Raw genomic sequence first — 109,762 nt, forward strand, 5'->3', positions numbered from 1 at the left:
GTCTGCAGTTACATGGTTAATAATGCAAATGACATGGTTATACCCACATGAGGTTTGTACATACTTTGTCATTAGAGAAAAGGGGCATTAGTGGCTCGTTCTAGTCTGATGATACAAGGAGACAGTCAGAAGGACATGTTTTTTCCTGGCTTTTTGAGCATCAGTAGGTCTCATACCCAGCAAGAGAGAGGCTGATGACCTGCCTGTTGATAATAAGCAAGTGGACACTCTACAGGAAAAACTTCTTCCTTCCTAGCCTGGGAATGGGGGTGGTTGTTTCAGAGGGTGCCCAGCAGCACTCGGCATGGCAAGAGCCCTCTGCAGGCTGAGGAAGGCAGGAGGGCAGTGTTAGCTGAAAGATGTGCCGTTTCTCAGGTGTTCTCCTGGGGATGCAAAAGAAGAGGCTGTCACTTTGGAAACAGCAGCAGCGCTGCCAGGAACACGTGCCAGTTAATTTTAGCTGACAAAAGAGACCTGTGTATGGCAGAAGTGCTGTACGTAGGAAGTGAGAGCACATCCCACACTTGGGTGCAATCGCTCTGGTGTTCAGCATTAGGAGTCACTGTTTGCAGGTGCTGGTCACGCTCTCAGAGCTGTCTTTGGTCTAGTGTCTATGGCCAGAGTTAACCACGGATCCATTTATTAATTGCATGAAAAAAATTGGAAAACAATACCCTGCAGATAGCAGCATTTCTTTATAAGATAAGCATTGAGTAGATTCACAAAGAAAGGTCAGATCTAATGTAACGAAGAATACCCAGGCAAGAGCCCTGAAAGGAGGAAGAGAAAGAAAATAGAAATGTTAATGACCCAAAGTACAAAACAGTTTTAAAACTACAGCTCAGACTTTGTACCAGATCCTCCTTTACCTTTGAATGTATCTTCCTTTATCAAAACTTACCCTGCAAAAGGCTATGAGGGCTATGAATGTTTAATAACCTAAGAAATCTGCTCCCACAATGCAGTTCCATGATAGAGTTCATTAATAATTCAATATATGGCCAGAGCTGAATTTTGTTCAGTATATTTACAGTTAAATAACCTGAGATTAACAACAACAACAAAACCACCACCACCACCAAACAACCAGAAAAAAAGACCAGGAAAAAAAAGAACAAAAACCAAACAACAACAACAACAAACAAACAAAAAAAACCCACACAAAAAAACCACACCACAAACAAACAAACAAAAAAACCTGAAGAAACAACTAGTCTAGTGCTTCTTCCCCAAATCAACCAACAAGTGTCTGGCATTAAACTCATCACATGAGGAAGTTATTTCCCATCATGATGGAAATGCATTTTTCTCTGAAGCGTTTGGAGCTGGCCCCTGTCAGGGACAGGATACTGGCCTGGACAGACTCTGTCTCTGATGCAGGATGGCAGATGTTCTGCTCAGCTGTCAGATGTCTGCACAAAAGAATCTTGGTGAAATAAACAGGTCTCCTCAGGAAATGTTCTCCCTCTAGCCAAAGTTATCGTTCATTTTGATGAAGTTCATGACAGGATCTCTCTTCTTTTCCACAGAATATGATGTATTTTCCAAACCTTGTAAGACAGTAATTCTGCCTACCTGGAGGATAAAACACCCAGAGATCTCAGTACCTTTTAAGTAGTATGAAACCAAACCATTCCAGGCAGGGACCTTTCGATTCAAGGCGGTGGCTCATGCAAAGGCATTATTCTTCATGCCACCACAAACCTTGCATTCCAGGGAAGTGCTAATTAGCTACACATGTTAATTTTTCAGAGGACCATCTCTAGGATTCTGTAATTTCAACAGCACACCAAAGCAAGGGTGAAGAGTGGCTTCTAACAAGAACACAGGCTTGAAGGTCCTGTGGAGATTGACACCAGGTTTTTGGGGAGTAGGTGGCCACTGGGTGCAGCTGCAGCCTTCCCAGGGCAATGGGGACACGGTGACAGCAGCCCTGGCAAACATGGAGGTAGAGTCAGGGTTTACGTGCCGGGATGAGCTGGGTGCTCTGAGGCTGTGAGGCAGAGGTAAGCATGTTGCACTAAAGGGCAGACCAAAAACCGTTTGATGACAGATTCTGCCCCTCCACCACCACTCTAAAGCAGATCCCTGACCCTCTGATGAGGGACTGGCACTGCTCACCCCTCTCGAGGGCTCTGAAGGCAGAGCCAGCACCACCAGCAGGGTTTAGACCACAGCAGATAAGAGTATGATACTGAAAGGCCCTTTTACAGGATTCATGGCATTTAAATATGTCATTTATTACTTTGTTATCAGGACTGTTCAATGAGAATAAATGCAGTTCATAAAATCTAAACTTTCCCTTTTTCTCATCAGTAGGTAAAACCATAATATGGATGATCATTCCCTGCTGCTGCTGCTCAGGATCTTCACCCTAATTCTTCATTTCTATTCTCTTATTGCTGTTACTTGGTCTAAAACCAACATGGACTGTCCACTTCTTACAGCCGTGAAATGCACAGCTGAATGTCAGCAAAGGAACCAAGTGTCAAAAGTGCAAGTAGTTGGAGATGCTGTAAACATTTGCACTGGGAGGAACTTGCTAAAAATTCTCCTGACTCTGAAAAGGAAAAAAACGTCAAAAGGAATGAGGAAAAGCTTTATGTATATGCTTAAAGGTGCAAAGCACTGGAAGACCAAGCTTTCCCCAGTTTAATGCTCTGTCTTCACCCTCCTGATTCCTATTATCAATGGGCTTGAGCCAGGTGGAAAAGGAACTTTACAGTGAATACACATTTGGCTGGAAAAGTGGATAAATCTTAATGCCGTAGTAACAGAAATACAGCCCTTCTCCAGGATGATCAAGATTCAAAAAACAAAAAAGCCATAATGTGGGGTCACCACAGTCTAGTTATCCCAGCTGGTATCATGTAGGCATGCAATACAAAACTGTGATCAGTCTAGCTAGTGGCACCAGCAACTGGACCTTCTGAGAAGCAAGTTACTTGCTTTACTCTCTGTAAAGTAGTAATTCCAAGAGCACCCTTTAGAATATCACAAGGGATAGGCCAATTAAAAAAAATATATAGAAGAGTCTTTTTCATAATTGCAATATCCCAATTTACAGCAGCATCAAAGCTGAAGCACAAGAAATATTTATTAGTGTTATTTACGAGATCAAGAGAATATATCTGAAACTGAATCAAAGGAAAATGATTAAATGCATCATTTTGTCAAAAAGATATAGAAACCACAGTACACCTGGTAACAGGGTTTGTTGTAATAGAGCAGATGTCATGTAGTTCACAGAAAGACCTCCCAAAAACTTAAAAGGACACCACAAGCATTGAAACATAACTTAAGCACTGCTAGAAGTAGACAACCTGCTGGCACCACAGAGAAGCTCTGTGAGTATAAATGAGGGCACAAATACCCAAACAGCAACATTTCCATTCGAATAGGGGAAAGAAATATTTGTAGATGTCAGAAATGTCACAAATCCACAAAGGAAATGATTTAAAAGACATGAAAGTATGGCATGAAAACAGAGGAATCTGTAAGAAAAAAATATCATGATAGACAGCTGAAAAAAAACCCCAACATTTGGAGAAACACAGATGATTCCTCCCAAACTGCTCAGTGCCTAGAAATGAAGAAAAATGAGACCAATGAAACACTGAATCTTTTAAGACAATCAGTCATTGAGGTTGATTTAGAAATGCTGGTTAACTTGCAGAACAACAAAGTATTCTTGGCTACCAAAGAATTTTGGAAGGAAGAGGCAAAGTTGGCTCTAGAATATGGACTGCAGGAACAGATTCCTGGTCATTACAACTAACACACCTCGATGGCTCACAGAGAGATACTCAGGGGACCTCTCAAATGGTGCATAACAGGGGAAGTGGGCTGTGCACTTTGCTGGCAAGAATGATCAAAAATAGAGACTGTTTTGCTTGTTTAGAACACCAGAACCAGAACTCGAGGAGCTTGGCAATGCCCAGTGTTCCCAGCAGAGCACAGCAGGAGCTGGCAGCTGCTCTTTCTTAACTCAGAGGAAACCATTACCTTCAGATAGTTGATTACTATGGTAATTTTTCAAATTCAATCAAATAAATGGGAGCCAACAATACAGCATATCAGGCTGTGACAGAGCCCCACAAAGCTCCTGAGTGTGAGGGGAGGGTGTACAGTGCAAGAAACTTTGATCTTCAGTGCATTTTCACATCTATGTATCCCATTTAGTCTGTACAAATTGTCAGACTTAATATGTTTCTTGTTAATTTACCATGTACTCTTTCCTAAAATCTATGGTTAAAAAGCCTTATACCAGGCTAAAAGTAGGAGTGTGTATTAGCTTGTCCTCCAACAACTAGCTTGTGCCTTGCATTTGTCTTAATGCTACTTTATTCACGGGAAGATGCAAGCGAATACCTTCCTGGCAGATAAATGGGCTGGAGAGAGTTTATGACCTTGAGAATGTTCATAGCCATGAGTTACCATGTGGCAGTGTTTGCTAGGTATGGGACCTGCAGTGAATTTAGTAAAGCAATAGTCAACAACAAACATCTGAGGGATTTAGCAGATCTGTCCAGGGTGGATGTCTCAGACGTGCACAACCTGCTCTCCAGATTATTCTTGGCCCAATGGACAGAAAGCTGAGAAATATACAAAAATAGTCAATCATCTGTTAATCAAACCAAATTAAGGTTGTCGGGACCTTCCCTGAACTACTGAAAATAAGCAAAAGCTGTGAGTTGTTTCTAATGCCAAGAATTGCTAATCAACATTTGTTCACTAGCAGACAAGCTAGAAATTGTACTATGTTAAGAGGTGTCACTGAAAACTTCCACAAGAAATATCAGTTTTTTTGACAAGAAGTCTAAGAAGGTGATCTGTCCTCACAGTATTTGAATCAGCAGAACAGTCTAATTTTTATGTGCACAGAAGGGACATACAGGGAAAAAGGAAACACCTTGCTCTTCGTCTGCCAGCAATACTGAAACCACAAATGAAGGGAAAATGTGTGCTGTATTAGCCAGCCCTGGAAACCTCCTGCCTAGCATATAGATGAGAAAACTCCAACACAGCCAACCCAAGCACAGACAATTTTTCATGTTTTGGCTGTAGCTACAAGAACCAAAAGCAATGCTTGCTTCAGATGGAAGAGAATATTTAAATGCCCAAGCAAAGGACTATGGTACGTTTTGACAGTGTTTTTAAGAATAACTCCAGAACTCCTTTGCTTAGGAGAATGTGTGGCAAGACACAAGCAAATAGTCACATGGATTTTTTTAAGCAAGGAATAGGAAATTAGAGCCCTCCTTAATCTTTTTTTTCCATGTATCTTCAGCTGAGCTGTGAGCAGAGCATGTTTGGTGGAAAGTTTAGTTAATAAAAAGCCCATTTAGTTTAGCTCATCCCATATGGATCTCCATTCCTTCACACAGCCTAAATAAAGGCAATAAAATCTTGTTTACATTGGGTATTTGCCTTTTTTTTCCTCAAGAGGTAATTTCTTTCACACTCTTGCTACCACTGCTATGTATGCAAAGCTTAAGTACAGAGTAAAATACCAGTTGAAAATGTAACTTCAACTTAATACAAACAGTAGATAACCAAGCCCATCTTTCCCATAGGCATGGCCTTCCAGGAGAAGGATCTTCAGATGCTCTTGTTGAAGAGTGGATGTCCCTGTGGCAAATTTGGGATGGAAATAAGATGAATAAGAAACATATCCCCCTTCCAGATAATCTCTGCACTTCTTTGGGAAGTTTGTGATGTTGCTGTTTCACAAGGGGAAAGAACAGAGGAGGTGAAATTCCCACGGAGAGTGTCAGGGCTCACATTGCCTTTGGTCTCAGGAGCTTTCTGAATGGTACACAAGTCAGGTGCCCATTGCAGATAACAGGCAAAGAGGGTTTTGATGAGAAAAGTTGATGCTGCTCTCCCCATCTTTGCTTTCAGCACATCTGGGAGCAAATGAGCTTTAGGTAGCCAGGACAGAACATGTTACTGGGGTAGCAGGAAAGGAGGCAGCTACAGCCAGGATTCAGCAGAACATGGAGAGCAAAATTTTGGATATCAAACTGTATATCAAAATAGCCAGCTTTGTAGGAATCCCACCAATGCCAAATCAGAATGGATGAGCTCTGGTTGAAGCTGCAACACTGCAGGCTTGCAGGATAGGAGCAGGATGTACTGTACTCAGAGAAAATAGGAGCAACAAGATTCAAAGCTGGAAATTCAAAGCCCACTTCAACCATATCTTCAGCTCTTGGAAAACAGCCTCGGTAAATCTCTAGTCGCATCATCATGACAATTTTCCCAGATTGTTGGCTAAACAGTGCCAGTACTAAATATAGGCTTCTTTGGCATGCCAGAAGGAGCTTGCCAAACATGAAGGAGAGCAATTTGTCCTTCCTGAGAAGACACATGCCACCCTCAGGCATATGGTACCGAGCCAGAAACAATTCACCCCAGAATGGCAAACTGCCCACTACCAGCCTCAGCCTGATGTGTTCCCACACTGCCATAGAATCATACTGGGTACTGTAACATGGAGGATGACTGGCACTTTCCAGGGCACTATTTTTTCCCAGGGAAGAGTCACTCTTGGAAGAGAACTCACCAAAGTGCAAAGTTAAAAAGTAATGTCATTGTTTTTAAAAAACCCAAACAGGTGTGAATCTTCACACCATGTTTTAAGGTCCTAAACCCACTAAATAAGACTATTCTACCTCCAGCTACTTTTAATATCTAAATTTATATATACCAGTGGGTCTGTGACAAACAGATTGTCACAGATGTCAGAGTGGGTCACAGAGAAATGAGCTGCATTTAAGAGAGAATTGGCTTATCGTTTAAAGAACAGGCCTGCAATAAACAATTGTGAGAGACCTATTTAATGTAATATATGGGTTTACTTTGTTCAGAAAATGAGCTCATCCAGGAAAAAAAGGAAAAAAACCACTACTTTGTAAATCTCTAATGATGGATTATATCCTTGTAAACTCAGACAGACTAGTTCAGTTTTTAGTAACTTGGTCATCAACAATGTCCAAGAACAGGCTTTAAACCAACACAGGAACATGACATTTCCATTTCTTCAGGGCTCCTGATCTTTTCCCCAAGGAAACTAATCAGTTGCAGTCTTACACTGGAAATGGATTATTTACAAAAATGCTTCTGAGCAATAAAATGTCAGACTTTCATCCAACAGTGAAAGCTGCCCAGGCACAAAGGTCTGTAGGCACACAACTACTTACAAGATCACTACAGAGAACAAGAAAGGAAACCACTGAGATCTGGAGAAGGTAATTGCTCTAATTTATTCCAAATACAACAATTATGCTTAGAGAGAACCAGAAGTAAGGAAGGAAATCAGCACTGACTAAAAGTAGGTCTACATATACATAAAGGGAAAACTCTCTATAGAGCTTCCCATGTAAGAAGCTATAGTAGATACAGTCGAAGAACCCTTTTTTTTCCAGGTGAAAAGGTGGAGGACAAGGAGAATCAAGTGCACTGGAACAACAGGAAGGATTTCTGTATTGCCCATTACCTTCATGAGAGAACCACCAAGATGTGCTAAGCAAAGAGCTCTGAGCTGGAGAATCTTTTTCATTTCCAATCTACAGCTAGGGAGTATCTCCCTCAAACAACAGGTGAGAAGCAATTTAAGAAGTTAGCTAATTATTCATAGGATCATCATATTTCAGAGGGAAAATCAGAAATGCCTCAAAAGGAGCAAGGAGCAATGGGACCAGCAATTCAGAAGTTTAGTGCCCTTTTTCTGGCTGAGAATTAGTAGCTGCAATTACATTAGCTCTGATGTGTTGAAGAATTGAGAATTATGGCCCTTCCGCTGTGGTAAATGCCTTTTGCTACAAATGACTTTGAAACTGGCCAGGTGGGGCAGAGTCCTCATGCAGGGTCTGGTCACACCAACTGGACCGTCCCTGAATCCTGGAAGTGGGGTGCTGCCTTTTCTGGAAAACTTCAGTTGAAAATCAGCATAGAGGTGCGCAGAACCAGAGAAGGTGATGCTCCAAGTAGAAAAGGGCTAGAGAATAAAAGTCTTATGGGTTTGGGGGACTTTTCCCCCCCTTCACTTGGAGTAGTGAAAGTAGTGTGAGTTCTGTCCCCCTGTAAAACCTCCTTGACATGTACCCTGTTTCTTAACTGAGTGCTCTTTGTCTGGAGAACAGCTCTTAGGCACTCACCCTTATCTCAAGATGTCCTGATGTGTTCATTCTTTTTACGTTTCATATGAACAAGCTGGATTGCTTGGAATAAAAGGGGCTTTTCTGTCCTACTATCTCAGGAAATAAAGACATTTCTGACATATAATACCATTTTTTTAAGGATAAGGTCATCTTACTGTGCCAAGGAGACTCCTTTTAAGGCCACAGAATGAAGTAACTCCAAAAATGCACTGATTTTTATTTATTTTAACACATAGTTTTCAAGCTTTCTGTCTAGCCCAAGGCTTTATTAATATTGACATGAATACATAGTTGGCTTCCAAATAGGCCTGCAATCCCTGTAGCTCAGCTGTTCAATAAAAAATCCCTAAAAAAAAAAATCCCAATTGTTAAAACATCACTGCAGTCTAACTGCTTAGCAGGAGGTTCTCATCTGTTTTCAAAAGAGATTTCCAGTGAGTTTCATTTGTGGTCGATTCTTTAAAAATCATGCATTTGTACACTCAGGCTCATCCTGTTTCATTGGAGAGTGAATAATCTTTTCCATGTTTGAATTATTACCATTTTATAGCAAAACTCAGCCTCATTTTGTAATTTCTGCTGGGGGAGTAATTTCTCCTCACCCAAGTAGTCCCATTGAGTTTCCATTCGAGCAAGAACTTGCAAGATCAGGACCTTTCACCCTCAGCATTGCCTCTTTTTAGTGTGCAACTATTTTTATTCTCCAGCTTCCAGGCATAGAAATGCTGACGTCTAAACTGAGGAATGCCAATGGTTGAGACACAAAAAGAAAGTAAGAGCCATCAATTAAATTATTTAGAATTTTTTTCAAGATATTGCATTATTAAGCAAGAAATTGTTTACACAATGGAGTAATTTTAAAATATCTACATGTTTTAAAAGTCCAACTCTTAAATGCTGCACATGTTTAAAATGAAATAACGTTTCATGCTTTACTAACTTGTAGATATTTTAAAATAGTAGACATTTCAAAATAAATTCTAGCACTTATTAGCCTGTCTCCAATAAAATATGTTCTTCCATAAACATTTAAAAGAGCTTTTCTTAACTCTCCATCTCTTAAACAGCAGAAATTAAAACCCTTCCAGGGACAAAATCCTTACTTGCTCCTGAAAATAACTTGGGTACGGTCAGCAGTGATGTATCCCAGGGGTCACCCTGTACTAGGGTGCAGCTCTGTTCATGACCTGGGTGGTGGGACAGAGTGAAGCCTCAGCAAGTTTGCAAAAGATACAAAACTGTGAGAAGTGGTGGGTACACCAGATGGCTGTGCTGCCATTCAATGGGACCTTGACGGGATGAAGGCTCTCTGGTACTTGTATTTGTACTGGTAGAAATACAAGTGGAGATACCACAGTGAGTCCAGCCAAGGGCCACCACCACTGATGAAGGGCTTGTAGCATCTGGCATACAAGGAGAGGCTGAGAGAGCAGGGACTGCTCATCCTGGAGATGGTACCAGACTTTTTCGTGGTGCCCAGTCACAGAGCAAGAGGCAACAAGCACAACCCAAAATACACAGTCTAGGGAATGTCCAGAGGTCCGTGCCAGCCTCAGCTGCTCTGTGATTCTGTATTTCAAAGACTGTGAGACATTTCTTTCTCACATCAGACATATTTCCTTCTCATATGAGACATATCTGTTTCTCACCTCTGATTAATTTACCATATCATAAGAGACAATAATAGGAATCTGGTAGGACCTGAACCCAACATCATCTGCAGTGGGCAGCAGCTTTCCAGCATCTTCAGTGAGCTCTGTATTGGTTACACACATGATGCACTGAAACACTGACAGGACATGGAAGGTCTTCACTGCTTGTGGCCATAACCCAAGCCCTGTTTTCTGTGGATGCAAATCAGGTTTACTATGACACAGTCAATACTGGGTCTGCACTGTCCTCTGTCATTTAAGAGTGTTGTGCAATTTCCATGGCATGAAGGTGTGTGCCCATCTCTGTACCAAAGCTTCCCCTCTCAAAGGGAGGTCTGGGGAGGCTGAAGTCTGCATCTCTGCACTCCCCTTGCTTGCCAGGTTTCACTGAGAGCATCTCCACTGCACAAAGTTCACTGATCGTACTTTGGCTATCAAACATGGAAAATCTCAGTTACTAAGAAACCCAAATTTACTTTGCAACTGGGCATGTTAGAGCCCAGGACATGATGAGTTACAGTTCTCCAGGATGGCCCCTGCCAGGATATGATGTCTTTTGTCTCAGGAAAGCTGGTACACTGCTGTCTGCCTGCCCTGCTTCGCCCTTCCTCCCCATTCCTTTCCTCCTGTCTTGCCATCCAGCTGGGCTGATGTCAAGTAGGGAAGAGTGTTGCCCACACCAGATATATAACAACACACAGAAGTCCAGGCAAAAAAAAGGTCTGCAAGGAGTCAGCCCTTCCTCCTGGTCTGTCATGGTACTCCTTTCTCTCTTCATCTGTGTTGAAAGGGCAGTAAATGGTGGAGACTCACAAAGAGCTGTGTGACCTCTCTAAGCACACACCAGCTTTGCAGATGTGCCTGATCTGGACCATCCCAGGACAGGTGAGGACACCAATGCAACCCCAGCTCATATTCCTTCCCTCCCACCGCAGCTGCAGTGATGACTGGGCTTTTCCATGTGTCTTAATCCATGTGAAATTGGTTCCATGGGGAGGACCACAAAACTAGGCAAGCACTTTATGGATTAGCTAAAAGATCTCAGCCTGTGAGTATCACGCTGGAAACTGGCCAAGGCAGTAGTGTGGCACTGATCACACACCGAGAATCTCTCTGTGCTCTCCATAATCATTATCCTATCTTACAACAAGATCAGCTGGACCTTGCTGCAAGCTCCCACAGGACAATCTGGCTGTATAATGTTAGTAAAGCAGGATATCCACTGTCTGCATCTTCCTCTTCTATTTCTGTTCTGGGGATCTGTGAAGTACCCATATTGCAGTCTTTCCCACTGCATCTTGGCATTTTTGAGAAAGATAAAAAGCTGAGAACTTACTTTGAAAAATGACTGGTCTTGTCAGGGCTATGGTTGGTCAAGGGGAATTTTCTCACCCAAAGATCCCCACACTTCCGTGCCTGTATTCCTGCTGCATTCCTTCATCTTCACCTTTAGAAAAAGAACATCAAGACAATGATCTAATTATTGAAGAATGCCAAAGAGATGCTTTATGAGTGACTTTTACCTTTCAAAGTGACTGTCCTGGGCCAATTACACTCCCCTGTCTTTCTTTCTTTCTTATGGAAAAGGCAGACCAGCTGTTTTGAAGTCTGCACTAGTGTTTCTACTCCAGTGGCCTGTTCTAGGACCCTTTACAGTGGGGCTATTGGAGAAAATTTGGATTTTATAGGCACATGCTCATGAGAAGGAAACTCAGGAAAATGATGGGATATGGTTTTGAGAAGTGTGCAGATCAATATGGACTTTGTAAGCTATGCCTTCTGCACAGACCCCTTTGAGCTCAGGGGTCCTAGGTTGCCTTACGTGATTGCTCATGACAATCTACAAAAATTGTGAAATAAAAAGACTTGTCTTATTCTCAGAGCCAGGTCTCTTAATAGGCACCATCCTTTCATGTGTTCAGAGCTCAAAACTTAGAAGTTCCTGACAGGCCAGAGGTGCTACCAGGGACAAGCCTACAGCCCCTGCAGCTCTTGATTAAACGTTTCTTTTTTTCATTTTGTTTCCTTTCCTTTTGTTTTTGTTTTCAGAGGAAGGGAGCATTCTGCAGTTCATACCTAATGTAGATTTATCTTGGTCAACTGAGTTGGTGGACCACCTTGGAAAACTTTTATTTTGAAGGCTGATTGGAAGGGCAGCAGTGTACTTTTCCTTGGTGAGACTTCTTGGCTTTTCAGGGCAAAATACTTTTGTCACAATGAAGTCTGTGGAAGAACCTGGACTGGGAGGCTCCTTTTGATGCTGCCAGTTTGAGAGGCTCCACTTCCATGCCCCTTCATGGAAATCTGGCACCCCATAAGTACCAGATTTCAAAATATTTCTCCTGTTTCCTTCATGAATTTTATCTTCCTTCAGGGAAGACTATGAGGTTGCCAGACCTTAACAGGGCTACTTTTTGCCTGGCACCTTTGTGAGTTAAAAAGCCTAGGCAATGGTATCAGTTTAAAAGACTTGTTAACGAAAATATGTATCAACTGTAACCTTGCAGGTGTTTTTCTGACTCATTGCCACAGCAATGGACAACAGTTTCAGGATGCAGTAATGAACCTTCTCACCTTCCTGTGCCTCAGTAGTCCATGTGCCTTGCCAGCTGCTACCAAACCCATCTGCTGCTGGTCCAAGTCCCAGTAGAACAAAGAAGCTGCGCCATCATCTAGATGGCAGAAGGGTAATGAAGAAATCCATAGGGCAAGGGAAGTATCCTTGCTATGTGTGTTACGAGGTGTTACCAACCCTCTCTGCAGGCATTCAGGCCAGACCTCCAGGAACAAGCTCACATTTGAGCTACCAGGCAGATATTGAGGCAGATAGCAGAAGTAGGAAGGACTACTGACCAAAATATCTGGCCTCAGGACCACATTTCTTCCTTTCCCTATTTGTTTGAAGGCTTTGCTGGAGAAGGCTGGGAGATAAAGGTAGGGGCATTTATGCAGAATGTTACGGTGCAGGTTCTGTGCCATACTGCAGATGAGTCAGGCTGGGACAAGTATTAAAATGTCTTTTACACAGCATTGCAAGGGACTTTGGGAAAGGTCTTCTTCAGCAGTGCCCTGTTTATATGCAGAAGTGTCTGGGGCACTTCATAAAGGACCGTGCTGGAACCACAACTGTCTCTGAATACGAAAGTCCTTGCCTAGGTCTTCAGGTAGTGATCTAACCAGGATGGTTTGTCTGGATGTAAGGACATTGTCAGATTGATTTTGACACAAAAATGAACTCTTAAGTAAATGAGAGAAAAAAAAAAATCCATGAAGTGAAAGTGATCTCAGTGCAGAAAATTATACTGACCTGGAAAGCACCATGCAAATTTTAGTGGATATGTTGATTAAGGACCATGTCCTTAAGTAGGCAAGTTGTACTTTTGGGGCAGGTTCCACAGCCAAATCTGTTCTCTTGTACATTATCAGTTTGAACCTCTTCATAGCTCCTTATGCAATGGTTATGTTGTAAATCAGACTGAACCTTGCTGCACTCTGGCTAGCACCACATGGATGATTGCCACTGACTACTCTGGTACGAATTTGAGCAGCCTCCAAACTGTCCTGCAATGTAGACCCAGAGAGAGGGATTTCAGCAGACCATCACCATCTTCCCAACAACTGCTGGACTCAGATACACACTGCAGAATCTGAACAAAGCAAAAATTCTGCCCTGAAGCCTTTAGGTGGAGTGGGCATGAATAATGGCATGAAAAAGGAAGAAGAACCAACTCTTGCAGCCATTGTGGGAGGCTTCTGCTAACTTCTGTGGCTGCCCTTTGAGCTCCACATACGTAACCATTGTCCTCAGCAAATGGGTTCAGTATGAGCAAGGAGCATTTACATGATAAAACGTGAAAAAGTGCTGTTGCAATCTGAAAAAAGCACCCTTCGAAATAAACAAGGGGCATTGGGAAATCACATTCTGGCAACTGCACAAAGTGTGTGCATTTCCCATAGAACTGAATAAAAATAGAATGTGTCGAAAACAACGATAAAAAACTCATGGGAATGAATGTCTGGCACTGTTTATATTCCACTCCTGGGGCTAAAATTGGAATATTGAAAGGGTGGTGCAATTATGAATTTTAATTTAAAAATATAAATATTTCTATTTCTTACAAAAGTATAAAAATAATCACATACTTTCTTTGATGATCCATTAAATAGTGAGTCTCAATTCACTGCAAGTCAGCTGAGTTAAGATACTTACACTGCCTTCCTAGAGAGATTAATATGATGGGGTCTTTAGGTTCTACCAAAACAGAAATGGTAGTGTCATATGCAGACAAATGTGTGTGTATTTATTTATACATGCACACACATACATGAGAGATAAAAAGACAGGGCTTCTGTTCCAGGATCTGTAAAGGTCATTACATTTAGATTATTTTTTAATCAAATGCACATCTACAAGTTCATATAAACAAACCATTCTGGGACAGACTGGAGACTTGGCACTCCAGTGCACAGCTCTGACACATCCACATTTGTCCTTTAAGGTCTGCTAGTTTGAAAGAAGGTTCTTCTCTCAATTGTAGCTCTTCCCACTAGAAGCACACATCTTTCCTTACAGACTAGGCAATACCTGAACCCATCTTGTCTGATGCCTTTAACACATTGAAGTGCCTGTCATACAGTCCAGTGTGCATATTTACCCAATCCAAGCTGTTTATAAGTGTGCAGAGACACCCAAATTGAGAAACACATTAGGGTCAGAATGGTGGTTTTACTCACTAATGCTATTTTCAGTTTTCACCAGGACAAAAGCCTGCAGGAACATTACTGCTGCATTAAGGTTTAAACTAGAGAAAACATTTCACCTAGTGCTTATTTGTCCTCTTTGACCAGTATTTATGCAGATGCTTTATTCCTCGTTCCAAGAATAAATAATAATTTCTTCAAGAAAATAATGAGTAACAATTAAATCCCTCAGGAAAAAGAAAAAAAAAAAACCAAAACAAAACCAAAAAACAACAACCACCAAAACAGACAAACCAAAACAACATCAGACAATCAAACCAAACCCACAAAACCAAAAAACAACCCAAATCAAAAGCCCAGCAGTTAATGTCCACTGAAAAAGTTGCCTCTTTCCCAGAAGACATCACTTAGAAGCAGAGACTCCACAGCTCTGAGCCCCTCCTTTTCGATATTAGCTACCAAGAAACCTAAGTTAATTCTCATAATGGGTTGGGTTTTTTTTGTTTTAGTGGAACATTGACAGTTAACAAGAAATGCAAAGCATGGAATTGTAGGGTTGTTCTTCATCCAACAGCTATTCCTACTCCTTTGTTCGCTGTTTTTGCCACAAAGTAGATGTTCTGAAGGTGCCATACCTAAGCTTGGGACTAATAGGAGGAGAAGAGGCAGGGAGAAAGTTAATTTTTCAAAAATAATTGGATTCCCCAGATCCCCAAAAGGGAAAATGAAGCAAAACTACCCATTCACTATAGCTCTTTTTGATTTAAATAATACCCAAGCATCCATGGGGGTGACTGTTGGTTTTTAAAAGCAAATTTGTACTATGATTTTCTAACTATTGCTTCGTGTTCTGTAAGATCTAAAAACTACTGCATGTTTTGAGATATTTATTTGTTCCTCTAGTGACATGAGAGAGTTTGACTTTCAAAGAGAAGACGTTGAACCATTTCTGATAGGCAAGACTGATACTATTCTTTTCCTTAAAGGTCCTATTAGACTATCAAGACTGAAGTCCTTCATCTCTTAGATTGTATAAGCCTCTTCTACTGAGCATAGCAACAAGTACTTAAATAAAGGCTATGAACTCTCACAGTCTTTTCACTTCAAGGCATTTCCTTCAGCTTATGAATAATTCCTGTGTCTCTTTTCTGCAACTCTCCTGTTTATCCATATTATTTTGAACATACGAACACCAAATCTGTACTTTTTTTTTACTGGTCTCAGGAGTGCTTTACAGAGGAAGGACTCCCAATTCCTATTTTTTGGTCTCCCTCTTGAAATAAGCAAGAATCTCATTAGCCCCTTTCTCTACAGAATTATTCTGGAAACTGAAGTTGAGTTGTTTCTCCGTTTTGATCCCCAAACCCTTTTAGAAGTGCTGCTTTCCAAGATAAAGTCTTTCCAGTCGGTGAAAATGTCTTGCACTCTTTCTTCTGAAGTCAATGACTTAATATGCAGCTGTGTAAAGAAAGATTTTCTTTAAATGGACAAGTCACCCAAATCACTCCATGGTTTCCTGAGCTCACTGACATAACTGTTGTGATTGGGTTTTGTGTCATCTGGAAATTATATCAGCAGCATTTCTACTTGCTCCCCTGTGATTACAGGAGGTGTTAACAGAAGCAGCCTACTGTCAGTTCCTGGGGAACTTCTCCATCTGATGATGATTTTCTGTTGTCAACTACTTGGAGAGATGTCTCTGTTAGCCATTTAACGGGTTGTCTTGACACTGTATAATGCCATTATTTTAAAAGCAGTAACGTAATAAAAGCAAAACATCAACGAAGTAAGATCCTCAAAATAGCTGAACTCTCCTATATCTACATTGTCATTTTATTTTGTTGTTTTTAAAATGACGTTTACTTTTAAATGCAAATTCAGCATTGACTATATTGTCTTTAAAAATTCTAGTAACATTTTTTCTGAAATTACGGGTGATTATGAGTGCCTAAAATGAGTGCCCACATAAAAAGGACCAATTTTCTAAGAGACAGTATCCAGTAGTTTCTGAATATCAAGGACCACAAATAACAGATTTCAGTGGAAATCAACAGCTGTTTAGAAGATGTGATACCCTGCAATTCTTCTGAACATATTATCTCAGTAGATGAGGTTGTTGGAAGACTTGGTTTCATGACCAACATAAGACAACCTGAATTTGAATTGCTGATAGTCTGATACTCCTCCTCCTGAGCCGTGATTTCTGCTCTTTTCTCCCTGACAGCATGATGACTCATCTCAGCTCTATCAAGCATTTAATTTCACTGACTGCATAGCCATACAAGTGCTAAAAAGGTGACACAAGGGAGAGGAAAGTAACACTTTTTCAAGGTTTAGCAGGTGACATTTTGTGTGAGGAAACTCCTCAAACCATGCATCTGGTTAAACTCCTTGTGAACTGGCACTGAAAATGGCAGGGGCTATTTCATTAACACTGCTTCACCACTATTCTGTTTCCTCAGTTAAATTCCTTCCATCCAGGTTTTGAACTTGGCCTTTCTGTTTGCTCAGGGAAAACCTTTATTGGCATAAGTAACAATTTTACTTGAGTATGTAAGTGGCGACTTGGTTCTTGCCATTCTAGATTTACATTAGACAGAGGAAGATTTAAATATTTTGAATCTGTAGAACAATAGGCACAGGCAGAGTAAAGGTATTATGAAGAATAGGAGATTCAGTTGAAGGAAGAATTATGAGGATGTGTTCAAATTTGATTAATGCATTACAGGCACCAGTTTCTTATATTGTTGGTAGAACTGAAAATTTTTCTGATATATAGATTTGGGTTTGGCAATGGATTTTGTAATATAATAACACTGACACATCGTTCTAATGAGAAAAATAGAAAAATGGGAAACTATGAATCTGCACAACTGCAAGTTTTGTTATTGCTGGAAAATCCATGGCTGAATGACTGCCATTAAAAACAGTCAGTAAAAAAATTCTGTGAGCCAGATTTGCCTAGTAAGCCAGCAGGAGCTGAGACGGAGGAAAAAAAAAAAAAAGAAAGAAAGAAAAGAGAAAGAAAAAAGAAAGAAAGAAAGAAAGTCAATACATGGAACATTTTAAGGGTATTTCAGAAGATCAGAAATTGGTACATAATTATTCTTATGAACTGTGGTTGTTCAAAACTTACAAACCAGCTATTGCTTGATCAAGAGCCAGCAAGAAAAAACATTGCCATATAGCTAAATGGATTTTGAAGTAAATATAAAGCATGAAGGGATTTGCAGATGCATTCTCAGCAGCAGCTTTTAGTCATGCAGTATGCAAAGTGCATCTGCATTTCAAATTTCAAAAACCTGGACAAAAGATTTAAGATAACACAATCTGATTTTTAAAACACAGGAAATACATAGAGTAACATCTCCCAAAAGCAAATGTCAGTCTTTTCCTACTATGCTGCAATAGGTATAGAGCCAAGTTTTGTCCTGTATTTTCTCAAGTGTAGTATAAACTCTTTCCATTGAGAACCGCAGCTGCGAGTTACTAGTCCCTCTTGCCTGCAACAAGGTAACTAAGAGCAGGGTTTAAAAGCCTTGTACTACACTAGAGTGCTCGCTAAAATTACTTTCCATAAGACAGAAAGGGCATCATGCAGGTTTACACTCATGATGTTAAGTGCACACTCCTGTCCCCTCTGTATGGCACCTACTGCATTGTAGGCTTAGCCAGGGTTCATCAGAAGATGGTTGGTTGGGAGCATGTCTGTAAGGACTGCAAAAGAATGTTCCTATAAGGCAAAACACTGACCTCTGGCAGGAAAAAAAAGGCTTGTATTTGGCTGCTGGATGGACTTGTTAGCTCAAGTTTACTGAATTTACTAAGTTTGCATTTACCCTGGTAAAGACAAGGCTCGAAGTCTGACACTCCTTCTTTCTGCACTCTGTTCATTGTCCTCCATGTGATCAGAAAAGATCTCATTCTCTGATCTCTGACAGAGCAGTCCCAACCACATTCTGAAGCATGCTGGAATTGTCCCGTGGGAGACACAGTGTTTGTTATTTCTCACCTATTAGCTCTAGTCTTTTAGTTTTTCACAGCCTCGAACCAGGTGAAGGGACAGAGTGACACACAGAGCTGACAAGCAGTGTGCTATGAAGAGTGCATCTATTGGCTAGGAGGAAAGAAGACAACTAAGTCTTTAGGTTGTTTCCTTGGGAATTGTGAGGGAATGTTCTGTCCAATCCTTTTTCAGTACAGAAGGCTTTTTGAAGGTTTTATATTCTCTTTCATTTCAGAATGATATTTACAGCTGAACTAGAATGACACACAAAGATTAGTAGCAACTAATAAAACTCATTGGAGAGGTGTGAACCAATACGATACTCTCATTATCTAACTGTTCACTCTGCTAGACATAACACATTTTTTCAACAGCTGTCCTCCTTATGTGGATTTAAAAGCAATTTAAATATCAATGCAAGATCCTTGGAACAGAAAGTATCTAAGGAAACCAGATGACACAAACTTGAACTACAAAGTTCACTGCCATCCTTTGAGATACACAAAACTCAAGATAAGTTTCACTAGACATAAATGTTTTAGGCTGTTTTGAATTTTTTTTTTTTTAAAGAAGCATTCTTTAGAGTGCTGCCACTTAGGAATCTCTTATTCAAATTACCCCAGCTTTGCATAAAAACATCAAAGGCTGGCTCTTCAGGAAGTCCTCAGAGAAGCAATCTCCTTTCACGTCTGGGAGGATGGGAGGCACTGGCAAAACTAGGGGAGTCCTTGATTAGATGGCAAAAGGCACTATGCTGCTGGTAAATTCCTAGAATAATAGAGTGCCCTGTCTGGCTAAGAGGAAACCTCAGGGATGACAACCTTTTTAGTCCTGGAAGACTCCAGTAAATGGAATATTATATGCTCACAGAACACCCAGTGCCTAGAAGACACTAATTACTAACACTTCCCTTCTTGGGAGTTTCCTCAAAGCTTAGGTATCTCTGAACCTGGTCACAAACAGATCAGCCCTCTCAGTAGTGTGAGAAGGTTTTTAAGCTCCTAAACTTGTAAATGAGCCAATCTGGCATTTCTAACTTAACCACCCTCTAGAATGACTAAGTTATGCACCTGTCCATAAAGTACAGATGTCATCTCTCCTGCTTCATCCTCAGCCGCTGTAATGTGTGTGGCTAGTTGCTGCGCCAGCAGAGCTTTGCACAGGCAGCTGTGGTCAGGACATGCTGGCACTGGGGCACGGCAAGAAGTGGGGGTGTGCTGGCTGGGCTGGGAGTCCCGGGACACTTAGAGCCTGCTGATGGAGCAGAGAGCACTCAGAGTCTGCCCCAAGATGACTTAGCTTGAACTTGAAGATGTTCCTCAGGCTCGACAGCGCTAAACGCCAGTGAATTTAACTTCAAATAAGTACTTTATAACGGCTAGCTGTAGGCTTTTCCTGCAGAATGAAATGAAGCCACAAGATATTGCTCAAAGGTACTCCACAGCTCGACTGGCAGAGGTGTTTCTTGCCTGCTGCAGGGCAGTAATATCACCAATACTGGCATGGTTCACTCACTTCACTAATTAACGTGGTCTATCTACTTTGAAGACCCAACTTGTGAACAAGCTCTATTTGGAAAGGCATACACTCTGGGCATTGGGTTCCACTTGGAAATTAAATGTAAAACCGGCTTTGAGATACCTATCTGTGTGAAAAGTGTTGTAAGGATTACTATATTTTGCTGTCACATTATTTTCTTGAGGTCAAGTCTTTCAGTATCTTGGTACTACAAACTCACATTTTGACTGCTTATCTTACCCTAAGCCCTCAGGAAGCACATCTCAAGGCAATTTGAGTAATGCTTAATGTTAACTGAAATCAATTATCAAACAGCCATGTAGTCCCAGCCTTAGACATTTTATCAGTTAATTTCCTTGGTGCGTTAAAAAAAAGGACTCCAGCAGATATTTCCGGAACCCCAAACGTTGGCCAATGTTCAGGGGTGACTGCAAACCAGGAGGTGATGCGGTTTTCATGCATTCCACAGATCTCACTTTCAAGAAGCATTTAGTGAAACCTTGGAAAACATGGCACCCGTAATTGCTACCTACTCTACTTAAAGCATTTAAGCTTCCTGGTGATGACAAGCAGCACCCACTTACCGCTGTGCTAAGTAGTTTCTGCAGCGTGGCTTGGAAGGGTGTTTATGCTGAGTATTGGTATTCGGCGGTGTTTAAATTGGACTTTTCCCCCCCTTTTCTAACAATTGTTTCTTTCTCCATCTAAATTTTTCATGGACCTTAGACAACCAGCTGACAAACAGGATGAGTTTGCTAGCACATCACCCCTCAATTCATCTATAGACGAACATAAATAGACAGCACATCTATGCATATGAATGATGTGGAGAATAGCTTTAAGGTGGTGCATGGCTATGAAAAAGCAGAGCAGGAGCCAGCTATGAAACGCTACATGTACTGCGGTCCTTCCCTGAGCGGGGACACGTCCGCTCATCAGGAATCCCTGGATGCCTAGACCTCCCCGCAGGGAGAAGGCGCCCAGAGCCCGGGGTGCCGGGAGGTCATGGCGGGGGTGCGGAGATGCCGGCGGCCGCCCTGCCCTCCCTGCCCTGCCCGCCGTGGGTCGGTGCGGCGGGCCCGGCTCCCCGCGGCGGCGCGGGCGGGGCGCGGCGGCCGCAGTCCCCGGCGGGAGGTTGTCATGGTTTCCCGGGTCACATGTGCGCGGGTTCCCCCGGCGCGGGGGGAGGAGGCGCCGCCGCCGCCGAGGCTGCGAGAGCCGCTGCCCCCCGCGGGTCCGCCCCCCGCCCGCTCCCACCTGCGCCGCCGCCGCCCGCCCCTTCCCGCTGCCCACGGGCGATCCGCCGGGCGCGCCTCGTCCCCGGGCCGCCGACCCCCGGCTCTCCCTCCCTTCTCCTCCTCCTCCTCCTTCTCCTCTCCCCTTCCCCTCTCCCTCCCCCTTCCCGGCCGGGCTGCGCCCCCCCGGCCGGCCCCGGCATGAGCATCTCCATCCCGGCGGGGCTGACGGAGCTGCTGCAGGGCTTCACGGTAGAGGTGCTGCGGAGCCAGCCCGGGGACCTGCTGGAGTTCGCCCTCCAGTACTTCGGGCGCCTCAAGGAGGAGGCGGCGGCGGCCAAGGCGGCGGAGAAGGAGCCGAGCGGCCGCAAGGCGGGCACCGGCCATGACAGGGGCAGCCAGCGCCGGGGCCCCCCCGACGCCCGCGGGGTCAACTTCGCCGAGGAGCCCATGCAGACCGACTCCGAGAGCGGCGAGGACGAGCAGCCGCCGCCGCCGCCGCCGCCGCAGCAGTTCCCGGGTAAGGCTCCCCCGCCTCGCCGGGCCCGCGGGGTGGGAGGACGGGGGGGCTCCCGCAGCCCCCGGGCTCAGGTGCGCGGCCGGGCAGGGAAGCGGGTCCCGGCCATGGGCTCGCTGCGGCGGGAGCGGCTCCCGGGCAGCCCCAGCCCCGCGGCCGTGCGGGGGTGGGCTCGGTGAGCGGGCAGGGGCAGCGGCGGCACCGCCGGCACCTCCCGCCCGCGCTGACGCCAAACGGCGGAGCCCGCGGGAGGTTTCCCGTATCCCGCGGCAAACTTTAACCTCCCGGGCTTCCCCCTGCTGTTCGGCGGTGCTGGATACTGGGCACACAGGTATCACCTGCGGAGTGTCTTAGAGTGCATGAGCCTGTGACAGCCCTAACAAAGATCTCTGTATTTCCTTTTTTTAAAGAGCAAGATAGAGCAAATCTGCGTTCTGTATTTAGCGCGGTGGTATCTCTGCTTTAGAAAACACCTCTCATGGTCATGTTACTGTTTTCACGCGCTTGATTAAGCATTTTACGTAGGCGTACTTATATGTGTTTTTAAAAGCAGAGCACAATTTAAACCACAATTTCTTCCTGAGAGCCAGGGTGAAATATTCTGCATGTAGAAGGGCCTGTGGAGCAAGCGTGGTTGTGACAGCAGTATCTTTGTGTTTGAGGGTAACACCTCTCTGCACGCAGCTAACGACACCTTATCTTTGTGTGGCTGGCATGCTTTATTTAGAGGCTGTGTCGATCCATCGGCTGCTGTGGGTTATGGGACGGGTCGTAGCTGTCTCTGAAGGGTGTGTAGTGCTTCATCTTTCTGTCACGAGCAGACTCACTGAAGGGTCAGTCAGTACCGCTGGATACTGAGGCCAGTCATTAAGAGAAGAGGCAGCGTCCGAGCATTTTTTTTTTTTTTTAGAATATCTTGAAATTGAAGTGAATCTCATCAAAGCATTCATCCCTCCGGGTCATGCTGAAGGTAGATTTACTTAGCAGAGTACAGAAGTGAGATGTTTAGTAGTTGAATATCAGTGCAGTTTTAAAATTATGTCTTCTGTGCGTTTTACCAGGAAATGTAGATAAACAAATAGGTGTTTAAGAACTAGGTAAGTTTTCAAAATGCTTCATGTTACACCTTCAGATAGTCACCATTCTTTTCATCTTCATCATTTGCAGCTCTGCCATGTGTATTTAATGAGAATTTGAATCTGTCAATCAGATTCTGCAGATTTATGGGGTAATTTTAAACTCTAATGCTGATTACGTGAGATTAGTAAAAATCTGAAAATTTGCTGTCTTTGATAACTGAAACAGTGATAATGGGGAAGAACAAAATTATCTTAATTCACTAACACAGGGCCTTGGTTTCAGACTTTTTTTTTATGATTATACTAAACAGACTCATTGGTAAATGGAGAACTGGAATGTTTTATGGAGGGAAGTGCGTAAATGTACCTTAATTTATTAGCATGTATGTGTTACATATGTAAAACTTTACAGGGTGCTTTAAGAAGCTTGCTAATGAATACCTATAGTCATGATTCTCTTGGTAGTCTTCTTGTTGAGACTGTGAAGAGGGAAAGCCATTATTGTCAATATTCTCATTAAGGGACATGTTAGAATCTCTTAGTTTAACTAGTTGATTTATTATTTGACAAAAACCCTTTAAAAGATCTCATTTTTGGTATGTTTTGAAAGTTTAATTGTATTATGGCTTGTAATTTCTGTCAGTTTAAATAGTTATTGATTAAAAGTAACAAAAAAAAAGAAATATTTGTGAAACCACATGGAATGTTAATAATGAGTAAGTTACAGGAAATGATTACTAATGGTGTGCTTCTGTATGTGTGTATTGTGCAGAAGTGTGTATTTCAAATTCAGATTTTATGTCTTCCCTGAATATATTCTTCTAAGGTAAAATAGCAATGCATCCACTAAGTCTTTTGTTAATAACTGAGAGCATAAAGGCTTGTACTCAAATAATTTTTAATATGTTTAAATACCAATTTAAAAACATATTTCTTTTATTCTTTTTCTCTCCGTTTCTCTAAGTAACAATTCTTGAACTTAAGTTTTGGGGGATTGTTTTTTTTTTGTTTTGCCTTTATGAATAATCAAACTGCTTCTGTACTGTCAATTTGTCCTGTTTGCATACTGCTTTCTTAGGAGAGGACAACAAATTGGAAAAGTTGATGAGCAAATGTAAATTGAAAACCTTTGGGAAGGAGCTCAGACCTGGTGGTGGTATCTTTTCTTTGCTAAATCAGTACACTTGAAATGTCAGACTGAGAGTATTCCTTGATTAATTCAAACAGAATGTTGGTGAGAGCTCATGTAAATGCTCGTCTCCATCCTTTTTTTTTTTCCCCCTCAACAAATGTTTCTAAATACCTACAAGCCCTGCAGTTGAACTCTTTGTCAGTATTAGTTTTGTCCTTGAAATGTATTGTGGAAGTTACATCAGCATTATCCTGTTTCAGAAATGATGAGCTGAGGCATAAGCTGTGTGAAAAAGAAAAAAAAGCTGTACTTGGGATTAAGAGTCATATGTGAACTTTGAATTAAACTCTGTTTGGGTCTCTGCTGCGTCCTTTACATCACTTGCAGACAATCACATAAAGGTAGAAGCAATTACCTTGTCTGGAGGCAGAGCTTTGTTGTATTGGTGTCATAATTTTGAATTGGCACCTGGCATTAAGGTGACCTCTGAAATTACATTCTTTAGGTTCAGAGCATTTAGATTATCCCCTTTAAAATACACTGTTTAATTTGGGAATGCTTTTTAGGTCTCTAGTTGATTTGTTTGTTGGTTAGTTTTTAAAAATATATATTTAATTGTCCTACGTGGGTGTATTACTATTAATCAGTGACAATAACTAATTCCTACTAATACTAATAACAATTACTAAATTGGATAGGACAGAAATATACATAAAAATGGGCCCCTTTTTAGAACATCCATCTAACTTTTTGCAGGTTTGAAGTGCATATTTAAGATTTATTATATACTGTGTCTGCAAAATTCGAAAATGCTCAGTAAAACATTTGTTCTTTTACAAGGACTATACTTTTGACATTACAATTTACATGTTGGTTTGAGACTTATTCTGATGAGTAATAACCCATGACTTTTGCAGCAGCTGTTTTAAAGTATTTGCCATAGCTAAAAATTCGTATTTCATCTTGCCTTAATATGAATTAGCAGAGGAGTTTTTAGAGGTAACAGCTTAATTTAAACTCAAAAATTGCCGTGCTTTATGTACCATTTGGCATCACAATAGCTTGTGTTTATTTTTATTTTGTTTTGTTTTACTTCGGTTTGTTTTGGCGTCTTTTCTCAGATAGTGGTGTATTTTAACAGGAAAATACTACAGCTGTCCCTCTCCTCCCCCGTGTGCTTCTGTTGGTGTGTTGGTTGCTTTGAGTTGCTTCTTTGAAAACCTGAACTAGAAAATGCAAGTATGTATCTTGCTTTAACCCACTTTTTGTGCCTAAATGATGTGAAATCACTGCTTAGGTAAAAATATATATTCTAGCTTACAATACCAATTTTGAAGGTGTGCCTTTGTTTTAGTTCCTTTATTCAGTTGGAATTGCTTTACCTATGTACTGTTCACAGAAATTTTGAAATAATAGGTAAATTGTAGCAACCAGAGCATCAGAGAAAACTCTGCACACAACCACATTCATGCCAGCTTTGTGATGATAAATGGTACTTCACCAGTACAGTTAAGCTAATTTACAATTTTCTTCCTGCAATTAAGGAAAACCAGAAAGCTCTGATTAGTTTGTAACTTTCCTGTAGGTCTGTAATGTGTAGATAATGGGTAGATTAGAGCAGTGGAAGGGATAAAGAAGTGCAAGGGGGAAATGTAAATATATGTATGGGTTGTAGAATGATATCATTAAATCAGGGACCATATAGAAAAACATGAATTTCTTAAAAATGTGTATATTCAAATTAAAATCTGGGTTATGATGAGTGGTGGCTGAAAGCATCACTATTTATGATGTGCCTAGCCACCTTTAGAAATGAAGTTTTAATAATTTTTACAGTCACTCTTTTGATATACAGAAAGAAGTAAAGCATTATTTGTATGGTTATAAGGACAAGCCTAATTGGACCCAGGTCGGAGCAGCCTTACTATGGATGCAATTTAGGAGAGACAAATTTCCAACCACAGGCAAGTCCCTCGCGAGTGTGTGAGCCCGGCATTGTTGGTGCACTCCTTGGCAAGGCTTTGGGCTGTATCTTCTTAGCCTTTTACAGACTATGCCTGCTGTCATCCAGAGCGTAACGTGGTAAAGAGACCGTTCAGGACGGGTGTTTGGGAAGAAGGCAGCTTCTGGAAGGGCGAAGAATTCCAGCTGCATGAATGGGTGTCTTGCTGGTGCGGTGGGCCTTGGTGGTCAGGGGTTGGCTACTCGCTGCTCTTCAGTAGTGTACAGAGGCACAGAACCACAAAGCTTTCAGTGCTTGTTGTAAATTCTCAGAATAACGCAGCTTTTTGAAATAAAGGTTTCCAGTACTTTTGACAGGAGCAAACTAAAATATTTTCTTTCTGCTAACAGTTATTTTAGAAAGTAAACCTGAGCAAATTGGCAGTTGTTTGTGGGGTTTTTTTAATCCCTTAATCTGATACAGGTGTTTTATTCAGATTAAGAGATTTGTAGTCCAAAAATTTAGTTTGACAAAATTATAAGCAACTAGAAACATGAACTTGTAATACATAGCATTTGGTAGTTTTTGTAGTAAGGAGTATGTTTCCCTCTCAGACATGCATATATTTGTGATTGTAGATGAAAAGCATACTTTTGCTAACAAAGGTATGTTTGTATTAATAGTTTAGTTGAAATGATAGCAGCCTCCACTCAAAAGTATTTGGGCATACCTGCTCATAGGAAAGCATGCATAAGTGAAGGTGTCTCTGATCTCTAATACTTTGTTAAAGTTTGTGTATTGAAGAGAAGCAGGAGAAAATTCCAAAGACCTGAGGACAGAAAAGTAGTAGAACGATACCAAAAATATTTGAATTTGTCTCCAGCTTCTTTTTCTGTAAAGAAACAACTTGAAACTGGTTTTGGCTGACTGTTCAGCTTGGAAAAAGCATTAATTCAGTAAGCATAGGGAGAAAAATTTTTGGCATGGGTTTGTAATGATTGCATTACGAATTATAAGGTATAAACAGTGTCAGTGTTAACATTTGCACACCAACACTTGGTTTCTTGCATGTATTGTGTCTGTTTTAAAGGAAAACTGCCTTACTCAGGAATGCTCTAGGACTATTGTGTCACTTGCTGACTTTGGTTCAGTTTCCCAAAGAAACCTTGCATTCTTTGTTCCTTGTGTTTACTCCTGTTTATGCATTTGCATGATTGGAAAGGCAATTATTTTTTTTTTCCCTGCTTAGTGAACAGAATAAAGATACATCTCTGGACATTAAGAAAGGGCCTGTTTTTTAAAATGTACTCCTACAACATAATGGCCTAGTGCTTGTAACTTGAACAGAGGTACCTCATGCATCTGTCAGGAAGTTAAGCTTGGTTTAATGCATATATAAGTTGGGGTTTATCCTAAATCTGTTATGCAAAAATATTTCATTATGTTCATTAGTTCTGTCCAGTTCCCTCATCTGAGGGAAATCTACCTTAAATAGTCAAATCTCTGCAGACTTACTGGCCTTAGCTGCTCCTGTAAATCTGGAACATATGGTTTGGAAATCACACATTTAGGTCACAAGGTACAGATTACTCAAGGTACGGGCTGCTGCTCTGCTTCTGGTATTCCAGTATCAAAGATGACCTCTAGATTGGGAAATTTCGTGTGTTGGAACAGTTATGAAAGAAACAAGAAGGCAGGGTGGAAGGAGGACACAGAGGTGGAATAGGACTCAGTGTGTGGTAAGGAAAGTGCAAAGGTAAAAGTAAGAGGAAGGAGAGGCAGAAGTGAAGTAAGGGGAGAAAGGTAAAAGAATAGACAGCACATGTGACAGAGAGAACACAATAAATTCTCTGTTCTTGTTTTCTCTACCCTGCTCTCCTCATGTAGAGGAGATCCCAAATTTGTGTCCTGAATTTTCTATTGAAGTTCTGTTTGGCTTACAGGTGTATTTCAGAAGAACATAAATGCCAACTTAACTAAAAGTAGTGATCAGTGTATTGTACAGATGTGAAGATGGTCATCTGATGCTGAGAGATATTTTAAATGTTTTGACATGGTTGCCTGCGATATTACCATGTCTGGAGCCTTGTAACACTTGTGTTCTAGTGAAAGTTTCAACTCAAGTTTTTCATGGAGAATCCAGACTGTATTTTAACCATTTTCTATTTCAAAAAATAACAGTAGTGGTCATCATCAAGAAAGCTGATAGGCATGTGGGTGCAGCTGCAGTCTTCATAGAGAGTTAAGATGGTTTTAGTGTTGATGGAAAAATTAAATATTGAACAGTGCATAACAAACATGGTGAAATGTCCCTTTCTTTAGTGCTTAGTACAAATTACAATGGTTATTCATCAACTGTTATTTTAATGGAAATGCTTTAAAGTCATGCTGTAGAGAAACTATTCCCATTCCAGGTTTGAGCTCCTATTATGAGTTGCAAGTGAGTGTAATTATACAGAAGCTCTGTGCTTTAAAAAGGTGAGTGATTTTTAAAAAGTGAATGAAGGAGAGAGAAGAGTTTGAGAAAAAGAACCATTTAAAATGGCTCAGTGTTCTCTGCTGATGGAATAGGTCTTGACATACATGAATTAGGAGAAGAAGAGGTGATCTTACTAGGGTTGATACAATTATCACATAGTCTTTTTATATTGTACGTTGGTATATCGATGTGGATGCATAAAAGATGAAGTCCATATAAATATGTGAAAGTTAGTACATGCCAGATAACCGTGTTAAAAGAAATATATTCATGTGTAAATAGATATTACCATACACATCCATCAGTTATGGCATTGTTTGAAAGCAGTCTTACGAGAATTCTAAAGGAAATACATAATTATTTTCCCTTTTTCTTTGGGACATAGGGTGTTGATACAGATAACTCTAGATAGCTTTATATATAGCTTTTTATACTGAAAACCTTCCAGGGAACTCTTTCTAACCCTTTCACGTGCTGAGTAGGAATGAGAGATAACCTGTTTACTGCATGGAACTGAACAGGATGTTCTTACTGTGAATTTTGATCCTGACAAGTAATTACAAACTTGGGGTTTTTTTTTGTTGGTTTCTTGTGGGTTTTTTTGAGTTTTGTTTGTTTGTTTGTTTGTTTGTTTTTAAATTATTTAATCTTCATTGAATACATTTTTTGGTCTGTAGATCAGTTTTCATTCATAGCGCTAAACAAAAGTTGTTGAGAAGGATGAAATTTGGCTTTGTGTCCCTTTGTTTTCTCTTCATTTTTTACTTTTCTAATTGACTGGTATTACATTTTTCCTTGAAGAAAAGCATCATGTTTGTCAATTTGGGTTTTCATTTAAATATTTGAAGAGCTCTGTTTCAAGTTTTTGTGCATTTGGTGATAAAAATAGCAGAAGTAATCACAGAGAATTTCTATTTGCAGTCTCTAGGCAATGAAATACATGAATCCAGATTTAAATTGATGCAGCAAGTAACCCAGGAGACATAGAGTTTTGGGGTTACATCAAAAAGATGATATTAATCAAATGTCCAGTGCCTTATTCAGCATTTTAAAGGATACCTTGTCACAGAAAAAATGTGGATGATCTGAAGTGAAGGGAGATAGAGACAGGCAAGAGTGTCTGAAATGCTTGGGAGTAAAATGCAGGTTGTAGGCACAAGGCATCCACAGAGTGAACTCAACAGCCATATGGCAGTTTGCCATCTTTTCCATAAAAGGCATCCTTTTAGCATTGTTGCTCAGAAAAGTAATTTGTAGACCACAGATAAAATGATAAAATTATAAGGAATGGAACAATAAAAAAAAATGGGAGGTAGAGTGGTAAAAAACATTCTGTAACAGCAGAAAGTGTTTTTCGCTTGTGTCTTTGACTCTTAAATTGCTCTGCTTAATGATGTTAAGAAAAAAATCATCTGAGTAAGAATTTGAAGCTGAGAGCTTGAGCAGGTAAAGGCTCATAATGAGAACAGCTTTCTTACACGTACTGTTCCAGTTACGTGACTAAAATGGTTTTTGTAAAGCTGGGCTAAAAGGACCAATTAGTAAATATTACGAAGACTTCCTTAATGGAGGGACTAGAAAATTGCCGTATAAAATAGATTTTGAAGGGAAGAGAAGTAACATGATCTTTCCTGCTCAGTCATTGCAGATACCATCCTGCTTGTATAAAGATTTTTATAACAGCATCAGCCACTTCTGAATCCCTGTGATGCAGATATCAATTTTTTTTTATAAATAGGGATAGTATTTTCATGTTGTAACTTTCTAGCAGTCATGTCTATTGTAAAACATACCAGACAAGAAGAAAAGAAATCCTTGCCCAACACTGGAAAGAAAATATTCCTTGGAAAGGATCAGTGTAGACTATAAATAAGATGTGCAGAATCCTCAGTGTTGGGATGAATACAAGCTGGAACCAAGTGTAAGCATCCAGGCTTGCTAGCCCGTGAGCACAGACTGAAAGGCTTGGTGTATTTTCCCATTCTGATTTTAGTGATAGATTTGTAAATAAAAAAACCAAACAAACAAAACCAAAATCCATTTCCATGAGTTAAAAGACACTGGTAAGTGTTGCAGGGTTTGAATAAACTTGAACTCATGTTGTCCATGATAGCATTGTTGTGGTCTTTTTTGGATGACCTCAAAAATGAGTATGTACTGTCACTACACTGATCTGGTCCTAATTTGTTTCACATCACTTTTACTGCTGAGCTTGTTCCCTTTTAGATCCTCTCTCTGAAGCTGTTAACACTTTTTGTTGATGCTTAACTCCATCACTGAGCCAGTAATTGCCTTTGCTAACAAATGCAGATTAGTATTAGTCCTCGAAATAGGTGTTGATCAAGAAATTTTACTATTTAAGGTTTTGGAAATGAATGTCTAAAAGCTGCTAAGTGTGTTTAAATACCCATCCTGTATTAACAGTGGTTAATATGACAAAAACTTTGTCTAAAGGAGGGCTGGAATTTTCCTGAGATTTCTTGTTCTCTTCCAAAACAACGTTTGTGATACCCATCACACTTGCAGTCAGAAATAGTTGTGCGCTATAGACATATGTTAAAATTTTCTTAAGACTTCAAATACAGTGTTTTCTACCACTGTAATAAAACCGTGTTTTCATCATGAATCAGTTTTGAAAAATGCCTGTTCTCAATAACTGATTCTATTAAACATTAGAGGGACAGGTTTAATTCCCTCCCCCCCCCCGCCCCCCCGTCACACCTAATTTCTGCTAAAATCAAGGAGTTAGGATCCAGTAGCTTTATCGATCTGTTTCTTCAGGAGTCTCTTTAGTACTAGACCCAGTCATCATTTTGGCTTTAGTTCTAGTTTTGGGGCTTTTATTTTCCTGTTTTGAATGCATAGTGTTTTTAATTTCCAGCCATTTCGTTCAATACCATTGAGTAATGTTCAGGAATCTTTCTCTAAAAGCCATCTTTTAGCTGATAATTTATCTCTCTCTGTTGGTTTTTAATAGGTACTCTAAACATGAGAAACTTTGATATACCTTTCACCACTACAATATTGAAGCATCTGTGAGGTAGTTTAAATATAAAGTTAACAGCCTGCCTTCCTTCCTGTTGCTTCAGCCTACAGGAAATATTATTTAATGGCTAATGCACATATAAAAAATTGTTTGAAAGAAGATAGATGGTTATTTATTCCTAGATATTACTAAATTCCCTTCTTGTTAAAAATTTATCTGCAGTATTTTTCTGTGTGTCTCCCTTGCTAATCTGTCAGTTTTGCCCTTCTGTTGGAATGTAGCTGCTGCTGGCAATAGACGTGGGAGTAGAGGTAGATTCATTTCCATTATCCACCTTGCAAAAAGAAGTAATTTGCTCTTCTGGTTTTGCCTTCTTGGAATCAGGAATGAAATGGAATTGATTTAAGTGTGCTCTTGTTTGCTGTTTATCTGGAATATATTGTCATATGAACATGGCTTGTCTGTAATTATTTCAGGTTATGGGCTCAAAAGAAGTTGAAAAAAGAGGAGGAACAACGTCATGCAATGCTTTAGGTCCATGCTTTAAATTATTGACTGGGAAGTCTTGGGATCTTGGGAAATCTAATCAAAGAACAGTTGGAGCTTGTGAGAGAAAGTTGTGTTTTCCATGCAAATGTGTAGGTGTTTGTCCTCTTCTCAGACTTTGTTTTTGGGGAGTTTTGGGAGTTTCTCAATGAGAACTTCTGTAAATATTGCTAGAAAGACCTGAGTTTGGTGCTACTGCCAAAGTTGAATGTCATTGAACCGTTTTCAGCAAAGAGAAAGTTTTCCTGGGGAAGTTATATGGAGCACCAAAGTACAGCAGTGAGTGACAACTTCTTCCATCTGTGTCTTTTTTTTCTTTTTTTCTTTTTTTTTTTTTTTTTCCCTGAAGGGTCTTTCTCATGCACTGGATTAAAAAAACCCAACAAACCAACAGCAAACAACAAAAGAAAAAACTGGTAGTAAGAGACAGTAAAAGGCAGTAGCAGCATTTCTGTTTTTCACCTTTTGTTGCTGTTAAAAGGGTATCAAGTGTTTTGTTTTCCTTCTTTTGCTTTCCTTTTTTGCAATTTATGAAATTAAGAAGGTTCTTTATCCGGAAGCTCTACCAGGGGCTAACATCCGTTTCCCTTGTTTTGAGATAAAGTATTATTTGCAGTTCTGTTTGACAGTAATGGAAGATGAATCACCAAAGTGTATGTGATCACGCTTCTTAATTGAAAGGAGGCAGGTTGATATTTACAATTCTAGCATGACATTCACTGTCTTTATAGCTGTAACACCAGATAACGTGAGACCCTCTGGGAGTGAGCTGATGTAAGGTGCATGTACAGGCCTTTCAGAAGAGGAGACAAGTACTCTTGGATCCAGATCACTGTAGTGATCTTGATATCAGCCTGTACCTCATTGGATGCTTTCTGAAATATGCTTTTTTATGTTAGAAAAATGTCTAACTCTTGAAGAATTCTGCCACTATAGCGTCTGAATCCTTGACAGAATCAAAACAAAGCATGCAAATGAGCTTCAAAAAGGGATGTGCTTGAATCCTACAGGTTAAGGACCCTAATAGTACTTCTCCTGAGTAAAGCAGGCCATTTGTTACCTCTTCTGGCTCAGAGGTGACGGACCCAAGGTCCCTTTTTTGGGAGCTGATCCTGTGGTCCCACCCCTCAGGAGGGAACTGTCCCAGTGGGCACTGCTAGAGGCCCCTACTGGCAAGGTTACAAGCAGGGCATCATTTCACTGTCATGGGGAAATTCAACCATTGAGCAAAACTATTTTTGTTCTGCTTACGAGACCAAAGTTTTCTGTGCTTTCTAAGATGTGTATAAATTCTGAGGAAGAATTTTTTTGTGGCTGTGGTCTGTAAGTTGCAATCTGTCTCACCTTCAACATTTAATGCAAGGTCCTCCATCCTGTTTGGATGTTCTATTTGCTGAAGCTGTTACAGAGTTGCTTGGGAAGAACTAATAAAACTGACTACACACCCCTGAACATACAAACTGGCACGTGCCTTTATTCTTTCTTTAAATCATGGTGTCAAAATCATAGTCTGGAGTTATTATAGCACTTTGGTTGGTTGGTACAGGTTCAGTTCAGCTGGGGTGAAAACAAACTAACCCATGTTTGGTGGCCTGGAGGAGCATGGTGTATGGTGTAGCAGTGTGGCACGGAGGGTGTAAAATACCCTTGCAGTGTTTAGTCTTCGGGAAGAAGCAGGTTAGTAAAGGTGCACACAGTGCAGGTAGGGGCAGCACCTGAGCCTGGTCAGAGCCCCCTGGTACTGATGTTGGGAGTGTACTGGCCACCTGGCAGGACACGTGAGGCAGGCCAAGACCAAATTTAGGCGACCTTTCCTTCATGGTAGCTACTAGTTTATCAGCTGCTGGTTTTGACGAATTAATGGAAAGTTCTTTCCTTGAAGGCTTTCCTCATTGTTAAATTCAGATGAAAATTGTTCAGCAAGTTCAGTTGGTTTGTGTTTTGTTGTTGTTGTGGGGATTTGGTTTTAGTGTTTGTGGTGTTTTTTTTGGGTTTTTTTTTTTTCCTTAAGAAATTGATATATCACTTTATCACTTGCAAAATTAAATTACCTTTTCTTGTTTCCAGTGTTTGAATGGTTTATGCTGAAACCAATTTAAAATTCACAGGTCAGCTTCAGTGGAAGCACACTCCTTCTTCCTAAGTATTGAGAACAGAAACATAATTGCTGTACCGCTTAGGGCAGTTACCTGACTGACTGTCACTCAGAAAGTAACAGGAGCCTGGTTATTGCCTAAAAGTATTAATTTGATTTTTTGTTTTGTTTTCATCTGGAAAATGTACAAAGGTCAGAATATAAACACGTGTGCTGTTTCAAAAATGTAAAGGCAAGAGCCAATATGATTTATACATTAATTCTGGAAACCTTACTTTATGGTTACTTCTGGCTAAAAACTGACATTGTTTAACTTATGTTCAGCATTCCAGGACAAAACAATTTATAGAGCTGTAGAACTACCCTCTTAGACAAAGGGATGAACTCAGCTTTCATCTTGGTGTATGAGTTTTTAATGGAGTACATTTTAGGTAGCAAAGTTTTGGGGTTTTTCCATAAAACTAGCTTTTCCTGCACAAACTGTATATTAGAGATTCAACAATTGCAGTGTTTTCTAAGGATAACTTCTCTTCGTGCAGTTGTTGTTTGATGTGGTATTCTGTGTTACCAGAGCGAGGATCAAAAGCATATAACTGATTGTACTTAAGGAGGTGGAAAAGAAGGTTCAGGTTTTGTAGTGTGTAATTGGAAATTTAACACAAATTGCAGTGAGATTGTGAGATGAAACAAAACTCTTACCTTTTTCTGTTTGTATTGAAAGTTTAATCGTAGTTTAAAAAAATAATTTTTGGTGATCAGTAGTTTTGATATCTAAATTAAATCTAAATTAAATTACTATTATTTACTGTTTTCTATCAGTAACATTTTATGGAAGTGGTTTGATTTCTAAGAACTTCTTGTTTTAAAAGCAAAAAGGAGAATTTTGCACTGCATCTGCAAAGCGAATGAAAGAGGCATGTTAATCAGAATTACTGGCATGGTAAAACTGGATGCTGTTCATCTGTAATACTTGTAGAAATTTTAAGGTCATGATACAGGAACACCCATGGGGCTTATGAAAGTATATGCTTTAGAAAATACATACTTGTCTATTTTTCATAGACTGGCCTGATGAAGCTCTTGTTGTTTGTCAAATTACTGATAAAAACATTTTTAAATGAGTGTATGTAGTGTGGTAGTAACTGAAGGTAACTTTTCCCATATCCTAGCAGTGATAAGAGGTACTTAAAAATTGTAGGGGGAAAAAAATGTATTTTAATACTCTGTGGATCTAGATGAAATTCACAAGACAAAGGAATTTGGACTGAAGGCTAAAGTTTGGTCTATTCTAATCTCATCCCTTGATAAGCATCCTTTAAGGGAGAAGAATGATCCAGCATTAAAAGTAGGGCTCTGAGAGTTAAGGCAATTTAGGTTAAATCTCCATTTGTGTCACAGACTTGCTCTGTGCCTTTGAGTCATTTGCACTGGTGCCTGTAAGGTAGCAACATGGAATACTTGCCACCCCCAACTTTCAGGGGCCTTGTAGCAGTATATGTGTGAAGGGTTGTAAGGGGTCATATAGCAGTGCTTGCCTACAATACTCTGGTATTTAGAGCCCAGGGCCCATCTGATGCTAAAGTTTAAGAAGTTTTTGTCTGATGCCTTATCTTTTTCTGGCCAACTGTAGAAAATAATAGATTTATTTTTGACTGAAATGTGCAGGAATACCTGAGCAATCAGCAAAGTGCTTGTAAATGGAGAAAACCTATGTGGTTTGTTTAGGCTATGAAGATTGCCCTTAAAAGCGTACCAAACCCTAGAGAGCTTTAGTGAATTTTGCTGTTGTCCTTCGTAGGTTGTATCTGAGCCAGCTTGACTTCTCACAGGTTTTCTCATATGAGAGTGCTGGGGAGGTTGTTGGTAACTACAGCATTGTGCTCTAATGGAAAGAGAAGCATATCCCCCAAATACAGGGCACAATGGGGATGGAAGCTCTATGAGCCTGAGGGAGCAGGAAAAGGCAAAGCTGTTTGCCTGGCCAGCAGCTGCCCCGAAAGGGACGGGCTGTTGTAGGGAGTGGAACATGCTGGAGATGGCCTTGGGTAGCTGCATCCCCAACAGCCAGCCCTTCTCAGCCAGAGCAGGCTGCCACCAGCCCAGCCTCACAAGAAGGAAGTGCAGAACTGTCTTGTCTGCACACTGAAGAGATTGTGTTGCTTGATGTTCCTCACTCATCCTGTCATTTACCAAGTTGTTTATACCAAAGGCAGCTTGTGGCTATTAATATGGACTCTTGCCATAGAACTGTTACAGAATCCTGTGCTACCTCTGTGCTCTTCTGGTCACACTAAACACACTCAACATAAAGGTCATGTAGACCCAGCCTATAAAGGATGAATACATTTCTTGTCCTGTGGGGTTTTTGTATGTTTGTCTGTTTGTTTTTTAAATAATGTTGTTCTTGTTTGTACCCTTATGGGTTTTTCTAAATCCGCTATTAGCACAAAAAGTAGAATTATTTTTTTCTTGTCCAAAATAATTTTCAAAAGAAAAGTCATCAGGAGTACTCCTCATCTTAAGTTGTAACCTAATGTGGATGTTGTAACCTAATGTGGATGCTGAAAACGTTTATCCTAAATTTATGAAATTGAGTGTCCTTTAATTTCAGAAACATTCTGAAGCAGTCTGTGTTTTGTTTGGGAATTTTTTTTTTGTCTGTTTGTTTTGGTGTTTTTTTGTTTTTGGCTGTTTGTTTTTTTTGGTTTTTTTTTTTTTTGTTTTTGGCTGTTTGTTTGGGTGTTTTTTTTTTTTTTGAGAAAGCAAGGAAGAAATGCTAGAAGTTTGCAATGTAATTTACAAAATGGAATTTTATTTTTGTTTCTGCTGAGAGTATAATGTAAAGCATGCATGTTCCAGTAAGTTGAAGAAGAAACTCTATTCTGTCCTTGTGAGTATTTGAATATCCAGATCACTAGGTCAGAGTCAGGCACCCTATCTGCTTTTTAGCATGCTTGTTTGCACATTGACTTCGCTTCAAGAGAAGAGCTTTTAGTGCTTGCTTTTGTAATATGGCATGACCTGAAAAATAGAGCATATTTTTTTCAGCGGTGTGGGTTGCTAGTCTGACATGTCAAGCAGACTCATCTTTGGGTCATGACCATATGTGTTTGTTAAGGTTGGGTTTAGCTGTATTTCAGGTAGTGGTGTCATTATCACATGTAACTTACTGTGCTCCCAGTTTGGATTCCCTAGTAAAATTACTTTTTTTTTTTTTAAAGCTGTCTATTGGAAGACTGTTATTTTATGCCAAGAATTATTTCATTGCCTGATGACTAATCAGCCTTTTGGAGAGTTTTGTTATCAAGAGTCATGGAAAGTTGGCCCCTGGTAGGAATCTCACAGATAGTTACTGAAGGAAGTGAGGACAATGTTCTCAAGCTTTCCTAGCCAGGCAAAAACAAAATGGATGTGAAAGTGACTGTGATGCTGAAGTTTACTAACAACAGATGCAACATCTCAAATGCTGCCCAAGCTATTGAGCAAAATGGAATAGTGCTGGAAAACCCACTACTTGCCATTACTATACATTTCTAAATGTGATCCACAAGCAGTGGAGCAAAAATACATAATGTCATTGAGCTTTAAATCATCTCTTAGAATGCTTTTAATGCTACTGCAGTATAAGAAAAAGAAGATAGATCTTAGTATTTGTTCTTTGATCACCCCCTTTCTCAGGGGCTATTGTTCAGGTGCTACCAGTAATCTCTGTTTCACACTAGTACAACAGAAGGTACTGAAATAAATCGGCATTTACAGCTTCCTTTGCCATTCCTCACCTCACTTGCATGGGTCAATTGGTTCAGGATGGAAAAGACACATCCTGTTAACCTGTCCATAAGGTCTGTTCACACAGTGGGATCTCTGACCTCCCCATTCTCTTGAGAAAAGAGTTATTTGGCCTCAAAGATTCCGTAATTGAGATACAGGGACTGACTCAGTAGGAAGCACTTTGAGAATAAACCCAAGATATATAAAGGGGCTCAAGTGGGAAAATTTGGCATCATTATAGACAAATTTACCTTGGGGCACAAAAATCTCAATACCAATTTAGGCAACTGAGCTCTAAACACATTCTATGTAGCTGGGATATAATCCTGGAATATTCTGGGGAAGTTCCGAGTTGTTACCGTGGAAGAGAAAAAGTTTTGTATGAGCGTAGGCCTGGAAAGAGATCCTAACCAAAGGCGTTATACCGTCTGTATGCTATGTTATTTGCTGTTTGCGTCTTGGCACTGGGACAGTAACATGCTTGGGTCTGTGTTTGATCATGGTCATATAAATACTGGCACAGTTGTATCATGACAGTACAAGACAGAAACTGGGCTGTGCAACATACTGTGTTATGAGTTGCAACATGTTCTGCGTGCCTACATTTGTGAGAAGAGAGATAGTGACAATGGGGCATCACGTTCCAAAACTGAGAGCTAGCTATTCAAGGGAGAATTTCAGGATCAGGATGGTGGTGATCACAGAGATGAGGTCCATGTTGTTCAGTAACTAGATATCACAAGGCAATGGGTCCAAGGAAGGGTGCTGCCTGGTCGCTTGGAGAGTAGTTATCCCTAACTGGCACCATTCTTCACTTGCCCAATTCAGGGGAAAATGACAGCCAGCTGTACCAAATGGCTGGGAGGTGCCATTTGTGGAATCCTCAGTTGATACCCTTCTGAGTAACAGAAAAACAGTAGATAATGCACTTTGCTTACATAAGTTTCTTCAGCTCTCTTGTTCACAGGTTGATATGTCTATGTGGTGCTCCTTTGTATGGTTCTTTATCAATAGAGAGAACAGTAATTTGTTTTATTGCAAGTCATGCCGTTGACAGGTTTTTGCTGTTATCTGCGGTCCTTCAGTTACTCTGGCAAGTTTCACTGTTTTCAGTAGCACCTGTATTGCTGGTGCAATGTCAACAGGCCAGTGTGCAGCTAACTCAAGATGCTGCCTGTGGAGTTGCTTAGGTATCACTGTCACCAGGGGTTCTTTGGTGGCTTTCTCTCTGCCCTTTCTTGACTCATACAGCCATTCATGAAGGTCAACACCTGGGGTCTCTATAGTTAGAGCATCATCAGTAGTCTTGTGGATATGGATAGGGGTTTTGGCTGTCTGAAATGCTTGTATTGTTAAGGTTGAATCCGTATCCCACCCTCTCCCTGGGCTCTTGTTGTCGTGCCTGTTTGCAGGAGTAAAAGAGAGCAGTTACTGCAGTGGTACCTTGGGCCTGTTGAAGTGAGTGCAGCTGCCAGCACCAGCTGTGCTTCGTTCACTTGCCCCTGAGAACTGTAAAGGCCAAATCATGAGGGGTGCCTTGGCTAACAGCTTCACCGTAATCCCTGACAGCTGCTTGCCGTCACTTCCATTGCATGTATGTGGGAAGTGAGCAGTAAAATATTTTTGATTTTCTCTTCTTTCTCTTCTCTCCTCTTTCTTCTATCTTTGGCTCAAACTCTTAGATCTCTACACTAGTTTTTGGTAGGCCAGGCTTTTGCTGCTGGTGTTGCCAGGGTCTGCAGCCTAAGAGTACAGGCATTAACTAGAAGCAGAAAAACAAAACCCAGAAGTATCCCCAACTTGTTCTCAGAAACTGTGCTCAGACCTAAGGGATCTGAGCTTGGGGAAGTGACCCCGGTGGGCGTGTTCTGGCTGGTGGGAGGACACTGAGACTTGTTCATTGTGGTGTTATTTCACTAACTGGTTTTGCTGGCTGCCAGACAATGGACAGTTTGTATAATGGTGGGAAGTATGTTATTTGTAGTTAAACCAGTGAGATGTTGGACTAGGAAATGGCTGATATGCTCTGCCTGTGGACTGTTAGACATTTCATTAGAGTCCAGGAAGTGCTATCCTGCCACTGGTATCATCTGCAAGCTTTTATTATGTGCTAGGAGTGAGGACAGGATATTCCTTAAGAGCTTCACTTTTTGGTTATGACTTTTCTAGTTAGATGCTTGTATTTATTTTGCTTGGTTGGGTGTGGTTTTTTGTGTTTTTGTTGTTGTTGTTGTTGGTGGTGGTGGTTTGTTTGTTTGTTTTTTCCTGAAACAATATCAGTTCCATTTTGTTATGTCATTATTTTTATTAGTCAAGCAATAACACTTGGGGCATGGGATTTTTTTTTTTTTTTTTTCTTTTAGGGTCACTGTGCTTTCTGATAAGGTATATCTCACAGCCTTTGTCTAAAACCAGGTGGGGAAAATGTGCTTTGCCTCATAATCTGAAAGCTGACAAAATTGTCTATTTTAGATCTGACTAGCTGAGAATGAATTCTCATGGATGCAAGAGAAACTCCCTTTAAGTACGTAATGTTCTTAAAATATGCAAACTTTAGAATACCCGTGAAGTCCAAAACCTTAAATTTCACCAGGAAGTGAATAAGTAGGCAATGCAGATTGCAGATCATACATATTCATATACTTCTCCGTCAAGGTACTTTGTACCACACATTTCTGCCAAGGTAGTCCTAGGAACCAGGCAGAGTCTTTGTATAAAATCTTTGCTTCAGAACGTTTTAATGGTGTTTGCCCATGTAGGATTTGTTGTAATAACCTAATGGCAAAGTGACAAAAACATGAAAAATAGTAGGAAAGCCTGAATCTTAAAAGGTTTGAGGCTTTGGATTAAACACAGATAGTATGAATGTGTATGAGAAAAAGCAGTTATGTTCACCGTTGTTAAACCATATAAAATAGATGAGATAATTATAAACTCCACACAAAGGTGTACTCCTTCAGAGAAGAATACTGACAGCCATGACATCTTCTCCAACCCACTTCCATCAGTGAGATTGCAACGTTATTCCTTTGTAATAAATGTATCTTGCAGGTACTGTCAAGAGACAAAAGACGTAGGCCAAAATTTTGGTATAAAAAAAAGCATCTGGAGCACTGTTGTGTAATAGTTAAGGGAAGCTGTTGCCTATCAGGAAATCAGAACAGGTCACTCTTATAAAATCTTTGTTAGTTTTCAGTTTGGCAGAAATACTGGTTCTGCCAAGTTTTTCTTCATCTTAAGAGATGGTGAACCTGAAGCATAATGTCATATAAATGTCAATTGGACACTTTTACAGATGAGAAGCACCACCTAACTGATTTGGGCATTGCTGGTAGAGTTTTGGCAGAATGACCGGTTTTTCTCCTGTTCTGATAGGGAACATGCATATATTAGTAAATATGCTCCAGGCAGCAAAATTAGAAAGCAGGAGAGAACATGAAATGGATCTAAATGCCTATGCAGCAGTGCTAGAAAGCAAATAACCACAATATTCTTAAAATAGCTTATGAAATTTCAAGTGGAAAGAAGCCATTTACAGATGGTAAGAAGATAAAAGCACTACTGGCATTTTGTGTCAGATCGTGTCAGATTGTTTAGTAGCAATTGTAAACTGTGCTATAGCTATTGCAGAGTATCCCTTGGAGATGGTAATGCATTAGCAAGGAAGAATGTTGCTGCAAGTGGTGTTGGGGTGTATTGATCATGTTAAAAAACCAAACTAAACCACCCCAACCCATTCCACTCTCTGTCTATATATATATATATGGGTTTTTTTCCTTCTCATATGGATCACTGATTACCTTTAATGAGATAATGACCAAGTGTTCTGGTCACAAACAAATAAGAAGGATGAATTTCTAAGGGGAAACATGCTCAGTAAAAGAGTGCACATTTAAGATAGAAAAGCTCAATACATTAATGTCTGAAAGAATAAATTTAAAAATTAAGAATAGCTCCCCAAATCTTGGACAAGCTGCTTGGGTGGGAAAAGAGCAGTGTTTGATTCCCGTAATGGGCTGTGACAGCCCATTTTCCTGCGTTGGGTCATTGGTCTAGCATATCAGGCAGGCATTTCATCTTTTTGTTTTCAGTGTTATTAATTACATACAGCATCAATTATCCACAAGAGCTTAAATCTCTCTAACTGATAAACAGGGAGAGATTTCTTAACCTCTCTTTCGAGGTTTGTGTTCTGACAGGTTAAATAACCAACTAACTTGTGGCAATATTCCAACCAGTGAGGCACCTTCATTGGGCGCCCAACTTTGCTGTCCCTGTGCAAGTGCACACAGCAAGGAGGATAAATAAGATGTGCATGTGCCTGCAGGGCTGTGATCTTATTGGCCTCATGGAGACATGGTGGGATGGGGCTCCTGTGGTTGGAGTGTTGGAATGGAAGGATTACAGGCTCCTTAGGAAGAACAGGCAGGAGAGATGAGGGGAGGGTGATACCCTCTATGTCAGTGACCATCTGTAGTGCATGAAGCTCTGTCTTGGGGTGAAAGAGGAACCAACCAAAAGCTCGTGGGTCAGAATAAAGGGAGGGCAGGGACAGGTGACATTATAGTGGGGATCTGTGACAGCTGCCTGGCCAGGAAGACTGAGCACATGAGGTCCTCTATGGGCAGATAGGGGTGCTCTCACATTCAGGAACCCTGATCTGCATGGGGGACTGACTTCAACCACCCTGATATCTGTTGGAGAGACAAAACAGCAGAGTATAAGCAACCCAGGACGTTCTTGGAATGCACTGATGGTAACTTCTTCAAGTGATAGAGGAAGCCAACAAAGACAGGTTCTATGCTGGACCTTGTTCTCACCAACATGTAGGGGCTGGTGGAGCATGTGAAGCTCAAGGGCAGCCTGGGCTGTAGTGACCATGAAATGGAGGAGTTCAAGATCCTTGGGGCAGTGAAGAGGGTACTTGGCAAGCTCAATACCCTGGACTTCAGCAGAGCAGATTTTGGCCTATTCAGGGATCAGTTTGGTAGAGTGCCATGGAATAAAGCCCTGGAGGGAAGAGAAGCCCTCAAGATGGTTAATATTCAAGAATTACCTCCCCTGAGCTCGGGAGTGATGCATCCTAACAAAGAGAATGTCAGGTAAAAAGGCCAGGAGGCCTGCAGGCAAGAACAAGGAGCTCCTGGACAAACTCAAACGCAAAAAGAAAGCCTACAGAGGATGGAAGCAAGGACAAGTAGCCTGGGAGGAATACCTGGGAGGATATCTGAGCAGCCAGGGATCAGGTTAGGAAACCTAAAGCCCTAATAGGAAAGCTAAAACCCTGATAGAATTAAATCTGGCCAGGGATGTCAAGGACAATAACAAAAGCTTATACAGATACAGATATGTTGGTGATAGAAGAAAGACTAGAGAAAATGTGGGCCCTCTCCAGGAGGAAATGGGAGACCTGATTACCTGGGATGTGGAGAAGGCTGAGATACATAAAGATTTTTTTTTTTTGAATTAGTCTTTGTTGGCAAGTGCTCTGACCCTACCACCCAAGTTGCAAAAGGCTTGAAGTCCCAGAAGGGACTGGGGGAATGAAGAACCACCTGGTGTAGGAGGTCATGTTCAAGACTGTTTAAGGAACCTGAAGGTGCACAAGTTAATGGAACCTGATGAGATGCATCCATAGGTTCTGAGGGAACTGGCAGATGAAGTAACTAAGCCATTTATCCATCATATTTGAGAAGTCATGGCAGTCCAATGAAGTTTAAAGTGACTGGAAAAGGGGAAATATAAACCACTTTCGTAAAAAGTGGAAAAAAAAAGAAAAGGATGACCTGGGGAACTACAGACCAGTCAGTTGTCACCTCAGTGTCTGGCAAGATAATGGAGCAGATCCTTCCTTCCATGGAAAATAAGGAGGTGATTGTTGACAGTGAACATGACTTCGTTGAGGGCAAATTGTACCAGACAAACTTTATGGCCTTCTACAATAGGGTTACAGCACTGGTGAATAAGGAAAGAGTGATTGATGTCATCTACCTTGACTTGTACAAACCATTTGACAGTGTCCTACACCACATCCTTGCCTCTAAACTGGAGCAGCATGGATTTGACTACTCAGTGGATAATGAATTGGCTGGATGGTCTCACTCAAAGAGTTGCAGTCAATGGCTTGATGTCCAGGTGGAACACCAGTGAGGACTGGTGTTCCTCAGGGCCGGTATTGGGTGCTGTGTAACACCTTTGTCGATAATGCAAGTTCCATGCACTCTCAGCAGGTTTGCAGATAACACCAAGCTGTGTGTGGTCAATGCTCTGGAGGGAAGGGATGGCATCCAGAGGCACCTTGGCAGGCATCAGAGGCCAGCCTGTGTGAAGCTCATGTAGTTCAACAGGACCAAGTGCAAGATCCTGCACATGGGTCAGGGCAATCCCAAGCACATATACAGGCTGGCTGAAGAATAGATTGAGAGCGGCACTAAGAAGGAAGACTTGGGTGGATGAGAAGCTTGACATGACCCTGGTGGTGTGTGTTGGCAGCCCAGAAAGCCACTTGTATGCTGGGCTGCATCAAAACCTGTGCGGCCAGCAGGTCACCCCACCTGGAGTACTGTGTTCAGCTCTGAGGTCCCCAGCATGAGAAGGACATGGAGCTGTTGGAGCAAGTCCAGAGGAGGCCACAAAGATGATCAGGGGGCTGGAGCACCTCCACTGTGAGAACAGGTTAAGTGATGTGGGGTTGTTCAGCCTGGAGAAGTCTCCAGGGAGACCTTACAACAGTTTTCAGGTATGATAGGATGGGGTGGGGGAATGGCTTTAAACTGAAAGAGCGTAGTTTTAGATTACATAGAAGGAAGAAATTCTTTACTGTAAGGGTGGAGAGCCACTGGAAGAAGTTGCCCAGAGAAGCCGTGACTGCCCCATCCTTGGGAGTGTTCATGGCCAAGTTGGATGGGGCTTTCAGCAACCTGGTCTAGTGGAAGGTATCACTCTGTCCGTGGCAGGGACATTGGAACAAGATGATCACGAAGGTCCCTTCCAACCAAAACCGTTCTGATTCTTTAATGTTGGCGGTATGTTTATGTCAAAGCATGACAATGAAAATGTGCTACTTTGTAGTGTCATTTTAAAAACCCTGTATTTATCATCAACATTAATTATAACCTGGAAATAATATAAAAATCCTGAAATAATAGATTAGTTTCTCTGTTTATTAAATGTTTTCAGAGACTTCATTTATAGCACTGCTGTTTTCCTGATACCATAGTGATGTGTTTAAATGGATACACAGCAAAGCAAGCCCCAAGGTATTTACCCACATATTTGATTCATGTTCTTGTGTGGTGACAGCTTAATAATCAGTGAATCAATTTGCTAAAAATTTTACTGAGCTTTTTTGATGTGAATTATTAAGTCAAGCTTTTTGGGTTTTGAAGAAATTATTCGTGTCTTATTATTGTGTAGTCATTCAGCCCTTGGAAGTGCGTGATGTTGGGTTTGGAAAGGGACAGTCCTAGTGAACTGGCACACAATTGTGGAAATCTGAGCCCCAAAGTTAAATCACAAGGAGCACAAGGTCCTTGCACAATATCTGGTCTAATTTTCAAATTATTGTGACTACAAGGCTTTCCCAGCTTTCTTGAGAGAGTATTCTACACTGAAATGGAACTCATTTTCCAGACTGAAAAATTAAAAGAAGTAAACTATAGAGCCAAAGAAAATCTCAAAATTTCATTTTGACTAACAAAATACATTTTAGGACTACAACCTCATGTAAGTCTAGTTTATTTTGTTGCGTATTATAAAAATTGGAATAACAGAATATTCTGGTTTCTGTATGTTTTTATTCTTTTACAGATGTGTTGATGTCTTCACAGACAACAATAATTATGTATGTATTTGTTAGGGTACAGATGGTTTTAAAATCTGTAGATGTCATTTTTAATTAAAAAATAAATAAATCTTAGTCATCCCATCAGATGTAGCTGTTTTCTCTTGCCCACACCTACTTTTCTAGCAAAAGCTAAATTATTTGCTTTCACTTTTTTCTCTCAGTAGCATGTAAATACTGTCACTATAGCATTGTTTCTCCCTCATCTTTGACTTCTCAGCCTGTCTGTGGGATTTGCTGAAAGCCTGCATTTCCTTCATGCCTCGCTGCCTGCATTTTGCTGTGTGTATGAATGTGTGTCTGTGTGCACTCTGCCTCCTCCGGTTCGCAGCAGTCCTGACTCCTTAGGGAGCACACTCTTCCTGAAAGCACGTACCTGCAGTGCCCTCCAGGAATTCACCTTTCTTTGGATGGAGCCAGATCCTTCTGTGTGCAGATCCTACCCTTTGAGGAACTGTGGGTATTCTTCCCCAGGGTGTAAATCAGAGTTTGGGAGTGGACTTCAGATTTTTCTGATATGTTAAGGTTTGTTTTCTGGGAAATTTGGTGGCAGTGTTGCTGTCTAACCTTTCAGGTTCTTTGACTGACTGTTACTCACAGCATGCACCTCTGTGGCCATGATTTACCTTTTCTCCTTGTGAAAAGGCCAAGCCTGTGTGCTGCTGTTCTTCAATTTTGTGTTTAGTAATAAAATCATCTTTTGAGACTGACTTGCTTGGTGAGAGAAATAGTAAAATATATCTCACATATTTCTGTTGCTGTTACATTTTCAGAAATTGAAACACACTTATTTTGAAAGCGATGCTCTATCTAACTACTGTCTTGCCAGGGCTGTTTGTTTGTCTTCCAAATAATGGCTGTGTATTTGCTGGGCTCATCCCCTCTTCTCATTCCTCACAGCTGTCATGGCCTTTCGCAGAGAAAAGACAAGAACCATTCTCCATAGGCCTGACAACTCCCTCTTTTGTCAGAGTCATCTCTTCAAACTGTCAGTGAATGTTTGTCCGGCCTTCCTTGAGATCTATATGAGGTCTTACCAGTGTGAACGTACATGAACATAATTGTATGATCTTGTGTCCGTCTCATAAGATAAAAAATCTGAAAATATCATTCTACCGGAAATAATCCTGAACTAAAGTGAAAATTTCCTGTGATGGAGGGAAATTAGAGGGGCTCCAAATTACTACTGTTATTATTTTTGTGTTGTCCCAGTCTATCATTGTCCTGGTTAATGGAGAGTTAACTTTATTTCTTCCATGTCGGACATAAAAACATAAGTCTGACTAAAGCATACATTTTAGAGTAGCATTCATTTAGATTTGATTTTGTTCTTGTTCTGATTAGGTAATTCTAATTAATAATCTGTGAAAGAAGATAACCGAATGTTAATTTACATATTATAGGAATATGATTGCAGTAAGCATATTTCAAAGTTTTCCTGGAAGTTGGGAGACCTCTGAAAAACAGATAAACTTGGAACTGAAAAGGTGGAGCATGTAGTGCCTCATGATTCTCATCAGTTAAAACTTGGCCTGGGATTTTGAGGTATATGACTAAAAGACATGGGTAAATCAGGGATAACTCTTCTGGAAACACAAGAGTTAAATGGTATAAAATCATACCATCTGTTGAGAGCAGGTTCTCAGTCTGTTCTTCAAATTTGGACTAGGTTTGACCCACTGACCTCAGTGAGGTCCTTGAGAATTTTAACACAGCTTTGCCCTCAACAGGATAGAAAAAAATGCATGATTTGGCTATTGCATTCATTTCCTGACCTCACTTGGGGCATTTGCATCTTCCACACAAAGATAGTACACTGTGGTGTGGATGTTTCTGTTTGTGTCTATCCATTAAGATATTAAGAGTATTCCTGCTGTGTAAATAGAGATGGTTTTTTTGGAGCTATGGGCTGCCAAATGTGAGGATTTTAAACATGTAATAGTGGAATTTTTTTGGTGTGTGGTTTTTTGTTTGTTTGTTTGCTTATTTATTTTTTGTTTTTCTTATTTTTTAGGGGGTTTAACCCTTTGCCATACAAAGAAATTACAGTGGCTAATTGGAAGTGAGGCTTGTGGAAGGTGTTCTACTTTTTACTAATACTGATGCTTAATCACTAATCTCCTGCCAACCCTCGTCACTCAGAGCAGGCATTTTGGCTTTGTGTGTTTTGCTCTAAAAGAGCATTGCCTTGAGTTGCCATGAATGCGGCAGGAGACTGAGCAGCCTCCTGTTTCCCTCTGTGCACTGGAGGGGCTGCAGGGAATGGGGTGTGCTCACCCTTGCTTGGGCACATGTGGGGTTCTGTGCACTCTGCTGAGCAGCCTGGGGCTGTGTATTTGCTGTGGTTGGCAGACCTGCAGAAATCACCCGTTTGCAGGTCTGGTTGTCAGAGAGTGCTCAGGCATGTCCTTAACAGCCCCTGATAAGCAGAGCCTCTTGTTGAATCCCAGGTTGACAGTCCCTGACGTTTTGGGAAGTCTGCATGTCTAATGTCTGCAATGTGTTTGGCTTCTTATTCCAGGTGACATTAATGGCTCAAGAATCTCTTGCAGTTTCTGAAGCAAACCCACTTAAATTGGAAGTGTACAAAAAAGGATAGCTCAAGCTATCAGAGCAAGCAAACCATCTAGAAGCTGCCCAGCTAGGGATCCTTTCTTAGCATTACCTTCTTAGTCTTGGTGCTCTGCAAATCACTCCATAGACTGTCATTTCCTCCTCTACTTACAAAATTATGCTGCTTTTATGGTCTGCTTTGCAGGACTGTTGTGGTGACTGCCTAATGCTCAGAAAGTACAGCGGGGAAAGGAGCAATGGTTAGACAGTTGATGAGTGATGGACAAAATTCTAGTGTGTTTCATGTAGCTTGATGTTGTTTTTAAAGCCTATGTTCTTGGTGAATAGATATTTTAAAATACCTCAGCCTCTCTTGATCGTTTGCAGATGATTTCTGTTTATTTGCTTAATCTGTATTGCCCAAACTGTTTTAAAAGCTGTACCTTTGTACAATCCCCTGAGCAAGGATTTTCAAACATGAATTTCAGTTACCAGTAGATCAATTCTCTCTTATGTTCCACTAACAATGAAACAACTCGAACATGTCACATAAAGATCTATAGCTTGTGCAGTTTCAAATGGTAGTTTAATCAAGTCTTCATCAGGATAGAGACCTCTGTAATTTCTCTCTCACACACACACCCCACCCCCAGATAATTTTCCTCTCTGAAGTTTGTAATAGATTTTGGTTGAGACTAAGTAGAACATGAAGAGTCATATTTAGTATTGGAGTGACATGGTGCTTGTAAACAAGATCCTCTGTGCACAGCAGTACATTATTTATTGTGGTGCAACACTCTGTACTATAAAAAATATTAAATGTCATTGGACATCTTCTGAGTTTATCTGCATGCCAGTTTACCCTTCATTGGGAAAAATCCCTGACTTTTGTAATCAGGAGGTTTTGCAATCCATGGTTTTGCTCCTCTTACATTTTGCACAAGTTAGTATGGGGATGTGTGTCGCTGTAAGTTACTGTGTTTTTTTTCTAGCAAGTTGGTTTATTGAATCATTTTGAGCAACCAGCCCTCAACACAATGTCACTATAACCTTTAAGATACTTTTTATGTAGAGTTAACTTCAGCAACCTCAAGCCCATTCCAAGTTTCCCCCTGCTGGAAAACTGTGGCCATGGATGTGGCACTGAGTGCCATGATCTAGTAATCACAGTGGGGTTGGAACAAGGGTTGGACTTGATGATCTCAAAGATCTTTTCCAACCCAGTTAATTCTATGATTCTGTGTGAACCGGTGTTGTCAACAGTGTTGCTGGTGGTTTGTTACTGGGGGATGGGTAGCCCTCTAACAAGGCTGCTTGGGTTTCACATTGTAGGGAGCAGTCCTTGGGCAGTCCACAGAGCCCAAAGCCAGTTGGTTTCCACTGTGCCTGCAGACAGACACTGAAAGTCCCAAGAACCTGCTTGTGGATGTGGCTGAGAGGAGAGAGGGGAGCAGCTGAAGTAGCAGGGTGGGAAGCACAGTGCCTCAGCACCACTTCTTTTGTGTGGGCGTGGCGTGAGGCTTGAACCCAGGGATATAAATGCAATATTCCAGTGGCCTGTGAGTGGGGTTTCAAAGCTGCCTCATAATTCAGCCTGGATGCCAAGACTGTCTCTTGGCATCCCTGTCTCTCTGGGTACTGCTTTCACTTGAGCCATGTGAATCAAGACAGTCATCTCGGTCCAAAACTAAGTCAGCCTAACTCAGAACTCAGTAGGACTGTGGCTAAAAAAGCAGTGTCCAGGGAAGATGATGATCACAGTCAGAATAAGTAGTGTTTCTTCCCTGGGAATCTCTCTGCTGCTCCTGATGCTTTGTGGCTCCAGGAGGAGCATTTAATATCCCTCACTGAATATTTCTACCATTGATTTATTCATTTGTTTCTGAGCCAAGGCTTTAACCTCCTGGCATGTTTGAAAGATAATTTAGTGTTTGTTTTATGGGTCCAGCAAAATGCTTCTTAGACTTTTCTTTTGCCCACTTTACTGTGCTTATCCTGCCAGACACTGTAGTGAACTGGTTGACCATGCATCTACTTTGTAGTGAGAACACCAGCTAGATTTCTGTAGGGCTGATGACTCTGAGACCTTCTTGTATGGTAACTCTTCCATCTTTCTGGACAACAAAAGAATACTGTGGTTCGCTACTAGAAAAATAGAGAATGGTTCAACTTGCTCCATAAAAAATAACTGTGGATGCTGCTTTGAAATCTTCCAATAACATATTTGGATGACCTCCATGAAATCCCAGTCTGGACAGGAAGGCTTTGTCTGGTTGCTGCTGAAATACTGATTATTCACGTAAGCTCAAAAATGGTTGCTAATCAAGGTTCTGACATTCTTGCTTTTTTTTCCCTAACAGTAAATAATTTGTAAAATCTATTGTCCAATAAATTAAGCTCCCTGCAGCCAAATAGAATAGTGAATTTAGAATTATGGAGCTGGAAAAGAACTTTCTTCTTTGATAGTCCCAGTAACTTGTTTCAAGTTATGTTAGTTTTGTGCTAGATATTCTTCATTTTTAATGGTCTTTTTTTTTTTTTTTTTTTTTTTTGTGTGTTGGGTTTGGTTGGTTGGTTGGCTTTTGATTTGTTTTGGGTTTTTTCGTAAAATGTGCTGGAGTAGCTGTCTAGAGGAGTTAAATCTTCATATCTACAGATTGTGTACAGAACTGACAGCCAAAACCCTCCATGAGTTTGGGGAAAGCTTTTGAATGGGAGCAGAACACTATTTTATGCTTTCTTGTTAGAAATATGTCAGATTCCAGTTTTGGGTTTTTTATATGAGCACATCTGCTAAGACCTGCTGCAGATTTACATGCTTGAGGAAACAACTCAGTGGTCTGATGGTGACAGTCATGACTGATGCCCTGAAATAAATTTGGCCTGTAACAGTAGTGATAAAATAAATGGTTTTGAGGAATGAAACAAGCCCAGTATTACAAAACAGCAGTTGCATAAAATATGGTGTCTACTTTAATTGCTTTAATAAAAATGCGTCTATTTTTTGTCTTTTTTTTTTTTTAATTGTTGGGGTGAATCAGAATTCATGTTTAAAAATAACATTGCTGGTTATGTTACTCTTGTGTTCATTTGTATGCATTTTTGGGGTTTGTGATATCTTATTAACCAGAGATTTCCTTGCTCATGACTAGCACTCCAGCTCTGTAGTTGGGTTTCCCAGTGTATTTTTTGCAGTTTGGACCTGTCACTACTGTATCTGCTTGCACAAACTGTCTGCCACTGTGGTTCAGAAATTGTAGCTTTGCTCTGTTTTTTCATCCCCAAAGGAATAAGAAATCAGTTTATGTCTCAGGCTGTTACTGTCTCTCCTGTTTTCTCAGCAATTTTTTTTCTCTTTGTCTTGGCTTAGATGTTCAAGAAATAATGCATAACTCCCATGTAAAATTAAGTGGAATAAAATAAAAAACTTTGATGTTTTTCATGTTGCAATTCTATGTAAACATGAAGAGCACTTTTTAAGTCTGAATATTAATAAGCACTGTAAGGGCATACATTTTTAATGTAGCTGCTGCCCACATTTGAAATTAGGTCATTCATATTTCTTCTTGCTGTTTATTCCAGCAGTTAATATATCACATGAAAGTAGAGTTCTAGACCAGTGTTTTATACTAATTAGGAGAAGACTGAAGGTTTGTATTTGGAAGGCAAAACATAAAACTTTATCTATTTTATCTCCAGTAGCTCTTAAAGAAGTTGGTAAGCATAGAAATGAAATAAATGTAAAGCCATGTGCTTTAAGTTGCATTTTGCAGTCTATCCCAGTTGGAAACAAGACAGGAGTCTGATTACAAATGTTTGCAGCACACAGTTGGAGATGTGCCAGGATGGCACTATAAAACATTTGCACTGGGGTTTGGATGGGGCTGGCATTGTTATTGACTTACCCAAGGAGTTCTAAAGGTTAGCCAAAGCAAAAGTCGATCTTTTAGATGGGATTGCAAATTAGTCTTTTTGTCTATAGGAATATCATTGGTGCCATATTTCCAGTAGGTTCATTTTGTAAAAGTAAAGTAGATTTTTTTACATATTATTTTTAATCCCTGCTTGTGTTATTGTTTGCAAGATGCCAGTTACTGTGCACTCAATAAATAATGGAAATGCAGATCTGAATGTTTCATGTCCAGTCAAGGACAGCAATAAGTAACAGTAACTCCTAGAAAATGGTCTTGAAAGCTTACTAGTTACTCTGTGCCATCTCTTGCAAAGCTGCATAAAAGATTGTGTGTGAATGTAGCGTGGGTTTCTATAAAGATACAAAAATAATGGTTAACACTTTGAATGAAGTGTAACATTGTTATGTTTAAAGTGTGTTAGACCACTACAAAAATAAACAAAATGTTGTATTTTTTTTCCAGCTCCAACGATAAACCGATTCACAAGACGTGCGTCAGGTAAGTTGAATGAAATTTCATTTGTCTACATAATAGTTGAAACATAATGCTGGCAGTGATTGTCATGTAAAATGCAATATGACATTAGTCAGAGTTCTTTAAAGATGACTGACTTGAGTTAACCTCTAATTTATTATATGCTTTACTGAAAAATGTAGCTGAGGTTTCAGGTCACAGAACTTGCCTGAACCCTTCTTGTTGCTGTGAAACTTATTAAAAGCCTAAGATGTTTTTTTCCTTGAGAGAAGAAAATTTTAGTCCTAGCAGAACTGAACTGAAAGCAAGACCTGAATGTAAGCTGATGCAGGGCTGCCTTACTTTACAGACAACCTGAAACTGCAATTTGGCGATCGCTATGCATAAAGAAATGTACAACTGGGCAAAAAATCTCACTGTTCTTCCAAACTGAGCTGGTTTGTGTACATGGTGCATTGCTCTGCACAGCTGGCAGGTTGGGTCTAGAAGTGCCATTGCTGTGGTGGTGGTGTATTGTCCTAGAAGTGCACCTGCCCATCTTGGGGCCAGTTTGTGTATTCTTCAAATTAACTTGGTTCTTGCTGGCTCAGAGGACTCTTTACCTTATTCCATTACATGTAACAGATACCTCCAAATTACATAGAATTAAAAATTAAAATTAATTAGTTAATTAAAAATTAATATTCTTGACCTCTCCCTATTGTTCTGCTGTGTTGTATCCTGTAGGCTTAATTTTTAGGGCTTTTTCTCCTGAAGCATGAGGTCCAGAACCTGAATCTTGTTTAAAGTACTATGAATCTGAAAATGTGGCACAAAAGTCACCACTAAATGTAATGAACCTCATGACAGACTCATAAGAGTTTGTTTTCAACTTCAGGTCACTTTTAAGTAATAAATGTAATGAAGTTAATATTTGATAATGCAGTAAGTCTATCCAGACTTACAATTTTGCTGGTTACAACCTCAGTCGGATAGTTCCTTGTCAATATAAAAATATTAGTGGAAATCCTCAGGATTACTAAGGAACTGTATAGAAAAATGGAAGTTTGCATTTGCAGGATTGGTGCATGCTGTATCATAGAATCATGGAATGGTTTGGGTTGAAAGGGACCTTCAAGATCATCTAGTTCCAATGCCCCTGCCATGGGCAGGGACACATTCCACCAGACCAGGCTACTCAAAGCCCCATCCAGCCTGGCCTTGAACACTTCCAGGGATGGGGCACCCACAGCCTCTCTGGGCAACCTGTTCTGGTGCCTCACCACCCTCACATATGTAGCACAAAGTAAGGCAATGTAATGAATTCCAAATATTCTCGTGCTTTAAGTAGTGACAGTACTTCATGAGGTACTGTAGCTTGGAACGAAAGGAGCGGTTCGTTAACTAGCGCTCAGTAACAGCGAGCAGGGCTCTATGCAAATCACGCTTCATGTTTTTAAGGAAAGTTCTACTGTGACTGATTGATAGCTGACTTTAATGAATGCAGTCCTAACAGATGTGCGCTGAGCTTTTGCATTTCAGTAGGAGAGTCTGATTGTTTGAAAAACTAATACATGCACAAAAAAGCCCTAGCCAGTTATTTTTAATGTTTCTTTAACGTTAAATTAACATTTCTTTTTGAAATGAAACTGAAAACTTTATAAAGCTGAAATTTCTGCACAATTATTGGGGAAATAATTTCTGCGGGCATTTATTATTTCATGGCTTTTGGTCTTGTTGAGGAGAGATAAAATATTCAGAATAATGAGCCAGGTTGTAATGGTATCATCCAGATGTAAATCATGTGAATACATTTCAAGCTGCAACAAGGTAATACTGCAGTCTACTATATGTACTATTTTATTAAGTTGCTGGCATTTTTAATAGTTAAAATAACTATTTTTCAAACAAGAAAGCCTGTGGAAGATGATAGTTCTGTCTTCTTAAATGGTAAATGAGTACTGGAGACTACAGTGCATTTAAGAAATGTGATTGATCAAATATAAAATTAAAAATATAAATCAGACTTATTATGCTGATAATAAAAACATTTCACAGGGATGTTTGCAGTCCTAACCATATTTTTAGATAGTTTTTTTTTTTTTTTGCACAATTGTTTGGGTAGACTAAGGTAGTCAAGATACCTTGCAAGTGGAAAAACCGGTAGTAGCTGTTGGTTTGGGTTTTTTTAATGCTTGGTAGCTTTGGTAATCAAAGTTTAGGAAATGAGAGGCAGACCAAATGAAATGTAGGGGTTTTTCTCTCAAACACGAATTTCTTTTAATTTTAGGCAGTTTGGCTAAGAGTGATTTTAAAATTTGAAATGTGCAAGATTGTTGACTCTTGTGTGTTTTTGAAGATTTGTTTTTGGTGAACATTACTCCAAGTTGGTGATGGATATTTGGAGAGTTAGCTGTAGCATGTGGTTTGATGTACATCTGATCTAGTGTTCCTGCAAACTGATTCTGAGAGTCTGTCACTTCAGGGTCCCTGCCCTTGTCATGCTGCTGCCTCCTGATTGTCTCTACTTCCCTGGCATAGACCTATTAGTTCTGCTGACTGAGGGTGCATTGATTTAAATAAAGCAAGAGGGTTTTTTCTGCTGATTTGCTTTCAGTTTCCAATTGACCTGTGCTGTGGCTCCCTAATAACTATATCTGAAAGAGGGAAGTAGTGTCTGCCTTGAGCCAGTGGTAGGATGGAGAAAGAGCTGAATTACTGACACCAGCTGAGGCAAAACATCCAATGATATCTGCAGCAAAGGCTCGTAAACTATTCCGCTAAAAGCTGCTTTTTGAGTTCTTGCAATAATAATCAGGGAGAAGCCAGGAGATGACACATTTCCTCACAGAGAACAGTAATTCTCTACAGTGGATATCGTGATGTTTCTGTTATTCTTTGGATAATGCCTAGTATTTTACTTGGTTGCATAAGATATAGTTATTTTTCCTAACTGAGCTGGAAATTAGGCAGCCAGGGTTTAATTGCTGAAGCACCCACTGAAAATAATATAGTAAGGCATTTATTATTTAACAGCTGTTCCTGTTAACATGCTGTGAATGTATTAATGTACTGTCATTGGTACGTAAAGAATAAAGGCATAAGTAAGCTAGGATCAATTAAGTGTTCTTGAATTCTGCTTCTTAAAATCTATTGAGCTGCTTAATATAGTATCTCTTGTGTGTGTTTATTCATATGTATGTGTGTATGTGCAGTGTGGGCTCTGTACATAAAATACACATATACCATAGTGCTGATGACATAGCTACACATGGGTTAGTTAATAATGCACTCCAATTTTCTAGCCTGTGCACAGAGACAATAGATATCATAGTCTTAAATAGAGGAGTTTAGCAAGAAGAGGAGATTAAAAAGACTTAATACAGCTAGAATGAACAATGACACAGCTGTAAGTAGCTAATCCTCAATTTTTCCTTTAAAATCTGGTGACACTGAGATGAAGAGAAAGGATAACAACTGTTGAGGCAATCAAAAGACATGGATGGGGGGAAAAGGGGACCATGGAGGTAGAAGCAGCATGAAGTGGAAAAGAAAGCTGTAAATATGTTCAAGAGGTGAAAAATCAGTAGAAATCCTTGAACAAGCTGAGATGGCCAAGAGAAGCAGTTTCTGAATATAGACAGATAGTTTCTTGCTATGGATGAGATAGATTTTAATTTCCTTTAAACCATGACAAATAGATAAACAAGTAAATTATCTCATTAAATACTGGCAGGAGTTTAGACTAATGCAACAAAACCAGCATGGGTTTGCTGCATAATGAGCTTAAATTTATACTTGATAGATAATATTTACAGAGGCTATTTTGTACCCGTTTACTAGTTTATATACAAATGTGTAATTTTTTTTAATTAAGAAATAAATAAGTCTGTAAAGTTACTTCAGTTATGTATCTGCTTAAGCTTCTGACAGAGCAAAGAAAACCTAACTAGGTTTATTGTGAGTTAGCCTTCTTAACCTAAGACATGGTAGATAGACTCAAGGGCATATTAACAACAGACATGACTTCCTCATTCTTCTCCCCAGACAATATCAAACTTCAAAATACCATGTTCATCCTGTGATGGAAAGGAAATAAATAAACTTTTAAATATTGTTCTCTCAACCAAATGAGAAAGAGAAGTAGCTTTATTTAATTTGCCACCTTCTCCACAAGCACTGAACAAAAATAGTTTAAACATAGTCAACAGGCACAGTACATCAGCACTGAACCTCCAGGGAGAAACTGGTTTAGGTATATCTGGAATAAACTTGCAATCAAGGAGATACCACTATTGAGGAAAGAACAGAAGAAAGCAGAGAAAGTAAAATCTTTTAGGCTTCTTCACTGTAGGTGCTGGTAAGGACCTCTCCAAAGAAAAAGAGAAGCACTATATAAGTAAATGGATGCTTATATTGTGCACCTACTGCATCAGCCATGAACTTAAGTGAGAATCTCATGTCACAGTAGAGAAGATCTCAGTGCAACTTTTTTTTTTAACTTTGAACCTTTTTTTTTTTTTTAATTGGCAATTGTTGAAATTGGAAATATTTTCTACCTTTCCCCTCACTGCAAAGAGCTGTCACTTTTAGGTACATGGCTGCTTAGCTGAAGAGGAAAGGCTGAGAAAGAAGGAAGCTGGTTTTTATGCCCTGTGAAAACAAAGTATTTAATTCATTTAGCAGGTACATAAATTAAAATTATTTTTCTATGTACATTTATGTACTGTGGTAGTTTCTTATAAGGATAGAGCTACATTTTGTGCCTTGTCTCTCCCACCTTTTTATGGAAGTATGAAAGTTTCTTGAAGAACTAAAACTCACTTGACAAATGTTAGACTTACAAAGCAGTTATAAGAAAACAAAAAAAATGCAACATTCTGTTTTTTCTTAATTGCTTGAGATGCCCAAAAGCCATGATAATAGAATTGTTTAAGACAGATGGTAGTTAATTTGAATTGGTAAAGAAGTCATTTTAGTTCATGTCTGCTCAAGCCTTGCTATTATTTAAATATTATCCAAATATTTCCAGCAAGAATTTCTGCAGGTTAGAAAGATATTGAGGATCTGGAGAGTGTCCAGGGAAGGGCGACAGAGCTGGTGAAGGGTCTGGAGCACAAGTCTTATGAGGAGCAGCTGAGGGAGCTGGGGTTGTTTAACCTGGAGAAAAGGAGTCTTAGGGGAGACCTTATCACTCCCTACACCTGACAGAAGGTTGTAGCCAGGTGGGGGGCAGTCTCTTCTCTCAAATAACAAGCAACAAGTTAAGAGGAAATGGCCTCAAACTGAGCCAGGGAAAGTTTAGATTGGATATTGGGAAATATTTCTTTACCAAAATGGTTGTCAAAGCATTGAAAGAAGCTGCCCAGGGAAGTGGTTGATTCACCACCTCCGGAGATATTTAAAAGACACATTGATGTGGCACTTAGGGACATGGTGTGGTGGTGGGTTAATGATTGGTTAATGATTGGACTTGGTCATAGTAAAGGTCTTTTCTAAACTAAATTGCTTCATACAGAGAGTGAAACACTTCATACACAAGTTAGCAAGTACTTTACTGCATCATTGTGGATAGTGAGTGCATCAGTGGTGGGCTGTCTTCAGACCTCCAAGGCTTGTGACTGCACTGCTGGGAGCAGGACGGTGTCACCGCATCAGAGACTGGACATGCACCTGCACACTTCGTCACACGCAGGTCACGTTTCAGGGCTGTCCCTGAGGTGTGACTGGCCCGTGGCCCTTCCTGCCCTGGTTGGCTGCACCCCTGTCATGCAGCTATGGAGATGGGTGTTCTCAGCCCTCCCCTGTCTGACGCACAGGGCTCACACCTCTGCCTGCCGTAGGGGTGTGTTGTGGCATCCCTTCGGATAGGAGGAGGGAGGTTCTGCACAGCCCTCATAAAAGGGAAAATCTGGGAGCAAGTTTGCCAGAACAATTTATTCTTATCTTTGTGTAAGGTGCCATTAGGAAGAAAGTGACAAAATAGAAGTTTCGGTCTTCATTATTCTGAACCATTGTGTGGACTGTGGATTAGTCATGCCCACAGTAGCATTTACATATATCACTAGCTTTCAGTTTAATAATTTCCATAGAAAACGTGACAACCTACTTAAGAAACACTGTGACTTTTACTGCATTTAGACCATGGGAGTCCTGTTAGTGAAGGAATAGCTGATTGCTTTCTGAAATTACATGTATGGGAGAACATAGGTGTTATTGAGTGCAATGGTTAAGTATAAACTAGTATTTAGGAAGAGCAAATCAATACTGTTAGCCAAGAATAGAAGATGTCCCTAGGAACAATATTTCACTTACTATTTTCAATCAACTCAATTATATTGAGTTTTTCTTAAAAAGATTGGCACCCACTTCCCTGTGGCATGTTAAAAATTGTCAGGGAAAGGCAGCTTACTGAAAATGAAGTGCTATTCCCTTTTATGCAGTAAGGCATAAACTGGGGTTGTACCAAAAATAATGGTGAGGAATGAAGTAACTGTAAACTCCCCTTGGAAATGCTCAGGTAGGATGCAGTGTTGTTGTAGAAGCATATCAAGTGATAGTGACAGAAGAAAGAATAATAAAAAACTTTTTTTGATGAACCAGTAATTCCAGTTCTTCAAGCAGAATTACTGGTTCTGCTTGTTCTGAGTAATGAATAACCCCCAACTGAATTCAAGTGATGCTGAATTAATTTTTGTTCTTCATCACACACATATAGTCAATCCAAATTATAAAATCCCCAATATGTCACATTTTTTGAACAAATAGGAACATAGCTGACTAGTATCTAATACTAAAATTCAGTTAGCACTAAGGCTGTCATTGTCACAGTGAGGAAAACCAGAAGAAAAAGTGCTCTTAGAATTTGAGGGTGTATCTACATTGCATGAACAGAGCACAGTGAAGAAGGCACCAAAGCTTATGGCTGCACATCAGTATGGCACCTTGTAGCTTACTGGAGGTCAGAGAAGCAGAATATCTTCCCTAGGTTCAGCTTGCTGAGGGGGATTGTAGGACTGCTCTGAATCCCGCAGGGCTGCAGCCATTCATGGATGCAGACACGTATCATGCATTGTTGTGTGAATGGACATGCCTTTTGTTTACTACTTGCTCCTCTTGCAAGGCAGTCACCACTTTTGTTTCACACAGCTTTCCTCTGCAGCCGTGCCCTTTCAGCCATGTTCTGTAATAGCAGCTGCCTCAATTGCTAATTGCTGAGAACAAACTCCCATCTTTATTTTGTGATCTTGCACAAATGCATTGTATAATCTGTACTCCCCAGTCCTTACAGAGAGTACTGCCTTTCCTTGTTATGATCTCTCTTACAGTTATTGTCACTGTAACACTCAAATCCTTTGCTATATAACAATATGGGCATGGTGCACTGAGCTGTAGCACCTTACAGCCCCTGGATCAGGGAGAATGCTGGGCTTTAGTCCTGCCGAAAGCACGTGTTTTGTAGAATATCCTGAGTTGAAAGGGACCCACAAGGCTCATCGAGTCCAACTCTTAGGCCTGCACAGGACCATCCCCAAGAGTCACACCATGTGTCTTAGAGTATCATCCAAATGGTTCTTGAACCCTGTCAGGCTTGGTGCTGTGACCACTTCTCTGGGGAGCCTGTTCCAGCACCCAACCACCCTCTGGGTGAAGAACCTTTTTCTAATATCTGACTTAAAACTCATCTGACACAACTTCAGGCCATTCCCTTTGGTTCTGTCACTGTTCACTGTGGAGAAGAGATCAGTGCTTGCCCCTCCTCTTCCCCTCTCATGGAAGTTGAAACTGCAATGAGGTCTTCTCTTCTCCAAGCTGAACAAGCCAAGTGACCTCAGCTTCTTCTCATATGGCTTGCCCCTCTAGACCCTTCACCATCTCTGTAGCCCTCCTGTGGACATTCTGTAATAGATTTAGATCTTTCTTGTGTTGAGGAGCTCAAAATTGCCCACAGTTCTCAAGGTGAGGCCGCCCCAGTGCAGAGCAGAGCAGGACATTCCCCTCTCACCGGCTGGCGATGCTTTGCCTGATGCCCCCCAGGACACAGTTGGCCCTCCTGGCTGCCAGGGCACTGCTGACTCTTTAACTCGAGTATGAACAACTGATCTCAGTTACCTGCCCCACAACACTTTTGGGTCTGTGGAAAGCTAGTGCTAAAAGCTCTTTCCCACCGAATCCATAATTGAGTCATCCAGCTTCCTTTAGTTTCTCTTGCATAGCTTATTTACTGTGCACTTCACACGTTCTGCTGCAAATGGGACAGTCCCATAAATGAGTTTAATTTGCCCTGTCTAGTTTCCTTTTATATTTTCTGGCAATTTGAGAGAAGTTCTTGTAGAAAAATGGTGTATTAATACAGGCTTAGCGATGCTTAGAGAACACGCATATTTACTTCCACTTCTCACCACTGATTCTGTTCGGAATATCTGATAAAATAACATCATGATGTTATACTTGGAGTACTTGCTCCTGACCTGTGGTTACCTTGAGATTTGTTGCTTTTGATGCAGATCTGAAGAGCTTGTGTGCTCAGAAGCTCTTCTTCCTCCTTTCCTGTCTCAGTTGTTTTGGCTGTTCTAGTGACAGATTGTACCCGTGGAACTTTTTCTTCTGTCAGTTGCATTGCAGGTGTGCCTTAACTCTTCCATACTACAGTGTAGAGTTGGACAGTGGTATTCTTATTCAAAAAGCCCCAAAATGTAGGCTATCTCTTCATTACTTCAGGAACTTCTTAACTCTTTTTCCTTTTTTAAAACTCCAAAACCTGAAACAGATTCTAGCAGGTTGTATCAAAGTGTTTCCTTTGTATACATGATCAGCAGAGGTTGAATATGAATTTTTCAGAGCCCATTTATGGAGCTGAGTTACAGAAATAGGCAAACTGTTGCGAATAAATGTCATACCAAGTTTTAGATATGGCCACGCTTAAGCTGTCTTGTCATAACACTTTAACACTAAGCTTAATAAAAGAAGAAGAGATTTAGTAGGTGCATACTATAAGGCAAAGTTTGAGGTGATGGAGGAAGGGAGGAAAGAATGCAAGAGAAGGGAGAGAGGGGTGATGGTAGGAATAAGTACCTAAGCCTTGTGCTCTGCTATAGGTTGCTATAGAGAAGGTTCTCAATATTTGTCCCAGGGAGGTGACAGGGAATGAAGGAAATAAACAAATAGTGATTGGCCTAATTTTCACTCACACAAATATTTAGGCTGTGCTTTGGAGGAAACTTTCTAACTAAGCACTTAGTAAAGCAATAGACTAAACTCAGAATGTTGTATAATCTCAGAAGTTTTAAGGAAAGATAAGACCTTTTCTTGCAGGAATAGAGGTGTAATTCATTCTGCAGCAGTGCATAGATGATTTAGATAGATGGGTTAGCTGATTTATTGAGGTTTCATCTGTGTTTCCTTTCTGTGTTTGTTTAGATCTTCTTGCAATTTCTCGACTACGTTTTATAAACTAAAATGTACAGAGTAATTATTTTTAAATTGCACAAGCTGGAAAAGCTAGATTGCAAACTCTTTGGAAAACAGAAGAGTTATAGATGTGTTTTGAGTTCACAAATTATGCTATATGCCTCTTTATGGGAAATTATGGGTTTTCCTGCTGTTTTAGTATTATCTTTGGAAAGTATCCTGCATGTGTTTTTGCATCAATAAAATTAATCATTGTAGTTTTTTCAGTTATTTGGGCTTATCTGGTTTCAGATAGGTGAAACATAAACCAGAGATTGGTGTTGAAATATGAATCAAATTTGTCTTCGTGGACTGTTGCCCGCACAGTTGAGGGAGAGCTCAGATATCGTAGCAAGGTATCAAGTGTTTAGACTCACTGACCGATTCCTTTAAACTCATTTTATGTGAGTAACTTGTAAATAAGATGGGTATGGGAAGGTGCCACAGTAGAGCTTGTGTTTATATGCTAAGCCCTTCCTGCAGCCAGCAGTGTGGCCTCAGCCGTGCCACTGTTTAGGAATAGTCCTGCTGGGACTGTGCCAGGGAGCATTCTGGAGCCTGGCTCCTTCTGCTTTCTTGGGTACTCAGGTCAGCATAGTCTCCTGCATGAAACTAGACAGAGGTCTATCTAAGGGGCTCAATTTTTTTTCCCCCCTCTTAGTTCAGACAGATCGGTATTTGGCATTCTTGCACTTAGAATGCCTTAATGCAGGATCTAATACTTCTTTTCATTACCAAACAAATGTATTATAGAGAAAGAGAAGATCATCATCTTGCTATATAACTAAGTAATAATGAATAAATTCCAGAGAAAACACGTTTTTCAGAAAAACAGACTTTCTATCAAAAATTAGGCCAAATGTTCATACTAATAACAATAAATATGGCTGTTAATTATCTGCGAACAGTAGTTTGCACATGTCGATGACTGTTGCATAAATCTACTAATATTTCTTCATGGATGCTCTCATGTTGCAGTGAGTGATGTGAACTAGTTGATATAAAACACATTGTTCTCTGTATTTGAATTTCTCTTCATTTTATAGCCAGGTTTTTCAGATTAATATTTCCTCTCTGGTCTCTACCTAACATTTGATGCAGAATAAATTCTTCCTGTGTTTGTCAACCTGGAGGTCATACTATAGTTTCTGTTATAACTTGCTTCTGTTTTAACCTTCCCTATTGATAACCTCAGAGATCCCAATAACACTTCAGAACCTAAACATGGTCACATAAACTAATAATCTTCCAAAGCTTTTATCAGGATGCTCATAACTCATGATTTTGAAACAAATAAAATAATTGCTATTTTTTTTGAATGAGTATGTGTGCTCATTACTGAAAGAAAGATAAAGAATTTAAAAATTATTTTGGAGCTGATGAGTATTGATAGTCATTATTTAATGGTTCTGATCTTTCTTCTCTAACGTATTTCCATGTCTGCATCTCTGATAAACTCCACTTTGGTTGCTGTGCTATATTGTCCTTCAACATTTAAGTGAGAGAGGTATGCTCCTTCCCCTGTAAGTGCTAGAGCATGAATCTGTAGGCTGTAGTATCTGCTTACCAGTTTTCCAAAACAATTCCATTCCATCTGTGATTTCATGTAGTTTGATTTTCGTGTTATAGAAGATTTCTTCTGAAGGATAAAAGATGAGTAAGACAAGGCATGTTTTACATAGTGAGTTGTTCAAAATGGAATAACAGTATTTGTGGAACGTTTTGCTTAGCAAGTTTCCATGTAGAACACCATAATACAAATGGTTTGGCCTTTGACTTTCAAGTTTGGCTTAGTATTTGGCAAGTACTGCTTCTTTTAAATACTGTGGAAAGGGTGGAAATTATCTTTGTTAAATACTATGTTGTTTAAAACACTAGATGCCATTTATGCACATTGTATAAAATTAACAGCAGTCTGATGTCTTGCTTACTAAACGTTCCATGTCAGTTCTGTAGTGTTTCATAGGGAGCGATGCCTTGAGCTGCAGACTGTACTTCTCAGTTGTTTAAACAAAGTGTCCTTTGTCAAAGTGCAAGCCCAAGGCTTTCTTGCCTTCAAATGCTCACTATTTCCTGCACCCATCCTCCTGCTGCCACGTAATCCAGTTGCAGAGTGTCTTTGTTTCCTGGCTTTACCATATATCTCTGAGATCCTCTTCTCCGATGTCTAGTTTAGAGGATACAGAAAGCCTGTAGCATGGGAAGAAACACAGGATAAAGATCTCTGTAATCAGTAGTTGTTGTCTCTCTTCAGTAGGTCCTGTAAGTGCCTCGAAAGCCATTCATGCTTCTCTGTTGAACATCTTTACTAACCAAGCACTGGTACTTCAGAGTAATAGTTTTGTTGCTATCATGGAACCAGATTTGCTTTCTTCAACACTAGGCAATGCCTGGTTTTGCATTTCAGATCTTTCTTTCTCTTCTACATAAATATGTGAAAAGTCTTTGCTCTTGAAAATTCACTGGAGATCTAGTTTTTAAATCTAGTGTGTGTCTATGCTCTTTCAAACTGAGTTCCTTAGAACTGCTAGGCAAGTCACTAATGCTGTATTATACCATTATTATATGCAGTGTTTTAACACTTGTGGATCCTAGCTCATGACTCTTTGTGCATTAGTTTTATTTGGTTTCCTGTTATAGATAGAAACTAATGGAGATGGTTGAGTGACCATTGCATACCAACAGCTGAGGCAGAGCAATGCAGGAATAACTTTGTACTGTGCGTAGTTGTGTTACAGCAGCATGAAATGACAGCGGAGCATTGCAGGGCATGTTGCAGTAAGGGACTAAAGACATCTTTCTGCATGCACAACTTGTACTCCCACTTGTCCCATTTGATTGTTAGCCTTCTGTTAAGGAATCTCCTGAATAGATTTTGGACTCAGGATCTCTTTTATGGTTCAATTTTTACATGGACTGAGTCCGGAAGAGTCCTGCTCCCACCCATGGTGCTTGATCACATGGCAAATGGAGAAGAATCTGGCCATTGCATGGCAGGGGTGTTCATGTGTGTGTATAAAGCAGAGAATATGTAGCTTTCTAGTATAAAATTTGCAAGAAAATTGTTGAAGGACTGAATATGAATTTGAAAGTCTCTCCTGAGTTTGTTTCAGAAATTTCTCTGACTAAATACTGTAATTGTTTTTCTTCCTTATAACTCTCTCACCCAAATTAAAACCCTTTTCTTCTTTAGAGTAAACGAACTTTAAAAATAAAATTTTGTTGTATTAATGCAATGCATCTTTAAGGGTTTTGTTTTTAAGCTATAACAAAAAGATGAATAATTGATGTTCTTGTTCTAAATCACTATTTTGTGTGAAAGTGAGAAAGATTGATTTCTGGTGTCTTTACAATTATTGTGAAGAATTATTATGAGCATGCCAGAATGAAAAATTGCTCTATGCTACAATCCACTCATGAAGAAAATTGTCTGTATTTATTACATAGAATAGGTAACAGAACTCCATGAGAAATTCAAGACAAATGAACTTGTCAGAGGAAATATTAAGTGGAAATGTTAAAGCCTTGTTTAGATTTTTTGTTTAACATGAGATTGCATGGTAACACTAACTCTTTTCTCTTTTCATCTGCAAGGAAGTAGTGAAAATGTGGAGATTCATTTTCCAATAACCAGTCACAGCAGAGGGACCCCCACATCAGCCTAATCTTAAAGCTTTAGGCAGCCTTTGAAACCATCTTTCACTCTGAACATCAGCTACGCACTGCAATAAAATTGGGAGTCTATACCCTTAAAATTCCTGTGCGTGCAGTCTAGTAGGTGATGAGTGTATCTTTTTAGGCACAAATTCAACACCTACTTGTCAGCCTTCATCTTCCCTGCTATCACAGTTTGTGTTTTGGAAATATAGCTTCAGATTGGAACAGAACTGTGCTCTGTGAGCTGGGGACTTAGAACACTGAAAGGGAGGAGTCCTAAACAATTACTTTCCACTCCCTCATATTCTTGCCAGTGAGCAACAAGAAGAGACTTTTTTTCCTGCTAGCATTGCTTTGAGAACTACTTTCACACCTATTCTGTTAGATCCAGAGCCAAGTACACCTACTCACAATTTTTTGTCTGTCCCATTATGGTAATATACTATGTATAGTAACAACACGTCACAGTAATTTATTAATATAAAAGATGATCATGCAGGGCACCATTTAATTTCTTCAGACATGTTCTTTACTGAGAAGATAAACACTAATCTTATTCTTTATTTTAAAAGAACCAGTCAATTTATGCTATCCATTTGGGAGTAAGTTCCTGGGAAATGTCAGCCATCACCAAACTGGGATTTAGGCTCAAATAGAGGAAGTCAAAGAATCAGCCATCAGCAGAGACAGAAATGTGTACGTATTATAAAAAACAGCAAAAATGTCTCCCTGTGAAATTTTTACCTACCGTTCTGTAGGATTTTAGATACATCACAGAATCAATCACATCTTCTAATGGTTAGTGTAAAGGAATGCTTCAAGTGCAAGACAATTAAGCAGGAAGAAAAGAAATACTTACGCCTACTGTGTGGCATAATTGCACTGAAAAAGATGAGATCCTGATCCAAAAGATTTTCCTGAGATGTGCTCCTGGGATCAGTTTGTCCATGAGTAATTGCAGAGTAGAATCTAAATTGTCATTGTGGTTCAGTAGTGCCCAACAACATCGATACGTTATTGCACGTTGGTGAAGACTGTACATTCTGCTGGTTGAATTTTTTACCTGTACTAGTCAAACCATGTAGGAGGGACAAGTATGGAGTGCCCCATACTTCATCCTGATACATCATGGGGTTTATTAGACCAACCCAGTTGGTGTCTTTCATGTGCCATCCAGGAAATTGGTCTTCTGCAATAATGAGGAAGGGAAGGTAGTACAATCATTATGGATCAGCTCAAGAAGCACAATCCATGTATAAAAATATGGTGTGGAGAAATATTTAAAGTAGTGTTGGAGAACTGTGGTCACGCAGCTGTCACAGTAGCAAAGCAGAGACAGGGAGGAGTAACACAATGTGACAGTAGCTGATACACCAGGTTAATAAGAGCCTGTAAGAAAGGAGTAGGAAGCCTGTGTTTGATGCAGTCAAAAGGAACACATTAAATAGGATTTCAAATTCTTTGTGGTACGCCTACCACCAAGTGCCCAGCAGCAGTGCTTGTTGGGTGTGAGGTATCCTCATTGCCTGCACTGTGCACATTCCCATCTCTGCAGAGAACCTGGTCTTAAAAGGGAAAGAAGATTAAAATGCATTATGACATAAAAGCTGTGCTGCATAAAGGAGACGAAGACTGCCTGCTATTAGAGACTGGTTTGCTGCAGTCTGACAGAGGTGTTAACCATGTATATTGCTATGCTAACACTCTGTGCTTGCTGATGCATTCAGCTCATGGTATCCTCACACCCGACTCTGGATGCCAGTTGCTTAAAACCTTCTGCACAGACCTTGACCGTATAATGGTCAAGAAACTGTAGATTTAAAGTAACAGGAATAACTTAATTCCTGTAAATGCTCTGATCCCATATTACTGTCACCTGACAAAAACCAAAAAGCTGTTCTGACAGATTTACGCGTACATCACTTCATTGAATTCACAGGGACATTTAGCTGGTCATGACATCCTGGAACGTATAAATGGTATCTTGGTGTCTTGAATAAATAAAAAGAAATTAAACAATCTGTGTAATTACTCTAAACAATTGTTAATGATGTGCCTGGAATGGGCTAAAATATTGGCCTCAAAGGGAAAAGAAAATAAAAAAAAATTGCTTTGTTTTAGATTTTCAGAAGAGTGGCTTTCTGCCCATCTAGCATCAGACCATACATGGAACAGAGAGGTCGTGGTCTGGACTGATGGTCAGCCCAGGCAGTCTCTAAATACTATAGAATGTGTCTGTGGATGGAGGAGAGTGTATGAAGAAGAGAGAGGACTAATACATGTATGCATGCTCAAATGCACGTGCTCACACAACTTTTGCTTCTCTTCTACGTGTTTAATAGTAAATTATGCCATTTTTTGGCTGTGTGTGCACACTTGTTTGCTTGTTTGAAGTGCTTGGTTTGACTTGCATTTTTTCTAGAGCCAGTGTACCAGCCTTAGATTTCCCAAAAAGTAGAAGTTCATCGAGTTACAGAATGTTTTTATTGTATTTAACAGCTCTTTCCTCCTGTATTCAGCACTGGCAGGGCTGCACTGGTGTTCAGTTTTGGGCCCCTCACTACAAGAAGGACACTGAGGTGCTAAAGCATGTCTAGAGAAAGTCAACAAAGCTGGTAGAAGGGTTGGATCACAAGTCTTGGAGCACCTGAGGGAGCTAGGGTTGTTTAGCCTGGAGAAAAGAAGGTTGTGGCATGTTGGGGGTTGGGCTCTTCTCCCAGGTGACAGGACAAGAGGAAATGATCTCAGGTGGCTCCGGGGAGTTTCAGATTGGATATTAAGAAAAATTTCTTCACTGAAAGAGTGGTTAAGCACTGGAACAGGCTACTCAGGGAGTGGTGGAGTCACTATCACTGGAAGTGTTCAAGAGATGAGTAGACGTGGCACACTATGATACGTTTAGTGGGCATAGTGGAATTCAGTCCAAGGTTGGACTTGATGATCTTGGAGTCTTTTCCAACCGTAATAATTATGTGATTCTTTAAACAACTGGACTTATATCATTTTGGTTACTGAAAAATGCCAATAATAGCCATAATTCTGACATACCCGTAAATTTCTGGGAGATAAATTTTAGGATATAATATTTTGTGGTTCACCTCTGACCGTAATGTCATTCTTTCAATATGTGCAATGTTTTCAAGGCTGAAGCAAAATCAGTTTCAGTGTTACGTGATTTTTAGTGAAAGGATCACATATGTGACAAAATAGCTTTAAAATCTGTCGTTAAAAGCTTTGCATTGTTTGAATTATTAGATAGGAAATAAGCTTCTTTACCAAAAGTTAAAACTGACTGACTGTGAGTTATGTTTTCTATCAGAAAGTTATTAAACCTTTGTATTCAGTACTAGACCTTATTTTTAAGAAGTGCTAAGTATGTCCCACCGATTTCAATGAGAATGAAGGTGCTCAGTTGCCTGGAGGTCGAGGTGACAAATGGTTGTATTGTCCAAGAAAGGAAGCAAATTTCAGGGGCATTTCTATTCATGTCACACTTTTCATACAGGGCTCTTTAATCAGAACACAATATGACTGAGGGATCATTTGCAAAGACGTTATTTATATGAGCAATTGCAATTGTGTCTATTTATAGACTGGTTGCAATCACATGCAACAACTGGATTTCTTAGTGCATTTATCGTAGAAGTGGTGCCAGCAGGAGCTCTGCATTTACATCCCCATGTTGCCATTTTTAATGAATACTCCTTTTTAATGAAACTTCTCCATTTTTCTTCCTTGTGTTGGTTTAATGACCACGAAGTTAAAACTACCATGGTCCTGCCTTCCTAAGATAAAATCAACACACTTTAATGATTAGGTTTTGAAATTGCACACGGATGGAAGTGGGTAGAGCACACGTAAGTGGCTTAACAGAAGGGAATAATGTAACACTAGGCTGGCTGGATTAATAGATGCAAATTGTTACCAGCCATCAGGAATATGCATGTACACTTCTTTCTCTAATAAACAAATGTTTAGGATCAGAACTTTGGCTGTTTTTAACCTATGTTTTTATTTTGTGTTCCACATGAAATGAAGTGGGACTGGCATGACTGTTTGCTTCATGTTGTCCTCTTATTTTTGTGGAGGATTGTGTCCAGTGAAGACTTACAATTCTGTTTTCAAGTTGAGTCATTGGTACAACCACAAACATATTTTGGGAATTGTCTGCTGTATCTCTTTACCTTCTAACATGCATACTGGGAAATATAAGTTAGAATTTTAATTTCCTTTTGCACACAACCAAACTAGACATTAGAAAACTTTATTTTTATGCTTTTGAGGGTTGTTTTTACTTTCAAGTCTTCCGATATTTGCTTCTTTGAGAAATCCAATTTTTAATCAATTAATTAATTAATTAATTAATTAATTAATTTATTTATTTTGTGCTTATCGCAATATATGGCTACAGTGATAAATATTACAAAACAGATTGGAACAAAAGCCTGTAACTGTAATCCATTCAGCTAAGGCCCTTACAAAATAAGCATTTTGTACGATGTCTTTATGGTATTTAAACTTTAGAAGTTTGTTCTTCACGACGGAGAACTTAAGGTGACGGATTTGTTGGGTGGTACCTGGGTAAGGGAGTGGAGACCCTGAACCATGTGCTCCCAATATTCTCTCAGGTCTTGAAGCACCCTGTTATGTCTGTTTATTTTATTATATTGTTGCAGATATAAGGAATTGCTGGGAACTACAGGGGAAGACACACCAGCATGAGGGAGCAGGGCTCTATCTATGGTATATGTGCCATTCTCTGTGTCCCACGGGCTACCCATGCTGTCTGTACAGTGCTTTGACTTGGTGTCTCTAATTCTTATATAGTCCTACAGTCAATACCTTCATCCTTACAGGTGTATTATGTTAACAATATTTAACTTCATGAGGGCCTAAAAATCCTCTTGAGAGTCTTCTCCTGTGCCCACTGGAAACCTGTGGTAATATTTATACTTTTTTTCTGTGAAAGTTTGACTGATTTTTTAAAAATTTATAATTTTCAAAGGTCAGTGTAGTATGCTGACAAGTTATGAATGGGTTTATATGATCAGGAAGACCTTAAAATTTTGTTTCATTAACAGCTCACTGAATTTTATCTTCCCTCTTACACTTTTCTAAGTGCCTTTTCTAAGTCATTAGATTTTCAGTGGTGACAGCATAATAGTGAACACTTTATTTCAAACTGTCCTTGAAAAAGAATAAAAGAAAATATGAAAGGCCTTTTTCTTACTAGGTGTAACAGTAGGGATTCATGTCTATTTTAGATAGTTTTGTTAACATCAATAAATAATTGTGGGTTTCTGTGAGTGATACTCAAAGTGAGCATTGCCAGTGTCAGTACACATCCTCTCCCTTACAGTATTATTTTCCCTTGGCATCACCTGTAGGGACTCGATCCCCAGCCATCCCTCATCCTCTGAGGGAGGAGTGAGGTACAACAAGAGCTGTAACGTGCTCAGAGACATGTTGGCTCCTTCAGCCACTCTGCAGAGATGAACAGCTTTCTGCATAGGCAGATTTTCTTCTGCATGGTGGATCCTGTTCTCCTTGTTTAGAGCAGTAATGTCTTCATAATTTGTCTATTGCTGTGGAACTTGAGAGGTTTGAACTCTGTCTCTGATCCATAGAAGTATTTTTATTGCTTAGAAAGTGATGTGTTCCTGATAAGTGCTCTGTTTGCTGTTCTTTTTAATTCAGCAAGGGAAGAGATCTGGTGTCTGTGTTGCACAACAGTGGAACTAAGAAAGCCACAAAGGCCTCACCTGGTTCAGGTGTCTGAAGTTGTCTGAGGTTCTGGTGAACCTCTTTGTCAAGCACCACAAGCACCATTTTGTGCACCTCTGGGCCCAAACTGTTTGGGATGCAGTTCCTAAGAAGAGTCCTCAAGGAGGTATCTTTCTCCAAACCTATCTTGATTAAGATGAGACTAGTGGGGCCCATGGAGTTTCCACTAAATCTTGTGACATAGGTGAAGCTTGCGTGTTGCCACTGACTTCAGTAGCACTGGCTTACCAAATATATACCTTATATATATATATATAAGGCTTTTATATATATATATATATATATATAGGCTTAGCAAGTATTATACCTTAAGCATATATCAGTTTTCTCCATTTCAGCAACTATGTGATTTACAGCTCTGTCAGATCCCTTGGTACCACTTGGGGGTACCTCTGTGGAACTGACACATTGTTCTCAGTAGTAACACACAGCATTTGTTAAAACAGTTCAGGAAAGTGAGTTTAACTTGTTGTAGTACTATGGTTCTCTGAACCTCAGCATTGATACCTTAACAACAGAAATAATGTTAGACCTCAGAGCTGTGATAGTCCCCAGGATGCGAATGTGAATGTGTGAATTAACGTTCTCTGTGGCATTTCTGTGGTGGGTGATGGTGGTCTGTTGGAAATGCATCTTATTTTAGAAGGAAGAAAAGCAGCTGTGGATATTTGGAGAGACGTAATGGTCATTCACTGTTGGATTATTGCATTCTTGATGCAAATACTGAGGATTCAGTCTTTTCTGGTTTTAATTCAATCAGCACTACTATTGGATGCCTCAATTTAACTGCTTAATTGCTGAGTAGGTAGACATTTATATCTCACTTCAGGATGTGACCTCAACCATTTTTTTTCCCCTACGTTCTTTGGAGACACTGTCTCTGGCTGGGTGTTCTCCACCTCATGCTGGAGAGGAAAGTGTTTAATGTACTACAGTGGCCAATGTTCTTGTCAGATTATGTTCAGGTGAGTGGAAGGTTAACTTGAGGTTTCTGTAATTGAAACATATGGAGACCCCATGGGTATTTTGTATCAGTTGTCTGCAGGTCTGGTGTTGCTTTCCAGTAATAAGGTCATTCTGAAATCTGTTGACTTTCTTAGGAGAAATGTCATCTTTTTGCTATTTTACTGTCTGTAGAATTGCTGAAGAAAAATCATAGTTTTTTTGAATGAGGACTTCCTGTTCTCTGACACAGTTTGTTCATTCCTGGTGATGTTAAATGCCTGACCATTTGAAAAACAAATAAACAAACAAAAAGCGTGTGTTTATTTTCATCATTGTGATTCTGACTTGCGATTTATCAGACTCTTTGTTCTGAAAGATGGCAGCTGTGGTTGGAAAATGGCCCAGTGGAAATGGATCTGGGAATACTGGTCAACAGTTGGCTGAACATGATCCAGCAGTGTGCCCAGGTGGCCAAGAAGGCCGATGGCATCCTGGCCTGTATGAGGAACAGTGTGGCCAGCAGGAGCAGGGAGGGGATCATTCCCCTGTACTCAGCACTGGTGAGGACCCACCTCAAGTCCTGTGTTCAGAGCCCCTCACTACAGGAAAGACATTGGGGTGCTGGAGCGTGTCCAGGGAAAGGCAACAAAGCTGGTGAAGGTTTTAGAGGGTAAGTCCAATGAGAAGTGGCTGAGGGAGCTGAGGTTGTTTAGCCTGGAGAAAAGTAGGCTCAGGGGTGACCTTATCACTCTCTACAACTACCTGAAAGGAGGCTGTAGCCAGGTGGGGGTCGGTCTCTTCTCCCAGGCAACCAGTGACAGGACAAGAGGACATGGTCTTAAGCTGTGCCAGGAAGGTTGAGGTTGGATATCAGGAGGAATTTATTCACAGAAAGGGTTGTTAAACATTGGAACAGACTGCCCAGGGAGGTGGGATTACCAGTCCTGGAGGTGTTGAAGAGTGCCATGGTCTAGTTGACAAGGTGGTGATCAGTCATAGGTTGGACTCAATCTCAGAAGTCTTTTCCAACCTTATTGATTCCATGATTCTGTGAAAATAATAATTTCAAATGAGCTACACAGAAAAAGAAGTGTCTTTACCTTAAAACAGTATTGAACTTTGGTCCCTCTAATAGTAGGGACATTGGGACATAAACATCAATAATGTGCTCTGAGCTACAATCGATAACATTTTTGTCTTTTATGCATTTGGCTCTCTGCAGTTCCTGCAGTTTCCACTAGCATGCTGAAGGTAGATGCTGCTCATGTTAAGCATTTGGAAATATTTTTTCCATATTTTAATGATCATTCTTCTGTATATCCCATTATTATTCAGACTTTTCAGTTTCTTCACATTATTGATTTTGCTTTGTGCACCTTGTTCTGGAGACCAGCATTTAGAAGTCAGACCTTGTATTATCACAGATTATAAAATTCATTTGACATGTTATTGACTTTAGAACATGAAATTTTATAGTAACTGGGAATCCTAGGTTTACCTTCTAGTCAACTACCCAGCTTCAATGTCTCCTGTGACAAGTGGTGTGCTGAATTTTTCTGATATTTCACACTACATTTTTACTTCCAGTTCTAGCTTCACTGTAGCCTGATAAATCTACACGGCAAGCAGGTCACTGTTCTCTAGGTTCTGCAACACTTTCCATGTGACAGGATGAGGCTAAAATCTGCAGGGAAATGTCTGCAGTTTTTTCACCTGTCTTCAAGACCAGTGACATCAGATGTGTCCTTCACTTAGTGATGACAAAAAGGCCTTGAGCTTCACTGTGATGTGCTCTGAAGTGATTCCTGTAGTTGCTGGTTTGGATAACTGTTAAGGTAGCCTTTGCCAGTAATTGATGGCATCAGGGAAATGACTTGGAACTACAGATAATACTTGTGGACACAAAGTAAAAAGAAAAAAGATAATTTCCCAATGATGAAATTCTTTTGGATGCTAGGATAATTCAGGTTGGAAGGGACCCTAGGAAGTCCAGCCTCCAGATCAAAGCAGACCAGTCCTTAAATCAAACCAGGTCAGTGAGGGCTGGTCCTTGAAAACTTCCAAGGACTGACAGAGACTGTACAACCTCTCTGGGCAGCCAGCTCCACCACCTAACTGGCCTCATGATGGAAAGTTTCACGTATGTCCAACCTGAAAATTTTTTCAGCTCATGCCTTTGCCTATCATCTTTCCACTGTGCACCAGTGTGCAGAGTACTAGGGACCTCCCCACAGGTACTGCCAGGCTGCTGTCAGGTGCTGCAAAGTTGTCTCTTCTCCAGGCTCAGTAAACCCATCTCCCTCAGCCTCTGGTCACACAGAAAGTGCTTGGCCATCCTGGCAACCCTCCTGCTGAGCTTGTTATAATTTCTTAGTGTCTTTCCTTTATTGGAGGCCCCCAGATTGGATGCAGTGTTCCAGATGGGGTCTAGTGAGTAGAGGGAAGATCACTTGTCCTGTTCCTATGGCCCAGGAGGCAGCTGGTCCTCCTTGCTGCTGGGGCACTGCTGGCTCGTGGTGACACAGGGCCATTCTAGGGGAGCAACTCCTGAGTGTGGGGTTTCCAGCCTGTGCTGTTGCAGGGCTCAGGAGAATGAGAGATGTTTGGGTGCACCTGCTTCTTCTGAGGGTAGACGAAGATGAAAATTGTTCACCAGACTTGAATGATCGATACACTGGCTTGTGTGTACGGTGCAACTTTGAAAGCTTCAATTAGTTGTAAATAATTTTACCTTTGCTTTACGGATTATGCACTGAAAGGTCCCTGAGAGTGTAAAAAAACCCATGTTGATTTGTAAATGGTTACATGGGCAGATGGAGCTAGTTAGCCCTGTAGGCAATCCATCTACGTCCTGAGGACCTCGCTGCCACCGTCCAAGCTCGCTTGGCCCCGGCAGATGAACCTTAGGATTAAAGGGTGGGCTCAGTTCCGCGCACACTGTGTCTCACCTAAAAAATCCAATGCGCAGGCTGGAAGGTGGAAAGACCTTCCCCGGATCTTCGCTCGCGAAGACTGGCCATTATATTATTACACTGGGTGTAGTACCTTCAAATTCATTTGTCACAGTAGTCCAAGCCTGGAACTGTTTACTTGCAGCACTTTTAATTTTTATTGCTTTTTATTTTTTTCTATTTCTTTAGAATTAGAATAACTTTATTTAGCATACTAGCAGTGGGCACCTCAGCAGTCTGGTTCATTCAACAAGCATATTTTTGTTATCTCCTAACTGTGCTGTTATCTTGGTAACTTTATTCAGAATGATTATTTAATCATTAAACCCAAAATTTCTAGAAGTCTCAAGGGAACTGTATACAAATTAAATCAAGAAGTTCTTTAGCACTGCTACTTACACACAGGGCATTTATAAAGCAATATAATTTCCTTGGGGTTCCTTCATCTTTCTCTAAGGCCTTGATCATTCCCTCTAAGTTTGATCCCTAAAAGAACATTCTGTCACGCACAAGTGTTTTGGCTAAAGAAGCTAGATGCCACTGTGTCTCACCTTGAGGGTTCATTTGCTCTTTGATATTTAACAGAGTTGTTGCTGAAAAGCAGCTGTAGGTACTTAATTTTCTGGGAGAAAAAGACTGCACTGTAAGCCTGAATTCTAGCACCTGGCAAGGTGAGATATTAACTCTTTGTTTAATTTGTGCAGGAACTCTGGGAGCTGTTCTGAAAAGTGGTTACCTGGGATACGTGATTTCCTAGGATATTGTTTTAAGTAAATGTGAGGTATCTGGCTCACATTAGGATCTTTATTCCCCCCCCCCCCAACTTTAAAGAATTAATTGTAGTTTACAGTAGGAGATATGTGTTACTATCTCTCATAAAGTAAAAATAGAAATAAAAATCCTTCCTCCCTTCCATTCAGTAAGAATAATTTCATGTATGGATCTGTTTTGCACGCAGAGTTGACCAAAGGAAACTAACTTAGAATTTTATGTTTTGTTTTCAAAATGGCAAGTCCACTTTTGTTCAGAGGTTTTCTGGTGTGGATTCAGTTGCTGAGAAATTTGCTGTATGTGCATTTGTGAGCTTTCTTCTGTTGCCTGACAGCTTCCTTCTCTGCTGAAACGGTGCAAGGCCGTGGTTGTGCAGGGCAATTCAAGAGCTGGTCCCAGTGGAGATCCTGTGTATTAAGGCAGGGGTTGAGGTTTGTGTAAAACAGGGAACTCTGCAGAAAATGGAAAATACTGGAACAGGGACTGGAATATAGCAGCAAAGTATTTGTGGAGATGTGGTCAGCTTTTTCCAAGATTAGAGATTTGTTGCTGAAGTAAGGAGGCCATTCATGCAGTTCAGTCCTTTCTTCTTCTAGTGAAAAACACTATCTTTCTTGGTCAGCTGCAGGTGGACAAGGATGCTTTTGCCATCACAGTCATCTAGACATGGAATAGACTGGGAAGTTGAAACCAATTGTCTTGCAAGTCTAATGCTGTTTGAGGTGCACGTTGTGTTCATCAGTGAACTTCTCCTGCATACATATATTAGTTTTGCCTGGGTTCATCTTTTCTTCAGGTGCAATGTGGTTTTCAGTAGGTACTGAGAAAATGGAGTTAAGTGGTGGTGACCAGTATAGAAGAGTAATACATCTTGGAGCATCCTGTGTGTGTTGGTGACACCTCATCCAGCCTTTTTGTGTCTTCTTGTAAAAACAAGGGAATGAAACAGCACTGTAGATGCCTGCAATATCTATAAATAGAAGAAGAAATAAAACTGGCTTTACAGTATGCAGGAAAAAGATAGGTCAACTTGTGTTTAGATCCATTTAGTCTTTTGAATACAGTAGTATTTAGTTCATAATGGTACCAAATGTGTATGTGTGGGAGGGGTGGAGGTTGTTTAGAAAGCTGAAAATAAAAAATGCATTATTTTTTTTTTTTAGGCATTAGAGTGCACTGCCTGTATTTATCATTGACTAAGGACTTTCTGAGAAATATAGTTTCAAGGAGTGATATAGGTTGTTAGCTGAAGGAGTGGAGGCTTGGGTTTTTTTACCTTTAAGGAAAAAATCAGTTCTGTGAGACCTCGATCCTTCTTTCTTGTTCTGAGTGGTAAGTAGTCACACAGTCATGGACAACTTTTATTATTAGGGAATCTAAATGTGGTAATCTGTGTTTTCAGGGTGATTACAGTCCCTGCTCTTGGAATGATAATATTTGTAGCCCATTTTTTGGTTTGTTATAGTTGTCTGCATCATTACAAATGCAGGTGATCATGGACTGATTGCTATATAGGTGCTTGCTTTCTTACTTTAGTATGTAGTTACCAGTATTATTTCATAACAGCAGTTTATATTTTGACTACAAAAAAGTAAACCAGCATATATATTATTTTATAGTTTTGATTTGTCTTCTGAACTTCCTTTGGCTCTCTGAAAAGAATCTTGTCAGCAAAAAGTCTTAAATTAATTTTTTGAATTGTTGAGAAAACAGATGTTCAAAATCAACCATTTCAAAACTTGGCAGAAATATTTTCCATAATGTTTTTTGTCTACCTGTCTTCCTGTTGTATCTGGAACCTGTTTAGTAAGTTTGGTTTATCATATTTCTTATAGAGGATTATGTGAGCATGACTTACCCATTTGACCAAAGTCACCTAAAATCAGCACCCTAAAATTCCAATAGACAAGTTCCATTAGCTTATTTCCTCATTTCATTCTGCCTAGCAGCCTGGGCCAAGGAGGACTGAGGAGCATCTCCTTACAGAGTACTTTGTAATGTAGAATGTAGGGCACTTCTGGAAAATGGAAAGGTAGATTCAAGCTTCCCTTGGTCCCGTAGCTGTGAAAACCAAAGGTAACTTTGATATAGCAGTAATTCTGTTAAAAGGATAATTCCACCTCTTTTTTGGGTGCCTATTCTCAGCCTGCTGTTCTGAATGCCATATGGATGCAGGCTATTCTGTGAAGCCTGTTTGAGATTGAATTTTGCACTCCCTTAGCTGCCCAGACCAAGTCTACCTTGTTTGTGGGATCACAGGCTTTGACATGTGCCTCTGAGGAACTCTTGCATTTATACCTTAGATGTCATCCCAAAGGTTCATAGGAGTATTCTAGGTTTGGTATTATCTCTACCTTCCCCATTTTGCTGGATGATTGATCAGACTGTCATGCCATATACCATACTATCATACTGTAATACGTGCTATTGGTAGGTTTTTCACCTTGTCTTGGTCAAATCAGTTCAATCCACTGGCAGGAAACTGAGACAAGCTTGTCAGAGTCAATAGTTTTGGCTTTGTCTCTACTCTCCCTACACTCTCTCTTTGCATGAGTCTTAGTCTTAGAAGTCACCATCTGTTACCTGCCCTTAATATAAATTTTTTCTACTTTCATGAATCTTCTCATATCTTTACATGTCCAGTCACCAGTAATTATTTTCTTTGTGTGTCACTCCTGATAATTTTCTTTCCCTCACTGTATCCTTCCTATAGCCTATCAAGATCTTGTATTAGACTTTAAACACCAGCATATAAAAGCCATATTTTATGCTTCCTTAAAACAACCACCACCTTTTTGTTTCATTAGCTTTCATAACTCTTTGCAGATCTGTAACACAGATTTTCTCATGTATTTTCACTCCTCTCTTCTGGCTGCTGTTTAACAGCAGGTTCTTTCCCCTTCTTAAATCCAATATCTTAGAGGTGCTACCACCGTCACTGATGGGCTCAGCCTTGGCTGGTGGTGGGTCCCTCCTGTAGCCAGCTGGCACTGGCTCCATCCAGACATGGGGAAGCTTCTGGCAGCTTCTCACAGAAGCCACCGCTGCAGGCCCCCACAGCCACCAAAACCCTGCCCAAATAAACTTACATTACTTCTATGATTTTAGCTTTTTTATACTTTTTCCCAAATAATTCTTAGTTCTTTCTACCCACAATGTTCTATGTCTTGCTGATTCTTATATTTGTCCATCAGTGTCTTCTCATAACTCTGGAATTTGAGTACTTCCTTTTCTGGCTTTTCTCTCTGCTTGTACATTTTTTCCCCATTTTCTATTCTTTTGTTCTGCTCTATTGATAACTAAATGTTTTACTGTGCTAGGTTTGTAAATTGGTTTCTTTCTGCACACAGTTTTCTTTTTTAACCCACTTTAAATGGGTTACAAAATAGCAAAAAGATTACATTCCATTGTTCAGAATATGTTTTCTTAATAGCTGCATTTTATATTTGCTCACATTGTATGTAAGGCATGACTGTTCTGGTGGGAAAATAATGTAGACACTGATATCATCCTAATGCTGGCTTTTCAATATGAAAAAAATATCTGCAATTGACGTCTATGAAGTGCTAAATATGGCAGGAAGAGCTGAGTGCATTTCTGTTTCTATTCTGTAGTATTAGCAAATATAAAGTCGAAATGTATGCAAAGAGCCCTGTGTCTGCTCAGAGTTTGTCAAATATTTATGCATATTTTAGCTACGTCCCAAATAACACACTATAGCACTGTGAACTGCTGGGACTCGTATGAGAATGGGAACAAAAGGTTATACAAGTCAACAGTGGAGTACAGTATGTTGCTATATGTTATGCTACTCCATATGCTCTGTTGGGAAAGCTTATAGAGTAAGTTCCATAGTCCACAGTGTATACTGGCAAACTCTTCTGGTGGAAGTTCATCTTACTTTTGTAATGGTTTTATTGTTTAATAACTACCTGCAGTGTTCTGGACACTGTAATGTGTGTTTGTGCTGGTTTTCACTAGCCAGACAGATGAAATCAAGCACGTCCTGAGATGCCAAGTGAAACTGTCTCCTACCATCAGCCAGAAGCCTGGCTGGTTTTTTTTTTAGCTCCATCCTGACAAATTACACAATTACAGAAAGAACTGAAATAGGATTAGAAAGAGGACTTGAGTACTATGTAAGTCCTTAGGGAAATTCTGTTAAAGGTCCTTTCTGGTGCCCTATTTAAAAATAGGAAAGTCTTTCAGCTCCTTGTGCTGAACTTCGAATAGACAGTTTCTGTGAAGGAACCTATTTAGTGATTCAACCCCTATGATTTCAGGGCAGAGTGTGCATCTTTGACCCAGCAGTGAGCATGCTACCTGTGATGCAGAGTGCTTTGGACTCTGAAGTAGAAAAAGGTACTGTTGTCCAATACATCTCAATTTTCACTTTTACATACCAAATAATTTTAAGGAAGCTTGTGCAAAGCTTGCCCACAGAGGAATAACTTAACAGGAATAGTTATCAAAAAATGGTGTGTTCTGTCATGTTTCTTCAAATGGGCTTTCATAGTGATCAGTTACCATCTTAATGGAACTCCTGCTTTGTTGAGAGAATTGGTGAAATATGAATAAACCCACGTGGACTTTTGAACGGAGAATCCTTGGGAGGCTTTGTGACTCACTGTTGGCAAGGACCTCATTCGAGATGGTACATATTATATTAGACACTTCATGTTATTTAGAAATGCTGGAGGAAATAGCTTGTGGTTCTGCTCGTTAGAAATAGCATTGGTAGCAGATGGCCAAGAGAAAAGTTTACTGTGAGAGTCTTTTGATTTCTTTGAAGCATGTAGTGAAGGCTGAACAAGGTCTTCCAGCTCTGGCAAAGGTTTTGCCACAGAGCTGCGTAGCTGAGTACAAACCTGGTATTTGGTAGGTGTTGATGACTATGACTATGAGGCAGTCTTTGGAGAATTTGAGTCTGTGTGCTGAAAGCAGGAGTAGAACTGTCCTGCACAAGCAGCTGATACTGAAACAGACTGCCTTGGCAGTGCTCCCAAGACTCTGATTCAATCAATTCCTGCCTAATGAACTTAAGACCACCTTCCTGGTAATTAAGAAGAAACAAGCTGCCTGGATTTTAACCAGCTCTGGGTTTTCAGACTAGTGTTCTGAGCACTTAGTGATTTGTGCTAGGTAGTCGACCGCACAAAAGGTGTTACCCCCTAAGTCTGGTAGATTGGAGGGGAATTTCTTCAATTTTAGTTTATTGCATGTGAGGAAATCTCTAGAATATGCACATCTCTGTGTTTGCCAGACTTTTATTTTTCTGAGCATGCATACTTCTATTCCAGTTTGGGTAGTGTTTGTAATGTTAATGTTCAATGTCTAAAAGAATAATGACACAGAATTGCGAAGTATTAGGCATTCTGTGTATTCACCTAATTATGCCTGGATAAAGTTTCAGTTTAGTGACCCCATCAGGAGTAGGCTCCTTCTTTCTGACAGTATAATGGGAAATGATAGTCCCACCGATCCTGATTTGTTCCAAATGAACTTGTATTTAAAGTAAACTTAACTTCTTGAAATATGTCCAGGGTTTTGCACAAATGGTGGGTCTTAGCAGCAGAGCCAGTTGGTATTGCCTTATTACATGATGTGTGGAATTAGATAAATTATACCTCATCTTATTGTATGCTCAGATAGAGGAGAAAGCTTATCTCCTTTCTCTGGGTTGTTCTTCAGTCCTTATGTTTAATTACAGCTCTTTGATTTCATCTTCCATGTGGTCCAGTCAAAACCAGGAAAACAGAAATAATATGGTACTTGATAGTTGCAATCATCAGAGACTGCAGATGGTTATTTCTCATTGCTGTCACCCCAGAGAATTGCTTTTGTTTAAATAAAAACTAATTATGGAATTGAGATTTTGGGGGGTGGAGCTCTCTTCCTAGTTCATCCTGTAGTGGTAGGAACTGGTGAGATGTTAAAAAAATGAGTTTCTGTATTAATTGTCTGGTCTAGTTTGAAACTACTACCTGCCGTGCAAGGAGTCTCTGTGCACCATGTTTCTCATTCAAGAGAAGTAAATCCTGACAAAATGGAAAAAATCTCACAGTGCCATTAAGTCACCTTAGCAATTCTCATAGAGTTAAACTAGGGAAGTGATGTTTTTGCTGTGTGAGGTGATGGGCATAGCTGTCATAGTTAGGGATGTCTGTAGGGATGTAAGACATGCTGCTGTAGCTACAGCAGGTAGAGGTGGTTATTTTCATGCTCCAGCCTAACAGTCACGCTGGAAAAACTGTGGTCTTGATTTGCCCCGAATGGGATGAAAAAATATTTCCACAGCTCTTCTTCTCTTGAGAAATTCTTTCTAATATGCTTTACGATTCAGAGGTTCTGTACTTTGGAAAGGGTACACACATATTGATTATTTTTCCTGTCATGTTTTGAGTATAATAAAATATTCAATAATTATATGTGAATTTTCATTCAATTATATATTGATAGCCTTACTTTTTGATACATCAAGGCAATAGAGAGAGCTTGACTAACACGTTTTGTTATCTTACAATTACTAACTGTATGTTAATTTTCATTTTAGAATTCATTCATGTCTAAAGTGACTGTGTTGCTGATTTTGAATATCAAATATTTACTAGCTGAAAACCACTCATCACGTGGAGTGATGAGTTAGAAATTCTATAAGCTTACCTCTTCTTGCTGACAAAGCAATCCATCTTGAGTTGTGTGCAGATTTCAGTGCATGTGTATTTTCATAATGCACTGCCTTTTGACAGTTCAGATTTTTTCCTACAAATACTTTGCATTGATGTATTTGGGCTTGTTTGTGTTTATATCCATCTTGGATGGATATGTGTGAAATGTAGCCCTCACCTGGAAAAAGCAAATAAAAATAATTTCGCTTAGTTGAGCTTAGCAACCAATGGAGAAATATGTACCATGTTTGTATCACTATTTGTTAATGCCATAATTCTGCATGGAGTGAAATAGGTCCCTAAGAACAGTATTAGAACTGCTTTTTGAGCAATGATGTGAGTATTGCATTCAGCAGTGACTTGTAGCAAAATGTGGCAGGACATTTGAGCGTGATAAAGTCACCATGTACTGTTGGGAGCATGGAATGAGCTAGAGAGGTAGAAAAATAAAATACGGATCACAATGAGTATTGCAGCCACCAACAGTGCAATGGTTCAGAATAAATAATGTCTGCAGCCCCAGTCAAGGCTTAGACAAAAGAATGTGGACCACAGAATATACGAAATGAATAAGGTGTGCTATCGCATGAACAACCTGTCACCATCATCATATGATGAAATTCTTTGTTTTCCAGGAAATACATGCTAAATGGAGAAGTGGGGAAAACCAGTCTTGCAGCCTGTTGTAACTACTAGGACTCATCTCAAGAGGGATAGGATTTATCTCAGCCAATTAGTCACATTTTTAATTAATCTCGTCTCAATCTGGACATGTAATACAGGTCATATAAATCTCCTTGTAAACATGCCGGTTTCTCTGCATTGACTGTAATTGGAATCCAGATGACTTATGCAGATGTGGATGTTTACCTAAGAGGCATCTCACTTAGCTTTGGATGGTTTATGTCAATGGGATTCTTGTGTGTCAAACCCCAGTGTTCATGTCATGAAATTCAGTGGACCATAGTAATGTCAGAGGCTGTATTTTAAGAACCAAAATAAAATGTATCAAGTTTTTCCATGAGACATCTAGTGGCATGGACTTAGAAATTAATGTGTTACTGAAATAAGCAATGAAGGAAATGCCATATATAAATCGGCAGATTCACAGCATTGGTATAATTTTTAAGTTGTGACTCTAATGAAAGATGCATCCCTCATTGTGGCAAAAAGATAAGCCAAGGCAAAATAAATACAGATTTGTAACCAGAAGAGTTAAGTTTGTTATCACAGATGATGAAAAGAAATCCTTTTAGAATTCAGGCATATGGGCACTAACAGGAGAAACTGCAGTTCTTAGATATATTGTCTGTAACCAGTGATAGAGAAGAAATATTTAATGAAGGCACCTGCTCATAGTAGCTAATGAGATCGACTGAAACGAGTTGCTGGCAGAGTGACCTTAGAGCAGAGACACAAACTGACACAGAGGAGGTCAGGAACACAGTCTCTTTCTGGACTGATCATGCTTGGGGCTGTGTGGAAGGGACTGATAAGATGATTCAGGACAGGCATGGATGAGGCTAAATTCAGTTTCTTTTGTGTGGTCTGGAAGACTGTCAAGTGCTTAGCCAGGCCCTCTGAGACCTGTCAGTTCTGGGATAACAATATCAAAGCTATTAAAATAAATTCCTGGTTTGTATAACATTTTTTTGATGTAGAGGTTTTATCGGAGGTAAGGATGTACCTGTACCTCAGGTTGAGACAGACTGTTCATGCACCCAGCAGCACACTGTACTGTGACACAGATTTGTTGGCTCCCATGTACACATACGTGCACGAGGTCACAGAGCCTGATACCAGCTGAAACAACAACAAAAAAAATTGATTTACGTTATGATGGGTTATATGGTGCTTACTTGGCATGTTATTATTGTTGCTATTTAAATAAAATCCCCTAAAGTTTATTTCTGACAAGACTGTAGTAACTATAGTACCATTAAATAGTCGGTAGGAATTTTGTTTATGTAAAGTACTATAGTTGTTCAAGAGATTGCAGACTTCCTTTTGTGGGCATTTGTAATTATTTGGGACCAAGTCCAGTTCCTAGTAAACTTCCTAGGAATCTTTCAGTCAGTTCCAGAGGGACTTGTGTAAAATTTTTCCAAGTTTTTGAAGATGCCAAGTTTTATAAAGTTGACATTTTAGCTGAGTGCATGATACAGTGAGGACCAGGACTTCCTGTGGGTCTGTGTATAATACGTGTGATGTTATGCTTTACCATGAAATCATCTTAATTGGGTATGGTAATGAGGAGGTTAATGTGTCTACCAGGTCACTACTTCATAAGTTGTTTGCATAACGATATAGGAAGTATGGGGAATAAACGAGAGGACATCACATCTTAATCCCTGAGCAACACTGGCTGAACTAGCATAGCAAAGGCGTGGTTAGAGGACGGGGAGGAGGAAGAGGCTGTTGTACGTTTTGGTTCTGACATTTGTGCTGTGACCCAAGTGTAGAGGGAGTTAGACATGCCAGTGCTCCATGGGTAATACTAACAGGGGAAAAGCTCCGTTGTTACACAGGCATTGCACAGACCACCAAACAGATCAGATAGCTCAGGGTATTTATTATTGTCAGGGTACAGGGGATGGTGATAATGAGGGATTTTAATCAATCAGTCATCTGCTGGAGGTCAATAAAGGAGAATACCAACTGCCCAATGTTTTGCAGTGCGTTTACAACCAAAGTTTGAGATGGTGGGAAAAGCAATCAAAAGGGAAGCTATTATCATATTTGATACCAACTCTAAGGGAGAAGCTGTTGCAAGAATAGGGAGAGAAAAGGCAGGTTGAGTGAGTTACCCTGCAATGACAGGACTCACAGATTTCAGGGAGGGAATAAGGTAGAAGAGTCAGAACAACAGCTTTCTGGGGGTTATGAGAGGAATGTGGGCATAATCTCTTTGGAAAGGAGTCTGGAGAAAAGAAATTAAAGAACGTTTGTTCCTCAAAGAAAAATTATAAAAGAAAAAATGCAAACTGAGACAGGACAGGAGAAGGACAAAAAGCATAGTGAACTAAATCTGTCTAAAATACAAGCACTTCATTTATATCAAGCACTAAATTAAAACTAATTTGGATTATTTGGAACAAGTGCAAAAGAATAGAAGAAGATGTAGAGAAAAAAACCAAAACACAACAAACCATAGCACATCCAAGAAGCCAAGGCCAAAAAAAAAAGAACAAGAAAGGATTGTGTACCGGTAAGTACATGAGAAGTAACAGAAATTGTTCTGGTAAGAACATGCTCCAGGAAGATGTTGCTCTGCTGCTTAACAAAAGCAGATCAGTTTCCACTAGAGTATATGGAAAACAGCCTAGAACAGAGAAAGGATAAATCAGACAGTAACTTATGTGTTAGGTGTTCCCAAGTTAGCTGTGCCTCAGACACACTATGCTTGGAAACTGGAAGAATTGTCTAAATTAGTCTCAGCCCTGTTAGCAATAACCATTGAGAATCTGAAGAAGAAAAGTAAGTGTGAAAACCCTCCCAGAAAAATAGAAAACCTCATTTTTAAAAGGATGAGGGAGCTATGGAGAGAATATGCCTATCATAGATTTACAGATAATTTTTGTTCCTAGAAAAATTACAGACAAATACTCATTTTGTAAATACCTGGAGGAAAGTAACAAATAGCAATCAGCATGGATTTGTTGGAACTGTCTAATACCCTGAAACAAGAGATTACAACTTGTGGATGAAAGAAAAGGAGCAGGTGTCCTACATTTTCAATTTGAGAAACGTCTGAGTGCTGTTTCACAAGACTCCCCTATAAACAAGCTAAGGAACATCAGGCAGTGTCTCAGTGTGAGTTGCATGGGATATAGCTGCAGAACTGGTTGGATAAGGTAAATCCCAAGCAGCTACTGCTGTTTCACTCGTCTGTATTCTATAAGAGGGTTTTTTTTAGACACTATTCTGTTTTTTCAGTAATAATCTGGATTATGTTTTAGAGAATATGCTTATTAAATTTGCAGTTGTCACAAAGTTCAGAAGGGATTGGAAGGATGCCGGGTAACAGGATTAGAATTGAAAATGATCTTGAAATGGCTTTGAAAATAAGGTAATACTTAACAAGCCTAAGTGCATGGTACTGCACCTGGACAGAACAGCCATATAGCCACAGGATAGGTGGTTAAGCAGTGGTTAAGTTTTGAAAATTATATATGTCATAAATATTACATGAGTCAGTGTAGTCAACCTGTTGTAAAGAAGGCACGATGGATGAAGAAGTCATATAGCCTGCAAAATATGCAGAGTAATTCATGTGTTATACTCGGTGCTCTCCACTGTTCAAATACTGGGTCCAACTTTGAGCATCACATTTCAGTAAAGAAGGGCTAACTGGAGGGGAATGGCAATAAAGAGAGTTAGAGAGCTGAAAAATGTGCCTTGTAAGGAAAAACCTGAAGAACCAGAATTATTTAGCTTAAAAAATAAAACATAGGTAGGAGTGAAAAGTTTTCAAGGGTGCAAAAAAACCCCAATAAAACACCTGGAGTCAGCCAAAGAAACACACCCCAAACCACCTTGAACCTACACAGATGAAGGGAATTATGTGATCTCTGCATCCCATATGGATAGCTTGAATTCTAACAAGAAATAATTAACTTAGGCATCAGAAAAAAATTCTGATAGTAAGTAAAGATCATTTAGAACAAGTTAAGTGAGAAACTTACATTAGAGGTCTTTCAAACCAGGGAAAACATGTCCAAAAATTATACAAATGTGCTTTGTTTCACCCGCAGTTTCGAGTTGACCTGCTATGGACCCTCTCAGCAGTATCTTCTTTATTGAGTGTGTTACATTACTGCATATTATTCCTATGTCACACAATGCATTTTCTGTAAATCTTGTGAAATAGTGTTGTAATTTGAATTAAGATTATACCTTTTTTTTTTTTATTTCAGTGTGTGCAGAAGCTTACAATCCTGATGAGGAAGAGGACGATGCCGAATCTAGGGTACTTAATGCTTAGAGTCAAATACTTACTTTTTCAATTCTTGGGCATTAAATTTAGGAAGAAAAATGCAATCAGCATTACCATTCCTTTCCAAAAGCATCCTTAATTATTCGTATACTTTGTAAGCTCATGGGTTTTTGTATTAAAGGAACACTTAAAAATTCTGATGACAGTCACCCATATAGGACCTGATGTATTATTCTAAATTACCAAACCTGTGATATGTGGTTAAGGTAACGTTTTTGTGCAATTATATATACATAGAATGCAGCTGCTCAAAACACTTATTTGGTGTCCCCAGAATCTTGCAGTGGTTTCCTAAATATTCTATTATTTTTCATAATGCAGAAAAAAGGTAAACTATAAAATTGCTAAGATTTTTAGATGTACAATGCAATAACTAATGAACTGTGTTTATTTCTTTTATTTATGTCACCTTTTTAAAAACATTTATTTAGCTTTTAAGATGAAATAGCATGACTTTCAAGAAAAGTTTAGTTGTTTATGTTCTACCTAATTTCTGGCTTGTAACATTGTCAAAAAGGTTACCCCAGTGTCAAAGGTTACCCATTGTCAAAAAGTAACCCAAAAAGGTTATACTATCACAGCTATACTTAGCATATCTTTTGAAGCTTATGAGTTGAGCAACTTGATTGATACTCACATGAACCACACATTTGTCATTTAGTAAATCTCTGGCTCACTCAGATTGTGTCAAGTCTGTTGTTTACTCTGTGAAATTTCTGATATGAATTTAACACAGATACTATTTCACAAAATATTCTTTAGGAAGTAGTCATAGCAAATGACTGAATATAACAGTGGTGCTTTTCATAAAACATGCAATGCCTCAAATATGATCAGAGAGTAGTAATGTTTATGTAACAATAGTGTAGATAAAGGTATCCAGAATGGCTTGCAGAAATGAACTGGATTCTAATGGTGTGAAGATCTCGTGACCTGAAATACGGAAGTGTTACATTTGCTAATGCTGTGGTGATACCATGTTATCATTGAGTGTTTATTCAAATCCTGAAGGTTTTGAAATGAAAGTGTTATGAAGCATGGCCAAAATATTGTGTAAAATGCATGGCTGAATTAGCTCAGTCCTTCAGCTAGTGCTGCTATATGATAACCACCTTAAGAGTTTTTTATTATATCCCTCAGATTATTCACCCCAAAACTGATGATCAAAGAAACAGACTGCAGGAGGCCTGCAAGGACATTCTTCTTTTTAAGAACCTAGACCCGGTAAGAAATTCTTGGTACTGAACAGCATTTAGCAGTGCTGCTAAGAATTAATTCTTGAGCTTTTGAACAGAAATTTGCAGATATGACTTTTGTAAGCTCTTACCTATACTTTCTTGACTATTTCATAAATTCCAGAAATTACATTTTTATAGCTGATACATCATATAGTCTTTTGTTCACCAACATAGATGATACTCTTGAAGTACATGAACATGAATCTATACATTATTGTGATTGTAAAATGTTGTATTTTCTTATTTTAAATCTTGCTGTACATTGATGTGTATAAATGCATCAGTTAACTGGAATGTTTAAGTTGTCTCTAGTAGTTACTTTTTAGTATCCAAAAGGTGCTGAGTGCTCCCTCAAAACAGAAAATTACTCCTTAAGCCTACAGTTTAACTATGGATGTAATTGAACAAGCGAGTTATAAAGCAGAGGGAAAGAGAAAGGCAATAGTGAAATGTTTACAGTATTATTTCATGTAATGCAGATACCATGAAAAAGCTTCAGATAATGTTCTTTTATGCAAATAATTTCCTTCTATTGCCTATAAGTATAACCATGGGCTTTTATGAAAGCTTAAGTGAACTGAATGAGTGATTTGGATCAGACAAAGGTGATAATGCTACCGAAAAAAGCACACAGGATTGTTTAAGGGAAAAGGTGATTGTATCAATCAAAACATGCATACTGAGGTTGGGATGACTCACAGCACACCAAATGCTTTCTCAAAGGAATTGATTCGATGCTGTCATGGGAGACATCATGGGGGAAACAAAAATAATTGTGTAGAGTTTTAAGTATGAGAACAAAAAGTTTAAAATTTGATTCAAGAGGGAGCTAATGGAAAGGCCAGTCTGCAGCTCTGTTTGGAAATCAGGTGCTCTTACGGAGAATGCACATTAATCTGTGCTGCAGGTTTCCAGCTCCTGCTTCTGTCGGCACAAAGGCTGAGCTCTGACCCTGGGTACCTCTTCCCAGAGAAGCCCTGAGGAGGGCAGTGAGCCACAAACTCCCAGCTTTGCAGAACCCTGGAGTTAGCATTATAGGAGGGCATCAGAAGTCTCCACGTGGGTGCTAATAATACATGTGCATTGTTGGGCACACTAGGGATCCTAACACAGAAGATTTCCTAATTCCCTCATGCTGTCTGTTTAATAGGTAGTTAATCAGCTGTTCCACTACACTTGGTCAAGCTAAAGTCACGCAAACATTTAGCCCTTCTGCTCCTGAATTATTTTTCTGAATAGCTTCAGGGATATAAAGTTGTTTGTGGGCGTCTGCTCTGGATGTGAAATTGCTTTATTTTATATTTTCTTTATTGTTTCTGTGTCGTGGCTTCCACTTGGCTGGACCATCACCACATTAGTCTGCCAATGGCCCCTCTTGGTTGGTCTCTGAGCATCTCTCTCTTATGAGCCCGGCAACCCAGTGGATTATTGTGTGCTCCTAAAACCTGCTGTGATGTTAATAGTGCTTACAGTACCCATCCTCTGGATGGGATCTGCTTTCCCCTAAAGCCAGAACTAGATCTTCTGTCTAAATAGTCATCAGCCACTTGGTCTGCAGCATAGGGATCTGCTGGCATCAAATCATCTATATTGTAATGTTGTATAGACAGAGAGCATTAAACTGTTCCGGTGTGGACACTTGATGGGACATTTTCCAGGGATGGATTCTTCCAAGGAATATTGATGGGTTACTTCCTGTTTGTGAAGGTCTTCTCAGGACTGTGCTTGCTGTCTCAATACTGATGTTTTGAATATTTTTTTTTTAGGCTTTGCTTCTGAATCAGTTACTTGTAATTGCTAATTATTAGCACAGCCTGTTCCAGGTGTTTAGCAGCAGATTGCTTTAGCTGAGTTCTTCCCCTGTGGATCTCTGCAATCCAAAGCTTTGAAATCTGCTCCTGGGATCTCCCAAGTCTTTGCTCCGATTGTCCAGTGGATTAAGAACACTTCCTCCTGCTTGAAATTCTTTACAGACAGCATTCTGGGAAGTGGAATAAGATAATTTTTGTAGAAGAGTTTTTCATTATAATATTTTTACTCATAAAAGACATTGGAAAACTACTGAGCTCTGAAGACAGCAAGAGTATTAAAATGTAGCCTTCTTAAGTCTGGCATGCCTCTTCTGTGGAGCTGGGATCTGTAGTCCTCAGGGGACTTCTCCCACTCCTCCTTCTTGTTCTCCTTCTAGGCAGTGACTCAAGGGCTCTGCCACTGTAGTTGCAGTAATTTAAATGTTCCTATGCCAGCTTTCTTCTTCACCTCTGCTTCTCCACCCTGCAGCATGAGAGCTGCTGCAGTTTGCAGAGTGGTGTCTTAGCAATAACCTCCTTCATCTTGGAGAGAGAGAATATCTTCAGCTGCTAAAGCTCAAGTCTCTGGAACAAAAGTCAAGCTTTGTATTGATAGCATCTCCCACTCCCCCTCTTATGTTTTTTTTCCTTGCACTGAACTTCAGCCCCTTTCTGCCGTAGTTCTGTGTATGAAATTCATTGTTTCAGAGATCAGTTATGGAGGTAGAGACAACGTAAAGCACTTAATGGCTTTTCCCGGATGGCCTTTTTGCAAGGTGTCAAACACCATTCTCAGATACAGAATAACAGTGTCTTACAGCATGCATTCAGTACATGATGCTCAGTGGAGTCCACATTTTCTTAAAATTTTATCCCACCCACCCTCACACACTGTATTGTAATTTGAATGGAAGGATAAGATAAGGGTGTCATCTGAACAGACAAGAGCCATCACATAAAATGAAAGAACAGCAGAACTATTTGAACATGAAGCTAAATGAGAGGAGAAAAAGATAACCTTCAGACTTTGAGACAACTACATACAACACTGTCTTGAACCTGCATTTACCTGTAGCAGTTTTTGAATATCAGACCTGTAAACTTGCACAAAATTATTTAGAAATATCAATATTTCATATATTGGCTGTACTTGTAAAGGAACACCAGTTTTGGTACATTTCCCTGAGCAACATTTATGTTTTAAAGGCCAACTCTTATAAATTCCCTGAAGGCTGTGAAGTAATTTGAGTTTTCTTGAAACTTTCTTTTACTTTGTAGATTGATGAGGGTGTGACTGGTCAGCGAATGTGACTTCAGCAGGGCACTCCTGAGTCAACTCCCTTAAATAGAAAATACTTTTAAAGAATTGATATGTTAGCAATCTTTTTGCCTTTATGAGGTCTTACTCCCTTCCCATCTAGTTGCTGTTACTCAATATCAGTTTTAGCTAGTGTGTAACAGTATTGAAAAAATTACTGGAAGAGAAAAATATTGATTGAAACATGCATTTGCAACAAGATGAGGAAGAAGGTTTTGCAGAGGTGTTTGGCTAGTTTTAGAGGACCAGATCAGAAAAGAATTGAGAAATTCTAGGAGCAGAACCATGTGAATGAGTGAATTAGAAGAGGAAGGTCTATTCAGATGTTTGTATTCTTCTTCCCATGCTGTTAATGTAACCTGTATTAAACTAACTCATTCCTCTTCTAAAGCATCTCTTCCTGCTCTTCTTCCCAGAAAAACCTCTTCCTCTTAGACCAGAGTATCATTTATTGTTCTTCTCAGTCGCCTGCCACCCCACTACCAGAAACCATATTACTTTTGTTCTAGGTTTGCCATGGTGTGCCAGGCTGCTTATTCTACCTGCATGCACAGAGCCTGTTACCAGACCACCTCCTTTGTGCTCCACATGCTGGAGATTACTAGCAGTGGAATCAGAAGCTGCATGCCCTCTTGCCCCTCCACTTCCACTTTGTGTAAGCCAGCAAGGAGAAAACAAGATGGTGACCAAATGTCTTGAGCCATTACTGAGGACAAGCCCTAAGTCCCTATTACTGTAATTTCTCTCTGTTCAGCCTAACAACTGTTTTATCACCAGGAGGAATACCAGCAGCAGCTCATAAAGTGTCCTAGGCAGCCTTCTACTCTTCCTTTTTACAATGCAATTTGAAGTTGTTGTTCTGTTGGGTTTGTCTCTTAAGAGGAAAATTTGCTGGGGTGATTGACAGGCTATTTGGTTTGACTTTTATGGCCAATAGGGCAGCAGTTAAAAAACCTGAGGAACCTTTTATCAGAGTAAAATGTGGCTCCATGGACTGGTACCATCAAATCTGTGCCGCGCCCTTGCACTTAAAAGTTTAAATCCTTTCTTTTGCAAAAATTCAGAAGCAGTGTTAGATCATCTATTCTCTTTCAGGGAAATCTTACGTTTGAGAGCTTTGCTCTGCTAATGCTTATAGAAAATATTTAAAATAGGTCTTGATCCTTTTATAAAAGGTAATAAATTATACATATTGTTCACAAAAATGCAGTAGCAATTTCTGGGCATATTGCCACTCGTGTACCTGGGGAATTAGTGTAAGAGAGCGCAAATATTGATTAATCAATTAGAACTGATTAACTTGAAGGAAGATGAAAGAGAGCATAATGTAACTGTTTTATGAATAGTGGATTCTTATACTTAAGGCCAAAGCATTCCTTGTAACTGCTGACAGAAGATCTTCACCAAAAGGGTTGTCAAAGCATTTGAAGAAGCTGTCCAGGAAAGTGATGGAGTCACCATTCGTGGAGGTATTTAAAGGATGTGTAGATGTGGTCCATGGGGACATGGTTTAGTGGTGGACTTGGTGGTGCTGGGTAATGGTTGGACTCAAATCTTTCAGTCTTTCCAACCTAAATTATTCTGTGATCCTCTAATCAGCTGTTGAAGATGTTGTGCAAAAGAACTGCACAATGTGAGGTACCTCTATATTTGGCTTAAAAATTTTGGAAACTGTTTGCAACTCTGAATTATTTTTACTCTTTTTATTTTTTTTTAACGAAGTGCAAAAAAGAATCAGCCAGTTAGCTCAGAGGGCTAGTTACAAAGTATGAAATGTATTACTGAGCCTGATTGATGGGCATGTGCATGGTATTTGAGAAGCAGAATGCTAATTTAACACCTGTGGAGAAAGGTCAAGGTATATTCTCAAGAAAAATATCACTGCTTGGAAATATACATTGAAATAAAAAGTAAATTCTTTGATAGTGAAGAAATAAATGCCATTTGATTAGTTTATGAGTGGATATTACCCAGGGGAACTAAATATTTTGAATTGGATCAGGATTGCTGCTGACATTTATATCAGACTTCTAAGGAGTGTATGTACATGGTTTTGTTGTGAAAAACAAATGCAGAGAGCTGTAGACATGAATTCTGTAATCCACTCTTCCTCTATCAGGTCCTGACTTGTTGATTAAGAAGTCCTTTTCTTCCCATGGTTTCCTTACCTGTTTTACCAACATTTTCTCCTGCTCTTTCCCCTGCTCCTCCCACCCTCCCTATCTGTTGCTCCCTGGTTCATTGACTTCTTAATATCATGTTAAATATTAATTAATTGATATTTTATATTGCACATAGTGAGGATAAGGTGGCCAGCAGGATGCCATTTTTAACTGGGGCTCATTTTAGTAAAATGGTTGTAGGAGGAAAGAATAAAGTGGTTTATGAACTCAGAGACAATAGAAGAAGTGTGGATTCACTTTGTTCTCACGATAGTCTTATCGTTGTGTCTCAGAGCATTATAATTTTTACAAGTCATATGAGATAGGCAAGTCTTGTTGCCTACTGTTTTACTAAAGTGCAAGGCAATCTTGTGCCCACTTCATTGTGCAGGATGTCTTGGATCTAAGAGGGAAATTAACTGAGATTTCCTGTGTACCACGGAGCACTCCAGCAGCACACTCATCCTTTTTTGGGGGGATTTCCAAGCATATATAATCCCAACATACCGTCCATTACTTTAGAGATTTATTGCACCCATCTTAATATCTGGATTTTACTGGCTCCTGTCAAATGCCAGATTAAGATGGTGTTGGTTTGCTCTTAGACACCACATCATTTTAATTGTAGAAACGTAGCTGTTCCTTCTATCTTGAATTCCTTGTCTTGAATAGTGGGAAAGTAAAATTTTCAGAACTTATTTTCTGTATTTGTCATTGTCATGACTACTAGTGATGATCATGTCCCACTTTCGATTTTTATCTACAGTGTCTTCATTGATTCAGGTAGCACTTTGTCAAACAACAAATGTTTATATCAGCAGTTTGAACATCACTGCTTCTTGGAAGCCCCAGTGTTTGAGTTTAGTGTGGAGAACTTTGTCCATTTTCCTTTATAAAATAGCTCACAGTAAATTTATAAATTGATATTAAGAAGACATTTACCTGGCACAGCAGTAGGAAAGCACTTGGTAGTTTGGCAGTTAAAAGAGCCTTCGACATTTGGGAAGGACATGCCATGGTCTACCAACTCTCCTAAATGAATCAAAATCTGTCTTGCAAGGACATACAAGTGACTGGATTTTTAATCTGTGTTAAGTTTTTACTAAATAAAATGTAGTTTAAATTATACTTAATGTCCATTATATCACTGACTGTTTTTTTTTCAAGGAATTACCTTGAGATGTGATTGTTACGTTTGTTTTGTTGACTGGAGAGAAATTGAGGTTAATGTGCTATTTTCAAATAAAACAACATGCACCTGGAGGAAAATTTTTTGTGTGATACAAAGATAGGAGAGTGAGTGTTTAGTTCCAGTTTTTCACTTGACCTGGCAGGAGGGATGGAATCACACACTGTTCCAGGGGGATGTCCTTGGTAAACCAGTTGTCATTCCTGTCTAGGGCTCTGTTCTTCTGAATCTCATCATGTCTTTTGTAACTGATTGTAAACATGCACGCAATTCTGTACATTTCAGCTATGGAATGGCAATACAACAGGCTGGCACACACTTCATTTATGCAGGGCTGTGACCTTATTGGCATCACAGAAACACGGTGGGACATCTCCTATGACTGGAGTGTTGGAATGGAAGGGTACAGGCTCTTGAGGAGGGACGGGAAGAGGAGACAAGGAGGTGGTGTTGATCTCTTTGTCAATGACCAGCTGGAGTGCACGTAGTTCCACCTGGGGATGGATGAGGAGCTGACACAGAGTGTATGGGTCAGGATTAAAGGGAAGGCAGGGACAGGTGACATTATAGTGATGGTCTCCTACAGCTCCTCAACCAGGAAGACTGAGCACATGAGGTCCCCTACAGACAGACTGAAGCAGCCTCGCATTCCCTGGTCCTCATGGGGGACTTCAGCCATGCCCAACATCTGTCAGAGGGACAACACAGCAATACAGGAGGTTCTTGGAATGCATTGATGTTAAATGTCCTTCTCCAAGTGAGGAGGAGCCAACAAGGAGAGCTGCTATGCTGGGACTTGTTCCCCCCAACAAGGAGAGGCTGGTGGGGAACGTGAAGCTCAAGGGCAGCTTGGGCTGCAGTGATCATGAAGTGGTGGAGTTCAAGATCCTTGGGGCAACAAGGAGGGTTAGCACAAGCTCACTACCCTGGATTTTAGGAGAGCAGACTTTGATCTCTTGAAGGATCAGCTTGGTACAGTGCCATGGGATAGAGGGATGCCCTGGAGAAAAGAGGGATCCAAGAGAGCTGGATGATACTCAAGGATTGTTTCCTCCAGTCTCAAGAACAATGCAACCCTACCAAGAGAAAAGCAGGGAAGAATGCCAGGAGGCCTGCATGGATGAACAAGATGCTCCTGGACAAACTTAAACATAAACAGGTAGCTTACAGAGTGTGGAAGCAGTCTCTCCCAATGGCACCCCCACGTTCTCTCTGAAATGAACTATATCACATTCACTGATACCTACAATGATCCTTCTTTTTGTAAATACATACCTGTCTATACTAACAAAGGTACAACTAAATAGAGACACAGGTAAATGCTTGTTTGCTGGCCTAGGAGGGCTGCATGATGTCTTACTTTACCATGATCGGCTGTACGAAGGATGGATGCTGCCATTCCATTGTTCTGTGTGCCCACACACAGTGAACTCTGTGAAGTAAAATTGTATTTAGCTTCTATTTTTCAAAAAGACTTAGATAACATGGTACTGCTGATGTTTTTAAAAGCTTTCAGTAAATGAAGAAATTCAACAGCACAAGAATGGAATTCACTCTGAGCTATCTTGTATGGTTATCTCTGTCCATGGGCTGCAGAAAGACTCTACAGGACTGGCTTAGACTGGTTGTCTCCAGAAAGCCAAATGCCATCCATCTTTCAGTGGTTGGAAATGCTATGAATTGAACCACTGTAAAATGCAAATATACAGACTTTTCTTTACCATGGTTTTCACTAGAACGTGCTCTTTCCAGAATGATAAATACTTAATAAGTTTCAAAAAGTAAAGTATAATCTTGTGGTTATTGATAGAATTTTAGGTATATTGTGGGATAAACTGAAAATAAAATTTAAATTTTTAAGTTATCTTTTTGGAAGCCACATTGTTAATCTGCAGTGAGCTGTGTTTGGTTCTTTTAGATGTGAATAGTCAAGTTTTAGCAAATTTACACCAAACAACACAAATTATGTAATTATTGATTTGGTTTTGTTATTAGACAGTTATAATTCAGATGATCACATTTTGCTGTCATTTAACATTTCTCTCTAAACATTTGTATTCCATTCAAATTAACTAGGTAGTTTTATAGCTGTGTGTAAATTTCTACTTCCCAAGGAGTCCAGCATTTACATACTTAACCAAAGTCAATGGCCCAACATTTTGCAGGTATTATATAATTTAGATTTTCAAAATACTTTACAATCATTTTGAAACTTTAAATTCTGTAAGATAGTTGTGAAGACAAAATCAGGTAAGTCTATCATATGAAATAAGAGATACAGTTTTTTCTTTCAATGGTATAATGTTACTCAGTTGAGAAGGGTGAAGTTCTGTCTTTGAATGGTCATGAGTAGTACTTGCAAGTATTATTACTTGCAAGGACAAGAAGGGAAACTGCTCTCTGAACACTGCAAGAGGAAAAAGGTACAAGAAGGGAAACTGCTCTCTGAACACTGCAAGAGGAAAAAGGTAACACTGAATACTAAATAAAACTGTCTTTCTGTTGATCCACACATTTCTGCAGCATGAATATTTTCCACCCGTTAACATTTTTATCTGCATATTGGGAAGCTGGCCAGTTAGTTAATTTGAAGAGCAAAGTTTAAAAGCAGATGATAATTTCTTGTCTTTGTGTTCTTTTAAACAGGAACAGATGTCTCAGGTGTTAGATGCGATGTTTGAAAAGCTGGTTGAAGGAGGGGAACACGTAATTGATCAAGGAGATGACGGTGACAACTTCTACGTCATTGACAGGTGAATTGCTGTGTCTCATTATAGCACAAAGTATTATGCAAAAGTCATTGAGAAAGACTTACATTCTATGAACTTGTATTTAACTCTTACATATATTTGCATGGGAGAAAAAAAGGAGCACATGTGAACCTGTATGGCTCTTGTCTGAGCTATGGAGAGCAGTTTCTAAAAGGCAGCAGATTTTTTTCATATGGAAATATGTTCCTGTTATGTATTGCTAGATCCCAAAGGTGGGTTTTTTGGTTTTGTTTCTTTTTTTTTTTTTTTTAACATGGAAAGAGATCTAAAACAAAACAATGCGAAAAGTTTTACAGCTCAACATTTGAAATCTTACTACTTTTCAGTGCTAACTGTAGATTTTCTTGCTCACATGAATATTATTAGACCTTGAGGAGCTAAGTCTTTACTTTTCATTTGGAGATCTGTGTGGACAAAGCAGGTAACTAAGGTAATCATTACTGTTGAAATCAGCGAGCTAGGAAGAGCGTTTATTTTGGCATCCTTCACTAGTCTGTTGGCACAGTCTCCAGCCAGGCTGTCCCAAATCACCTTTTCTTAATAGTACCTGTAGTTTTAGGCTAACACAGTGATCTCTGGGAGTGTTTGATAGGAATATTATGCTAGAACTCTAAAAGAAATGCAAATGCATTTCTTGATCAGTGTAGATCAGCACAACCAGGTGGTCAAAAATTGTGTTTATCCCACTGTATTATCCCACCACATCCCAAGTGGTGGTGTGGCCTCACCTTGAACACTGTGTGCAGTTCTGGGCCCCACAATTTAGAAGGATGTGAAGTTACTTGAATGTGTGTGGAAAAGGAGGCTGAGGGGCAACCTCATTGCTCTCTGCAGCTTCCTGAGCAGCAGAAGTGGAGGGGGAGATGCTGAGCTTTTCTCTTGGTATTCAGTGGTGAGACTCATGGGAATGGTTCAAAGGGTGCCAGAAGGGGTTCAGACTTGATATTAGGAAGCATTTCTTCACCAAGTGAGTGGTCAAACACTGGGACAGGCTTCCTAGAGAGGTTGTTTGATGCTCCAAGCCTGTCAGTGTGTAAGAAGTATTGGTACAATCCTTTTAATAACATTCTTTAACTTTTGGGAGCCCTGAAGTGGTCAGGTAGTTGGACGAGATGATTGTTGTAGGAAGTGTGTCAGGATTCTGTGTGGAAAGACAGTATTTTTCAGCTTTGTGAGGTTACAGTTTGTCATCTCTTATGCAAAAGACTGCAGGGACTTCACAATACTCTGTCAGCCTTGCAGTTTTTAGGTGCAGTGAATCACCTCTATGTCCCTTATCAGTGAAATAATTGCACAGATTTTTGCATTACATTCACGCGATTTATCAACACATAGCATGCAAATATTCAGTACTGAACAAAATGATGGCTCAGCACCAATGGGGGTAGTAACATCATGTTTTACATGATACCAGATTTTACTGCATTCCTAAAGCAAAAAAAAAGTTACTAATTTAATGCTGAGGAGGAGAAATGCATAATGTATTACACAAATGTATATTTTTATTTCATAATCTTATGTTGCTTTTCAGGTATATTTCTTCTGTTTCTTGCTTCTCCTTTATTTATTTCATTATAAATTGCTACTGTAAAATATGTAAAATGTTAAATAACTTGTATTACTATTTCAGTCATCCTGTCATAATTTTTGCAAGGACTGGTGACATTTGTGTTTAGTGTGGTTAAAGTGAAATTAAGAAACAGATAGTAAGTTAAATCTTAATTTTTAATAAGTTCTGATGATCAATAGATCACTGTACATCCAGTCTATCTTTAAACTGAGTTAATGTAAAAACTAATAACCCTATCCTTCCCTTTATAAAGAGACCACTTTTATTATTTATAGAAGTCATTGAGATGTCTCTACAAGGTATTTAATACCATTTAAACAAGCGAATGTATATTTCAAATACTTTATCTTTGGAATTCGCAGTATAAAAAATATAGTGAGAGGCAGCTTAGCAAAGACCAGGGCTGGATTGTAATTGTATTTATGTATTTTATTAACAGAGGTACATATGATATTTATGTAAAATGCGATGGTGTTGGGAGGTGTGTTGGAACCTATGATAACCGAGGATGTTTTGGTGAGTTGGCCTTAATGTACAATACACCCAGAGCAGCTACAATTATAGCTACCTCTCCTGGTGCCATCTGGGGTTTGGTAAGTGGAACACTTGTTTTAAGCTATTTTTAAAAAACCTGTTTTATATAAATTGCACTTGCATGCTATTATCAGCATTTAAAAAAAAAAACAATGTCAGAAAGTTTAATTCTAAAAATTCTGAGAACTCCCAACACAATGCTGATTTGTTTTTTTTCAGAATCTGCAGATGCAAATATGAGGCTTAAAAAACCACTGATTTTTTAAAAAAAATAACTTAAATTTATTTTAATTATGATTACCCAATTGGCAATTGCATATCATTTTCTTTTTCCCTGCATCTTGATCGGAAACACCTTTGGTTCCAGAGTAAAATTCCCAGTATGAGGTTGCATGACCTGGATCTTTGGCAACAGTAATAGAATTTACCAAAAGAGTAAAACTGCAATGGCCATCTTCTTCAAGATGTACATATCAATCTAATGATTGATCCCAAGATTACATTTTCCCATTGAAGTCAAACGTGGTTTTCCGCCAGCTTAATCCACGTGACTTTTGGGATTGTGTACTGAAGAATGGCTTTCAATTGGATTGGGTTGTATTGGCCAGTAAGTCCCACCTGTATCAGTGAAGGCTTGCAGTGTGTTTCCCCTCTGTCACCAGGATACAGTCATAGGAAATCAAGAGAAGAAAACAGCACTTATGTTGTTTTTCCGTCTGTCTGGTTCACTTGCATGGCCATATATTAAGGAATGTGCAGTTGGCTGTTTAGGGCAGCAGTGAATCTTGTTCTGCTGAAATAGCAGAAAGTGGACTGTGACTCAAGACTCAGACCCATGTATTTTGTTTTTGTTTATATAACAATATAAAATCCTCTTGGAGTACATATCAGTGTGTGGGGACCTCAGGATAATGAATGAACTTTTAAAATGAAACATTTAAATGCTGAAGATTTCTTAAATATCTTAAATCACACACTCAGCACTCGCAGTTTAATGTAAACTCTCTACCCTCTGTGTGTGAACTCGGCATGCCAAAGGGCAGAGATTTTTCTTGAATCAGATCAGGAGCTTAATTTGAGGAGCTCTTGATTGACCCCTAGAGGAATCTGTTGCAACTGACTGTAGGGAGAGACTGGCCAGCTAGTTTGACAGCTATACTGAGTGACTAAAATGGGGTAATTTGAACATATTCAGCCATTTCTAAAGTATTTTCTAGTACACACATATTTTCTGTTAATAAACTCTCTTTTTCTCTTTGTGTTTTCAGGACAGGGTAACATTCCGAAGAATCATTGTAAAAAATAATGCCAAAAAGAGAAGAATGTATGAAAGTTTTATTGAGTCATTGCCATTCCTTAAATCTTTAGAAGTAAGATTTCTGTTGAATTACTTGCATGGACGTATCAGAGGTGTCTGATAAGATTCTGCTTTTGAAGACTTTTAATTTGGAATTCAAAGTTTCTCCACAATAAAAGTTTGCTTGCTTTTGGGTTTTCTAAATTTGGGATAAAGAATTATTGTTATTATTCTATTTAAAAATAATTTTTGAAGGCTTGGGATATATAGACTTCTAACAAAAATGGAAGCTCTATCAAAATACCTGGCTATTGAAACTAATATACCTTCTGGAACACTGTTCAGCAGTTCTTTTTTTAATGATTATCAAAACAGGAAAATCAAGATACACTATTCTGTGCAAAGATTCATGAAAAGAAATATAAAAGTGCTTTCTAAATATGTAGTAATAATGTTAACTAAATATTTCTACATTTTCTCTTTTTAAATGAAGATGTCTGAGCGTTTAAAAGTGGTTGATGTGATTGGTACCAAAGTGTACAAAGATGGAGAACAAATCATTGCTCAGGTACAGTTTATTTGTAGTTTTAGTTTTTCTTTCCCAGTAGGTAACAGTAATCATGTTACCTATAGACAGTGCATACTTTTAAACTCTATTTTTCTTTCTCACCTAAACAAAACCAATGAACCTGACACCTAAGAGAGGTGATTATTTTGTTTCAAAAGCTAACTTTTCACTTACAGTGCTTTGAAAATCAGCCCTCTTTGTTGGTATAATAAAGGAGTCAACACTTTTAGTATACTTAGACATTCAAACTATATATATAGTTTGAATATATATATATATAAAAATATATATATATAAAAATATATAAATGTGCTTCCAATGAGGAGCTCTGAAGACTTAACTTGTTTTTATTGTTAAAATATGGTAATATTTTGAACATCTTTTGAAAAAGAATGCAGAAATAAACTCTTCAGATTAGGCAACTCAGATTGTCTTGCCCCAAGATAAATACTGGATATCAGATAGCCCTTGGAGGCTTTTTATACTGGAAACTCAGTAAGTGAAATAATTTGGAAGAAATAAAGAAGCGGAGAAACAGTAGTAAGGATCCTAAAAATCTTCCATAACACGGGTTTTCTGGGTTTTGTGTAAGGCACAGTCTTACCACAGTCCACTGTGTCTTTCCAAAAGTCCACTATGTCTTTCCAAAAGTCCACTATGTCTTTCCAAAAGACCACTATGTCTTTCCATGAAAAGTCCTTGCTGGCAGTTCTGTATAGATGTTTTGATTATGTGCCTAGAGTTTGCAACAGCTACCAAAAGGTGAGCTCCAAGGCACTGGTTGCAAATATTTTAATGTTAATGAAACTAAAAGGGAAACTACATTTCCTTTACTCACTTTATTTTTTGCCTTGCACAGGGTGACTTGGCTGATTCTTTCTTCATTGTAGAATCTGGAGAAGTAAGGATTATAATGACAAGGAAGGTAAACATCCCTAAAACATTGAACTTTTTCTTTTTATTTTAATCTTGATGTATTTTAAGTGTTAAATGGTGTCCATTGTCACTAACTTTGCTTGTTCAATCCTGAGTTCAGCAAGTCTCTCCCTCCTACCCATAATCCTCTTTCTTTTTTTACATGACATTTCAGGGCAAACAAGATCTAGAAGAGAATGGAGCAGTTGAAATAGCTCGATGCTCAAGAGGACAATATTTTGGAGAACTTGCTCTTGTAACTAACAAACCACGAGCTGCTTCTGCATTTGCTCTTGGCACTGTCAAATGTTTAGGTATTGTCCAATAATATTTTACATCTAATATAAAATGATACATAATCGATTTGGTTGGTTTTATTTGTATTTATCTGTCTTTCTCCAGAATATAAGATTTAATTACATTTAACTAAATAAGGCTGTTTAAGTACATCAGCTATTGCTGTGCATTTCTATTTACGTTATTTAGTCACAAAAATTATTTGCAGTTGATAAATACTATTGAAAACAAATTCTCCAACATTTCTCTGATTGTATGGAATTAAAAATTGTTTTAGGACAGTGCAGAGTATTGCTGCAAACCATTTATAACTATCAGATTAATGTCTTATAGGCTGCAGAAAGGTAAAGTACTTCTTTTCTCAGTAGACTGATCCATCTAAAAAATAACTCTGAAAAATCCTGTCCCATTTTATCACCATGATTTAAGCTCTTTACAAATTCTTTGTCTTCACCAGCTGTTAATTTAATCATTCCATGACAGTGTTGTCTCAGGCACTGGAAAAGTGAAGCCTATAGGAGTTGTGCTCATAGACAACCCTTTGCATACATTGCTTTCCAGGGTCTGATGTTTAGCTCCTAATTATACAGTACTATCTGTTTTGTTGTCCTTTAAAATTTTACATTGGAATGTCATAAATACCACGTATGGTGTCTGTAACTGATGAGCGCATCATATTCTTTCTCTCCCTTTTTATCTTAGTTATGGACGTGCAGGCATTTGAAAGGCTTTTGGGACCTTGTATGGAAATTCTGAAAAGAAACATTGCAAACTATGAGGAGCAGCTAGTTGCTCTGTTTGGAACAAACATGGACATTGCCGATACCAGTGCATGAACTAAACAGTGGAGCAACAAGATCTGTTATGAGAATATAGCACAGTAGTGGTTAGTCCACTGAGAAATTGTCTCTCTTCCTATAGATGCCAAGCATTTTCTGTGATTTTAAGAGTGGGTTTGGGGTTTTTTGGTTTGGTTTGGTTTTGGTTGGGGGTTTTTTGTTTGTTTATTTTTGTTTTGTTCTTTTTTTTTTTTTTTTACTTATTACAGTGGGAATACTAGTAAACAAAATAGCAATTCAATACATTGTGGATTTGATTTTTAAAAGTGCTTAGAGTTGATGGTTCCATCTGCTATTTAGGACGACCTGTAGTAGCACAGCACCTTTGAAAATCAAATCCTTTAACACAGCATTTCCATAAAGAATAGATTAAAAAAAACAATCACATGTGATGAACTTGTTAAACGAGCTTCTGTTCTTCAAAAACGTTACAACTTTTCTGGAAAGACTGTTAGTTTGAATGTGATATGTTGAAAGTATTAGTGCACACAAAGTGTTTATATGTATTAATACAGAAGATATACAGTAGATATTACTTTCTGACTATTACAGTTGTCATGATTTTATGTTGCATTTATCACAGATGTAGTGAATCACAAGATTAATCGTAAGATAAAGCATGACAATGCGTTTTGCGTAACGCTCATGACCCAAATCTAATTTTTAACATTTTGTAATTTGTTTTAAAGTCCTCTTTGTTTAATATGTCATGTTTCAGCACGACATTGTACTATCTTATGCAATTTAGAGGACTTGTATATCTTTGCAATAAACTGCATTTTTTATTAGTTATACGCATTCTGTACATGAGTGAGGACAGCTGACAAATTAACCTTAATGCTTTCAAAGCAAAGGCATGGGTCATTGTCATGTTCTACCTAATCATACATAACCTATATTGTTTTCCTTCTCCCTTGTTTTATATTTATGCATTTTGTCTTCTCTATCTATGCTTGTTCTCTAGTTAATTGTTTTTTAGATCTCACCTTTTTTATGTTAAAGCTTTTACCTGTTTCAAATGAAATGATCTCTGTATATCTCTCTTCTTGCAGTCTAATCTTAGCTATCAAAGTTCAGAGTCAATTACTGAAGTGATTGATATTGAAAGCCATGCTAAACTAAGCTTGTCCTTGAAAATCCTTATCAGGAAGTGCAAAAGTATTTTTAATTTGAAAGATCAGTACTTCCAAAGCTTTGCACACATCTGTTATTGTTAAACCTAACATGTCTCGCTTTCAAAAACCTGTAGGTCATCATGAAGTAATGTCTTCAGCCATAATAGCATGGGATACCTTCTGAGACTGAGGAGAGGGAATATCATCCTAATAAGGCTCACAGGGCTCATTGCTTACAAGGGTCTGTGACTGGAAATTTCAGGCGCAGCCCAGTTTTAATACTGCTTACTGACCTGTCTGTTGATGTACATGGAAAACTCGTGCACATACTGGCAATGGGCAGTAGTTCTGCCAAAATAACACTGCAAGAGTTGGTGGAAGGCTGCTCATGCCCTGTTTCAAACACCTGAATTATAACATCTTTCCTTCTTAGATAATGACTTTTCTAATGCCATACATTTGTGTCTGTTGATGCAATCATTACCCTACAGTTAGTGATATGTTCTGACAACTTATATAATCATACCTGTATATGAAATTATGATTATATAATATGATAATATATCATTTATATCATACAGTATGGTATAAATTATAAGTCAGATTCGTAACAAAGTACAATCTGAGCAAAATTTACAAATGTAATTTTTTTTTAACCTAGAAACCTGGTGTGAATAATTGCACATATGATAACTTGCCTTTGTACTTTTGACTTACGGAAAAAAAGAGAAGCCTGTTATACTAGAAGGAAATGTCAGGTAACCAAAATCTACACTCTTGTCATTCTGTACGCTTAATCTCTAAAAGCTACCTATATTTTGCACTGGCTTGATGTGATTAAGAAAAATGCTAGAAATTACTTGTACGGCAGTAAACTACAATCAAGGCCATAAATGCCAGTCATGATATTTTCAATATTGTTGGTTATATTTAAAGTTTCCTTACAATAAACAACACTTTTATATATAAAAATCTATGTTGATTGATATTGTTGTCTTTTACTTCCATGATCATAAAGTGACCTATTTATATTAATTTCTTAAATTCATAATTCTTAACACTTTCATGTTGATTTTCATAAATTACATTACGTGGATACTCTGTCTGCTCAGAAGAGACAGCATGTTGGTGTGGTAATTGTCATAACTACTTTGTATTAGATGATTTGCTTGGTAGTTTATAGCTGGGAAAAAGCTGTGGAGTGACAAATTCAGGATAATCAGAGGCTTTGGATTTTCTGAGTTGCAAAGTACAACTTCATGTTGCGGCAGTTTTATGGTGTTGCTCTTGGGCACTGGAGGATTTCTGGAATTTTCTTTGTTGGTGAGTTCAGGGGGTCTTAACCAACAGTAATAAACTGTCACTTTCTAAGTTTCATCTAAATCATTATATCCTTCATCAGTCAGCACTTGGGATCTCTCCTGGATCTGTTCATATGTACACTTCAAACATGCCAGACTTCATGTCATAAATGTGATGACTGTTCATCCTAAGAGGGAAATCATACCAAGTCACTGGGTTTTTTTAAAGACCTTTCAAAAAAAGGCAGATAATTCTAATCATTTTAAACAATGCTATGTTTGGTTTACCTTTTGAGACTATCTGTGTCCGTGCTTTGGTTATTAAAGATTTTTATCCTTGATTTGTCCTTGTTTGTAGCCAGGTCACTAAAGGAATGGTACTTTGGCAATTACTTGGCACCTGTGTGTTGGTTTGTTTCTCTCCTTTCTCACCAACCTTAAGAGTGATTTATAATTCTGCACATGATTTAAATTAATTTGACAGACGGTTAAGTTCTAAATAGAAAAAAAAAAGGGGGGGCAAAAAAAGCTCCAATTAGTTTGTTGAAACTATGCCCTACTGAGTGAGGAGAGAAAAGCCTGAGAGGAATCCTGTAGGAGAGGCATTCATGGCTCACATGTTACTAAGCAAAAGAGAATCCACATGGCAGCAAGTGTTTGTTTACAAATGCCTTAACCAGGGGGAAAAAAATTTGACCACAGCCCCACAAACCCTGACACAAACCCTGAGGAAAGCAAACTTCCTTGGTCCTAGTGCTGATGCCATCACTTTTTAAATGTCAAATGACATTGTGCTCCATGAGATTTATTTCAAAGTCATCTGAAATAAACAGTTCCAAAATCATTCCCTTCTGGATCTCCTGTATGAGATCCAGAAGTGACCAGTTGTGGAAGTCTTGAGGCAAATCTCCAAAGAGTGTTGTGAAACCATTTACTACCTAAACCACTGTCACTTCATCTTCTTCCCTCATGTTGTCTTTTTTATTCAGTAAAGACTATTCTGGTCCTTGCTGAAATGGTGTAGTTTGGTTTTGGTGGTTTGGTTTTGTTTTGCTTGAGATGTTTGGTGCTTTAAGCTCTCTGTAAGGTGACTCTGGGATAGTTATGTCGTGCTTTTGCCATTTTGTAGTTTATGACACACTTCCCATGGCAAACATTATTGTTTATTCAACATCAAGAGTTCCCAGATGTGCAAAATCAGTATCTGCTGGTCATCCTCCACAGAACTGGCAATTCCGAGTCTTCTTTTTTTCAGATGCTTACTGCATCTGATAGCTTTTGCTGAACAAAGTGCTTTGCTGAAAGTCAGTTTGCCACTTTCTCTCTTTCCCTCTAAGCGATCTTTCTTCTGACAACCATGTGAAGAGCCAGTGGCAGTAGAGGGATGTAAGGCAAGTGGAGTGACTGGCTGGGTCTGGTTCATTGGGCAGCAACTTTCTTTTCCCCATCCCCTTTGTCCCACCCTTGTCCCTTCTATGATGGCAAGTCAAAATGTGCTGGAGTGCAGCACTGGCATTGCCATGGCTGTGGGAATACTGTGAACAGGGTTGTGTTTCTTCCTTAGAACTTGTAGAGGCATATGTGTGTATGGAGGAACAGGGAAGAGACAAAGACCAAGCTATTACACAAAAGAAGCTGCCATTAGGTTATTCTAGGCCATTGTGACAGTATCTGCTGACTCAGCCTTTTCTTACTGACATAAATTAAATTAGGACAGCCTAAAAATAGCAGCATGGCATGATATGAATACTTTGTCCTTTCTCCTTTGAAGGTATTGAGTTATTTCAGCTGAGCAGCTATGAAGTTTTGGGAGACAATAACACTGTGCAGGTCTGTGTGGATGACTAATGTCCTGGCAGCTGAGTGAGCCTCTGGGACCTGCTCCCTCCTATCTCTGAAGATTCTGGAAATTCAGTTCTGATAAATGTCTTATTTGGAAAAAGCCATCCAACTTATCACAAAGCTCTATCTTCTTTTTCTCTTAGTTGCTTTGTCCTCGTGGAGTCAGGTGGTGTGAATATCTTAAGCAACCTTAGCTTCACTCTGCCTTTAGTTTTTTGCTTCATCTGTGTGGTTATATCTATCCTAGCAAATCTTATGTGCCTGAGACTATTTGCTAGAACAGAGGCATTGAATAACCGACACTCATACTTTTTTTCCAGTATTTGTCTGGGCTCGTTTATAAGCTGTCTTGGAAGCTTTTTTCCAGCTTTCCATAAGGGATGGTCATACGCCAACTGAGAACGGTCCCTGGCCTATGGTAGCTCCCAAACCCTATCCAAAAATTATTTGCTCTTGGCCTGCAAAAAAATTTACCATTTACCAAAAAAATTCTAAGACAAGTTACATTACAGATGATTGTATTCCAGTGCCCAGAAACACTCCCCGGCATTTTAAATTACCAGTCAGCATAAAGGAAACCTACAGATCTTCTGTAATCTCTTCTTGAGTTGTTTTTCTGAAAGCTTTGAGCTTGGATAGATGGTTTTCTTATTTATCACCCTTCTGGATTGTTTTTAAGATATGTCAAGCCTTTATTTTTTGCCTACTACTATTGTCATCTTTTGTCTTGCTTTATTTTTGTAGGTGAAAAATTTAGCTATAACTGGAGCTTATGCCTTAATGACATTAAATAAAATTCTCATTAGTTCCTGACCTGTCTTGGAAGAAAAAAAAATCCTCTCTGGCCTGTTATTTGTTCCATTTCTCCCCACCTTGAGCTGACTGCAGGAGGCAAGTGAAGTTTCCCTTCTAGCACTCAATGGAAAAAATTCATTCCTGAGACGAACAAATTCTTTGTTCTTCAGCTTTTCATTTTCAACAGCATCTTCTGTGAGGAGATTGAAGAAGTGAGATGTGGGGATGGGCATGCCTAGAGTTGTCCTTAGGAAGGAGGGAGGGAGCCTACCACCATTGTAGTCAGCCACAAACAGCTGTGAGAAGAGGGAATGAGTACAAATAGCTTTAGGAGATACCCGAGTCATTGTGAGAGGAGAAAACTGGCGTGAGAGGGTCTGGCAGAGGCTGCCACGCTGAGTAAGAGTGGAAG

The 109,762-nt window shown here is 39.5% G+C and overlaps 1 protein-coding gene across 1 annotated transcript; it reads left to right on the forward strand.

Moving 5' to 3' along the window:
* Positions 1–21,309: 21,309 nt before the first annotated feature.
* PRKAR2B (protein kinase cAMP-dependent type II regulatory subunit beta) lies at positions 21,310–106,386 on the forward strand. Its single transcript, XM_050324650.1, has 11 exons — positions 21,310–21,797; positions 52,597–52,632; positions 87,730–87,782; positions 88,950–89,033; positions 98,153–98,259; positions 100,287–100,440; positions 101,650–101,751; positions 102,172–102,246; positions 103,106–103,171; positions 103,337–103,475; positions 104,161–106,386. Exons 1-11 carry the CDS (start codon positions 21,479–21,481, stop codon positions 104,292–104,294), a joined length of 1,269 nt encoding a protein of 422 aa, XP_050180607.1. The 5' UTR covers positions 21,310–21,478; the 3' UTR covers positions 104,295–106,386.
* The last annotated feature ends 3,376 nt before the right edge of the window (positions 106,387–109,762 follow it).

Source organism: Myiozetetes cayanensis, unplaced genomic scaffold (assembly GCF_022539395.1).
Source record: "Myiozetetes cayanensis isolate MyiCay16 unplaced genomic scaffold, myiCay2020 scf3, whole genome shotgun sequence".
NCBI lineage: Eukaryota > Metazoa > Chordata > Aves > Passeriformes > Tyrannidae > Myiozetetes > Myiozetetes cayanensis.

Excerpts from the sequence above, each read along its gene's own strand:
- PRKAR2B (XM_050324650.1), top strand. The coding sequence starts at position 21,479 with ATGAGCATCTCCATCCCGGCGGGGCTGACGGAGCTGCTGCAGGGCTTC. Across the intron at positions 98,260-100,286 it reads AACTTCTACGTCATTGACAG|AGGTACATATGATATTTATG; the intron begins GTGAATTGCTGT and ends TTTTATTAACAG. Across the intron at positions 100,441-101,649 it reads CTGGTGCCATCTGGGGTTTG|GACAGGGTAACATTCCGAAG; the intron begins GTAAGTGGAACA and ends TTGTGTTTTCAG.